General features: G+C 34.4%; 1 protein-coding gene across 1 annotated transcript; it reads left to right on the plus strand.

The window, feature by feature from the left end:
• Positions 1 to 19,860: 19,860 nt before the first annotated feature.
• LOC141288163 (GDNF family receptor alpha-4-like) lies at positions 19,861 to 109,076 on the plus strand. Its single transcript, XM_073820263.1, has 7 exons — positions 19,861 to 20,191; positions 87,610 to 87,885; positions 92,314 to 92,394; positions 100,028 to 100,373; positions 103,427 to 103,536; positions 106,462 to 106,596; positions 109,033 to 109,076. Exons 1-7 carry the CDS (start codon positions 20,149 to 20,151, stop codon positions 109,074 to 109,076), a joined length of 1,035 nt encoding a protein of 344 aa, XP_073676364.1. The 5' UTR covers positions 19,861 to 20,148.
• Positions 109,077 to 111,281: the final 2,205 nt, after the last annotated feature.

The raw sequence follows: 111,281 nt of genomic DNA on the forward strand, positions 1-111,281 counted from the left end.
CTTAAACCAACAACAGGGGAAAGTATTTTGTCAGTTATGAAGTCTATTAAAAATGGCCAGCAGAAATGTAAAAACAATCAGGGCTTGACATTAACGCATGATTTTTTTTAAAAGGACAAGTAAGACAGAATTCTGCTTGACCGACCGGACAAGTCTAATTTCAGTAACAAAGCACTGGCTATCGAAAAATTTGGGGGGTAAAAAATTAAGTGTAAAAATGGTGACATAATTAACAAGGTCGTGTCATTTGACTGACTGTCTGAGAGAGAGACTTGCAAAGAAATCCAAAACAAGCGCAGGGTTGCCATTTGATTCAGATCTGGAGTTCAGTGTGGGTTTGCGAATCTTTTGATTCAGATCGGGAGTTCGGAGCGCGGGTCGCAAATCATTTAATTAGATCTGGACCCCAGGGGTCGTGAATCTTTTGATTCCGGTTCAGGAGTTCGGAGCACAGCTCGTGAATCATTTGATTAGATCGGGACTTTAGTGTGGGTTTGTGAATCTTTTGATTCAGTTTGGGACTTAAATGTGGGTTCACCAATCTTTTGATTTAGATCAGGAGTTTGCAGCATGGATCACGAATCATTTGATTAGATTGGTACTTCAGTGTTGGTTTGTGAATCTTTTGATTCAGATCTGGAGTTCGGAGCACGGCTCTCGAATCATTTGATTAGATCAGGACTTCAGTGTGGGTACGCAAATCTTTTGATTCAGATCTGGAGTTCGGAGCACAGCTCATGAATCTTTTGATTCAGTTCGAGACTTAAGTGTGGGTTCGCAAATCTTTTGATTCAGATCAGGAGTTTGGAGCATGGATCGCGTATCATTTGATTAGATCTGGACTTCAGTGTTGGTTTGTGAATCTTTTGATTCAGAGATGGAGGTCAGAGCATGTCTCATGAATCTTTTGATTCAGATCTGGAGTTCGGAGCGCAGCTCATGAATCTTTTGATTCAGTTCGAGACTTAAGTGTGGGTTCGCAAATCTTTTGATTCAGATCAGGAGTTTGGTGCGTGGATCGCGTATCATTTGATTAGATCTGGACTTCAGTGTTGGTTTGTGAATCTTTTGATTCAGAGATGGAGGTCAGAGCACGTCTCATGAATCTTTTGATTCAGATCAGGAGTTTGGTGCATGGATCGCGTATCGTTTGATTAGATCTGGACTTCAGTGTTGGTTTGTGAATCTTTTGATTCAGAGATGGAGGTCAGAGCACGTCTCATGAATCTTTTGATTCAGATCTGGAGTTCGGAGCGCAGCTCATGAATCTTTTGATTCAGTTCGAGACTTAAGTGTGGGTTCGCGAATCTTTTGATTTAGATCAGGAGTTTGCAGCATGGATCGCGAATCATTTGATTAGATTGGTACTTCAGTGTTGGTATGTGAATCTTTTGATTCAGAGATGGAGGTCAGAGCACGTCTCATGAATCTTTTGATTCAGATCTGGAGTTCGGAGCGCAGCTCATGAATCTTTTGATTCAGTTCGAGACTTAAGTGTGGGTTCGCGAATCTTTTGATTTAGATCAGGAGTTTGCAGCATGGATCGCGAATCATTTGATTAGATTGGTACTTCAGTGTTGGTATGTGAATCTTTTGATTCAGAGATGGAGGTCAGAGCGCGTCTCATGAATCTTTTGATTCAGATCTGGAGTTCGGAGCGCAGCTCATGAATCTTTTGATTCAGTTTGAGACTTAAGTGTGGGTTCGCGAATCTTTTGATTTAGATCAGGAGTTTGGAGCATGGATCGCGTATCATTTGATTAGATCTGGACTTCAGTGTTGGTTTGTGAATCTTTTGATTCAGATCAGGAGTTTGGAGCATGGATCGTGTATCATTTGATTAGATCTGGACTTCAGTGTGGGTTTGTAAATCTTTTGATTCAGATCTGGAGTTCGGAGCGCAGCTCATGAATCTTTTGATTCAGTTTGAGACTTAAGTGTGGGTTCGCGAATCTTTTGATTCAGATCAGGAGTTTGGAGCATGGATCGCGAATCATTTGATTAGATTGGTACTTCAGTGTTGGTATGTGAATCTTTTGATTCAGAGATGGAGGTCAGAGCGCGTCTCATGAATCTTTTGATTCAGATCAGGAGTTTGGTGCATGGATCGCGTATCGTTTGATTAGATCTGGACTTCAGTGTTGGTTTGTGAATCTTTTGATTCAGAGATGGAGGTCAGAGCGCGTCTCATGAATCTTTTGATTCAGATCTGGAGTTCGGAGCGCAGCTCATGAATCTTTTGATTCAGTTTGAGACTTAAGTGTGGGTTCGCGAATCTTTTGATTTAGATCAGGAGTTTGGAGCATGGATCGCGTATCATTTGATTAGATCTGGACTTCAGTGTTGGTTTGTGAATCTTTTGATTCAGATCAGGAGTTTGGAGCATGGATCGTGTATCATTTGATTAGATCTGGACTTCAGTGTGGGTTTGTAAATCTTTTGATTCAGATCTGGAGTTCGGAGCACAGCTCATGAATCTTTTGATTCAGTTCGAGACTTAAGTGTGGGTTCGCGAATCTTTTGATTTAGATCAGGAGTTTGCAGCATGGATCGCGAATCATTTGATTAGATTGGTACTTCAGTGTTGGTATGTGAATCTTTTGATTCAGAGATGGAGGTCAGAGCGCGTCTCATGAATCTTTTGATTCAGATCAGGAGTTTGGTGCATGGATCGCGTATCGTTTGATTAGATCTGGACTTCAGTGTTGGTTTGTGAATCTTTTGATTCAGATCAGGAGTTTGGAGCATGGATCGTGTATCATTTGATTAGATCTGGACTTCAGTGTTGGTTTGTGAATCTTTTGATTCAGATCAGGAGTTTGGAGCATGGATCGTGTATCATTTGATTAGATCTGGACTTCAGTGTGGGTTTGTAAATCTTTTGATTCAGATCTGGAGTTCGGAGCGCAGCTCATGAATCTTTTGATTCAGTTTGAGACTTAAGTGTGGGTTCGCGAATCTTTTGATTCAGATCAGGAGTTTGGAGCATGGATCGCGTATCATTTGATTAGATCTGGACTTCAGTGTTGGTTTGTGAATCTTTTGATTCAGATCAGGAGTTTGGAGCATGGATCGTGTATCATTTGATTAGATCTGGACTTCAGTGTGGGTTTGTAAATCTTTTGATTCAGATCTGGAGTTCGGAGCGCAGCTCATGAATCTTTTGATTCAGTTTGAGACTTAAGTGTGGGTTCGCGAATCTTTTGATTCAGATCAGGAGTTTGGCGCATGGATCGCGTATCATTTGATTAGATCTGGACTTCAGTGTTGGTTTGTGAATCTTTTGATTCAGATCAGGAGTTTGGAGCATGGATCGCGTATCATTTGATTAGATCAGGACTTCAGTGTTGGTTTGTGAATCTTTTGATTCAGATCAGGAGTTTGGAGCATGGATCGCGTATCATTTGATTAGATCTGGACTTCAGTGTGGGTTTGTAAATCTTTTGATTCAGATCTGGAGTTCGGAGCGCAGCTCATGAATCTTTTGATTCAGTTTGAGACTTAAGTGTGGGTTCGCGAATCTTTTGATTCAGATCAGGAGTTTGGAGCATGGATCGCGTATCATTTGATTAGATCTGGACTTCAGTGTTGGTTTGTGAATCTTTTGATTCAGAGATGGAGGTCAGAGCATGTCTCATGAATCTTTTGATTCAGATCTGGAGTTCGGAGCACAGCTCATGAATCTTTTGATTCAGTTCGAGACTTAAGTGTGGGTTCGCAAATCTTTTGATTCAGATCAGGAGTTTGGAGCATGGATTGCGTATCATTTGATTAGATCTGGACTTCAGTGTTGGTTTGTGAATCTTTTGATTCAGATCAGGAGTTTGGAGCATGGATCGCGTATCATTTGATTAGATCTGGACTTCAGTGTTGGTTTGTGAATCTTTTGATTCAGATCAGGAGTTTGGAGCATGGATCGCGTATCATTTGATTAGATCTGGACTTCAGTGTGGGTTTGTAAATCTTTTGATTCAGATCTGGAGTTCGGAGCGCAGCTCATGAATCTTTTGATTCAGTTTGAGACTTAAGTGTGGGTTCGCGAATCTTTTGATTCAGATCAGGAGTTTGGAGCATGGATCGCGTATCATTTGATTAGATCTGGACTTAAGTGTGGGTTCGCGAATCTTTTGATTTAGATCAGGAGTTTGGAGCATGGATCGCGTATCATTTGATTAGATCTGGACTTCAGTGTTGGTTTGTGAATCTTTTGATTCAGATCAGGAGTTTGGAGCATGGATCGTGTATCATTTGATTAGATCTGGACTTCAGTGTGGGTTTGTAAATCTTTTGATTCAGATCTGGAGTTCGGAGCGCAGCTCATGAATCTTTTGATTCAGTTTGAGACTTAAGTGTGGGTTTGCGAATCTTTTGATTCAGATCAGGAGTTTGGAGCATGGATCGCGAATCATTTGATTAGATTGGTACTTCAGTGTTGGTATGTGAATCTTTTGATTCAGAGATGGAGGTCAGAGCGCGTCTCATGAATCTTTTGATTCAGATCAGGAGTTTGGTGCATGGATCGCGTATCGTTTGATTAGATCTGGACTTCAGTGTTGGTTTGTGAATCTTTTGATTCAGAGATGGAGGTCAGAGCGCGTCTCATGAATCTTTTGATTCAGATCTGGAGTTCGGAGCGCAGCTCATGAATCTTTTGATTCAGTTTGAGACTTAAGTGTGGGTTCGCGAATCTTTTGATTTAGATCAGGAGTTTGGAGCATGGATCGCGTATCATTTGATTAGATCTGGACTTCAGTGTTGGTTTGTGAATCTTTTGATTCAGATCAGGAGTTTGGAGCATGGATCGTGTATCATTTGATTAGATCTGGACTTCAGTGTGGGTTTGTAAATCTTTTGATTCAGATCTGGAGTTCGGAGCGCAGCTCATGAATCTTTTGATTCAGTTCGAGACTTAAGTGTGGGTTCGCGAATCTTTTGATTTAGATCAGGAGTTTGCAGCATGGATCGCGAATCATTTGATTAGATTGGTACTTCAGTGTTGGTATGTGAATCTTTTGATTCAGAGATGGAGGTCAGAGCGCGTCTCATGAATCTTTTGATTCAGATCAGGAGTTTGGTGCATGGATCGCGTATCGTTTGATTAGATCTGGACTTCAGTGTTGGTTTGTGAATCTTTTGATTCAGAGATGGAGGTCAGAGCGCGTCTCATGAATCTTTTGATTCAGATCTGGAGTTCGGAGCGCAGCTCATGAATCTTTTGATTCAGTTTGAGACTTAAGTGTGGGTTCGCGAATCTTTTGATTTAGATCAGGAGTTTGGAGCATGGATCGCGTATCATTTGATTAGATCTGGACTTCAGTGTTGGTTTGTGAATCTTTTGATTCAGATCAGGAGTTTGGAGCATGGATCGTGTATCATTTGATTAGATCTGGACTTCAGTGTGGGTTTGTAAATCTTTTGATTCAGATCTGGAGTTCGGAGCGCAGCTCATGAATCTTTTGATTCAGTTTGAGACTTAAGTGTGGGTTCGCGAATCTTTTGATTCAGATCAGGAGTTTGGAGCATGGATCGCGTATCATTTGATTAGATCTGGACTTCAGTGTTGGTTTGTGAATCTTTTGATTCAGAGATGGAGGTCAGAGCATGTCTCATGAATCTTTTGATTCAGATCTGGAGTTCGGAGCACAGCTCATGAATCTTTTGATTCAGTTCGAGACTTAAGTGTGGGTTCGCGAATCTTTTGATTCAGATCAGGAGTTTGGAGCATGGATCGCGTATCATTTGATTAGATCTGGACTTCAGTGTTGGTTTGTGAATCTTTTGATTCAGATCAGGAGTTTGGAGCATGGATCGCGTATCATTTGATTAGATCTGGACTTCAGTGTTGGTTTGTGAATCTTTTGATTCAGATCAGGAGTTTGGAGCATGGATCGCGTATCATTTGATTAGATCTGGACTTCAGTGTGGGTTTGTAAATCTTTTGATTCAGATCTGGAGTTCGGAGCGCAGCTCATGAATCTTTTGATTCAGTTTGAGACTTAAGTGTGGGTTCGCGAATCTTTTGATTCAGATCAGGAGTTTGGAGCATGGATCGCGTATCATTTGATTAGATCTGGACTTCAGTGTTGGTTTGTGAATCTTTTGATTCAGATCAGGAGTTTGGAGCATGGATCGCGTATCATTTGATTAGATCTGGACTTCAGTGTTGGTTTGTGAATCTTTTGATTCAGATCAGGAGTTTGGAGCATGGATCGCGTATCATTTGATTAGATCTGGACTTCAGTGTTGGTTTGTGAATCTTTTGATTCAGATCAGGAGTTTGGAGCATGGATCGCGTATCATTTGATTAGATCAGGACTTCAGTGTTGGTTTGTGAATCTTTTGATTCAGATCAGGAGTTTGGAGCATGGATCGCGTATCATTTGATTAGATCTGGACTTCAGTGTGGGTTTGTAAATCTTTTGATTCAGATCTGGAGTTCGGAGCGCAGCTCATGAATCTTTTGATTCAGTTTGAGACTTAAGTGTGGGTTCGCGAATCTTTTGATTCAGATCAGGAGTTTGGAGCATGGATCGCGTATCATTTGATTAGATCTGGACTTCAGTGTTGGTTTGTGAATCTTTTGATTCAGATCAGGAGTTTGGAGCATGGATCGCGTATCATTTGATTAGATCAGGACTTCAGTGTGGGTACGCGAATCTTTTGATTTAGATCAGGAGTTTGCAGCATGGATCGCGAATCATTTGATTAGATTGGGACTTCAGTGTGGGTTTGTGAATCTTTTGATTCAGAGATGGAGGTCAGAGCGCGACTCATGAATCTTTTGATTCAGATCAAGACTTCAGACAATTGCGAGTCTTTTGTCTAACAATTAAGCAGTCTATTAAAACAAAATCCCTTAAGAAAAATAACCATGATTTTATTATATAAAATGTATAGATTAACTTAAAATATAGAAAAGAAAGTTTTAGAGCCAGATTTTTGTTCAGGCTATGTGAAATTTAGCTAGCAGACAACACAAATTAAGTTATATCTTCCTATATTCTGTTTCAAGAAATGTCTTTAAAACAAAAAGAAAAGTCACTTGCAAAATGAGATTAGATGAACATTTTAAAAACCATAATTTCAGTGTGCGAGCAAACAGACATACACTGACTGTATATTTAATAAGGTTTGGGAAAATGCACAATTGTCACCATGTCTTTCTAAACCTGTATGAGACTGCTGTGGAAGTCAATGGCTACCGTCAACTGTTTGACGGTTTTAATTCTGGTGTGAACAATCCCTTAAATCTCAACCCTCATGCGAGCATTACAATAAGGCTACAAAACCCAGCTGAGCACACAGCAGTCATGCCAACATTTGAATACTAGTGTTATTTTTTTCTATTTCAATTAACTTGCCAAGAAAACAGACTGTTTCTGTATTATTGTTTCAGTGTTTATTTTGCACCCCAGGCTTTATTTTCAACCCCCAACCTTCCAGACCTTTTGCCCGGCTAACCGGTTTCCCCTAATTTGAGTAATTAAGTGCACTCGCAGAAACCCCCAAACAGCCCCTCGCAGCTGTGAACCGTGTCAGGTCAGGTCAGTAGTTCCTCAGCGACCGCCACACAATCCAGGGAGATGTCCTGCGGTCAGTCCTGTTTCAGGAAACAGCACAAGCGTTTCAACCACATGAGATGGCCGTAGCCGCTCCTTCCCTGCTGTTTTCCCACATGCTGCTGAAACACATCTGATAACTTATGGACTCTAAAATCCGCGGCTGTTGACTCAGGTGCCATCTGATTATTTTTGGCCACCAGGGGTGTTGGTGAGATCAGTGATAAATGGTAGAAAGCAACCTTTTCACCCCCTATAAAGAGCCAAAGAGACAGCGAGGGCCCTGTTATAAAACCAAACGATTTTATGAATCTAGCACCCGACACTGCAATGGGAATCCGATCCATCTGGTATTTCACTGGGACGTGACTAATCTTTCATTAAAAGGGTGATAATGGGTGAAACTTTAGCGGTCATCAGAGGAAAGAGGAACAACATGTGAGGCTCCTCCAGGCATAGACCTAACTGTCACAGTTTTTTACTCTAGTGAATATTTCTCAGTTCACTGGGAAAAAATGATGTAGAAACAGTTTTCACTCAGAAAATGCCAGTAGATTTCACAAACAGTTACAAACTGTGAAAAATTAAGCATTACTTTTTAAAGGAAAAAAAAGAAATTTGTAAAACAAACTAAAAAAATGTTAGAACACTAGCTGTGTTTCCATTACAGATTTGCACAAAACTTTGGCGCTATTTTATAAATGTCGATTATAAAGTATTGCAAGATGACGGTGTTTCCATTAATCAATGTTATGCGACTAAAACTTAATTTTTTCCTCTTGCGATAAGTCATGGCTACAGATTTTGGCTATATTTAATCAAATGTGCCCCATAAATGTGAAAAAAATGTTTTTCAAATTGCCTGAAAAACTACCTCATGCGAGCGTAAAAACTTTTTTGCGATATATGGGAGTTTTTGCGCAACTGATGCGTTTCCATTAGGCGTATTTTCAATTCACAATTTCAATTTGTGCAATTTAAACGCTAATGATAACGCAAAACGAAAGTCAGAAAGGAGCTGTAGTGATGTCGCCAATACACTCCATTCACCTTTTTAATGTCACAGTAGAAGTGGCATGTGAATGTGAGAAACATTGTAGATTTTATGAGCAAAAAACTTGATTTTCAGGAAAGAAATACTTTTTTTCTTTGCCTAGCAATCATTGTGTTGCAGATACAATTATTTGACTTGCATAACCTAAAGTAGCTGTTTCTCTAGTTTACAGTTTGTCTTGATTGCTTTGATGCAGCCGTCAACTCAAACTCCACATTTCAAAACAGTTAACACACAGGCCTAAACAGTGGCACTCATGGTCAAAATGACACATTTTGTCTGCAAAAGGCTCTAACCGGGCCAAAACCTTTAAAATATGCAACAAAAGCAAATTTTACCTTCGAACAACACCACTTGCACACAAGTATATGAGCTCTTTCAGTCAATCATTACACAGTGGACAACAAAATACAGAACTCAGTACACCATTGCTTATCATTGTAGCCTATTGCCAGTGCCATTTGTTGTCTTTCTATATAGACTGTCAAATTTGCCTTTTTGCAAAGAATTGGATCTAGAATAAGAAATGCTTTGATGCATTTTTTTTTTCAAACCATGTCTGAAAACTGTAAATATTATCCTCCTCTTCCTTGGACACCTCTACCTCTTACTCTCACTCACATCTGCTGGCAAAGAACAACATAGATGTGGCACTTTTTTTATAAGGCCTGCAGACTGATTGCTAATTGAAGATTTGTGTGAAGGAGTGTCAAACAGGTGCCTTAGTGATTTCATATCTAGGTAGTTTCTAATAGATGGTTTCTGTTTGGTTACCATAGCAATCAAGAAAAACTGTAGCTGTTTTGCAAAAGGGTGGGGAGAATCCAATGAGAAAGGGTTAGCACATTTGCAAGACGTGTCTTCAGCTCTGCTGAGATCGTGATGATGAAAACTGAGTGGATCCTAGTTTCTTTAACCAGGTCAAAGCAATCAAGAAAAACTGTAAAAGGCTCTTCACAGTGATGCCATAGAAGAACTATTTTAGGTTCAACAAAGAACAATTTACTTTAAAGTTTTTTTTTTAAAAGGAACCATCTTTCTTATTTATTTCTAATCTGAAGGACTGATTTTGTGCTAAATTTCCTAAAATGAATACAGTATAATGTTTTTGTCCCTTGTTCTTCAATCAAGTTTTGCATAAATTAGAAGTCTGGGTCTTATTTCAGCAAATTATTTCACACGGTTACATCTATCCCCAGTCTTTGTTACAAATCTCCCTGGTTTTGAGGTACACTCTTAAAAATAAAAATGCTTCACAATGCCATAGAAGAACCATTTTTGTCTAAAGGGTTCCATAAAGAACCTTAAACATTCTGTTTCACAAAAGGTCTTTGTGGCAAAAGAAGGTTCTTCAGATTTTAAAAGCTAAGAAAGAGATGGTTCTTTAAAGAACCTTTGACTGAATGGTTCTTTGTGGAAGCAAAATTGGTTATTCTATGGCATCGCGTTAAGAACCTTTTAAAGCACCTTTAATTTTAAGAGTGTAGGTTGTAACAACAGAACTCTTTTTTTTTTTTACATTAACTCATAATCTGTGATAATGCAGTCCAAGTGAGTTGTATTTGTAGTAGACAAATGTGGCTACCGTATATCAAAGTTTGAGAGATCTAGCACAAACTACCACTGAGTTGCTGATGCTTAAACAAAAAGTGTTACTTTCATCCACGGTCTCCCCAACTTCTTTGTAAAATAGTTTTTTTTACAGGTTTATTTTTTGCCTTTTTTTTTTGAATAAATGAATAAAAAATGTGCTAAAAAAAACTAATTTCTCAAATACACTCTTAAAAATAAAGGTGCTTTAAAAGGTTCTTCACAGTAATGCCATAGAAAGAACCATTCAGTCAAAGGTTTCTTAAAGAATCATCTCTTTCTTACCTTTTTATAATCTGAAGAACCTTTTTTTTTCTGAAACAGAAAGGTTCTTAAGATGTTAAAGGTTCTTTATTAACACATTGAGTTAAAGATTAAATTAAAATACTATTTTTCTTGAAAATGCAATCCAGTGATATATTATTTACAATGAAAAATCATCAAGAAAGAATAGCAAACTACCAACAAATATTACCAAATTTGTTGATGTTTTCACTGTTGTCTTCCCATCAAAATAATGCCACTGCTTGGATAAAATCATTCATTAACTGGCTTTAATTGTTTAGGAAAACACAGACAAACAGGATGGAAAGTCCTTATTTGTTTGAGTTGTATTTGTAGTAGACAAATGTGGCTACCACATAGCAAAGTTTGAGAGATCTAGCACAAACTACTGATGTTACTGATGCTCAAACAAAAATTGTTACTTTCATCCATGGTCTCCCCAACTTCTTTGAAAAAACTTTTTTTACATGTTTATTTTTTATCATATTTCTTTTTCGTTTTGAATAAATGAATAAAAATAAGTGCTAAAAAAGCTCATATCAAGAATACACTCTTAAAAATAAAGGTGCTTTAAAAGGTTCTTCACAGCGATGCCATAGAAGAAGCATTTTTGGTTCCACAAAGAACCATTCAGTCAAAGGTTCTTTAAAGAACCATCTCTTTTTTACTTTTTTTTTTTATAATTCGAAGAACCTTCTTTCGCCACAAAAAAACTTTTGAAGTTCTTCAGATGTTAAAGATTCTTTATGGAATTTAGACAAAAAAAGGTTCTTCTATGGCATCGTGAAGCACCTTTATTTTTTAGAGTGTAGTTAGAATACAAAAAGGCAAGTAACACAATGAGTTAAAAATTAAATTGAAATACTATTTTCTTGAAAATGCAATCTAGTAATCTTTTATTTACAATGAAAAATCACCAGGAAAGAATAGCAAACTACCAACAAATATCACCAAACTCATAGATGTTTTTGCTGTTGTTTTCCCATCAAAAATAATGCCACTGCTTGGATAAAATCATTCATTAATTGGCTTTAATTGTTTGTAGGAAAACACAGACTAAAGTTGAGGACTCAAAAGACTATACAATTATTACCAATTAAAACTTTTTCCCAAAGAAAATATTTTGCTGAAGTGAAATGAAGAAATGAAGCACATGAATAAATTCACAAATTGCCAGTTTTTAATCTTAGAAGGTACTGCAAGACAAAAATCACAACATCCACTCAAACCAAAGTGGTGAAAGTGATTAAAAACTCACCTCTATGTTCTCTGAATAAATTAAAACGCAAATCCATGTTTGAGTTTAATATTTCATCCACTATATTAAAACATAAGTGATATGAAATGTCATATGAAAATGTGCCGCTGACCTGTGTGTGTGTGTGTGTGTGCGTGAGGGAGATATATTTATATTTAAAGGTGCACAGGACCAATGCATCTTAACCTGTTGTGCCCACACTGCGATGTGACACGCGCCATCTGTTGCAGTGGAAAGTGAGAGGTCGATTACGTATATGGCAATCCCAGCTTGGAATCTGTTGGAATTGAAACAATCCTCGCTTGTGGCAGGTGTCTAATGCCTTCCTGTCGCACGTCTCAGCCGCTCAAACTCTTAAAATTCAGAAATAAATCTCAAGGCTTTATAGCTAAAGTGCATGCTGCAGAGAAACAATTGTTCAGGGTTTTTTTTTTTTTTTTTACCATCAATGCGCTTTTACAAGCTTGTTGATGGTGCTGCATGTTAAAAAGAAATGAAATTCATTTGTGCTACATGATAAGAGTAACAAATAAAACTGTGCTTGTGTGAGAAAAAAATCGACGGCAAGAAGTGCATACTGATTACACTCGCTATATGTCTCAAACAATCAGTGGCTCCATTGAGTTTTCGACAAAACTGTGCTTTATGGTGTGAGGGAGAGGCCCAGTGTGGGTGTAAATGATCCAGCCAAATGACATCAGTGTCAGGGGACAGGAAGAATTGCTGAGAACAGACCTCAGCTCTCGTGCCCTTCAAGTGGAGTCGGAAATATCCTACTTATAAGTTCCAAGTGCGTAAATGATAAGTGGAAAACTATGACACAAGAGTTGCCGAGTTGTTAAAAACACTGCTCTATAAAATAGATAATATTCATTACCAGTCAAAAGTTTTTGAACTCTGACATGTTTCTTCTGCTCACCAAGCATGCATTTATTTGATCCAAAGTACAGCAAAAATAGTCAAATTTTGAAATATTTTCACAATTTAAAATAACTGTTTTCCATTGGAATATATTTAAAAATGTAATTTATTCCTGTGATTTCAAAGCTGAATTTTCAGCATTACTCCAGTCTTCAGTGTCACATGATCCTTTAGAAATGGTTCTAATATGCTGATTTGCTGGTCAAAAATGTATTATTATGTTGAAAACAGCTGAGTAGAATTTTTGGTAACACTTTACAATAAGGTTCATTAGTTAACATTAGTTAACCACATTAGTTAACATGAACTAATAATGAACTGCACTTATACAGCATTTATTAATCTTTGTTAATGTAAATTTCAACATTTACTAATACATTATTAAAATTTTGTTAACATTAGTTAATGCAGTGTGAACTAACATGAACAAACAATGAACAACTGTATTTCCGTTAACTAATGTTAATAAAGATTTGTAAATACAGTAACAAATGTATTGCTCATGGTTAGTTCATGTTAGTTAATACATTAACTAATGAACCTTACTGTAAAGTGTTACCGAATTTTTCTTTAATGAAAACAGCAGTTATCCAGAACAGAAATCTTTTGTAACATTATAAATGTCTTTATCACCACCTTCGATCCATTTAAAGCGTCCTTGTCAAATAAAAGTATTAATTTATATCATTTATTTCCCAAAAATGTACTTAGCTGTTTTAAATAATAATAATAATAATAATTTTTTCTTAAAAGTCTAAATATGTATACTATTCAAAAAAACTTTTCTATTTTAAAATGTCCTTTCAAAATGTAATTTATTCCATTATTAATTACATGATCCTTCAGAAATCATTCTAATTTTTTTCAGGTTTCTTTGATGAATAGAATGTTGAGAAGAACAGCATTTATCCAAACTAGATGAATAGATTGTAATCTTTATCATCACTTTTGATCAATTTAAAGCATCCTTGCTAAATAGAAGTATTAATTTCTATAATTTTTTTTTTCCCAAAACAGTACTCCAAGCTTTTGAAAAAATTGTACTCAGCTCTTTTAATATTGAAGACGATTGAATTGTTTCTTGAACAGCAAATCAGCATATTCAAAAGATTTCTGACGGATCACGTGACACTGAAGACTGGAGTAATGAAGCTGAAAGTGTAGCTTTGACCACGAGAATAAATTACACTTTAAAACATAATCAAATAGAAAACGGCTATTTTAAATAGTAAAAATATGTCATAATTCTATTATAAATTCTTTGTTTGGATTATGATTAAAATGCAGTGGTTGCCTCCTAATGTTAAACCTAAAGAGAACAGTTTTACTATTTCACAAAGAAATAATAAAATGACACCCTTTCATTCCTAATTTGCCTTAATTCTCATTTTGTTAACGATATTGTGAGAAAAATGTGTTGTGAAATCGGCGAAACATTACATCCTTAATACGAAGACAGCTGCCTTCTGTCAGTGAACCTCATAAATGACTGATTTGAGACGCTCTCTCCATGGGCAGCAACTCTCTGACTTGACTCACAATTCATTTCAATAGACTGACTGTGTATGTTGAGCTCTAATAAGCTTAAATATACACAGATATTGAGTAAAATAGATTTTAGTGACACCTTTTTTATCCAAATGGTTCAAAAATGGCATTCGGACTCGACTCCAATAGGACCATGCATGTGTGTTACGTCATCTGGCAGCTCGCACACTAAAGCTGAGGAGACAGAATGAGAGTAGATGGCATTATGTAATTCTCACATTAGTCCAGGCTCACTCTTCTTTCACACCTGCCCCGTGTAGAACAGCAGGTCTGTGGCAGGATTAATTATCAATCACAGAGCAGCGCTGTAGACAGAGCATCTCTTATCAGGCCATGTGAAGCATATCTGTTTATTATTTCCTCTGCTGCACCCTTTAGTGGTCATGGCACGGGTCAGAGCAAGACAGAGACAAAGACCACACAGAGATGCATGCTGCCTCACTTTATGGAGTCATGTGACCTGAATTAAACAGACCAGTCTGCTTCAGAGTTGAACTGTGCATTTAAACCAAATAGAGGAGAGTGAGGTAAATAGTGCCAGTTTTTATGCAATTATATTTAACAATTCACTATCGCAAAGTTTTATTTTCCTGCATGTTATTCCAACTTTTCTTATAGATTCTCCCAAGCAAAGAACATTTTTATATTCAGAATATTTTAAGGTTGTGAAACATTTTTTCTTTTCTTTTTTTTGATAGAAAAGGCACATTACTTCATGTACAAACCTTCAAGGCTGCAGGGATTTTTATTTTTTTTTTTAATTTCCACAATTTCGTGAGGCTGATTTAGCTTCTTTATTACAAAACAGCTCTTGATAATTTTCTTTGAATTGTGGGTTTCTCGCAGGTTTCAGCTTGTATTTTTTTCCCCTAAAGAAAAGTGGTCCCTTTTTTGATTTTTTTTTTTTCTTCTGAATTTTCATGCAAAGCTTACTATCGCTTTTTAGTGTTTAGTATAGTCGCTGGCGTATCCTGAGGCACTTGACACACTTACCTCCACAGATATCATTTTAGGAAAATGTTTTAATCAATAATTCATAGCCAATCTTGAGCCAATTATTTTACATGATTAAATTTTGCCCTTACATTTTTTTTAAACAATGCCCTTAATGTGACACACCGTTTGTGACTCAGCTTACCCCACTCTCAGCTACATAGTTATAGCCTAATGCATAATACTAAACATTTCTTGTCTTTTTGTGTGCATAAAATATACATTTTATAAATTGCCATTTTCTTTTAAACCAACAATACTTAAAATGATAGTACAATTGAGGTCAGAATCTGCAAAATGTTTATTTTGATCATACATAATGCATGCTATTTTTTTTATTTAGTACCTGAATAAGATATTTCACATAAAAGATGTTGGATGTTTGGCCCAGTTTAAATGTTTACATCCCTTAATACTGTTTCTGATCCACAGCTGTGTTTTTTGTTTAGTGATTAGGTAGGTTGTTAATGAGTCCCTTATTTGTCCTGAACAGTTAAACTGTCTGCTGTTCGTCTGAGAAATCCTATAGGTCTCACTAATTGTTTGGTTTTCTGGCATTTTAGTGTATTTGAACACTTCCCAACAATGACTGTATGATTTTGAGATGCATCTTTTCACACTGAGGACAACTGAGGGACTCATATGCAACTATTACAGAAGGCTCAAACACTCACTGATTCTCCAGAAGGAAAACATTGCATTAAGAGCCAGGGGTTGAAAACTTTTGAACAGAATGGAGATGTGTGCATTTTTCTTATTTTGCCTAAATATCATATTTTTTCATTTAGTACTGCCCTTTTAGAAGCTACAGAAGATAGTTACATGTTTCCCAGAAGACAAAATAAGTTAAATTTACCCTATTCCTCAAATTCAAAAATGCATCCTTTTCTTCTGGAGCATCAGTGAGCGTTTAAACCTTCTGTAATAGTTGCATATGAGTCCCTCAGTTGTTCTCAGTGTGAAAATATGGATCTCAAAATCATTCAGTCATTGTTGGAAAGGGTTCAAATCCACAGAAATGCTTGAAATCCAAAGAATTTGTGGGATTTTTCTGAAGAACAGCAGACAGTTTAACTGTTCAGGACAAACAAGGGACTCATGAACAACTATCACTAAACAAAAAATCGCAGCTGTGGATCATTCAGATAATAAAATAGTATTAAGAATCAAGGCAATGTAAACTTTAAATCTGGGCTAAACTATTATTTTCTCTTGTGGACTGTATGTAAACTCTTTTAAGTGAAATATTCAGGTCAGTACTGAATAAACAATAACATGAATTTTGTATGATCCCTCTTATTTTGGTAAAATAATTAACATTTAGCAGATTCTTATGTTTTTTGCATTAATTTTTACAGTTGCAGCCCAGTGGTCTACAAACTGTAAACTTTTTATTTTATTTCATTTTTTATCACACCCTCAGTATAAAAATGTAGAAACTGCCAACTTGTCAAGCTTGGTTTTCAGTCAAGCAGTGCTTGTGGTATTACATGCCACTATGGCCTATATTAAAACATCTTTCTACTGATTTTCAAAGTCAGTTGCAGATATTTGATGGCCTTTCTTCCCTCCAGCGGCAACACATGGGCAGTTTCACTTATTACCTTGAAATCCTCTTATAATTTATCCAAACTGTCAGTGCTTTCTTATTCCATCTCTTCCCCTCGTTTCAAAAACACCCTGAAGTCTACTATCACCCATGTCTTGACACATACACCCAATGCTGAAAGAGCTCTGGTTTAGACAATAGAGCACACTCTCATTCCAGAGGGCACACAGCTGGAGTCAGTCCTGTCATCAGCGCGTGTGAATGAACAGACGGCAGTGAATGAGATGGATTGATTATGACCCCTTTTGACCACACTTTTAAAAATAAAGGGGTTTTCACAGTGATGCCATAGAAGAACCAGTTTGAGGTCCTCAAAGAACTTTTCAGTGAACGGTTCTTACAGGAATCTTGTGAAGAGCAATGTAAACATCTAAAGAACTATTTGTGCATTGGAAAAGTTCAATGCCAGAACACAATTAGCATGTCATAATTTCATAGCTGATAAAAAAGCAATACATGATTGTGATTATGAGTCATAACGCCCAGTTTTAATGAGCTCTACAGTGCTTACACATGCACTACTATGCATTCATTAGGAATGATGTAGCACCACAGCCTTGGTGAGAAGGTTAGCAGTTCTCCAAGGCACACTTTGACTGCCAATATGAACCACCGCCGTAACCATGAGACATCCCTCCCACACAATGACTTTATATTTGTGGTCAGTAAATACAGGTTTTGTAATGACTGATCTTCATTCTTAAAAATAAAGGTGCTTTAAATGGCTCTTCACAGCGATGCCATAGAAGAACCATTTTTGGTTCCACAAAGAACCATCACTTTCTTACATTTTTATAATCTGAAGAACCATCTTTCACCACAAAGAACCTTTTGTGAAACCGAAAGTTTCTTCAGATTATAAGGGTTCTTTATGGAACCATTTAAACAAAAAAGGTTCTTCTATGGCATTATGAAGAACCTTTATTTTTAAGATAGTTGATCCAGTGCTGGGGGAAAAAGCATTTAAAAGAAAAGATGAGTGTGTTTCTTCATCAGATTTAAAGAAATGTTGCACTCACAAGCAGATCGTTTGCAGTGAATGGGTGCCGCCAGAATGAGAGTCCAAACAGCTGATAAAAACATCTCAATAATCCACTCCTGTCCATCAGTTAACATCTTGTGAAGCCAAAAGTTGCATGTTTATAAGAAACAACTCCATCTTTAAGATGATTTTAACTTCAAACCATTGCAAATAGATAAAATACAAGTCCATAATTCATAATAAAACTTCCTTCAGTGTAAAAGTCAATCCACATATGTGTTACAGTGTAAAAAGTTTTCACCAGATTTTTAAAAGTTTTTAAGTTCAGAAGATGCCTTAAGTTTTAAGGTTATATCATCTTAAACCTACAAGTCATCTGAACTTATTACAATAACAATGAGTTGATATAACTTGTGAGTATAAATGGCTTAAGTTGATTTAACTTAAAATCTTAAGGCAGCTGTAAAAACATTTTACACTGAAGAGCTGTTTTGGATTGTAAACGGTGCTTGATCTGTGTATTTCTCTCTTTGATTTTTTTCACTGGAGGAAGCATTATTATGGATTATGGACTCTCTGATGGCACCCATTCACTCCAGAGGATCCATTGTTGAGAAAGTAATGGAATGACATATTTCTCCAAATCTGATGAAGAAACAAACTCACCTACATATTGGATGTCCTGAGGTTAAGTATACATTTTTGGCAAGTTTAATTTTTCAGTGAACTATTCCCTGGTCCCCTCAAAAGTAAATGATGAAACAGAAACAAATCCATTAAAAATATTACTAATAGCTCAAATAAAAATCCATAATGCATAATAACGCTTCCTCCAGTGTTAAAGTCCATCTTCTGTTATGTCTCACATCAGAATCCTCCCACATTTGAGTTTTTTTTTAACTTTTTAAATGGTGCTTGATCTGTGCAGATTATAGGTTTATTGTGGGTTATTGACTTGTATTTGAGCTGAAATCAATCATTTGAAGTTAAAAACATCTTGATCATTTTGCTTTGTACAAACACGCAGCTTTTGGTTTCACATGATGTTAATTGATGGATTTGATGTGGATTACTTCTGGATTATTATGTTTTTATCAGCTGTTTGGACTCTCATTCTGACGGCACCCATTCACTGCAGAGGATCCATTGGTGAGCAAGTGATGGAATGACACATTTCTCAAATTCTGATGAAGAAACAAACTCATCTACATATTGGATGTCCTGAGGGTGAGTACATTTTGTTGTAAATTGTAAAAACATATTTGTTTTAAATTGTTTTGGACTTTTTTTTGCTTGTAAATGGTGCTTGATCTGTGCAGATTATGGCTTTATTGTTGGTTATTAACTTGTATTTTAGCTGAAAGGACTGGAGTGGTGTGGATTATTGTGATGTGTTTATCAGCTGTTTGGACTCTCATTCTGACGGCACCCATTCACTCCAGAGGATCCATTGGTGAGCAAGTGATGTAATGCTTCATTTCTCCAAACCTAATAAAGAAACAAAGTCATCTACATCTTGGATGTCCTAAGGGTGAGTACATTTTCAGCAACTTTTATTTTTCACCAAACTATTCTCTGGTCCCCTTAAAAGTAAATGATGAAATGTTGTCTTTCACCACAATAGTGACAGTCCTTTCATCCAGTGTGGGACTCATTCTGTGCCACTAAATAGAAGGCAGGGAGAAATAAAACAACAACTTTGAAGAGTTTTTCTTTTATCATATTATTTGAGCACCAGCTTCTGAAAGCCACAGTTCAAAGCCAGAATCAAAGTGCAGGATTTGTAGCAGACAGTTTGATAGCCTCTCTGACCCTACGGCTGTGTGTCCCAAAACACAGTAAACTGTCTATCTAGACAACATTTCCAGGCGCATACTGAATATGGTCACTCAAATGATACAGCCTATGTAGGCAGCGTACTAGGTTTTGAGACACAGCTCAGCTCAAACCTCAGTGTCTCTCTCCCTCACTCTCTCTCTCTCTGCTGTTTGCCTGAGTTTGATGTTCACTCAATGAAATCTGACTCTTCATTCACTCGTGTTCTTGCCCTCGGAGGGAACAAGTGTCAATACGTGATAATGGAGCAGATGGAGAACTTTCATTAGTGCTTTAATTTCATTTCGAGCTTTACCTGACGTCTTGATTGACAGTTTGACACTTGGCGGTGCGGCGAACGCGGCACGTTCAGCGGACATTTCTCTCATTTTGACCATTTTTAAGAGTCCTGAACATGCTCAATTGATATGTGCAGCGCTGAAAACCGGACGGCTTTTCTCTGTCGGTAAGCTCAGCATATAAGAGACAGTTTCGCGTCATTTCGAGCCAGTTTCTCTTCAGACAAGCGCAGAAATGGATCTTATGGGAATCTACCTGCTTCATCTCAGCTTTGCCGGTAGGTGATGTGCTGCATGCGCGTGTCATCTTCTCTACTTACTAACATCAAAGTTCCGCAAAAGAGAACGTTGATACAATGTTCTCAGAGTTGTTTTCGTTATTTCCGATTTATTGATGTGCGCCGGCTTTCTGTAGTGTTAGACTTTTGCTTGATTAGTAAGAATCAATCATATTAAAAAGGAAAGTGAGCAGGATAACCTACTTTCGTCTCATTTTGGTTTATGAATGCATGCATTTTGCGTTATTAGTGAGCGAATTATGTGTTTGCTCAGGTGTGAAAGGTTACTGCGTTCATTGCCAGTCAATTACTTTTAGTAAAATTACTGATAAAAGGATTACATACGTTTTAACCCGCTAAACTATTAATTGATGTCTTAAATATAAATGCCAAAGTTATCACTCTGCGTAAGTAAGTACTGATTTTGCTTTGTAAACTCTTTCTAAAAAATACAATCTGTTGTCAGTGACTTGAAATTTGCAGCCTCAGTTGATTGAATAGCCTGTGCATTTTAGCAGATTGGATTTGTGCAAAATCCATCAAATGTCTCTGTGTTGCTGCTAATATAATTAGATTTTCAGGTAGACTGTCTTTTATGTGTGTGTGTGTTTGTGTGTGTGTGTTGTGTATGAATCAGAGGATGTATGCATGCATTATAACAAGTGCATTTGCATGTTTTGAAAAATGGATTCTCAGATGAAAGCTTTGAAAGATGAATTCACAAATGAAACCACAGGAAACATACCCATACCTTTGAGACATCATTTTAATTGTTTTTGAAACATAACATTGTGCATTACTAGTGTGCAGTGCAGTGTGAAAACTTTATTCATCTTCTCATTTCAAAAATCATTTTTTTAAGGCAAAGCCTGATTGCTGATTGATAGTCACCGATTTATGTGCATAATATCTGTTTTGCTACTTTATTTTATTTTCTCCTTTTGGTTCGTCTGTTAAGGCAATCAATTATTCAGTGTTCCTCTGTTAGTAGAACAAAGTAAATCTCGTGAACAGCAACACACCCCAAGCTGTTGTTGAATTACCTGAAACAAGCAGTAAATTGATTGATCTTTTGAGATCCTAAAAAAAATTGGGAAATGTATGTTGAAATCCTCCCTCCAATCACGACAATTTGGAGCTTACCTTCCTCAGTCCAACAATATAGCTCACCTACAGTCATGCAACTACTTTTTATGCTTGGTTCTGATTGTACTTTTCATATTCTCCAGGAAAGAACTGTAAACCTTGAACCAAACTTGCCAGATCTGAGTTACATCATAACATTTGATTCAAAACGTATTTATTTGAATATCAGGAAAAAAACACAAAGGTATAAAACCATTTATGTAACGTGAGTGAACTGCTCATCATTATGAATCTCAAATGGAAGTTTAAACATAGAACTGTTATGCTCTGTTCTTCCAACATTTCTTTTTTACTTTCAGTAGTTATGTCCATTGAGCTTGAGTGAAGTCTATATTTGATTCCCTCCATTATGAACATCAATCAAGACCTTTTATAAGCCCCACATATGCATTATGTGAACCTGTGAATATAGGGCTTGGCTCCACTTCTGTTGGTAATTCCACTGTCACTCAAGGGGACTGAAAAGCAGGCAGTTTGTCAGCGATTAGCCAAGGTAAAGATCGATTCTTGCTCTGAGAGCTTGTAAATTAGGAACTCTATCAATGTCCATTATCTCAAAACATGACTGACATATGCTAATTCTGACCTTGCTGTTAACAGAATAATATCATTATCATTATTGACATAGATCTACGCTACAATTGGTCATTTATGGTTAAGGTTTTCAGAGCGTTATACTTCATAGCTCAGGCTTCAGCTGAAATATGCAGTTCAAAGTCATAATCAAACTGTAGAATTGTAGCCGACAGCTTGAAGATCAGCTTCTCTCCACCAGCCGACTCAGTGTTTCTCACTGTTATGCTTCATTCTCTCTCTCTCTCTCACTGTCTGACGCCACACGCATAATCTGCACTCTGAGAAATATGATTCTTAATAAAGTAGCTTGCACAAACTTTTATGAACGTCATAATTAATGGAAAAAAGTGTCATTTAGACATAAATAAGTCATGCTTATTTAAGATTTTTCATTGTAGTTACTGTGAGATGCCCAAATTATGATGATATCCCACAGAAACACAGTCATTGTCACTGTCAAACATTAGTGTCAAATGGTCATTTTAGAAAAAATATTTATATAAGCATATAAATCATATAGAGAAATATCCAATTAATGTGCTGTAGTATGCATTAGTGCCTGGCCATTTTTGCAGCTGTCTTGGCTCTGAAAATATTTTTCCATTCATTTTTCCTATAGGGAAAAAGTCATTTAAAAGCATTACAAGCCATTAAGTCTGTCTGTCTGTCTGTCTGTCTGTCTGTCTGTCTACCTATCTACCTATACTACTGTTGTTGTGTCATTGTTGTGTAGTTTTAAAAGGTTATTTTTTTATATTGGAATGTAGTTGTTTAGTCTTCAAATATGCAGTTTGTGAAACATTTTCCATTAAATATAATTTATTTGGGGTAAATCTAACCAGCAATCTTTGATCTGAAGTTTCATGAATCTATTATTTGTTCCAGAGCAAATTGTTTCGGCTGAAGGCAAAGTTTCATAACTTTTTATTTTTATATGTTATTAAATATTATTATTTAATGAATAGTAGTATTTGTAGTATTTAGTTAATAATAGTATTTGGTATATAGAGAAACGTTTTGTGTATATGTGATGATTTTAGTTACATTGTTCCGCCATTAGATGGCGACAAGAGACTTTTTTATGAGTCAGCAGTGAAGCCTTTTATATTGAAAAGTACAAAAACAATATTGCAAACAAGGAAGTTATTTTTTTTCTTCTGTCGGCCTAATACCAACAGTGTCGTAAACAGACAAACCGATTTAATTGAGTAAGTCATTTACGCTGGAACTGCTCAGATTGATTCAAACTCGTGACTTCAATCCTTTAGTTCAAGCGATTCACTAGCAAAAAAAAAAAACAGATCAAAAGAGCCGTTCATTTTCCAGTTTCCACATCACTTGTATTGATTTTAAAAAACACATAGTAAATCAGTTAAACCATTGCATCGCAAAATAATTCACTGTTTCGAAGCGCTCCGATCAGAACTTCGCGGATCGCGAAACATTTGACTCATATCTGGTCTTTGAATCACAAATCATTTGATTTGATTTAGATCGGGAGTTTGGACTTTGAATTGCAAATCATTTGATTTAGATCGGGAGTCCGAATCACGAATCATTTGATGTAGATCGGGAGTTCGAAGCAGAATCACGAATCCTTTGATTTAGAGTTTGGAACGGGATCGTGAATCATTTGATTTAGTTTGGGATCGCGAATCATTTGATTTAGTTCGAGATCGCGAATCATTTGATTTAGTTTGGGATCGAGAATCATTTGATTTAGTTTCGGAGTTTGGAGCAGGATTGCAAATCATTTGATTTAGTTCGGGAGTATGGAGGGGGATCGCAAATCATTTTGTGAATCATTTGATTTAGATCAGGAGTTCAGAATGGGATCGTGAATTATTTTATTTAAATCGGAGTTCGAATTGTGAATCATTTGATTTAGTTTGTGAGTATGGAGCGGGGTCGCGAATCATTTCGAGAATCATTTGATTTAGATCAGGAGTTCGGATCACGAATCATTTAATTTAGATCGGGAGTATGGAGCGAGGTCGCGAATCATTTCGAGAATCATTTGATTTAGATCAGGAGTTCGGATCACGAATCATTTAATTTAGATCGGGAGTATGGAGCGGGGTCGCGAATCATTTCGAGAATCATTTGATTTAGATCAGGAGTTCGGATCACGAATCATTTAATTTAGATCGGGAGTATGGAGCGGGATCGCGAATCATTTCGAGAATCATTTGATTTAGATCAGGAGATCAGAGCGGGATCGCAAATTATTTGATTTAAATCAGAGTTCGAATCGTGAATCATTTGATTTATTTCGTGAGTATGGAGCGGGATCACAAATCATTTCGAGAATCATTTGATTTAGATCAGGAGTTCGGAGCGGGATCGCGAATTATTTGATTTGAATTGGAGTTCGAATCGCGAATCATTTAATTTAGATCGGGAGTTCGAATCGCGAATCATTTGATTTAGTTCGTGAGTATGGAGCGGGATCGCGAATCATTTCGAGAATCATTTGATTTAGATCAGGAGTTCGGAGCGGGTTTGCAAATTATTTGATTTAAATCAGAGTTCGAATCGCGAATAATTTAATTTAGATCGGGAGTTTGAATCGTGAATCATTTGATTTATTTCGTGAGTATGGAGCGGGATCGCGAATCATTTCGAGAATCATTTGATTTAGATCAGGAGTTCGGAGCGGGTTTGCAAATTATTTGATTTAAATCAGAGTTCGAATCGCGAATCATTTAATTTAGATCGGGAGTTTGAATCGCGAATCATTTAATTTAGATCGGGAGTTTGAATCGCGAATCATTTAATTTAGTTCGTGAGTATGGAGCGGGATCACGAATCATTTCGAGAATCATTTGATTTAGATCAGGAGTTCAGAGCGGGATCGCAAATTATTTGATTTAAATCGGAGTTCGGATCAAAATCATTTGATTTAGTTTGTGAGTATGGAGCGGGATCGTGAATCATTTCGAGAATCATTTGATTTAGATCAGGAGTTCAGAGCGGGATCACAAATTATTTGATTTAAATCGGAGTTCGGATCAAAATCATTTGATTTAGTTTGTGAGTATGGAGCGGGATCGTGAATCATTTCGAGAATCATTTGATTTAGATCAGGAGTTCGGAGCGGGATCGCAAATTATTTGATTTAAATCAGAGTTCAAATCGCGAATCATTTAATTTAGATCGGGAGTTTGAATCGTGAATCATTTGATTTAGTTCGTGAGTATGGAGCGGGATCGCGAATCATTTCGAGAATCATTTGATTTAGATCAGGAGTTCGGAGCGGGATTGCAAATTATTTGATTTAAATCAGAGTTCGAATCGCGAATCATTTAATTTAGATCGGGAGTTTGAATCGCAAATCATTTAATTTAGATCGGGAGTTTGAATCGTGAATCATTTGATTTAGTTTGGGAGTATGGAGCGGGATCACGAATCATTTCGAGAATCATTTGATTTAGATCAGGAGTTCGGAGCGGGATCGCAAATTATTTGATTTAAATCAGAGTTCGAATCGCGAATCATTTAATTTAGATCGGGTGTTTGAACCGCGAATCATTTAATTTAGATCGGGAGTTTGAATCGCGAATCATTTGATTTAGTTTGGGAGTATGGAGCGGGATCACGAATCATTTCGAGAATCATTTGATTTAGATCAGGAGTTCGGAGCGGGATCGCAAATTATTTGATTTAAATCAGAGTTCGAATCGCGAATCATTTAATTTAGATCGGGTGTTTGAACCGCGAATCATTTAATTTAGATCGGGAGTTTGAATCGCGAATCATTTGATTTAGTTTGGGAGTATGGAGCAGGATCACGAATCATTTCGAGAATCATTTGATTTAGATCAGGAGTTCGGAGCGGGATCGCAAATTATTTGATTTAAATCAGAGTTCGGATCGCGAATCATTTAATTTAGATCGGGAGTTTGAATCGTGAATCATTTGATTTAGTTCGGGAGTATGGAGCGGGATCGCGAATCATTTCGTGAATAATTTGATTTAGATCGGTTCGGGTTCGCGAATCATTTTGCAAATTGAATGATTTGAAGTTCCAAAGTCCTGATCGAATCATTATTCAGATCGGAATTTCGGATCACAGATCACAAATCATGTGATTTAGATCGGACTTCGGTGCGGGTTCGTGAATCTTTTGATTCAGATCAGGACTACTACTTTTTTTTAAATTAAACTGTAAAAACATCAAAGCATTAAGACAGTACAGTTAGGCTATAAAACAAAGCAAGTATAAAAGAAAGAATATAGAAATACCAATCCCTTAAAAAAATTAACTGTGGTTTTATTATAGTAAAAGTGTAGTAACCTGTTTTTTTTTTCTGTATAATCACTGTTTTACTACAAATACCATGCATAATCTATGGTTAGTGTAGCAAAACCAGGGCTAATTTGTGGTTACTGTGGTTTAACTATGTTAACTGTATATTTCTTTCTCCTTAAGAGGACACATGTGATGAATATAGAGATGCAGTTTTGACTGTTTAGGATTAACAGGACTTCGGATTGTTTCCATGTACTTGTCTAGATCAACTGTGAAAAAAGAAAAGTGCTGTTTAGAAACAGATTTTGTTCATGTATGTGAAATTTAGCTAGCAGGTTCTATTTCCCTATATTCTCTTTTGAGTCAATCCAAATAAAACATCTTTAAAATAGAAATGGAAGTCACTTGCAAAATAAGATTAGATGAATCGAACGAATCTTACTTAGAAGAGACACAGCAACAAAACACAGTGAATCACTTCAATGACTTATAATACGGCCATAATTTATTTATTTGTTTATTTATTTTTTGGATAAACTTATCCTTGACCTCTTCATATTTGTGTAAGGAGACATGGGAGTGGATATTCCCTGCAACATTCACTTCAACTAAGTTTCCCTGTTAACCTTTTGGCACGATTTGCTTGCCTCAACTCTCTAATTGGTTGAATTTTTTTCAATTTTTTCAGAAGTGGTGTAGTACTGTACTTCACTTAAGTTGAAAAAATATTAATGTGGCTTCTACAAATCCATATACCACTTAACATGCCATAGTAGTTCTGATATTAGTTATCTGCCATTATTAAACGATCACAATATATGCCTGAACATTGCATTGCTGATTAGAATTCAGAACAGCTGGACTTGAAAAAATCTGAATTGAATCTCCGGCTGGTTGAAGTGTTAATGTGTGAAGTCTAATGGGATAAGGTGCTACAGCTGTTGTTTGATAGCGAAATTGCATTGGTAGTGATAGTAGAGCATGGTATGCATTGATTTTATCATTTTATTATTGATTTTATCTGCATGACGAATGTGTAGACCATTTAATGTGACAGACTAATGCTGCAAACGGCACAAAGCTTAGGGCTGTTTCTTATTTTCTATATATTTCTATATATATATATTATAACAGTATTGCATCTGAAATACATTTATGAGTTGACTGTCACTGCTGGCGAAGAAGTTGAAACATCAGGAAATTACACTGAATATTAATGGCTTATTTTCTCTGGCGAATCCACGGATGGCCCTGAAGTGTGATATCCCTGAAAATGAGTAATTAGTTAAAAGTAGACTTTGAGCAAACCCTGGCACGTGACTCATCCCATACTATTTGTGCTCTATTTGATACCTCAAATTGCAAAGCTTGTTGAAAAGAAGCATGCTATTACTTGAGTAATGAGAATTACCCCTAATGGAGAAGGAAACGCACGAACAAAAAAGAAAGAAATTCAACCACCCAATCAACATCCCAAACGACTTCGACTTACATTGCCTGCAGAAATTGTAAAAATCTATTGATGGCTTTGTGATTTATCCATACCCATATAATAGAGATCAATGTTAAAATGACAAAAAGCCAGTAACACCAGAATCAATACTAATGTCCCCTGTCATATTTTCATGGAGTGGATAAGCATTTTTACTGGTTGCGCAGAGTAATAAGCCATTAGAGACAGATCACTCACTGCTCAAAGAATATATCACAACAATGAACTTTAAGCATTTAGCATCCGTACGGCATTTGCATCTCATCTCGTAATAATCGATCAAGTCAGGCGCTGCAATGGCCTGACAGCCGATTGATTGTGCAGTTATCAGACTTTGATCCGGCTTTCATAATTCATCTTTTCTGAACACATTTTTAGTCTTTAAGCAGCAGGGGCGACTTTCAGATATAACAGAGTGCTAGCATGTCATTTGCTCTGGCAGACAGGGGTGTTGAATGGAGTCAGAATGGGCTACCTATGCTGCCACCTCGATTCTGCTCTCATATTCAACCCTCTAAAACGGTTCTTATGTTTAATTATAGATGCTCTAGACCCCGCAGTTAAGCGGCCTCTCTGCCATTCATCTAACGTCAGTCAGTTTGATGGTTTTGACCTTTCATGCTGACATTGTTCAGTTCTTCACATTATCATCTGCCTACAATATTAAACCGTAATAGCCCTCAACACTACATAATATAAGGAGTCAGATGGAGGCACAGTTGAGAACTATAAGGTTCCCTGGTTAGGATTAATCTTAGTGGCAGGTCATTTAAAATGGTTGCTGAGCAGTGGAATGGAAATTAGCCCGCAGCCTGAAACACTGTGTGTAGTGGGATATTTGCTTGGAATAAAAGGTTAGATCACTTTCCCCACCAGTCCTGTTAAGAAATTCAGGAGATGGCTCCAGGGTTAGATGACTACGGTGTCCTCTGAGGGCCAAACAGAGGCTCATTAGTTGAGCGATTGTTGACAGGTACTCTGGCGTAGAGAGATTGACAGATAGAGCGCTCTCCTGGCGGACATGTATGACGGATATGCGCGATCGTGGATACCTCGGCCCATTTAAACAATTTCCACAAGACAAAATTGACGTGTAAACGTATTTTGACTTGAAAGAGCGGTAAGCACAAACCATAATTGACTTTCTATTACTGCTTGGACGTCTTTGACAAATGCACTGTGTGGTTTTAGAGTCTCACCAAGATCCTCTCAAGGCAATTCGTAACTATTTTACGTTTTAGCCTTTTTTCTCAGACTGTGATGATGCATTTCCACAGTCATTAATGTTATAAATCTCCCAAGGTTTTTTAATTATTCCATTTTTCAAATGAATGCACAGTTATAAAACTATACTTTGTGTTGTATTACCTTGGCAAAAAGAAAGTAGAAACAGAAAAGTAATTAATACTGCAGTGTGGGTGTTTCTGGTGCAACAGCTGGGGGAGTAATGATAAATCTTTATGTCTTCTGTTTTGGCCTAACTTAAAAATAAAGGTGCTTCACGATGCCGTAGAAGAATCCTTTTAGTCTAAATGGTTCCATAAAGAACCTTTAACATCTGAAGAGCCTTTCTGTTTCACAAAAGGCGAAAGAAGTTGAGAAAGAGATGGTTCTTTAAAGAACTTTTGACTGAACGGTTCTTTGTGGAACCAAAAATGGTTCTTCTATGGCATCGCTGTGAAGAACCTTTTAAAGCACCTTTATTTTTAAGAGTAACTATTAAAGTAATGCATTACTTTATTCTTTACCAGAAAATATCTGAGTTGCTTTTTTAAATATGCAACGGCAGTTACTTTGTCTTATGTATTGATGGACACCTTTCCTGTTCTTATGTTGAGAGAAATCGTGAGTAAGTGCAGGATGATGTGTGCACTTTAGTTCTAGACCAAATGTCAACATGCATTTACTCATCTCACTTGCACAAAAACACATTCAGTATTCCTCGAAATGAATAAAAACAGTCAAATGCAAACTCAGAATATGACGCAAACCTGCAGTTATTAAATATTACAGGTATTATTTGTGTTTAATCCAATTTTATTAAGTAGTGTCTTTGCTGCTGACCTGCAGTGATCCAATTCAACCCTACTAATAAGCAAAAGTAACTTTAGATGAACAGAACACTTGTTTTTTTTATTGCTGAAGTGTGTTTGAGCGGCACCCTCTACTATACAGATGAGAATTTACATTTCCTTCAGCCTGAGGCTTTTTCATTTCACTTTTGGTGTGAAAGTGCTTATAAAACAAAAACAAGCAAGCCCAGGCTAGATTTAAAATAGCTGCAATATTAACGTAACACATTACTTTCTAAAAAAAAAGTAACAGAGTAACAAAATTAGTTACTTTTTAGGGAGTAACGGAATATTGTAATGGATTACTTTAAAAAGTAACTTTTCCCGACACTGGTATTCAATCTCTTAATTGTTGTTTCCTATTTTGTTTTTTCTTCTTTTGCTATTAGAGCAAATGGGAATGTAAAAAGTATTATACACTCTTGAAAATAACATTTCCAAAAGGGTGTTTTTGCAGAGATGCCGTAGAAGAACCATTTTTGGTTCCCCAAAGAACTTTCCAGTAAACAGAACCATTTTGAAAGACTTAGATCTCCTTGCACTGCACTTATGGTTAGGTTTAGGGTTGGATTAAGTGCTCCTACTGAAGTTTTATTCAAAAAATAATTAAGTTTCTGTACAAATCGCACCAGAAATCACTTTGTTGTAAAATATTTACATTTCCTTATTAGACTGGGTTGATCTCACAGAATGAATGTTGTGTTTAAATTGATAGTTCACCAAAAAAATGAAAATTCTGTCATCCGTCCTCGACCTGTATATGTTACTTTGAGAAATGTTGGTAACTAAACAGTTGCTGATAGCCATTGATTTGCATAATTTATTTTTCATAATGGAAACACTGGCGGAATCACGAAATCCAGTCATAAAAAAATTCAGTTTAATGTATAACGCAGAATGTTGCTGAAGTTTTGATGAATAAATCCAAAAATAGGTCAGTACACTTAAATCAAATGGCGATATGGAGTAGTGTCTGTGAATATTAAACTACAAAAAGACTATTTTAGTATAAATTCTGCATGTTTTACATTTGATTACATAAATACTACCATCATATCATATACATACTCCCCAAAAAATCTTCAAAGCAACCCATCAAAATAAAAGTCTGGTTTAACTTGAGGAAATTGTGACAGAAATATATTACTATCGTAAACCTCTGTTGTGCAGCACTTTATTCGTCTATTATTGTAAAAAAAAAAAAATGATTATTAAAATTTTTATTAAATCAAATAAAATAGAATCTCAAAAAATCTAAACAGAAAACAGAATTTGGGGTATTTGTAATGAGGGTAAATTTGGCATTGACTTGTATAATATATTTTTTTATACTGGAAGTCAGTGGCTAGCATCAACTTTCTGAACAGCATTTTTAAAATATATATATTTTTAAACGTATATAGATACATTTAATAAGGTAGCTAATATTATATTCAACACATGAACAGATAAAACAACTGTAACTTTTTATTGCACAAATCTATCAACGTCAAAGGCTCCAATAAACTTCAGCATAAAACCAGAAAGAGACGCTTCAGTGTAACCTGAGCTCACAAAGCGCTCTTTGCTCCCTCGTTCAGAAGTTCATAATTAGATCAGAAATACTGTAGGAAACATCTAGTTCACAACATCCTACTGTTTCGTTGAGACCTTTTGTGCTGCAACTATTTATTGAAGCATTCATCTGACTGCTGTGTTTCGACAGACGCCCGGGAGCGAGTAATAAACAGCAAGTCATAAACAAAAATCTCTCTGCAACACCTCACAAATAAACCTGTGGATTGTGCATAATAAAGGGAACATTGATCACAGCAGGAGATTTGATGTCTGTCAGTGTCTTTCAATTTAAAGCCTGTGATTTTGTACACAAGCACTGTTTTGATGGTCATGGCGGTGCATGGTGCTTTAAATGAAATGAATTAGGAGACAAAGATCTCGGTGAGCGTTTTGCCGTGTTGGCTATTAGTACAGCAGACTATCAGCATGAAAACACATTTTAAAGTCTGCGTGAAATCAAAATTCGTCGCATTTTCAAAATGCATTTTATTGATCTTATTGTGAACAGCTTATCAATACATTCATACATTATTTTTATATTTATCTCATTCATATGAGCATCTCGACTTTCTACTCTAGTTTTTTCCTAGAGTTTTATCACACATACGGCAGTCTGCGTGTTTGACAGAGCATCTTCGGTGTCAGTAATAGTGCAGGATGTTGTCTTTTCCATGTAAATGCAAATGTGAATAGAATGAAAACGCTGGAAAAGTAATAGACAAACAGCTCGGTTAGAACAGGCCAGAATATTGCACTGCATGTAAACGTAGCCGGCTTCTCTGTAACACAACTTCAAATAGAGGGCTTTAGCTGTTTGACAGTGTAAGTGCCAGTTTAAGGCGAACAAACAACCGTAGCCTGAGTCTGTGCTGAAGTCTGATAGTACGGTGAACACCGGGGGGCTTATGTATTTTCTCAAGAGCCTCTGCGGGATCTTTGGGATTCTGCGTGGTTCCAACTGCTTCTGCGTAGTATGTTTTTTTTTGTTTTGTTTTTGGACACAGCGGTCTTGGAAAAGTATATGGCTGTTTTGATCTAACGTTTGCAGTGAAACTTCTTACGCGAGGTGGAAAACATGGATGGAATCACAGAATCCAGTCATAAAAATGAAATTTAATGTATAACACAGAATGTAGCAGAAGTTTTGAATAAATAAATTAGTAGGTCAGTACACTTAAAGGGATAGTTCACCCAAAAAATGAAAATGTGATGTTTATCTGCTTACCCCCAGGGCATCCAAGATGTAGGTGACTTTGTTTCTTCAGTAGAACACAAACAAAAATTTTAACTCGACCAGGTGCAGTCTCGCAAAAAAACATCGTTTTGTGTCTTGGGACTTCAGTGTATCGTCACGAGTCGCAGGGTGTAGTTCGGATTTGTCTGTGCATGTTTTTTGTTACTTTTAAAGGTTTGGTGCCCATCCACTGCTATTATATGGCCAACAGACTGCACCGGTTTGAGTTAAAAGTCTTCATTTGTGTTCTGCTGAGGGTAAGCAGATAAACATCACATTTTCATTTTTGGGTGAACTATCACTTTAAATCAAATGTCAATATGTGACCCTGGACCACAAAACCAGTCTTAAGTCGCTGGGGTATATTTGTAGCAATAGCCAAAAATACATTGAATGGGTCAAAATTATTGATTTTTCTTTTATGTCAAAAATCATTAGGAAATTAAGTAAAGATCATGTTACATTAAGAGTTTTTGTAAAATTCCTACTGTAAACCTATCAAAATGTAATTTTTGATTAGTAATATGCATTGTTAAGAACTTAATTTGGACAACTTTAAAGGTGATTTTCTCAGTATTTAGATTTTTTTGCACCCTTAGATTCCAGATTTTCAAATAGATGTATCTCTGCCAAATATTGTCCTATCCTAACAAACTATACATCAATAGACAGCTTATTTATTGAGCTTTCATATGATGTATATATCTCAGTTTTGTCAAATTTAACCTTATGACTGGTTTTGTGGTCCAGGGTCACATATGGAGTAGTGTCTGTGAATATTAAACCACAAAAAGACTATTTTAGAATGAATTCTACATGTTCTGCGTGAATGAATGAATAAATACATGATAATATTTACATAATTACATAAATACATTTAATTTGAGGAAAAAATTCATGGCAACTTGTCAAAATAAAAGTCTGGTTTAACTTGAAAGAATTGTGACAGAATTATATTACTATTGTAAACCTCTGTTGTGTAGCAACATTTGTCTATTTTTGTAGAAATTTGATTATTAAAATTTGATTAAACAGATAAAATCGAATACAGAAAACAGAATTTGGGAAAAATTAAACAGAATTTGAGAAAAAAACGTGACCTTGGGACATTGTCTCTTATGTGTCATAAGGGACAATGTTTCAAAATTGAGATTTATACGTACATCATCTGAAAGCTGAATAAATAAGCTTTCCATTGATCCATGGTTTGGTAGGAAAAGACAATACTTGGAAAATCTGGAATCTGAGGGTGCAAATATTGCAGAAAATCACCTTTAAGTTTGTCCAAATGAAGTTTTTAGCAATGCATAATACTAATCAAAAATTACGTTTTGATATATTTACGGTAGGAAATGTACAAAATATCTTAATGGAACATGGTCTTTACTTAATATCCTAATGATTAATGGCATAAAAGACAAATTGATCATTTTGACCCATACAATGTATTTTTGTCTACAAGCATACCCATACATACTTTAGACTGGTTTTGTGAACCAGGGTCACAAATAAAACATTTCATAAGGAATTGCTGTTTACTTGTATAAGTTTCATGATTTAAATTAACTGGACGTGCTTTTTGCTTAACAAAATTAAATTTAGCCATTAAAACAGAATTCAGAAAAATACAAATTTGGAAAAATCAAATGTATTTCTTAGGCCCTCCTCAAGGTCGGCATCTTCTGCGGACAGAGCTTCTTTTGTCAGCCATTGACCAGAAAGTGGAGCTTCTGTCTTTAGCTGAGGGATCCTGGGGGAAATAATCTCTTGAATTAGATGTCAGGTCATTTTCTCAACAAGAGCCAGTCGATTTTTCAGTAAGGGGGCCTCAGAGTGTGAAGGTCTTTCTTACATGTTTTTTTGGTTTGGTCTGTGTGTTTGTCTGTCACAGCGGGTTAGATCCGTTGACTGATTCATGCCTTTTAGTTTTTCTCATGAAGAGCTGTTGTCTTCTGGGCTTCCCTGGAGACGACTCCTGCATCGACTCGAGCACAATCAGAGTTTTGCAGAACTGGCTTTTGACATTAAAGGCCACTTTAATAGCATGTCAATATAGGCCCTTTATTAATAATATAGTATAAACATTTAAAAAGCGATATTTGAGAGCAAAAGCAGACCTGTCTGTGCTAGTGAATCTGTGCTTCCTCGAGCCACAGGACTGCCAATCCATTTGTTTGCATGACACACTGCAGCACTGTGATGTCTGATACATTTTAATTTATCTTCATGTTTTAACCTCGGTGAATTAATGGCAGACATATTCCACGTGTTGCAATGTGATGTAGATTTTTTAATGCATCAGTTAAACTTGGTGAGAGTCAATTTACCAAGATAAAATGTGAGATCTTTTCTTTAGTAGGTGATTTGCATGCCTTTGATTTGAATTACAAACGCCACTTACATCAGTGAGGGCCATATTTAACAATATGGAAGTTTGTTTCTGCCACAAGAAAAAAATAGTGGTTTTGCTTTTTTTTTTTTTTTTTTTGCAATTACGAGGTTATTTCTCAATTCTGAATTTTTTTCTTAAATGTGAGTTTATGTCTCACAATTCAGACTTTTTTCTCGCAATTGCAAATTTATATTATGCAATTCTAACTTTTTTTTGCAATTTACAAGGTTATATCTCAATTCTGACATTTTCTCTGAAATGTGAGTTCATGTCTTGCAATTCTGACTTTTTTCTCACAATAGCAAATTTATATCATGCAATTTTGACTGTTTTTTTTTTTTTGCAATTGCATGGTTATATCTCAATTTTGACCTTTTCTCACAATTGCAAATTTATATCATGCAATTCTGAGTTTATGGCTCACAATTCTGAATGTTCTCGCAGTTTTAAGGTTTTATCTGAATTCTTAATTTTTTTCTCTCAACTGCGAGTTTGTCTCACAATTCTCACTACTTTCTCACAATTCTGCGACTTTTTTTCTCAGAATTGCAAATTTATATCATGCAATTCTGACTTTTTTATGGAATTGTGAGTGTATTGCAATTGCAAGTTTGTCTGACAATTCTCACTATTTTCTCGTAATTGCGATTTTATACAAAGCAATTCTGATGTTTTTCTCAAAATTGTAAGTTTGTCTCGGAATTGCGAATTTATATCTTGCAATTCTGACTTTTTTTCTCACAATAGCAAATTTATATCATGCAATTTTGACTGTTTTTTTTTTTTGCAATTGCATGGTTATATCTCAATTTTGACATTTTCTCTCAAATGTAAATTTATATCTCGCAATTCTGACTTTTTTCTCACAATAGCAAATTTATATCATGCAATTTTGACTGTTTTTTTTGCAATTGCATGGTTATATCTCAATTTTGAATTTTTCTCACAATTGCAAATTTATATCATGCAATTCTGAGTTTATGGCTCACAATTCTGAATGTTCTTGCAGTTTTAAGGTTTTATTTGAATTCTTAATTTTTTTCTCTCAACTGCGAGTTTGTCTCACAATTCTCACTACTTTCTCACAATTCTGCGACTTTTTTTCTCAGAATTGCAAATTTATATCATGCAATTCTGACTTTTTTATGGAATTGTGAGTGTATTGCAACTGCAAGTTTGTCTGACAATTCTCACTATTTATTCGTAATTGCGATTTTATACAAAGCAATTCTGATGTTTTTCTCAAAATTGTAAGTTTGTCTCGGAATTGCGAATTTATATCTTGCAATTCTGACTTTTTTTCTCACAATAGCAAATTTATATCATGCAATTTTGACTGTTTTTTTTTTGCAATTGCATGGTTATATCTCAATTTTGAATTTTTCTCACAATTGCAAATTTATATCATGCAATTCTGAGTTTATGGCTCACAATTCTGAATGTTCTCGCAGTTTTAAGGTTTTATTTGAATTCTTAATTTTTTTCTCTCAACTGCGAGTTTGTCTCACAATTCTCACTACTTTCTCACAATTCTGCGACTTTTTTTCTCAGAATTGCAAATTTATATCATGCAATTCTGACTTTTTTATGGAATTGTGAGTGTATTGCAACTGCAAGTTTGTCTGACAATTCTCACTATTTTCTCGTAATTGCGATTTTATACAAAGCAATTCTGATGTTTTTCTCAAAATTGTAAGTTTGTCTCGGAATTGCGAATTTATATCTTGCAATTCTGACTTTTTTTCTCACAATAGCAAATTTATATCATGCAATTTTGACTGTTTTTTTTTTTTGCAATTGCATGGTTATATCTCAATTTTGACATTTTCTCTCAAATGTAAATTTATATCTCGCAATTCTGACTTTTTTCTCACAATAGCAAATTTATATCATGCAATTTTGACTGTTTTTTTTGCAATTGCATGGTTATATCTCAATTTTGAATTTTTCTCACAATTGCAAATTTATATCATGCAATTCTGAGTTTATGGCTCACAATTCTGAATGTTCTTGCAGTTTTAAGGTTTTATTTGAATTCTTAATTTTTTTCTCTCAACTGCGAGTTTGTCTCACAATTCTCACTACTTTCTCACAATTCTGCGACTTTTTTTCTCAGAATTGCAAATTTATATCATGCAATTCTGACTTTTTTATGGAATTGTGAGTGTATTGCAACTGCAAGTTTGTCTGACAATTCTCACTATTTATTCGTAATTGCGATTTTATACAAAGCAATTCTGATGTTTTTCTCAAAATTGTAAGTTTGTCTCGGAATTGCGAATTTATATCTTGCAATTCTGACTTTTTTTCTCACAATAGCAAATTTATATCATGCAATTTTGACTGTTTTTTTTTTGCAATTGCATGGTTATATCTCAATTTTGAATTTTTCTCACAATTGCAAATTTATATCATGCAAAATCTGAGTTTATGGCTCACAATTCTGAATGTTCTCGCAGTTTTAAGGTTTTATCTGAATTCTTAATTTTTTTCTCTCAACTGCGAGTTTGTCTCACAATTCTCACTACTTTCTCACAATTCTGCGACTTTTTTTCTCAGAATTGCAAATTTATATCATGCAATTCTGACTTTTTTATGGAATTGTGAGTGTATTGCAATTGCAAGTTTGTCTGACAATTCTCACTATTTTCTCGTAATTGCGATTTTATACAAAGCAATTCTGATGTTTTTCTCAAAATTGTAAGTTTGTCTCGGAATTGCGAATTTATATCTTGCAATTCTGACTTTTTTTCTCACAATAGCAAATTTATATCATGCAATTTTGACTGTTTTTTTTTTTTTGCAATTGCATGGTTATATCTCAATTTTGACATTTTCTCTCAAATGTAAATTTATATCTCGCAATTCTGACTTTTTTCTCACAATAGCAAATTTATATCATGCAATTTTGACTGTTTTTTTTGCAATTGCATGGTTATATCTCAATTTTGAATTTTTCTCACAATTGCAAATTTATATCATGCAATTCTGAGTTTATGGCTCACAATTCTGAATGTTCTTGCAGTTTTAAGGTTTTATTTGAATTCTTAATTTTTTTCTCTCAACTGCGAGTTTGTCTCACAATTCTCACTACTTTCTCACAATTCTGCGACTTTTTTTCTCAGAATTGCAAATTTATATCATGCAATTCTGACTTTTTTATGGAATTGTGAGTGTATTGCAACTGCAAGTTTGTCTGACAATTCTCACTATTTATTCGTAATTGCGATTTTATACAAAGCAATTCTGATGTTTTTCTCAAAATTGTAAGTTTGTCTCGGAATTGCGAATTTATATCTTGCAATTCTGACTTTTTTTCTCACAATAGCAAATTTATATCATGCAATTTTGACTGTTTTTTTTTTGCAATTGCATGGTTATATCTCAATTTTGAATTTTTCTCACAATTGCAAATTTATATCATGCAAAATCTGAGTTTATGGCTCACAATTCTGAATGTTCTCGCAGTTTTAAGGTTTTATTTGAATTCTTAATTTTTTTCTCTCAACTGCGAGTTTGTCTCACAATTCTCACTACTTTCTCACAATTCTGCGACTTTTTTTCTCAGAATTGCAAATTTATATCATGCAATTCTGACTTTTTTATGGAATTGTGAGTGTATTGCAACTGCAAGTTTGTCTGACAATTCTCACTATTTTCTCGTAATTGCGATTTTATACAAAGCAATTCTGATGTTTTTCTCAAAATTGTAAGTTTGTCTCGGAATTGCGAATTTATATCTTGCAATTCTGACTTTTTTCTCACAATAGCAAATTTATATCATGCAATTTTGACTGTTTTTTTTTTTGCAATTGCATGGTTATATCTCAATTTTGACATTTTCTCTCAAATGTAAATTTATATCATGCAATTCTGACTTTTTTCTTGTAATTGCAAATTTATATCATGCAATTCTGACTTTTTTTGCAATTACGAGATTGTCTCAATTTTGACATTTTCTCTCAAATGTAAATTTATATCTCGCAATTCTGACTTTTTTCTTGTAATTGCAAATTTATATCATGCAATTCTGACTTTTTTTGCAATTACGAGATTGTCTCAATTTTGACATTTTCTCTCAAATGTGAGTTTGTATTTCTCAATTCTGACTTTTCTCTTGCAATTGCAAATTTATATCATGCAATTCAGATTTTTTAAAATGTGAGTTTATATTTTGCAATTCTGACTTTTTTTGAAATCACAAGGTTATATCTTCTGACATTTTCTCTCAAATATGAGTTTGTATCTCACAATTCTGACACTTTTCTCTCAATTGTGAGTTCATATCTCGTAATTCTGACTTTCTTAGATTAGCAAATTTATTTCATGCAATTCTGACTTTTTCTTTGCAAATGGAAGTTTATCTCTTTTTTCTCACAATTATGAGTTTATATCGCAATTTAGAAAGTTAACACTTTTAATTAAATCTTCCAATTTTATAAGTAATTATAGAATTAATAATCAATATTTATTTTAATTAGCACACAGAAGTCTAATTTTAGCATTTGCTTCTATGCGATTATTATAATTATTATTATTACTTCAAGAGGTATTAAATAATTATTAAAATAAAATGGTTTATAAAATGCAATTTATTAAAATATTACGATAAATAATAACAGCAACAATGCATGCATAAATGTGACCCTGGACCACAAAACCAGTATTAAGTAGAACTGGTATGTTTGTAGCAATAGGCAAAAATACATTTTATGGGGCAAAATTCTACATTTTTCTTACATGCCAAAACTCTTTAGGATATTAAATAAGGATTATGTTCCATGAGGAGATTTTGTCAATTTCCTACCGTAAATGTGTCAAAACTTAATTTTTGATTAGTCATATGCGTGGCTAAGAACTTAATATGGACAACTTTAAATCAATATTTAGATTTTTTTTTTGTACCCTCAGATTTCAGATTTTCAGATAGCTGTATCTCGGCCAAATATTATCCTAACAAACCATACATCAATGGAAAGCTTATTTATTCAAAAAATTGACACATAAGACTGCTTCTGTGGTCTGGGGTCACAAATACTGAAATATCTAATATTCTATTGCATATATAATGAACTAAATCAAAGTACAGTCTTATATGTTCAGTATTATATGAACAGAATCACAATATCCCTTGAGTCTAAAACAAAGCATTTCGTACCTGTTTTGAGTTTTAGCACTTTCAACTCATTGCTACTTGTATGCAAGACAAAATGTAAGAGGATATACTCTTTGGGTTTATTTACCCATGCAGGATGTACATGCCAAAGCAGGCTGGGCGCTTTCAGAGGGGAAGAACCATAGAGCAAACTCTGTCAAATAGAGTGAGAGAGAAGGTAAGTGAGCTGGATGGTAGGGTAAGGAACTATGAGGATGTCACTGGTGGAACAGTGATGGATGCGGTTGTCTGAACTCATTGTAGTCACAACACAGCGTTTATGACAGCCAGAATGAATGAGCTCCTCGCGCTGAACGGCTCTTACACTCACCCGCTATGCATGCATTATTTTCCTTTTAATCACTTACTTTCATAAATTCAGGTTCAGTACCAATGACATTTAATTAATAACGGGCCACTCAGATGTTTACACGTGTTTGTAAATTACAAAACGCTTGCTTATCGGTGAATGCAGGTCTGATGCAGTGTGCGGTTCATACGGCAGTGTTTCTGGTGTCATGTGAGGATTTTGGTTTTGGATTGGTCAGTTTTAAATAGGAAATGTAATGAAGTAATCAATCTGGAGTGGTGTGGCACAGTGGTTAATGATCTGATAACTGGGAAGGTTGTACTGTAGGTTCAAACCTGACAAGGGGTGAATTCATCACCAGTGTGTGCTTATGCAAGACATTTCAGCTCAGTTATACCTGCGGATACAGAAGATTTAAAGAATGTACATACTGTACTTTTCAATACAGTAGAAGAACAGATGGTCTAAAGGCCATTAATAGGCTGAAGACTTGATGCTTACGGTCTCCTACCCTGTGCTCCTACGCTGAAAAAAAAGGTGCGGAAACAGTTTTCATTTAGAAATGACTGGTAAATTTCACAAATAATTAGAGAATTGCCAAGTAACACTTTGAATTAAATGTGAAATTTTGAAGCGGAAAGACTGTTATAGAATTTTCTTGTTTTATTTCTAACTTCTTTTTTTCTTTTTGCAATTACTTTAGGGGCACAATAAAAATCAAATATTTTTTTCGTCTCACAATTTTGACTTGTTTTTCCCACAATTGTCAGTTTGTCTTGCAATTCTGACTTTTTTCTTGCAATTGCGCGTTTATGTCTCACAATTCGGACTCCTTTCTGTTAATTGTAAGTTTATGTCTCGCAATTGCGTGTTTATATCTCACAATTTTGACTTTTTTTTTTGCAATTGGGAACTTATATCATGCAATTCGCACTATTTTCTCACAATTGCAAGTTAATATCTTGCAAATCAGACTTTTTTGTCGCAATTGCGAGTTTGTATGTCTTACAATTCTGACTCTTTTCTCTAAATTGCAAGTTTATGTCTCCCAATTGTGAGTTTATATCTCACAATTCTGACTTTTTTGTCACATTTGCAAATTTATATCATGCAATTCTGACTTTTCTCTGTATTGCAAATTTATGTCTTGCAATTTTGACTTTTTCTCACAATTGCAAATTTATATCATGCAATTCTGAGTTTATGGCTCACAATTCTGAATGTTCTCGCAGTTTTAAGGTTTTATCTGAATTCTTAATTTTTTTCTCTCAACTGCGAGTTTGTCTCACAAATCTTACTACTTTCTCACAATTCTGCGACTTTTTTTCTCAGAATTGCAAATTTATATCATGCAATTCTGACTTTTTTATGGAATTGTGAGTGTATTGCAATTGCAAGTTTGTCTGACAATTCTCACTATTTTCTCGTAATTGCGATTTTATACAAAGCAATTCTGATGTTTTTCTCAAAATTGTAAGTTTGTCTCGGAATTGCGAATTTATATCTTGCAATTCTGACTTTTTTCTCGCAATTGTAAATTTATATTGTGTAATTCTGACTTTTGTCTCGGAAACTGCAAGTTTATGTCTTGCAGTTTTGACTTTTTTACAATTGGGAATTTATATCATGCAATTCTGAGTTTTTTTTGGTATTGCAGTCAGAAGTATCAGTCTTTTAAGGATCTTAAATTTGATAAAATTTCATATATATGTGTGCTGAATATATTTAACAGTGCACAAACACCTATTTTAGTTGCTAATGTGAGTGAAATGCTCACACTGTTAAACCCTTAGATAGCTTTGTAGTTTAAGCAATTATGCACTGCAAATCTTCTCGTTCTTAGCGCTCAAATTTAATTTGTGATTGCACATATTCTTTCTTTTTTTATATATAACTTGGCCTGTCAAGAATGTTAGGTTTAACATTGGTTTTCAGAAGTAAAACTGGTATTATAGTTCAAAAATTTAAGAACAGCAGCTTAAATGTTACAGTTTCTCACATGGAGAAGTTTCGGAAGCTCCCTGCTCACAATATGCTTTAGTTGTATGGAAAAGAGCAGCAGGAACTTGCTCCAAACATCTGAATAAAAAAGGTGGCAATAACACACAGGTTTTTGGGGTGAAATACTGCTTTAACTGTGAGTTGCTTTTCAAAGCGTCATTCAATTTGGATCAAAAAATATCTAAAAATCAATATGCCCATGAATGTGTAGGAAAATTATCATTGGAGAGTTCTTATCTCAATTGCTCGGATGTTCGCTAGACAAATCCGATATCCACGAGCATCATGGGGGCACATATAAATACTAAATATATTTAACCCCATACCGCTCCCTTCGCTTTCACTCATAGGTTTTTAGACACAAGGTCATGATGCTTTTCGAGAAACAGACATTTGAGCCTAATCAGTGGAAATGCCACAGTACCTCATATTGCAATGATAAAGGTCTGAGGAAGTGCATCCGGGCTTATTGTCCAATGCGCCAGGAATGGAAACAAACCATTACCAGTGCAGCAGACTGAAACCGGCTGGAGGGCACCTGCCTCGTCCAAATGCTGCTGGATTTACAACATCTGCTCGAGTCGGGAAAGGCTGCAGCCTCTGCCCACAATGTCATGATTAATACACCATCTAGCTGTGGTTGCTAACATGATGTACACAACAATATTCTTCAGTCATTATTATAGTATGATACTTCATTTTCTAAATCATGTTTCAATTTACAGTAGTTCACTATTTTCTGAGAGAGCTTCACTTCAAGGTCATGGCACACACAACTACTCTCATTATGACAGTTATAAAAATGATTTGATTATCTCAACATATACATGCCTGTACGTTGATGGCAGATGCATCATCTCTGAGTTTTTGTGTCGTTCATGAGCGCTTGAGAATTGCAATATCATGCAATTCTCACTATTTTCTTGCAACTGCAAGTTTATATCTTTTCTCTCAACTGCGAGTTTGTTTCACAATTCTCACTATTTTCTCGCAATTGCGAGTTTAGATATCGCAATTCTGACTTTTATTCTCGAAATTGCAAGTTTATGTTTTGCAATTCTGACTTTTTTCTCACAACTGCAAATTTATATCAAGCAATTCTGACTTTTTTCTCAAAATTGTATGTCTCGCAATTGCGAATTATTTATATATCGCAATTCTGACCTTTTCCTCAAAATTGTTTGTCTTGCAATTCAGATTTTTTTCTCTCAATTGTGAGTTTATATCATGCAATTCTGACTCTTTTCTCGGTATTGCTAGTTTATGTCTTGCTATTTCGACTTTTTCTAAAGTTTATGTCTTGCAATTTTGACTTTTTCTCACAACTGCAGATTTATATCATGCAATTCTGACTTTTTTCTTGGAATTGTGAGTTCTGAGTTGCAATTCTGAATCTTCTCGCATTTGTGAGGTTTTATCTCAATTCTAATTTTTTTCTCTCAGTTGCGAGTTTGTCTCACAATTTTCACTATTTTCTCTCAATTGCAAAGTTATATCATGTAATTCTGACTTTTATTCTTGAAATTGCAAGTTTATGTTTTGCAATTCTGACTTTTTTCATGGAGTTGTGAGTGTACGCCTCATTTCTGACTCTACGTAACGTAATGTAATTGTTTGAGTTTGTCTCAAAACACATCACTATTTTCTCATAATTGCAAGTTTATATCTCACAATCCTGACATTTTGTTGCAATTGTGAATTTATATCATGCAATTCTGACATGTGAGTGTATGGCTTGCAATTCTGACTCTTTTCTCGCAATTGTGAGTTTGTCACAATTTTCTCGTAATTGCAAGTTTGTCTCAATTCTTTCTCTTTTCTTGCAATTGCGAATTTATACCTGTACCTGTACATTTTATAGCAGATGCGTCATCTCTAAGTTTTTAGCAATTGCAAGTTTATATCTTGCATATCTGAGTCTTTTCTCCAAATTGCAAGTTTATGTCTTGCAATTGTGAGTTTATATCATGCAATTCTGACATTTTTCATGGAATTGTAAGTTTGTCTTACAATTCTGACTCTTTTGTCGCAATTGCACATTTATATCATGCAATTCTGACTTTTTTATGGAATTGTGAGTGTATGGCTTGCAATTCTGACTCTTTTCTCGCAATTGTGAGTTTGTCACAATTTTCTCGTAATTGCAAGTTTGTCTCAATTCTTTCTCTTTTCTTGCAATTGCGAATTTATACCTGTACCTGTACATTTTATAGCAGATGCGTCATCTCTAAGTTTTTAGCAATTCTCACTATTTTCTTGCAATTGCAAGTTTATATCTTGCATATCTGAGTCTTTTCTCCAAATTGCAAGTTTATGTCTTGCAATTGTGAGTTTATATCATGCAATTCTGACTTTTTTAATGGAATTGTGTTTGGCTTGAAATTCTGACTCTCTTCTCGTAATTGCGAGTTTGTCTCACAATTCTCTCTATTTTCTTGTAATTGCGAGTTTTTATGTCTTACAGTTCTGACTCTTTTCTCTAAAGTGCAAGTTCATGTCTCACAATTCTGACATTTTTGTTGCAATTGCAAATTTGTATCATGCAATTCGGACTTTTCTTGGAAATCTTCCTGCAGTTGTGAGGTTTTTATCTCAATTCTCAATTTGTTTCTCTCAATTGTGAATTTCTCACTATTTTTTTTACAATTTTTTCACAATTGCAATTGTAAATAGTGTAATTCTAACTTTTATTCACAATTGCAAAATTATATTGTGTAATTCTGACTTTTATTCTTGGAATTGCAAGTTAATGTTTCACAATTTAGATTTTTTTTTTTTTTTTGCAAATTTATATCATGCAATTCTGACGCTTGCAAATTTGTCTCAATTCTCACATTTGATAGCAGATGCATCATCTCTGAGTTTTTGTGCCATTCTTCATGAGTGCTTGAGATAAAATTGAGGGTTTCATTCGTTTGGAGTTATTTATTCATAGCACCGTGAGGCTATTGTGTGTCCTCCACTTCTGTCACAATGTAACTATTCTTGCACATAATATTTTTGCCACCATTGAAGACCCAACCTCTTGCCTTTAGCATGGTTTGTTGGAGCTAAATTAGCTGGGGAAACAGAATGTCAGTAAGCATTTGACAGTTGGGTGTGAATAGTGTTTAAAACAAGTGGCTCAGAGCCAAAGACCTGCCTCTGGAGGGCATTCGCTCCATATTAGAAGTATTTACACACTCCCTCACCCAGAGTCAATGGGAAGGAGCTGTAACTTTGAGTTAAACAGTCAGCTGAAACTAGAGCCTTTGCAGACATTCCTATACAGCGTGCTTGAAATTAGAATTTACCCAGTTAAGCTTCTTAATAAGTCTCCCAAGTGTAAAGAAAATCACAAATGAGATCTTTCTAATAACTTAATTCTTTTTCCTAGACAGTAATGAGATTAAATGGAGGGCTAATGGAGCACATGCACATTCGTCTCCTCTGGTCTTTCGGAAGATATCTCCACATCACGTCTGTTTAAATTTGCTCAAAGTCTGATTTTTCTGTAGGTGTTTATGTCAACATTTCTAATCGTCGGCTGCTTCCAGAACTAAATTATGCGAACTATTTAAATGTATTTCATAGTTGTATATTTTGACTGATGTTTCTCCGAAGTTAATACTTAGATGAAACATAAATAAGAACTCATTAACTCTCCATTAGGCAAAAAAAGGTTACCATAATCTATCATCAGTCTATCATAACCTTTTCTCAACTTTCAAAACTAAAGCGAGGCAAAAAACAATAATATCACCGGTCACTATCCAATCTAATTAACCCAAGCTCAATGGAAAAACATGCATGTGCCTACATTTTTGCAAACCTTCAAAAATGCATCTATACATAAAATTTCAGCTGAAATATTTATTTTATTACTTCTCACACAAATGTGACTCTGGACCACAAAGCCAGTCATAATAGTCCATTTTTTTTTAAATTGAGATTTATATACCCGAATAAAAAAGCTGATAAATAAGCTTTTCATTGATGTATAGTTTGTTAGGATAGGACAATATTTGGCTGAGATACAACTATTTGAAAATCTAATCTGAGGGTGCAAAAAAATCTAAATATTGAGAAAATCAACTTTAAAGTTGTCCAATTTAAGTTCTTAGCAATGCATATTACTAATCAAATATTAAGTTTTGATATATTTACAGTAGGAGATTTAAAAAATATTTTCATGGAACATGATCTTTATGTAATATCCTTATGATTTTTGGCATAAAAAAAAGCTCCATATGCATGGTAAACTTTTGGTAAACTTGCGTAGAAGCGCACCAGTACTTGCAATGTTTAGCACTCAAGTACGAGTCCTGTGAAACATGAGTCACAACAGAAGTGCTCAAAGACTTGTAGAAGCCAGATAAAATGTCATGGTTACTTTGGCAAATGTATTTTAATTTCGTATTTGCTTTTGTTTACACTGTTACATGGTATTACAATTTTAGTACCATTCACTGGACATTTGACTTAGGAACTGAACATTATACTAAACATTATACTTTAAAAGTTTTGCCAAATGTGCAGCACAAAATATAGTATCATTTTGCAGAAATGCCATCACCAGGTGCCAGTGTTTGGGGCAAAGCATTTCAAACACAAGTTATGTAATCAGATTACTTTTTTCAGGTAACTAATGAAGTAATGCATAACTTTTAAATTGACTAAATATTTTACATTTCTGAGTTACTTTTTTAAATGTGACCCTGGACCACAAAACCAGTCTTAAGTCGCTGGGGTATATTTGTAGCAATAGCCAAAAATACATTGAATGGGTCAAAATTTTAGATTTTTCTTTTATGCCAAAAATCATTAAGAAATTAAGTGAAGATCATGTTCCATGAAGATGTTTTGTAAAATTCCTACTGTAAACATGTTAAAATGTAATTTTTGATTTGTAATATGCATTGTTAAGAACCTAATTTGGACAACTTTAAAGGTGATTTTCTCAGTATTTTTGATTTTTTTGCATCCTCAGATTTCTGATTTCAAATAGATGTATCTCAGTCAAATATTGTCCTATCCTAACAAACCATACATCAATAGAAAGCTTATTCATTGAGTTTTGAAATCTCAGTTTTGTCAAATTTAACCTTATGACTGGTTTTGTGGTCCAGGGTCACAAATATGTAATTAATTTCCAGTGTTGGGGGTAATGCATTACAAGTAACACGAGTTATGTAATTAGATGACTTTTTTCAAGTAACTAAGTAACACATTACTTTTTAATTTACAAGAAAATATCTGAGTTACTTTTTCAAAAATTGTATTTAATCCCATTTTATTAACCAATGTCTTTTGAAAAAAAGTTCAGGCAGAGCAACATAAGATAAGCTTTTGAGGTTAAAGTATATAGATTGTAATTTTTTTTTAAACAATAACCGATTGTTTCGCTAGATATGACACTTCTTTCTGGTCTGGGATCATTTAAAACCCTTTGAGGCTGCATTGAAACTGCATATTGAAAGTTCAACCTCAGGGCACCATAGAAGTCCACTATATGGAGAGAAATCATGATATGTTTTTCTCTTCTTTATGACTGAAGAAAGAAATGCTTGATTCAATTCAACCATACTAATAAGCAAAACTTACTTTAGATTAACTAACATTTGTGCTTAATTTTTCTCATTGCTGAAGAGTGTCGAACTTCCTTCTTAAAGGAACACTCCACTTTATTTGGAAATAGGCTCATTCTCCAACTCCCCCCCGAGTTAATAAGTTGAGTTTTACTGTTTTGAAATCCATTCAGCCATTATCCTGTTCTGGCGATATCACTTTTAGCATAGCTTAGCATAGATCATTGAATCCTATTAGACCAATAGCATCGCGTTCAAAAATGACCAACAAGTTTCGATATTCGTCCTATTTAAAACTTGACTCTTCTGTAGTTATATCGTGTACTAAGACCGGTGGAAAATGTAAAGCATTGATTTTCTAGGCTGATAAGATTAGGAACTACACTCCCATTCAGGCGTAATAGTCAAGGAAGTTTGCTGCTGTAACATGGCTGAAGCAGGCGCAGTAATATCACGCAGCACCTGAAATGAGTTCCCAGCTAGGTTAGCGTTTGCACATGTGCTGCGTGGTATTACTGCTCCTGCTTCGGCCATATTACGGCAGCAAACTTCCTTGACTATTACATGATAAATGTGGTAAAAGTGATATCGCCAGAACAGGAGAACGGCTGAATGGATTTCAAAACGGTAAAACTCAACTTATTAACTCGGGGGGAGTTGGAAAATGAGGCTATTTCCAAAAAAAGTGGAAAACAGTTCTTTTAACAGACATTAATTTACTTTTCCTTTAGCCTTAGGCTTATTTATTTAACTTTTTAGTGTGAAGGGGCTTTTACATTTACTTTTTATATTAAAAACAAAAAAGCAAGCCCTGCCAAGATTTAAAAAGTAATGCAAAAGTAAAGTAATGCATTACTTTTTGTAGTAACTAAGTAACTAAGAAAATGTGTTTTTAGGGACTAATGCAATATTGTAATGCATTGCTTTTAAAAGTATCTTTCCCCAACATTACCAGGCACCTTGTGTTACTAAAATCAAATCCTGCCTTGAATAATTAAATTACTGCAAATAATTAAATATTGCAAATGCCATTTCACGTGCTTTGCCAAGATCTTCAGGCAGAACAAAAATAACAGAAATCACGTAACAACTTAAACCTAAACTCTAAGTAGCTTTATTTCAATTAATCATTAGCATGAGAAAAATATACACGAGCGTAACTCTGTACATGTCGTACCTAATAATTCTGAGCACTTGTCATACTTCTTAATCCTGTGACAGTCTTATCATGCAGCTCAGTGGGGGGTGATGAGACTCATTGGCAATCGCCTCGGCACCCTTAGTCTGGAAAACGCATATGAAATGCGTGGAAACTTTATCTCTGGTATACCAGAGGAGCGATGCCAGTGCCATATGTTTCAAAGAGTTACAGAGGCATTTTGGAAAGTAACATACGCACCTGCTAATGCACATTACCTGCTGTGGCAGAGAGATACAGATGCTCTGTGGGCACCAAATGTGAAGTGGCAAAGTGTCTCAAAAGACGTTCAGCTGGGGTGAAGAGTCAACATATGGTGCGACGTTTCCATCACTCTGCCCGGGATCATTTTCACTCTTCTTCAGACACTCTTTAGACTTCGGTCCTAAATGAAATCATCGTTCTCTTCAAGAGAAAAAATGCTTTTTTTCTGTGGGCGTCAGTCTCTAAAGGATCCAACTGTCCTTTTAATGTCTCTAATGTGAAAGTTGGCAGGTGAATCCTATTTTTGTGAGTCTGAAATAACAACAACATCTTTCAGTATCTGTGTCTACGCTCTTCTCTCCACTGCATATGTTCCATTAATTCAGAAATGGATTATATGATCAAGAGATGAGCAATAGGTCTTAAACACTCTAGTGCGATGTGGGAGCTCATTTAAAATGTAACCGCACATATTAGTCTCTATAATACAATACGTTATGGTAATACAGTAGTGTGATTCAACGAGAGAACGTGTTTCCTTGTCGCACCACATGACATTTACAACCTGAAATAACCTTGCTTTGTCATAAAAATGTAAACTTGTTTGATATTTTAAATATCAATCAATCTTTTCCATCACATAATTTCCTGTTTAACTTTATGTGCATATTAGAGTAAGATTTTTGACAAAAAGATTTTTAAAGGAGACTTTTCTGCTCATCAAGGTGGCATTTATTTGATTAAAAATACAGAAAAAATCTGTAATATTGTGAAATGTTGATGCAATATAAAATAGTGGATTTCTGTTTTAATATACTTTAAAATATAATTTATTTCTGTTATGCAAAGCTGAATTTTTAGCATCATTACTCCAGTATTCATTGTCGCATGATCCTTCAGAAATCATTTTAATATTCTGATTTATTATCAGTGTTGGAAACGCTAAAAAACAAACAAAAAAACGAAAACAATTTTTGGAACCTGTGATACTTTTTTCAGGATTCTTTGATAAATAAACCATTTTGCAACAATAATTAATACTTTTCTTCAGCAAGGGTGTGTTAAACTGATAAAAAATAATAGTAAAGACTCTTTATTTTGAATAAATGCTGTTTTTTTCCTGAAAAAAGTATCACAGGTTCCAAAAAATATTAAGCAGCATAAATATTTCCAACATTGATAATAAAACTAATAAATCAGTATATTTGAATGATTTCTGAAGGATCATGTGACACTGAAGACTGGAGTGATGGATGATGAAAATTCAGCTTTGCATTACAGAAATAAATTATATTTTAAAATATATTAAAAGAAAAAACTGTTATTTTGAATTGCAATAATATTTCAGAATATTATCTATTTTCTGTATTTTTGATCAAATAAATGGAACTTGAGCATAACCGACTTAAAAAAAAAAGCATAAAAAATCTTACTGATCCCAAACTTTTGAGCGGCAGTGTATGTGAAGCAGTTTTATTTTTTTTCCCTATAAACAAACAAACAAACAAGTAAATGATAGGTGTATTTTAATATGAATAGCATTTTTTATTTTGGAAAAAAGTGCATTTTAGTGCAAAAATAGTGCAAAAGATAATAGTATTATGACTCACAGCCTTGAAGAAAATAAAATCTCTTTGATTTCCAGACTTTATAAAGGTAGAAGGATAAAACTTGGGGAACCAATACTCATGCTTCTTTGGCATATTTAATTAATTTAATAAACAAATGAATACAATAACTTTTTCTTTTTGAATGTAAATTTAAGAAGAAATGTTTATCTTAAGGTGAGACACTGCAGGCAAAAACTGTGTTTTTTCATGCACCTGTCAAGTTTGAGATTTTGGGTTAAAGTGTTTTTTCAGACTAGTGGAAAGAAAACACCTAGAAGTTTTCATATATAATTTGCTTGCTTTTATACAGCATTTTATTTTTATTAAAAACGAAAAACAAAAAACATTGTTTTCGGTCTGTTCTAAGTTTTTTCAGAATCATGGAGTGACAAAATGAAATACCCAACATTTGACTCTAATATGAATTTTGAAACTGACTTTATCCAATGTTTCGATTTTTGTACTAGAAATGTATGCAAATTAGCACGTATGTGATTAAATAATGTCTCATTTACATATTAAAACCTAACATTTTAGAAAACTTGTAATACAAAAAATGTTTGCAATTATCAATGTAATTAATCAACTGAGTAAGTAAGGTGATAACTATCAGTTATTTTTTTTTACCCTATTCACCTGCAGTGTCTCGCCTTAAGGGAATAGGAGTGATGTTGGTGATGTACTGTATGACTGATGCTGCATTCAGGTCAATGACTGAACTTGGGCTAAAAAACATATCTGCAAGGATTGAGGTCGCACTTATGTGGCATTTCATTTGCATTCGGCCTGTGTGTTCAGTCTAGACCTAAACAGAGAATGTGTTCTTCTCAGTTTGCCTGCATAAAGCAGCGCACAGATGCCAGTTTTTTGTTAAACCAATTAATTTTCCTGTTTCCTTTAGACATCGCTGATTTTTCCCTTGCAGTAATTTGGTGTTTTACCATTTCCACGGTAGCCCTGCTTGTATTCACCTACAGTTGTGTTCAGATAATGTAAAGCGGGAGTCGTAGCTCACCGATGGCGTGAAATGGCATGACATTCTCACGTATGCCCGCCGTTCAGCAGATTTACACTGTCTTAAGCGCAGCAAGGCCGACCGACGCCATCTCTTGACATCATGAGAAAAATGAGACGGCCTTGCCGGTCCTCATGACAAGACGCCATGAAATTACCTACTCCTAAATCATTACAATAGCCATAAATTAAAGGCTGGAAGAGACAGATGAACATTTATGGCATTTAGAAATAATGTGGTGCTTTGAAACTGTATAGCTTTCAATATTTAAAGGTGTAGTTCATTTCCACAACAAAAATTTACAGATAATGTACTCACCCCCTTGTCATCAACTTCTATGGTGCCCCGAGTTTGAACTTTCAAAATGCAGTTTCAATGCAGCTTCAAAGGGCTCTAAATGATCCCAGGCAGGGAAGAAGGGTCTTATCTAGAGAAATGATCAGTTGTTTTTAAAAAGTTCTAATTTATATACTTTTTAACCTTAAACGCTCGTTTTATCTTGCTCTGCCTGAACTTTTTTTTGCGGTTCAAGACATCCCTAGTACCTTGCTTATTATGTAAGCAAGGTACTATACAGTTAGGGTATGTTGAAAAACTCCCATCTCATTTTCTCCCTCAACTTCAAAAGCGTCCTACATTGCTGTTTTACCTTTTTTTTGTCAATGGTGTTGATCTTCTTTAAATGTTCACTTTGCAAACACTAGGTTGGTACTTCTGCAGCCATGTACTGTAGGATGATTTTGAAATGATTTTCGTACCCACACAACAATAAGATGGGAGTTTTTTGACATACCCTAACTGTCTTGAACCAGAAAAACAAGACGAGCGTTTGAGGTTAAAAAGTATATAAATTGCTATTAAAATATATATGTGACCCTGGACCACAAAACCAGTCATAAGGTAAAATTTTAAAAAATTGAGATATATACATCATAAAGCTCAATAAATAAGCTTTCTATTGATGTATGGTTTGTTAGGATAGGACAATATTTGGCCGAGATACAACTATTTGAAAATCTGGAATCTGAGGGTGCAAAAAAATCAAAATGCTGAGAAAATCACCTTTAAAGTTCTTCAAATTAAGTTCTTATCAATGCATATTACTAATCAAAAATTACATTTTGATATATTTATAGTAGGAATTTTACAAAAAATCTTCATGGAACATGATCTTTACTTAATTTCCTAATGATTTTTGGCATAAAAGAAAAATCAATAATTTTGATCCATACTATGTATTTTTGGCTATTGCTACAAACATACCCCAGCGATTTAAGACTGGTTTTGTGGTCCAGGGTCACATATATTAATCACTCATCATTTCGCTAGATAAGACCCTTCTTCCTTATCTGGGATAATTTACAATCGCCTTTGGGATCGTTTGAAGCTGCATTTAAACTGCATTTTGGAAGTTCAAACTCGGGGGCACCATAGAAGTCCACTATATGGAGAAAAATCTTGAAATGTTTTCCTAAAAAAAAAACAACGTAATTTCTTTACGACTGAAGAAAGAAAGACATGAACAACTTGGATGACAAGGGGGTGAGTACATTATCTGTAAATTTTTGTTTTGTAAGTGAACTTCTCCTTTAAAGTAATTACGCTGAATAAAATTGTGAAAAAGTGCTGTGGGGGTACTTATGGTAATGACCTTTGTTTTTGTTTTTACACAAACAAATCTATGTAATTTTTATACAGTTTATACTAGGGTTGTGACGAGACACTTATCTCACGAGATGAGACGAGACAAGATTTTTAAACTTTTTTTTTTTAAAGAAATCATCAATGTATATTTTATTCAACTGAAAATTCAAAATGCAAAAAAAAAATGTAGGTGCATTTTGATATTATTTTAATGAATTATATGCAGTAATACACATGTAAACTAATGCTGCATGATTCTGGATAAAATGAAAAACAATTAAATTGGAGATCATGATTCTCTCACAATTCTGAAAAAATGTTTAGAAATCTTTATGTAGTTTAATAGTGGTTCTGACAAAATGTTCATTGCTTAAGTCTATATTTGAACAAAAGTCAGTGTCTCAATTAATAAAGACTTTTCAGTTTCACTATTGGAATCTCCTGAATGAATGATTCAATGATAAATATGTTTTTAAACGTGTAGTTGTCACCACCTCCTTCGTTCTGATTGCTACAGTAGACAATAAGTGTTCATACCCAAACGATAAGCTTTTATCCCAGTACTACTTTTTATTTAAAGGGGTCATTGGATGCAAAACTAACTTTTACATGCTGTTTGCACATTAATGTGTGTTGGTAGTTTGTGTACACAACCACCCTACAATGATAAAAAAAATGTAATCTTTAAAAGTAATATTCCCTTTTTAAAATCAGGTCATTCTCAGATTCTTGTGGGTGTGATGACACACAGACAGAGGCCACTCCCACTATAGTTGATTGACATGAGCACCTTACCTTAGACCCGCCCTCACCGAGCTGAAACAGTCCGACTCTGTTGACCATTGTGTGACTCAGGTGCAGACAAGAATGTCTCCAATTGAGCGATTGAGGTGTTCTGTTGTTGGATGTAATAATGAACACAGCAGTCATCATTTACTGAAGATGCAAAGGAAAACATTACTTTCGTTTTTAAAACGATCAACATATGCCTCTATGTTCGTGCGAATCGTTCCTGATGCAGCTTCACCCACAGCAAATGTGAGTATAAAGGTTTTTTTATGCATCTTTGTGAATGGCCTTCTTAATAATGTGCTTGTTGGCAAGTTTCACCGCTATACGTGGCTAAACGCAGCTAAATGCAGCTGAAGTAAACATTACGTCTCATAATCCCAGAGGGGGGCGGGGCAAGCAGAGCTCGGTGGCATTTAAAGGGGCCATGTCTTAAAATGAGTTGAGTTTTTGCAGAGCTGATTTTGACAAGGTAAAAGGCTGTTTTTTTACACTACTATTGAGAATTTTTAACCTAAGTATATTATAGACTTTTCATTAAGACGCTGAAGAATCATATGAATTTGTGTAACATGGGCATCCGATGACCCCTTTAAATGTATGTAACAAAGTAATAATGATCACTATGTGGTTAAAAAAGACTGTTTGTGTTGTTCTTTCTGGATCAGCAACAGCATAAATGCAGATTTGAATATATGTGACCCTGGACCACAAAACCAGTCTTAAGTCGCTGGGGTATATTTGTAGCAATAGCCAAAAATACATAGTATGGGTCAAAATTATTGATTTTTCTTTTATGCCAAAAATCATTAGGAAATTAAGTAAAGATCATGTTCCATGAAGATTTTTTTGTCAAATTCCTACTGTAAATATATCAAAATGTAATTTTTGATTAGTAATATGCATTGTTAAGAACTTAATTTGGACAACTTTAAAGGTGATTTTCTCAATATTCAGATTTTTTTGCACCCTCAGATTCCAGATTTTCAAATAGATGTATCTCAGCCAAATATTGTCCTATTCTAACAAACCATATATCAATAGAAAGCTTATCTATTGAGCTTTCATATGATGTATACATTTCAGTTTTGTAAAATTTAACCTTATGACTGGTTTTGTGGTCCAGGGTCACATATAGCCACAGCTGAATTATTGCCATTCAGGAATAAGATTGCATGGGTCTTTTAATCTTTTAATGATTAATCGTGCAGATCTAATTAAACACTGCAAAATGTTTTGCAAGGATGCCATCACTTTCTCACGAGACCAGTCAGATCTAGCAGGACGCATCGAATCTTCCGTCACATCCCTAGTTTTGTATGTGGATTCATGAAAATGACTTGAAAAAGGCAAGACAGAGGAGTCTATTTGAATGTTACCTCCGTTTTCTGATTTTCTCATCAGATACAGAGTGAATATCTGCACTTCTCTCTGGGGTTTTCTGCCTAAGTGCACAATTTGAGACTTTGAAGCTTTTTGGGCATTTCTGTTGTCAGTCTATAGCAGTCAAAGGACCGGACAGACACAGATAGGTTGTATAATTCCGTGCATTATACGCCCTGAATACTAGTAAGACGCAGATGGAGATGGGTCCTGACATACTTTGCCCGTCACACAACAATCTGAAACTCTGTTTCCTACAGTGAAACACGCACATCACGCCAAGCGCCCTACAGATGACCCGAGTGAGTCAGTTTGTGTAGATCAGACTAAGGCAAGAAGATGCAGTAATGAGGAGCTCTCGAGTGCCTGCTGACAGTCGGAGCACCGTTCATTTAGCTTGTCATTTTTTTCAATGCCAAACAAACAGCGTTCTCGCGCCGGCACGATGCTACTCTATAATTAGCTTGAATGGCTGTTTTTGTATGTCTCACTACAACCTTCATAAAACACAACCAAAGTGCTTCGAATCCATTCATTTTTCATAATTAAACTTTCTGAAATATGATTAAAGGCTGAGTGCTATAAATGTCCGCCGTGAAAGGAAGGCCGCACATGTGCGGTAATGCTAGCCAACATCTCTGCAATTAACAACTTACCATATGCATGCAAAGTAAGCCACTTTTCAACATAATGATACACCTATTTCCTGAGCGCAGTCGATTTATCAACTCACTTGATCAGTGCGTATTTATATAGTCACGCCTGAGACCAATGGAAAATCAATCTAGACGCACTCATGGATTGTTTATTCCCTCATTTCCTTCAAATTATCAAATCTACTTTTACAAGAATGTTGTCAGAAGTAATGAAGCGACACTATTTGGATATGACGTCACTCATGGAGAATATCTGACCATTTGTTATCAGGATTTTGTTCTCTTAAAGGTTTGTTGCATAGAATAACATTATCTCACGCATAGGCTATATGTGACCCTGGACCACAAAACCAGTCATAAGGTTAAATTTTACAAAACTGAGATGTAAACATTACATGAAAGCTCAATAAATAAGCTTTCTATTGATGTATGGTTTGTTAAGATAGGACAATATTTGGCCGAGATACATCTATTTGAAAATCTGGAATCTGAGGGTGCAAAAAAATCAAAATACTGAGAAAATCACCTTTAAAGTTGTCCAAATTATGTTCTTAACAATGCATATTACTAATCAAAAATTACATTTTGATATTTTTATAGTAGGAATTTTACAAAAAATCTTCATGGAACATGATCTTTACTTAATTTCCTAATGATTTTTGGCATAAAAGAAAAATCGATAATTTTGACCCATGCAATGTATTTTTGGCTATTGCTACAAATATACCCCAGCGACTTAAGACTGGTTTTGTGGTCCAGGGTCACAATGTGTATGATACACGCTCACGGCATGGGCCGAAGATGAGACGCATCAAATTACATTCACAATAGTGGTTTTGCAAGTAAAATGCAAGCAGTGTCTACTTTGAGGTATCAAATAACTTTTGTTAAAATAAAACATCATGCATTACAATATTGTGCATTACTAATTGTGTTACTTAGTTGCTTTTTTTGTGAAAGTAATGCATTATGTTACTTTTGCATTACTTTTTCTCATCTGAGCTGGGCTTGCTTGTTTGTTTTTATATATAAAAGAAGTTAAAAAGCTCAAATAAACCTATAAGCTTTGCTGCCATTCTGAAATGCAATCTTTTTTTTTTAAATTAGTATATAGTTGAATTGGATTGTCAAAGGTCAACAGCAGAGATATTGGTTAATAGAATTGTATTACATACATAAAGGATATTTGTGTTATTTAACATTGAATTATTGAAGATTTGCAACATATTCTGAGTTCTGAGTATCCTCTACTAACGCCATTCTTTAAAATGATATCCGACACCTATTTATTATCCCATAAAATAAGTTTTTACTTTTTATGGAAAGTAATGAATTGCTTTAATTTTGCATTACTTTTTCTTCTCTGGGCTAGGCTTGCTTGTTTGTTTTATATAAAAAAGCACAAACAAAACTTTCAAAAACTGCATTTTATTTATTTTTTGCTTATTAGTATGGTTGAATTGGATCATTAAAGGTCAGCAGCAAAGACACTGATTAATAAAATGGGAATAAATACATAACGGACATTTGTGTTATTTAAAATAATTAATTTTAAGGTTTGTGTCATATTCTGAGTTTGCATTTACCTGTTTTTATTTATTTTGAGGAAAACTGTATTTTTTTTGTGCAAGTGAGATGAGTAAATGCATGTCCACTATAATTATGGAAAAATGTAGCTCTACAGAAAAAGTAACTTTTCACAAGATTCAACTTAAAAATCTAAGTTCAGCAGCTGCCTTGAGTTTTTAAGTTAAATCAGCTTTAACTTATTACAATAAAAATGACTTGATATAACTTGTGAGTTTAAATTACTTAAATTGATTTAACTTACTATCTTAAGGCTGCTGCTAAACTTAAGTTTTTAAGTTGAAACTGGTGAAAACTTTTTACAGTGCATGGTTGAATTGGATTGTCAAAGGTTAACAGCAGAGGCATTGGTTAATAGAATGGGATTAAATACTTAAAGGATATTTGTGTTATTTATACATATTGAAGATTTGCAACGTATTCTGAGTTTGCATTTCCACTGTTTATATTCATTTTGAAGAATACTCAGTCTGTTTTTGTGCAAGTGGATGATTATGTTGTTGGTAAGGTTGGTTGTCACCTAGAGCAAACTCATAAGATTCTGTTACAGATCAGAGAAGTACATTTCTATGTATCAGCAGTGCTGGCCAGAGGAGAAGCAGATATGAGTCAAGCAGAAACATCTTAGATCAGTGTTTACTATTGTTTCCTTTAGCTAAGATAGTTCAGCTAAAGGTCAGAAATAATGGGGTAAAATGGCTCAGGACTAGTGTTGGGGAAAGTTGAAAGTAATGAATCACAATATTGCATTACTCCCTTTAAAAAAAGCATAAATGTTAACTTACCTAAGTAATGTTTGTATATTAGTAGGTTTGAATTGGATCATTTAAGGTGGTTAATAAAATGAAATTAAATACATAAAGGATATTTGTGTTATTTAACATACAGTACAGACCAAAAGTTTGGACACATCTTCTCATTCAGGTGTGTCCAAACTTTTGGTCTGTACTGTAGATATGAATTCAACTGAAAAAACTTGTGAAAAAATATCTTTCAGGTGGTCAAATAGCAAATAGTGGAGCTCTGCTGCCACCTACTGGTAAAAGTTATTTGTAGTTGTTTTTTCTTCTTTTAAAACTGTATTTTCCAAAAGATGGGCAAAAATCTTACACTAAACCATTTTAAATTATCCATGTTAACCCCATGAATTAAAGTTAGAAATGTGGGTCTTTTATAAAGTGAATTTTACATAAAAAAGCAGTTTTTGTATAAAAAACCCATTTAAAAAAATATTTATTTATTCATTTATATATATTTAAAAAATATCACTAACCCACTGAAAACTGCACAAATGTAGAGTAAAAACTTTAATAAACAGAAAAATATACAGTACAGACCAAAAGTTTGAGCACACCTTCTCATTCATTTGAATGAGAAGGTGTGTCCAAACTTTTGGTCTGTACTGTATTTAATTATTGCAGTTTTGTGTCAGATTTTGAGTTCATTTCACTGTTTATTCATTTTGAGGAATACTGAAACTGTTTTTTTTTTTTTAGTGAGTGAGATGAATTAATGCATGTTCACATTTATTCTAGAACTAAAGTAACATTTTACTACCGATTTCTCTCAACATGGGGACAGGAGAGCTTTCAATCCATAAACAGGAACGTTTTTTGAAAAGTAACTCTACAAGATGTTTTCTTGTAAATTGAAAAGTAATGCGCTACATTACTAGTTACTTGAAAAAAAGTAATTTGTTTTCTCTCTGTAATGCTACTCAGAATGTGATAAAATTCACCCAAAATACTCAATGAAGGAATGTGGAAGCCAAAAAAGAAAAAACGTAACTCTTCCTAAAAAGAAAGTTTACTGGTAATCCAATTACATAACTTGCATTACTTGCAATGCGTTGTCAAAACAACATACTTATTCTGACCTGTACTTAAAATATGTTAAAAAATAAGTGCTCATAGTACATTTTACTACACTTGAGTTTAAATGATTAAGAACTTCTGGCTGGAAAATGGGAAATTCTAGTGTTTTGAAGGATCTTTAATGTAATCTTTAATTTTTTGTTATGTGAGATATTGTGAATACACATTGCATATATTTGGTGATTGTTAGTTTGGTTGAATTTGATTGTCAAAGGTCAACAACAGCAGAGACATCGGTTAATAGACGTAGATTAAATACATAAAGGATATTTGTGTTATTTAACATATTGATTTACTGAAGATTTGCATCATATTCTGAGTTTGCATTTCACTGTTATTATTCATTTTGAGGAATACTCAGTCTGTTTTTGTGCACTGTGAGATGTATGAAAGTCATTATTTTTTGCTTAGAAAAACAGGACACATTTTAATGGACAGAACACTAATGTAAGCTGTACTTAAACCTCTTATTCATCTTTGACCGATGTGCGAAAAATATACACATCGTAGGTGGTGTGTATTTTTATATTTTCTTATTCTTTACTATTTCAGCTCTTGACTTTTATAGCGGCTCCTTGCTTTAACTCAAAAAAATCCAGTGAGAGAAAAATCGGTAGCTTTTCATTTCCACCTTTTTTTATTAACTTTAGAAAGTAGGAAATTACTCTTGACCGTAATTTTCCCCTGGGAAGATGATTAACAAGTTATCCTTACTTTCTGACCCGGCATTGATTACTACATTGCCTCATTAATCTGTTTTTATTACGGCTCGCTACAATCAGTATTTTCAGCAAGTGAAAATGTATCTCGAGTTGGTAATTAAATGCATAAAAAATAGCTCCGATAAGAGCTTGTACGCCATCCCACCTCTCACTGAAATGTGTTAAAGTTGCTACTGAATGCACTTCTCATGATTTCTGATGGTAATTTGGCTCGTTCACGTGCAGCACGTCGTGATAAAACCTGAGAAATGCGTGTAATCGAAGCCCTGTGGAATGCTGTGCCATCTCGAGGGAGCCGTGTGACGGATAACACGCTCTCGAACATCTCTGTGCCCTCTACTGGATGACCTTACAGGCGCTGCCGTTGGTTCATCATATTCTCTGGTTTCCTCTCTATTTATAGCTGTGATTCGTTTCAATCTAGTTCCTTTACAATTGGTTGTCACCCGGAGCAAACTCATACGATTCTGTTATAGATCAGAGAAATAAATATGTATGCATCATTGGTGTTGGCCAGAGGAGGAACAGATATGAGTCAAACAGTACTGATCTCAGATCAGTGCTCACTATTGTTTCCTTTTGCCAAGGTAGTTCAGCTAAAGGTCAGTGATAATGGGATAAAAATGGCTTAGAATAAATCAAATAAATGCAAATGTGAAATTCATTTGTAGCATCTAATATATTCTTACATGTTTTTTATTCAAATGAGTTGATTTTGATTTAATTTGATAAATAATGGCCTTTAATTGAAGTATTTAACATTATTTACAGTGTTTTTGTGGTTAGAGAGCAAAACACCCTCCTACAGGTATGAAATATTTACTAATAAGCAAAATTAAAGTCATAATTTACATGGAAGGTCATTGTTTACTAACCTTCATACTGTATCAAACCCGTATGCTGTTAGTTTTTTATTTTCATGGACCTAAAAAAAGTGTCATAATTCAGCTCTTACAATACAATTTATAGTGACCATGATGCTCCACGAAGGACAAACAACATAAAAGTATCATAAAAAGAGTCCTAGAGTATCTGAAGCCGTATGATTATCTGTGTGAGAAACAGACCAAGATATAATAAATCGAATTCAATGGCAATCTTGTTTGGCAAGAGCTGCTTAAGTAGTTTTTAGAAATATCTGTTCACTTGAAAAAAATGCTTTTCTTACTTAGATTTTGTTGTCTTGTGTTCAGCCAAAATATCAAAAAAGTAAAAAAAAAAATCAGAAAAAACAAGTCAAATTAAGTGTTTTTTCTTGAAACAAGCAAAATAATCAATGCCAATGTGGTAAGAAAAATAATCTTGTTTTCTGTTTGAAATAATAATAAAAAATGCTTACCCAAGTGGCAGATTATTTAGCTTGTTTCAAGCAAAAATTCAATTAATTCTGACGTTTTTTTTTTCTAAAAACAAGACAATAATTTTTAGAAAATAGAAAACAAGCTTGTTTTTTATCTTGAAACAAGCAAAATAATCAATGCCAATGTGGTAAGAATAATAATCTTGTTTTCTGTTTGAAATAACATTTTTTTTTTGCTTACTCAATTGGCAGATTATTTAGCTTGTTTCAAGCAAAAATTCGATTAATTTTGACATGTTTTTTTTTTCTAAAAACAAGACAATAATTTTTAGAAAATAGAAAACAAGCTTGTTTTTTATCTTGAAACAAGCAAAATAATCAATGCCAATGTAGTAAGAATAATAATCTTGTTTTCTGTTTGAAATAATAATAAAAAATGCTTACCCAAGTGGCAGATTATTTAGCTTGTTTCAAGCAAAAATTCAATTAATTTTGTAACGTTTTTTTTTTTTCTAAAAACAAGACAATAATTTTTAGAAAATAGAAAACAAGCTTGTTTTTTTTCTTGAAACAAGCAAAATAATCAATGCCAATGTGGTAAGAATAATAATCTTGTTTTCTGTTTGAAATAACATTTTTTTTTGCTTACTCAATTGGCAGATTATTTAACTTGTTTCAAGCAAAAATTCGATTAATTTTGACATGTTTTTTTTTTTTCTAAAAACAAGACAATAATTTTTAGAAAATAGTCTAGAAAATCCATCTGGATTTAAGATTTTTAAAAATATTTTGGCTGAAAACAAGACAAAAAAATGAATTAACAAAAGCATTTTTTTGCAGTGTTTTCCACAGAAAAACAACTGATTGCTTATTTATGTAAGTATTTAAACGCAAATATTTTTGGGGATGAACCAGCCTTTCATTTCTGCATCTCGTCCAGGTGTAGATCCACTGTCAGCACATTATGCAGCCTCTAATAAACAACCATAACACTATTAACCGCAAGCCAGTTTTCTGCATCTGACTTGCAATCATTCTGGATGTTTTACGCAGCCTGCCGAACAGAGCGGGGGTTGACAAAGATCAATTTGTGACAGACCTCTAAGAGTCTCATTAGAAGGCGTCTCATCTCTCTTTCTGATGGAGCACTTTGCCATGCACGTGGACCTGCCGTCTTCTGCTGCAGTCGCCTTCGGTGACAGAGAGCTTGTGATGATGTCTGTTCAGAAGTGCTGTCATCCTGCTTCACATTCCCAGCAGCCATGCCGGCTCTTTCTCTGAGCTCTGCTCGCGATGAGTCAGAGGCGAGAATGGAATAGCAAGGGTTAATCGCAGAAAAACGGACATGCATCAGGGGTCATATGATTAAACACTGAGCTCATCACCGCAGTGTAAGCAGACCGCAATAATTAGACAGCTGGAATTTTTGAATAATCAGACAGCAAGAAATCAGCATGTAAACACCATTTTCCATGACCTGAATAATTTCATGTTTGGAAAAATAATCTAATTAAGATGTGCAGTTCTAATTCTTGGTGCACATCTCATTCGTATGCGGTCATCCTGATGCTCTGTTCTCAGAGAAAGGGGAAACCCTGTCAAATGGTGACTCTGAGGATGGAGTGATTTGCAGGCTTGCTGTATTTTATCCCCAATTCATACTAAATTCTTTGAATTCATTGCATTTATAATTTTTTATTGATTCAGTATTGAATGTTTTACATTTCAACCCCTGAGATGCTTCTGTTACATTAAATCTAAATAATAAGCTAATAATAAGAAGTCCAAAGTATATTTTGTTGTATACATGCATGCTTGCTTTTTTATGTAATGTAGGGATTTTTATGATTTCATTAATTATTAGCTTTTTTAACTCCAGTTTGGGAAAACCTCATTGTAATGTAATTTTAATGCATTTCATAAGATTGATAACAGAATGAAATGTATTTTGTTTGTTTGTTTGTTTTGTCAATATGGTACACAATCACAATCAAGTCTATGTGATAAACGAGTTTGATCAAAAGTAATCAAAAAGTAGTCAGACTACATTAGCTAATATGTGTGATCCAGATTTGTAATTTGTAATCAGTAACAGGCTACAATTTGTAAGTAAATCTACCAAGCACTGTGCATATGATACATGTGTACTACTCTGTATGCAGACCCTCATGTACACATAAAAACAGAAGTATAATCTGGGCTTTAAACTCACTTCAGTCTGAAAAGAATGGCAATGACTAAACATACGACACCTGAAGGACTCATGGAATTATGTTTTTTAATTAATGTGGATTGGTGCTGAACAGAAAGACAATTTCATGTCAAAACAGACTGATGCCATCATATGGTGCAACCAATTATATATTCAATAAATTTTTCCCTAAGGAAAAAAATACTCATTTGCAATAATGAATCATACTTAATTAGAGGTGTTTGCTGAGACAACCATCACTATTTGGATAGCTGATAATTGGGCTTTGGGATTTGAACAAATGCCTAATGTAACTCATCCTGCAGCGTTTGTTCTACAGACATGAATAAACAGACTCGCTGAGGAGAGATGTTCTTGTTCTTTTCTAAATAAACGGATTTAAATTAGTGAAAAAGTCCCATGGTCACATAGACAAATGTAAATGATTTGCATAGCAATATATTCTAGCAACCACACAGCAATGCTTCAGAAACCACCCAAACATAGGAACTCTCCAGCAACACTTCAACATCCACCCAACACACCCTAACAACCATGTAGCTATAGTAATGCTCTGACTACAAAACACTCTAACAACAGTAAAGCTATAGCAATGCTCAGACAACAAAACATCCTAACAACCGTATAGCTATAGGAACACTATGACAACCACCCTAACAAACATATCACTGTAGCACCACTTTGACAACCACCCAAAACACCCTAACAACTGTATAGCTATAGCAACACTATGACAACCACCTGAAACACCCTAACAACAGTAAAGCTATAGCAATGCTCAGACAACAAAACATCCTAACAACCGTATAGCTATAGGAACACTATGACAACCACCCTAACAAACATATCACTGTAGCACCACTTTGACAACCACCCAAAACACCCTAACAACTGTATAGCTATAGCAACACTATGACAACCACCCAAAACACCCTAACAACAGTAAAGCTATAGCAATGCTCAGACAACAAAACATCCTAACAACCGTATAGCTATAGGAACACTATGACAACCACCCTAACAAACATATCACTATAGCAACACTCTGACAACCACCCGAAACACCCTAACAACTGTATAGCTATAGCAAAACTATGACAACCACCCTAACAAACATATCACTATAGCAACACTATGACAACCCTCCGAAACACCCTAACAACTGTATAGCTATAGCAACACTATGACAACCACCCTAACAAACATATCACTATAGCAACACTATGACAACCACCCGAAACACCCTAACAACTGTATAGCTATAGCAACACTATGACAACCACCCTAACAAACATATCACTATAGCAACACTATGACAACCACCCTAACAAACATATCACTATAGCAACACTATGACAACCACCCTAACAAACATATCACTATAGCAACACTCTGACAACCACCCGAAACACCCTAACAACTGTATAGCTATAGCAAAACTATGACAACCACCCTAACAAACATATCACTATAGCAACACTATGACAACCCTCCGAAACACCCTAACAACTGTATAGCTATAGCAACACTATGACAACCACCCTAACAAACATATCACTATAGCAACACTATGACAACCACCCGAAACACCCTAACAACTGTATAGCTATAGCAACACTATGACAACCACCCTTACAAACATATCACTATAGCAACACTCTGACAACCACCCGAAACACCCTAACAACTGTATAGCTATAGCAACACTATGACAACCACCCTAACAAACATATCACTATAGCAACACTATGACAACCACCCTAACAAACATATCACTATAGCAACACTCTGACAACCACCCGAAACACCCTAACAACTGTATAGCTATAGCAACACTATGACAACCACCCTAACAAACATATCACTATAGCAACACTCTGACAACCACCCTAACAAACATATCACTATAGCAACACTCTGACAACCACCCTAACAAACATATCACTATAGCAACACTCTGACAACCACCCTAACAAACATATCACTATAGCAACACTCTGACAACCACCCGAAACACCCTAACAACAGTAAAGCTATTGCAATGCTCAGACAACAAAACATCCTAACAACCGTATAGCTATAGCAACACTATGACAACCACCCGAAACACCCTAACAACTGTATAGCTATAGCAACACTATGACAACCACCCTAACAAACATATCACTATAGCAACACTCTGACAACCACCCTAACAAACATATCACTATAGCAACACTCTGACAACCACCCTAACAAACATATCACTATAGCAACACTCTGACAACCACCCTAACAAACATATCACTATAGCAACACTCTGACAACCACCCGAAACACCCTAACAACAGTAAAGCTATTGCAATGCTCAGACAACAAAACATCCTAACAACCGTATAGCTATAGCAACACTATGACAACCACCCGAAACACCCTAACAACTGTATAGCTATAGCAACACTATGACAACCACCCTAACAAACATATCACTATAGCAACACTCTGACAACCACCCGAAACACCCTAACAACTGTATAGCTATAGCAACGCTCCGACAACAAAATATCCTAACAACTGTATAGCTATAGCAATGCTCCAACAACCACCTGAAACACCCTAACAAACATATTGCTGTATCAAAAATGTTATATCGTATTTATTTATTGCAATGTCTTTGTTTGTGAATTTTGTGTAAACAAAGCTGTTGTGTCAGTGTTTAAGCTAGCCACTTGTACACTCTGCATTTCAAGAAGAGTATAACATTTCCATTTTTGGCTAGTTAGTCTTTAATAATGACCAACCTCTAACCTGTTCATGAACGGAGTGCGAGTTACTCATGAGTATATTTGCATGATAAAGAGGCCAAGTCCCGAGCTCCATTCTTACCCTGACAATCAGTCATTAGAGGAGGACTGACGCTGGCCCTGTTTTTAATGACATTAGTCTCTCAACCACACAACGGCCGGAAAAAATGAGATGAGTCACGCTCTTGCTCCACGCTCAGTGAAGGACAATATGCCGATAAGTTAATTGCTACCATTATGAACCAACAGGTTCTGTGGCTGCTGTAATGTCATCGCGCCCTGTCTTAAGATAAAAGCCTTTTGTTGTGGGGGGTGTTGAGGCTTGACAAGCCATTGGTGCATATGAGAATCTGCCGACACCTGATTTTAACTAGACGTTTTTTTAATTAATGCTTGTTTTATAACTCGGCAGAATGGCTGAAATTAAACAGTCGCTCAATCGCTATGCAATCTCTTCTGAATACAAATAGAAGCGCCCCCGCATTTGCACTCTCTCGTGTTTTATATATCCTGCGGGTATGAGAGGCTTTTTATCAGACGGCGAGATAGTATACAGGTGGCAGTTACACCAGAATGGAGAAGTATGAAATCTGCATGTGTAACAAGTTTATTCTATTATTCATTCAGATTTTCACCGTCGATTTTTATTCATTTTTTATAGCTTCCAAACTTCTCAGGTTTTGGGTTTGAGGAGGATTTATCTCTATTCAAGCCACAAGGCATGCTGGAAGTGCAGACAGCAATGTTTCAATAATGCAGCCTGCTATAGCGCGGCCCCACATTACCAAAGCAGCCTCCCGATGCAGACGAAACCATCAAGTGTTGCCCTTTCTCATCCCATTGTCTTTCCGACAACAAGGATAAATGCTCACTGTCAGAATGCAACCTCCCAGCTCGGCTAAATGGCTGGAATGTTGCATTTCACCTTCTGAGGTAGTCAATTGTGTGTAACTAATTGCCATCTTTGTTTGTTCCTCCTGTTTTCGGGTTCTCTGCGGTCAGTAAATAAGAAAGTGTTGTTTTGAAGTGCGATCGGCTGCGCGCGCCTGTTGTCCTGAGACTTTGGCAAGCAGCCCGGAACTCTGCTGGTGTGTTTGTTTGAAGTGAACTCTTAGTCCTGCGACTGAACCTATCGACTACCTGTAAATAACTCCTGGCATGGCCAATTACAAGCTTTATTTCAACGGATTATATCTGCTTTTTGATAGTCATCCTCCATGCAGTGAAGGCGCTAAGGTTTCAACTGAACTGCGACACGCAAAACGAGTTTGCTTTGATAGACTGTAGTGTTAACTCTCCATAGAGCGCTACGGTGCAGTTCCAGATGCGAAAATCACATTCAGTTTCTTCAAGGAGAGTTGAATTTTTAATGACAACATATGCTTGTACCTTTCAAAACAGACCTACCATGACCTCTGAGATTATTAAGCAATAGTATATCCTTCAAAACCACAAATCAGTGTGATTTAAACTTAAAAAAATAGCCAAAGCTGAATATCCACTCTCAAATAATTTACTTATCTGATTATACTTGTTTATATATATATATATATATATTATTTGATCCAACAAGGATGCATTAAATTGAAAAAAAGTGACTGTAGATATTTATACAAACAAAAAAAAAAACAATTTTAAATAAATTATACTTTTAAAAGAATTTTGAAAAAGGGTATCATGGTTTTCACAAAAATTTTATAGTAATAAGATTTGATAGTAATAAGAAATGTTTCACTTTTGCCATCACAGGAATAAATAACATTTTAAGCATGTTAAATGGAAAACTGCATTTTAAATTGTAATAATATTTGACAATATTACTGTTTTTACTGTATTTCTGATCAATTATATGCAGCCTGAGTAAGCATAAGACTTTTTTTAGAAGCATTAAAAACTAACATTTTGAATGATAGTATATACTGTTTTGTAAACTATTTTGTTAATAATTTTTAATAATGACATACATGACAAAAACCAGTCTTAAGTAACATGGGTATATGTCTAGCAATAGTCAAAAATACATTGTATGGGTCAAAATTATAATTTTTTTCTTTTATGCCAAAAATCATTAGAATATTAAGTAAATGTTATATTCCATGAAGATATTTTGTAAATTTCCTACCGTGAACATATCAAGACTTTGTCTTTGTTTTTGATTAGTAATATGCATTACTAAGAACTTCATTTGGACAACTTTAAAGGCGATTTTCTAAAAATTTTGATTTTTTTGCATCCTTAGATTTTCATATAGTTGTATCTTGGCCAAATATTGTAATATCCTAACAAACCCTATATCAATGAACAGCTTATTTATTCATCTAGATGTACAATGTATAAATCTCAATTAAAAAAAATTACCCTTTTAACTGTTCTTTTGTGGTCCAGGGTTAGATGTATATAATGTATAAATTCAACAACGTAATGCTTTGTGGGAAAAGTTGTTAATTTCTTAGATGTATCCAACAGTGTCTAACTGATCCATTTCAAAGCTGGTTGGTTTGGTTTGAGGAATTTTGTGAAAATGCCTATAGAAAAAAATTCTTCCAGAACCCAAGTGCAGTCACCGTTGCGCTCTCGAGTCAACACATGTAGGCATTCACAAACATGCAGTGACAAATCCTCAATCAGGTGCGAAGAAACTGATCTGATCTAAAAAGCTGCGATCAGGTATCTGAGGAAATGGGAACGCGCAAATGTTTTTGCAGCAGGTGATTTCATGTTTCTGTAGGGAACTGCATGCTTCTGTGCCTTTGTGTGAGATTACGAGAGTGACGTGCCTCGTGTGATGTCCGCAGATAAATCACAGGCCTGTGTTTTGTTGCTGGAAGTGAGCCGTGGGGAATAGGCATCTACTACTGACAAAATACATGATTAAAGGAAGGCCACCGTGTTCGATGCATCAGACAGCCTGATTAGCATTGACTTTCCAGAGCTATCAACATTATATTATAACGGCATTTACAAGATTCAAGGTCTATTTTATGCGGACTGTTAGAAGACATTAGGTGGCCTTAATGTTTTTTCCATTCCGCGTGTGTCTGATGCATTTTATCCCATTTTTGGTGATAAAATGCCACTGGCTTCTTGTTTCTTAAAAGATGTTTTGAGTGTGTTTATAGGAAACTCCTGAACAGAGGTGCAGAATGAGAAAGGATCAGCCTTTATATGCAGATTTGTGAATAATATTGCACCCTTAATTATAGGTTTTCACAGATTATTCGCTTGCACATTAGTTATAAATGAGAAAAAGTGTCATTTTTTTCAGCAAATTAAGCTGTCTTTTAATCAGGACACTTGTCTTGATTATATGTCGGAAGACTCTGCGAGTAAAAAGGTTGGAAAAACACTTATTAACTATGAAAGTTTTTCACTATATTGAACGGCAGATAAAATATCTCTTATTTTCAGTCCTAAAGCGGCGTTGCCGAGGAAGACGAGGACATATTTCCCCTGGAACTGACTTTTTGAAATTGCTTCTCTATCAAAACATTGTACAAGCAAATCTGTCTTTGCTCTGGGCTGTATCTCTGGTACACAAAAAAATATGTGTGATGTGTTGCATATAGATTGGAGGAGTTGTGATTTCTACAGTTTTTTAAACATCTTAAAATGTTTTGCTGTCTCAATTTTCTAAGAGCAATTTATTTTCCTTTGATGTCAGTAAGTGGTTTTTGTGCCCAGTTGAGTAATTGTGTCTGTGGCGTCTTGTATTTTCAGCATGTTAATGTTTAAAACCCTCAAACTTTTGATTGGCTGCTCTAAATTTAATATCATCTCTTTTAGTGTTGAGCGTAATGAAATGTTTGGGTGTGAATCAAATTCTGCATGATTCTGCATGTGACGAAAAGGTCATGGATGTGTGACTAGGCTGTCATTAGCCAGTACCTCGTGTTTGAGCTGTGAATTCACCCTCATTTAAGATTTATGCTATCTTTAAGTTTTAACGAACATTCATCATTTGCATGAGACTGATGGTTGGCTCTCCATCTCCAACTTATGTTCTTCATGGTCATAAAAATATTAGACTGAGAAACATGTACCTTTTCATATTAAAAGTTACAATATTGCAGATTCTGACAAAACATTGAAAGTGTTACACAAAGAAATATAGCACTTAAGGTTAAAGGAAAAGTTTTGCTTAAAATGTGCTCACCCTCAGGCCATCCAAGATGTAGATGAGTTTGTTTCTTCATCAGATTTGGTGAAATCTCGCATTTCATGATTGCTCACCAGTGAACACCTTGCAGTGAATGGGTGCCATCAGAATGAGAGTCCAAACAGCTGATTAAAGCATCACAATAATCCACATGTAATCCATATTTTCATTTAGTTGTATCTCAGCCAAATATTGTATCATCGTAACAAAGCATATATTCAAACCATAAAACCTTAAAAGTGTTACACAAGAGGACGCACAAAGAAATGTAGCACTCAAGGTTAAAGGAAAAAATCACCCGAAAATGAAATTTGCTTAAAATGTGCTCACCCTCAGGCCATCCAAGATCTGAGTTTGTTTCTTTATCAGATTTGGAGAAATCTAGCATTCCCTGATTTGCTCACCAATGAAACCTCTGCAGCGGATGGGTGCCGTCAGAATGAAAATCCAAAGAACTGATTAAAAAAAAAAAATCATAATAATCTACATGTAATCCACACCACTACAGTCCATCAGCTGACATACAAAACTGCATTTTAAATTGTAATAACATTTCACAATATTACTGTTTTTATACTGTATTTTTGATCAAATATATGCAGCCTGAGTAAGCATTAGAGACTTTTTTCAGAAACATTAAAAACTGACATTTTGAATTATATTTTTTAATAATACATGACAAAAAAAACTGTCTTAGGTAGCATGGGTATCTTTGTACTGTAGCAATAGCCAAAAATACATTGTATGGGTCAAAATTATCGATTTTTCTTTTATGCCAAAATCATTAGGATATTAAATAAAGATCATGTTCCATGAAGATATTTTGTAAAATTGCTACTGTGAACATGTTAAAACTTTATTATTGATTAGTAATATGCATTACGTAGGAACTTTAGAACTTTAAAGGCAATTTTCTCAACATTTAGATTTTTTTGCACCTTTAGATTTTCAGTTAGTTGTATCTCAGCCAAATATTGTATTGTCGTAACAAAGCATATATTCAAACCATAAAACCTTAAAAGTGTTACACAAGAGGACACACAAAGAAATATAGCACTCAAGGGTAAAGGAAAAACTCACCCGAAAATGAAATTTTCTTAAAATGTGCTCACCCTCAGGCCATCCAAGATGTAGATGAGTTTGTTTCTTTATCAGATTTGGAGAAATCTAGCATTCCCTGATTTGCTCACTAATGAAACCTCTGCAGCGGATGGGTGCCGTCAGAATGAAAATCCAAACAACTGATAAAAAAAAAAAATCAGAATAATCTACATGTAATCCACACCACTACAGTCCATCAGCTGACATACAAAACTGCATTTCACAATATTACTGTTTTTATACTGTATTTTTGATCAAATATATGCAACCTAAATAAGCATAAGAGATTTTTTTTAGAAACATTAAAAACTGACATTTTGAATTATAGTAAATATTGTTCTGTAAACTATTTTGCTGATATTTTTAATAATACACAACAAAAACAGTCTTAGGTAGCACAGGTATATTTGTAGCAATAGCCAAAAATTCATTGTATGGGTCAAAATGATAGATTTTTCTTTTATGCCAAAAATCATTAGGATTTTAAATAAAGATCATGTTCCATGAAGATATTTTGTAAATTTCCTCTCATAAATGTATCTAAACTTAACTTCATTTTTGATTAGTAATATGCATTGCTAAGAACTTCATTTGGACAACTTCAAAGACAATTTTCTCAATATTTAGATTTTTTAACACCCTCAGATTCCAGATTTTCAAATAGTTGCATCTCAGCCAAATATTGTCCTATCCTAACAAACCATACATTAACAGAAATCTCAATAAAAAAAAAAATGACCCTTATGACTGGTTTTGTGGTCTAGGGTCACATATTAAGTTATGTTTTTCTATATTCTCTTTTGAGTAGTCAAAAAATCCATAGAAGACATCTTTAAAACAGAAGGAAATACATTATAGCTGAACATTAAAAAATATGACAAACAAGTAACAACTACTAAATTGTCCCTAGCAATAGTTTTGATCAAACAATTAAATATCTGTTTGGATATCCCCACCAATACCAAAATTAAACCTGTGTATATAATAAACAAAGGCATATTTAAAAAAAAAAATCACCTTAGTCATATAAAAAAGTTCTTTCTGTTTCTAATTAAATTGACATTCACATTGGTAGAACAACATGATTTTCTTTCCTCACAGAGCGCATTTGTGAAGGTATAAAGAGGCTCTGTTGGTGTCATCCTAACAGAGTCCATTAACTTTCATTTCCGCTCTCATCCATTCTAAAGTGGGTCGTTAGTTTGGTGCATCTGGGTAACTGATCGGCTAATCTGTCTTTGATTTATGTGCAAGGAGAAGTGAGGACTTAGCACAGGGCTCTGAAGGAATTGATTACTGACATGGTTAATTGGCTAAACCCACTGGTACACTGAGACAGGCTTATTGGAAATGTCAAATCAAGCACTTCATTTGCATTCATGATGTATGGTGTCTATTCTGGCTTCTGCCAATGCAGCATTAGGGGACACACTTCGCGATGGAGAGGGGCTGGGGTTTCACGCTGCCGTTGGAACCGCGCGACTGACCATCTGTCTTTTCACTGCCGCGGCTCTGAAAGTTTATGGACACTTGATCGCAGTGTTGGTTCTTTGCTTGCTCGCTTAAAATATCAAACACTTGGATTGATGAAGGAGAAGTATGTAATTACTCAGCATTATTTGCCTCGGCATATTAATTGACATCAATTACGAAGTGATTTAGTTTATTCAGCCTAACAATTAGACCTCATAATGCTAAACAACAACTTTTTAAGTCTTTCTAACTGATCCATTAAAAATAACCAATTCATAAGAATCACGTTTTTGTGAATCAGATATTTTTTGACCATATGCATGGGGCATTCTTTAGAACTTTTGCATAATGATAATCAGCTCATTTTATATGTGCTATATATAGGTGGACACTCTTGAGACTCCTCTACTGCCTCGTTCTTATCAGAAACTGAGAAAATAATAATTGCAACATTGTAAATAATGATAGTGGCATGAACATTCAGATTCAGATGATTTAACAACATATAATTTAAATGCGGAGCCTGGTAATTCCAGGAGAGGACCCTGCATAGTTGTACATTTAAATGCTGACAGCTAAACACTATCATACATTTTTTAACTTTACAGCTGTGCAATAAAATTCACTTCAAAGATTCACTTTTCATTCATAAAGATGACATAAAACGTCTTTTTAAGATGAAAATGACATGAAATTACCCTTATAACCAGAAGATGGCAGCAGAGGATCAATCATTTCAACTTTTTTCAAGATGTCTTGCTTTTTGATTTAATGTATAATGTATAATAAACTGCACTACTTTTACCGCACTGAAGTATATAGTATAGCAAGAGCAGAAAGTCAATAAAATAAAATAAATAAGCTCAGACACAAACAGCCCATAAGGGTGAATTATTTACAGACTTATATTTAGCTCACTACAAATTAAATAAGTTAAATATTAATGGTATCAGAATGAAATAATGCACTATGATATGAATTTGAAATATTTGATATAATTTAATAACTACATGTTTTAAGCTTTATCTTGAATTGTAAAAGCTATTAAAAAGCCTATATTTAACCAACACAAACTTGTTACTGTTGTAGTTTTGTTACTCTGAATTTTGTCTGAATCATTTAATGCACAACTCTTTTTTTTGTCATTAGATTGTCAGATTTTTCGTCCGGTTATTGCTGTCAATCATAGCAATGACTCGTGCATATTTAGCTGATTTACTCACGTATTTTTTAAACTATACATGGACGTTTGGTCCTCGTAGACAAACAAAACTTTTCTTCGATTGTGAATGGATTATGTAGAGAAAACGAGCAAAGTACACTCCTATTACGGCACAGAACAGTTGACCGGAAATGACTGAGCTGGCTTGTCTAAACAAGGAAGTAATCCATGCATATGGTCAATTGGACATGTATTCTTTAAAGAAGTCATCTGAGTAAGTGAAAACAGTGACTCTTATAGTCTTTGTTTGAATCGGATGTGTTTGTGCTAACTTGTCGGTTTGGATCAGATATTGGTCAATGAGCCCATGCTGATTTGGGACAACAATCATCAGGTGGACACAGGCTGTAGAATTGCACCATTCATCTTTACAATCACAGACCCACTTAGGGCTCTCTCAGACAACAGGTTGTCATTTTTTGATCAATAGAACTCCTGCTGTGCAATTTTGCTTCTCACTTTTCACAATGGACAGGGCACCAGCCGCTCGAAATAGACTGTGTTTTCGTCAGTGTGTGTGTGTGTGTGTGTGTGTGTGTGTGTGTGTGTGTGTGTGTTTGTACAAAATATAGAAGCAAAAGCTATAATTTGCTGGTTGAAAGTCCATAAGCTTTGATGTGCTGCGAATGACAATTATTAACTAAACCAAAAGTGACTAGTAGAACTTGATGTTTGTTTTTTATTGGCTGAAATATGTGTATTTGTACCTAACTGTTAATCTTAGAATTAGGGGTGGGCGATATGGCAAAATTATCATATCACATTTTTTTTTTTTTTTTTCTCAGAAATATCACGGTTTTACTAGATTCTTTGTCATGTCTGAGCAGCACAGCCAAACTAATTTCCCTTTTTTAAAAACAAAGAAAAATATATGTATTTATTTATTTATTATTATTTTTACTAATATATGGAAGCCTGTTTCCCATACCGAAATGTAATATATGACATATATGTCCCTATATCAGAAGTGCTACTCTCATATATGTTAAATATAGGGCAATATATTATTATCACATATATACATCTTCTGGATATATGTAGATATATGTTTATAACATATATGAATTTCCCATAGTACAATTTGTATATAAACATATATTGAAAGTATATATATGGTCAACTTTTATATGGTATTGCATGTTATGACCATATATGTTTACAATATATATTAAAATTGTATATTGTATTATATGATAAGACCATATATGTTAACAATATATCAAAATTACCAATGTATATATTGAATTTATGCAAGTTTATTAACCATTTATGCCTAAAAGATACTGCTTATTGTAAATCACATAACAAAATATTTTTTTGCTTAACTTTATTGTTTCAATTCAGTTTTCTGGGGAAAAAATACAGATGAATATATAACCTGTTCAAAAAATGCCAATGTACTAGCTACTTGTAGTAAAACGAATGTAATATAGAGTTATTGAGGGGGAAAACACTTCATGTAACTGTTTGTCCATATGTGCTGTCATCATCAATGAACTAAAACGCATTTCATTAAAATACATGAGCGATCGAGTGCGTATGTCACAACACCGCTACTGCGCATGCGCCAAAATTCAAACTCACCCGCGCCAACGGCAGAGTCTGAGCAATGGCTGGGGCTAAACAAGTCATCTGCGGTAAGATGTTTTTCTTAGTAAGTGGAAGGATAACAAATGGGCCAATACATTCACATAATAAACGACAATGATTTTATAGACGGGCACGAAGACAGACCGACATCAATGAGAGGAAACGATAGAAACGCCTTTGAATGTGGCAGCGGTGCAGGTAATGTATGCTAATTTACTCAACGCTTTATTCCTACGCTTATATTTCATAGAAACTAAGTGTTATATGATTGTTTTGGTCTGCAAGAGCCTCTGTCTCTATATAGAGCAGATAAGTTTTTTTAAAATATTCCCTTGCATTGTTTTATATATGATGTTATGTTTACAGCTGCATTGATGTGTTTTGCAATTTGCTTGCATTAAAGTTAATTTTAGCTACTGGGTAGGTTAATGAACGATCTGTATGGAGATACTGTGAGCTCATTGTCTTCACTGGATAAGCAATGCCACATCTGGAAATTATTTTAAGCTGTCTGACAAAAATAACGGATGAAAACCATAACGTTTATCTCTGAGATGTAGTCTAGACTAGAACTATAAAACTGCAAAAAATGGAATTATTTAAATAAAAGCACCTTGAATTCATATAGTAAATTGCAGTACTTGGTTATATTGCACCAAGTGCATTGACATGTCAGTGACATGCCTAGAGTGGGTGCATAAGAACATGCATGTTGTGTACATTGCATAAAGGTAACAGTACACTATGTGATTATGGGGTTTTAAAAATATGGTTAATCTATAGTAGTAAATTTTGTTCATATCTTTGCTGATAATTGTGCTATTCTCGTTTGTGTCCCATGAATAGGTAATGAGTCCCGAAATTCTCAGAAAACAGAAATGGAGGCCGAACCTGCAGATGTGGATGGCAGTGATGTGAATGATGGAGCGTCTACACAGAAAAGGTTAAATATGTAGACAAATCAAATCAACAAAATATGTGTCTCCGTGTACTATTTAATAAAATTCTAGTGCATTTAATCTATAAATAACTGTAGAGGTTTTGGATATGGTAAGATTAAACTTATTTTAGTGAATGAAGTACCACATTTTAGCTATCATGTTGTTAGGGTGGGTACACAAAATATTATTTTATCCTTGCTTCAAGAAAATCCTCAATCTATATGCTTTCTAACAGCTTCATGTGGCCGTAACCATTTATCTTAAACGTGGCTTTAAGCACTATAGATTATTAAAGGTTCACTTTCACTGTGACAAAGGCAGTAAATGTGGTCCGGGAAACTATTAATTGATAATTCTACAATTAATTGCACTATAAATTAAACTACAATGCAAAACACAGTAAATTGATAAACTGTTCGGCGTGATGATGTTTAATGCCTCCGACAGGCCCTGTAGTCCCATTTAGCAGCATGTTAGCAACCATCTTTTTTAAGAAACATAAGAGTTTAAAAATTAAAATACGAATCAAAAGTGGGGTTTAACTGGTGTTTTTTTATGTCATAGAATAAAATGTGAAAGGATTATGAGTTTGTGTGAACGGCGGACCTTATTTTAGGGGATTTAATCAAAATTGTCATTCAAAAATCCATGTAATAGTTCCACCCTGTTTTCTCCAGGCCAAAACAATGCACATATTAGGTATTATGAATGTCAACACTTTATTTAAAGGTTGTATCAGCGATTTCTAGCCTGAAACATAAACTGTAAAATTCAGCTGATCTTTCTTCACGATCCGCTCGCTGCCTGCCCCATAAATTGTCTGTGAAAAAAAACGCGTCTCTCTGGTCAGCCTAGTGTCCGAGATATGCCAAAAAAAAACAATCGGCACTACCAACCATTCCATAGCAAAAACAAACATTGTTCCAACCAATCAGCGTCAGGGGTTTGGTGTTGTGGACTTTCGCTCCGCCTCCCTCACATCCCTGCACCAGTAGGAAAGTCCACAACATGAACCCGCTGACGCTGATTGGTTGGAACACGGTTTGTTTATGTGTGGAATAGTTGATAGCGCCGATTGTTTTTTTGGCATATCTCGGACCCTAGGCTGACCAGAGAGACGCTGTTTTTTCACAGACAATTTATGGGGCAGGCAGCAAGCGGATCGTGAATAAAGGTCAGCTCAATTTGACACTTTATGTTTTAGGCTAGAAATCGCTGATACAACCTTTAATTGATGTTAAATAGCAAATTAAATTGTACCCTTAGCTGTGAACTCTGTCATTGAGCATTTGGGCTACTATATTTTAGTTCTTCATGTATATAGAGACATATTATTTGAGGGGCCATGCAGGCTGTGCTCTGTTGTTCTGCCATGTCCTTGTGGTATCTGGGAATATTTTACAACTACAACTTACAAACATATATACATAATTAGGATTCTGCAGTTTTAAAAGAATCTTTAACTTTACCAACTGTTTAATATTCAGTATATTTGTCATCTTATAGTAGTTTATCACTTTGGTACAATGTTGGATTGCAAGTCTTAAGTATATGGTTCAGAAAATGTTTTGTAATTATCTTATCAAAATCTAACTTTTATCTTTTCTTTTTTTATACAGATGCTGGAATCAAGACATTTCTTCACCTGGGGCCTTCTGGGGATGGCAATAAACCAAAAACTAACCAAGCTGTGGGAATACAAACCTGCAGAACTTTAGCTGGACCACTACAATTGATGTTTTGTTTCTTATGCCTGTTCAGTGTTTTGATCAGTTATATATGTAATTGTTTCTTTTTTTCTGTTTGATTGTGCATGTCAGTAACATTTTTTTTCCTATTTAAATAAATTCTGTTTAAATAAAGATGTTTCTTTGTGTACCATTTAACATTTAAGGCTCAAGGTGTGAAATGTGCAATGCACTGCAACTTTGTAGAGTGTAGTGTCTCACATGTGTCCTGTATTTAAAGATCAAAGATCACATATTAAAATATTAAATATGCATGAAATATATGGTTTCATATATGTCCAATTTGTATATAACATAATAAAAAAATGCATATATCTCACATATATTAATAATTATATATATTCCATATATGGCAATACATGTATTATACATACATAAACATATATTTTTGTATGGGGTAGACTTATATGTCAATATATGAAATTGTTCCATTTTCTAATAGGAATCATATATGGATATGGCATATACAAGACATGTATTTAATACATGGGTATTTCATATAAGCACATATATTACATTTCTGTATGGGTTCCGCCACTGAATAAAAAATAACAAAAAAGGTAATTGCGACTTTTTATCTCACAATTCTGACTTTTTTTCTCAGAATTGTAAGATATAAATTCGCAGTTGCGTGTTATAAAGTCAGAAGTATGAGATATAAACTTGCAATTGTGAGTTAAAAAAGTCAGAATTACAAGAGATAAAATCACAATTCTGAAGATTTTATTTCAGAATTGCATGATAAAAACTTACAATTTATTTTTTTCTTGCATTTGTGAGTTTTGTATCTGGCAATTCTGATTTTTTTTTAAGAATTGTGAGATAAACTTGCAATTGTGAGTTACAAAGTCCAATTTTGAGGGAGAAAAAGACTGATATATCACAATTCTGATTTAATGACTTACAATTACGAGTTTTAAACATGCAATTCTGAGAAAAAAAGTCAAATTTTTTTTTTTGCTTTTTTTAACACTAATATATGGAAGCCTGTTTCCACCACTGAATAAAAAAATTAAAAGAAAGGAAATTGTGACTTTTTATCTCACAATTCTGCCTTTTTTCTCAGAATTGCATGATGCAAACTTGCAATTCTGACTTTTCTTCTCTGAATTGTGAGATATACAGTAAACTCGCAATTGTGAGTTATAAAGTCAGAATTGCGAGACATAAAGTCACAATTCTGACATTTTGTTCTCAGAAATGGGTGATATAAACTCACAATTGTGAGAAAAAAACTTGCAATTCTGACTTTTTTCTTGTATTCGCGAGTTTTGTATTCTGATTTTTTTTTACTAGTAATTGTGAGATAAACTCGCAATTGTGAGTTACAAAGTCTAATTTTGAGGGGGAAAAAAGACTGATACACTCTTAAAAATAAATGTTCTTCACAATGCCATAGAACCTTTTTTTTTGTCTAAATGGTTCCATTAAGAAAATTAAACATCTGAAGAACTGTTCTGTTTCACAAAAGGTTGTTTGTGGCAAAAGAAGGTTCTTCAGATTATAAAATAGTAAGAAAGAGATGGTTCTTTAAAGAACTTTTGACTGAATGGCTCTTTGTGGAACCAAAAATGGTTCTTCTATGGCATTGCTTGATTTTTCGTTTTGAACTTGCAGTTTTGAGTTGTGAGTTTATATCTCGCAATTCTGACTACTTCTCAAAATTGGGACTTTATGCCTCACAATTCTCGTAATTGCCAGTTTATATCATGCAATTCTGAGAAGAAAGTCAGGATTGCGAGTTTTTATCTTGCAATTCTGACTTTAACTAATTAATTGTGAGTTTATATCTCATAATTCTGAGAATAAAGTCAGAATTGCACATTTGTATCACAGTTCTGAGAAAAAAAAAGTCAAATTTGATAGATGTAAACTCGCAATTGTGAGAAAAAAAGTCAGAATTGTGAGACGAAAAAATGTTTTATTCAGTGGCGGAAACAGGCTTTCATACTTATATCACATTGGTTCCTTTCAAGAACATTGTTTTAGTGCTAAAATGCTAGTGTGAATTACAAGATAAATATATGCACTAGGGTTAAACCCTAGCAGAGGTAAAACAGAAAAACAACTTGTTTTGAAGACATTTTTCACACTGAGAAAGACAAAAGCATCATAGAAGTAGTTTATATGTCTAGTGCACTATATTTCAAGTCTCCTGAAGACATGTGATGAAAGTAAAGGTTTTAGTATTTTGAAAATCTCGCCCTCTGGCATAGCTCTCAAATCTCAATTCACACTTGCCTGTATTCAAACTTGAGTAGGGAATGTTCAATACTGTCAGCATTCACGAATACTACATTAAGAGAATGTCACATTAGCTAACGAATATTTTTAGCTTATGATTTGTCATATTATTAGATTGTGATTTGGCAGCTAACATTACATTTTCACCTTCACACATCTCTGTTCTCTCGCCTTTCCAGCTGAGCATCTGAAAAGAGATTGCATGAATAGGCATTCAGTGGAACCGGAGTTACACGCACCCTCAAACACAGAACATATTGCTAATACTGTGCTGCCTGCAGGATTGCGAGAGTGTGAAGGACAAATATTGAAATATTGAGTTGCGAAACACACCCTTTATTCACTAATCACAGCATATTCATTTCTTCAGATAAACATTTTTGTTGACATTTCTTTTTTCTTTATTTGATCATATGGGGTCTTGAAGTGTTTTGGATTCAAAACAAGTAAAGCTTTTGCCAGGAACTGTTGAGGAGGTGCTAAAAAACTGATTTTTTTTGTTTGTCACTTATATTCATTCTTCTGCACAAAAAATGTTTGAATTGTGACAGCGGTGGGACTGTGGGACCTCTGCTGATGTGTTACTGTGTTGTAACTAGATTTTTTCTTTATGTAGATATTCCCTTTAGTATTTACTTGTGCATATCAGGTGAAATTACAAAAAAAAAGGACAAAAGCTGTCAGTGGGGTAGTATCCTTTCAAAATGTACCATTTAGATACTAATATGTACATTTTAAAGATAAATGTGTATCTTCAGGTACTAAAATGCACCTTTTTAGGGGTAAATAAGGTATAAATGTGTAGCTTTTGAGAGGATACCATCCCAGTGACAGCTTTTGTACCTTTTTTTACCAGCTTGTTGATCATAAGCTGATAACTTTGCACAGACATGTAGTGTGCGATTTTAATGTTATATGCCAAATAATTAATTGATTTATTGCATATATCAATATTTCCAAAATAAAGGAACAGTTAACCCAAAAGTGAAATTTACTGACCCTCCAGACTTGAGTTTCTGGAAGTTAGAGTTTTTATCCCCTGTTGAACAACAGACATTTTGAAGAATGTTGGTAACCAAAAAGTTGACCTAGCCATTGACTTCCATTGCATTTTTTTCCATACTATGGAAGTCAATGGCTACCGTCAACTGCAACATTCTTCATGTCTTCTTTTCTGTTCAACAGAAGAAAAAAAAATCATACAGGTTTGTAACAACATGAGGGTGAGTAAATGACGACAGAATTTTTATTTTTGGGTGAACTGTGCCTTTAAGATGAATTCAAAACTGTTCTGACAGCAGAGTTTGTGAAAACCATTTAGATACTGATATGTACACTTTAAAGATAAAGTGACAGCAGAATTTGTGGGGAAAAAAATTCATGCTGAAATTTCTGCGGTGGTAGGAAAATTATTTATGGAATTTATGGTTTATAGGAAACATGTTTTTGTAATTTTTGTTAATTTTATTTAATTTTTTATTTTAAGCTTTTTATTACAAACTTCATGTTAATTTGCATTAAATTATCACAGTGAAAAAATCTTTTTTAATGGAATTTATAGTTTAGAGTTAAAGGAAACATTAACTGTTTCGTTTTTACTGTTTTATTATTATTTTTATTTCATTGAGCTATGTTAAACATGCTAAATTGACAACCCTAGTTAAATTCACAAATTTAATCTAGTGTCATCCGTGCTCAAAAAAGTTTTTTGTTTTAATGTTTGATTTTTAACAGTTGCTTGTATCACACAGTGGTGTATAAACTACCTGAAAGCCTTAAGTAAAAAAGTACAGATATCTTATCAGAAAATGACTTTGGTAGAAGTTGAAGTCACCATTTAGAGTATCACTTCAGTCTTAAAGTATGTGATATTTATTGTACTTAAGTACAAAAGTTTTTTTTTTTTAACTTAAACATACTTAAGTATTGAAAGTAAAAGTACAAGTAAATGGAAAAGAAGCAAATAAATATGTTATAATGTATATGAAATAGCATTTAGATGTATTTACACAGTCGAATACATCTCAGAGAGGACATGGATGCATTTAAATTGCAGTTACAGTTGCATAAATATATATATATATATATATATATGTATGTATTATAACTTCGTTACATTACACCACTGGTATCACACACAGCTACTATTATTTGAATATGTAAACATAAATGAATATAATATGCCAGTAGTTATTCAGAATCTTTTTTTTTTTTTTTTTTTTTTTTTAACCAGAAAATGGGCTTGCTCTGGTTATGGCAGTCAGGTATACAGATAATTGTAATAAGACCAAATATGACCCTTGTAAGTTTCAAATTACAATACACAAGCTACTGTTGTTATTTTAACAACTCTTAATGAACTAAAATGCAAATTGTACAGATGCATCATTTGAGTCTAAGAACCGTAAACAATTATACAGCCTTGCATAACTATAGATACTAAGCATGATCTTTATGAGTGTCAGATTTTGTGTAATGAGGAAAAAATATGACATTCATCACGGCGTGCGGTTCTAGTCATTAGAGCGGAAATTATCATCACACATTACAGAAGCCAGTCTCGAGGGCCAGTTGTTCAGGGCTTAACAAACAAGCCTTTTACCTCACTCCCATATGAATTACCTCAAAGCCGTCTCCACGGCCACGATTTCCAGTCGTTAACGTAAATCTCCAACAAACAAAGAAAAGGAATAAATTAAACATGCATCAGGAACTAAAGTTAAGAAAGCAGCGTGGCTCATTAACATGCGTCCTAGCCTGCTGGAAGCGAGAGGACAGGCTTGTTTAATTGAAATAATGAATTGTCTCAGTTGTGTTCGGTTTGATCAGACGGCGACTGGGCTGGTTTTTTTATCAGGCTATTCCCTCCCTAATCCAGCTCAGGCACTAATGTTGAACAATGCTCCAATAAGATATAGAAAGTCTCATTTTGCCCGCTGTCATGTTGATTTATTCTCATGTCTGTAGTCATGATACATCGCCTTCCCTGCCTCCACAAAACTGTCTGCATATGGTTGCATCTGTCAGAGAGCCTTTGAGTTTTTCGGGTTCACAATATCAGCCCACAGGTTCTGCTATTCCCGACTGAGGCTGAAAAACATCAGGCTCTCACCGACAGGCATGAAAAGCCGTGTCAAAGTCACGCAACCATGCTTTTCAACAGCGAGCTGTTAATTTGCGTTCGGGTCCAAAAATGCGCTGGTGATTTTACCTCTTATTTGACGTCGCCATTAGTTCAAAACACTAGCACATGCATAAATCTGTTAGATGTTAAAATAATGTTTTTCTTTTTTCTCATTTAGTTTGAGTCTCGTTCAGAGCCCTTTTCTCATGCAATTTAATCAGTGGATTAACAGATGCTGTTGCAACCTGTAGTATATTTTATGTATGTATCTGTCTCTGTCATTTCAGGAAACCACTCTGAGCGTCAAATCTTGTATTTTATGTAAATGCATTCATTCTCACTCTCTAGGCAATGCCAAGTCACATCTCCAGGATTAGAAGCTTAACGTGTTACTGACCTCAAATTTTGAAGTCATTTGAATTTGCCAGCTAATGCATGATATATAAAACAAAAGCAATTGCTTATGCAATATGTGATGCCTGTGATTGGCTTACAAGTTTGCATAATATTATAGTTCAAAAGATTTTGAATGTTTTTTATTGTGATCTCAAGTCCTTACGCCTCAAGTTTGATCAAATACAACTGATGTTTATCACACTTAACCCTTGTGCTGTGCTGGGAATCCTGGTTAGATCTTACAAATCTCTCATTATGCTTAGACAGTTTCTGTTAGGATCTGTACTTTATCAGGGTGTTTTTTCTTTGGAAAACTTTTACTTCACTACATTCCAAAGCATAACATCAGACTTTTTGCTTCACTACATTTTATAAATACAAGTTGTTGGTTTTTTAACCTTAATACTTACGAACATTTAAAATGTTTTACTTTCTTGTGCTCAAGTAATTCTTTGAATTTCTTTTACTTGAGTAAAACTACGAAAGTACTAGATTTCTAATGTAATTAAGTATTAAATGATATTTAATATGAAACATAGTGCATTAAAAAGTATAATATCATGCTTTGGAATGTTGTGAAGTAAAGTTTTCTAAAGAAAAAAAAAAGTACTTTTAAAGCAGAGTAAAAATATTTCACTACTGTTCGCCTCTGATTATGCTATATTATGACCAAATATTAGACTCAATCTTTGTCAGCTTGTTTTAGTTCAATTAGGACAGGTTTTGTATTTCTTTTTGAAATGGATTAATCGTAGGCCTCATTGATCTGAACTTATTCACAGTTTGTGAGTGTAAAAAATAGGGGTGCTCCGATTGATCAGCTACCGATCACTATCGGCCGATAATCGATTTGGGATGTTTGATCGGCGGTTTCTAAAAAGGCAGATCTCATAAAGCACATAAATGCAGTATTTTTTCACGCTCATGTTAATGGATTAAAGCGCTCATGCTGCGAATGGTTGCGGTCTGGCAGTGTGATCCAGGAGCGGTGCATCTGCAGCAGTGCAGAGATCGTTTCCGTACCGAGTCTGTGCTGCACGCACATAATTAAAGTGACTGTGCATTGTTTGCGGTAAATATGAACAAGGATTGACATGAAAATGTCATAATTACACCATAAATACATATCATTAAAGTCTACTGTGTTTCACAGTCATCGCATTTGAGGCTAGGTTTAAAGGAAAAGAGCATTTTTAGATAGACAAGGCAATAATATATGGCACTCTAGGAGGTAGGAAAACAAATTTCATTTTTAACAACAGGATTGCCTGTAATGAAGATTTAAATGCAAAAGAAAAAACTATTTTTGTCAATAGTAATTTTTATGTTTGTGACAACGTAAGCAGTTTAAATGTTTGCCACTTGCTTGACCAACTTAATACATAAATCTAGAAGTAAATGCAAAAGTAAAAAGCATTGAATAATGTGTTGCTTATATTTATTGTGTTTAAACTTGTCTATAAAAGATTACTGTACTGTATTACTGTACTGTGTAAAAAAAAATCACAATGCTGAAAAAGCATTTTCAATAACAATGTTTGGATTTGAAATCAAAATAATGGATAAATGTGTTTGTGAAAATCAGGCTTGTGCTCTGCTTCACCCCTCAAATTAAAAAAACTGATTAAATGCCTAAAAAAACTGATCGGAGTTTCACTATGAATCATTCTACATGATAAAAAGAAGGCTTTAAAAAGATCAGTATTGGTGATTGGATCGGCAGATACTGCTTCCTGTGATTGGAAATCGGTGATCGGTCTCAAAAATCCTGATCGGAGCACTCCTAGTAAAAAGTACTATTTGTGGATCATTTTGACAAAGTTTACTCAAAAACTACATAAGCTCAGGTCAATGAGCAGTGTTGCCAAGTCAGTGGTTTTCCCGCAGAGCTGGGCTACTTTTACATTGTTGCTGTTGGTTATTTTTTAGTTCACGGGTCAAAGAGATATTTGTCCCCGAAGAGTTTACCCCATAGAATGCTATTTCTGCGAGGAGAAAAACATGGAACAAATGTGATTGGTCTAGTTTTGTTTTTGTTTTTGATAGCAGTTGGGATGGTTTTGTTTTGCGGACCTGGCAACCCTGTTTAGTGAGGCCTACAGTCAGTCAGTTTCAAAAATGCAATCACCATCTAAATCTAAGATTTGGCATGCAGTGTATGCAAAGATTTGGTATACATTTTTTTTAAACCTGGGGATTTTTGACGTAACAAGAAAAAAAGGACAAAATGTAAAAAAATTTGGGGGGAGGTTTTTATACCCTGTGTAGGCAAAGTCAGTAACTCAACATGAGGGTTTAAAACCATAAATAGAGTAAATACACAGAGTTCAGGTAGTGTAAATGCAATTTATTATGCTGTAAAAACAACACACAGAGTACGGTAACAGACAAGACCCGGATCAGCAGGCTGTAGTTGGTGAAAGTGAATAATGACATTGGAACAGCAGATGGGATGTGATTATATCTAATGAAGTGCAGGTGTAGCCTGTGAAACCTGATGGTTACTTGATTGTGTAAAAATGAGACGTTTATGTCTGATGGCCACTGTTTCTGATGCTGAGAAAATGGATATTGCTGTGTTGGTTGTTTGATTTCCAAATCATATCAATAAAATACACTATAGCCTAGTAAACCACATGTGGCAACGTTTTGATGGTGAATTTGACACAAATCTCTTCTTTATTACCTTTAGCTTTGCAGGTATTGCTTTCTGCAGGGAGAGACTGCCTTATAGCAGGAGACACCTGTTCCAGTGATGAGACCTGCAGCCCGCGTCTTCGGACCCTTCGCCAGTGCGTCGCCGGAAACGGCAGCATGAAACTCGGTCCTGGAGCCCGCAGTCAGTGTGCAAATGCAGTCTCTGCTCTGCTGTCCAGTCCTTTGCACGGGTGCCAATGCAGACGAGGCATGAAGAGAGAGAAAAACTGTCTCAGCATATACTGGAGTCTCCACCAGTCTGGCATGCATGGCGAGTAACAACTTATTATTTATGATTTTACTTTATTAAAAGTCTTAAATGGTAAGATATATCACCGACTCTGGAGTTATTTGATAAAAAATGCGGTAAAAATCTAGGCCTACTGTGAAATATTATTGCAATTTAACATAGCTGTTTTCTGTGTGAATCAACATTAAAATGTAAGTTATTTGTGTGATGCAAAGCTAAATTTTCAGCATCGTTACTCTAGTCTTCAGCGTCACATAATCCTTCAGAAATCATTCTAATTTGCTGCTTTGCTGCTTTGCTGCTCAAGAAACATTTCTGATTATTATCAACAGGGTTCCCATGAGTCCTTGAAAGTTTGTGAATCTAAAAAAAAAATCAAGGGCCTGGAAAGTTTTTGAAAATAAATACATAGATACAGGTCCTTAAAAGTGCTTGACATTATTTTGTGCAAAAAAAATTACATTATATTCCCTCCGGTCTGCTAATGTGTTATTTCGCTACTACTTCATGGCCTATGCATACTAGCTTGCTTAAATTATATTAGTTATGTGCATTTTCGACAAATAGAATATCAGATCATATGGAATGTGAATGTCATATGGTCAAAAATAAATGCAAAAAAAGCTTTTTTGCATAGTTGTGTTTGACACATAAAAACTTCTTACAAAGTAACACATTGTAACCTTGCTCTCACTTGAAATATGTCCCCACATTAAGTCCTTAAATTTAAGGGTATTGGACCTATAAGTCCTTGAAAGGTCCTTGAATTTGAAGTTAAGCAAAATGTGAGAACCCTTCATCAATGTTGAAAATGATGGAAATCGTGAGACATTTATTTTTTTCAAGATTCTTTAATGAATAGAAGATTCAAAATAACTGAATTTATTTGATAAAGAATTCTTTTTAAATTATAAATTGATTTACTGTTACTTTTGATCAATTTAATGCATTAATTTAATATTAATTTCTTTAAAAAAAAGATATATATTTATATGTGTACATTTATATCCGCTCAAAAGTTTGGGATCAGTGAGATTTTTGATGTTTTTTAAAAACGTTTTTTATGCTCATCAAGGCTGCATTTATTTGATCAAAAATACAGAAAAAAGTGTAATATTGAGAAATATTATTTCAGTTTGGAATAACTGTTTTCTATGTGAATGTATTTTAAAATGTAATTTATTCCTGTGATACAATGCTGAATTTTTAGCATCATTACTCCAGTCTTCAGTGTCACATTCCAATATGCTGATTTTTTTTTTTTCAGGATTCTTTAACAAATAAAAAGTTATAATAATTTTTAAAAATAATTAAAAAATAGTTAAAAATAATTTTTATTTAAAATATAAATCTTTTGTAACAATATAAACTACCATCTAAAAGTTTGGGGTCAGTAAATTTTTATTCTTTCTATTTTTAAAAGACATTAATACTTGTATTCAGCAAGGATGTGTTAAACTGATTAAAGGTGATAGCAAAGACTTATATTGCTAGAAAAGATTTCTGTTTTGAATAAATGCTGTTCTTTTTAACCTTTTGTTCATCAAGAATCCTGAAAAAAAAGAATCACAGGTTCCAAAAAAATATTAGGTATAGCACAACTGTTTCCAACTATGATAATAAAAGTAATCGGTATATGAGAATGATTTTTGAAGAATTATGTGACGCTGAAAACTGAAGTAATGGCTGATAAAAATTCAGCTTTGCATCACAGGAATAAATTATATTTTAAAACATATTAATATAGAACACCATTATTTTAAACCGTAATAATATTTCACAATATTACAAATTCTTCTGTATTTTTGATCAAGTAAATGCAGCCTTGATAAGCATATAAGAAAAAATCTTACTGATTTAACTCATGAGCTGTGTGTGTATATATACATGTGACCCTGGAGCACAAAACCAGTCTTAAGTCGCTGGGGTATATTTGTAGCAATAGCCAAAAATACATTGTATGGGTCAAAATTATTGATTTTTCTTTTATGTCAAAAATCATTAGGAAATTAAGTAAAGATCATGTTCCATGAAGATTTTTTGTAAAATTCCTACTGTAAACCTATCAAAATGTAATTTTTGATTAGTAATATGCATTGTTAAGAACTTAATTTGGACAACTTTAAAGGTGATTTTCTCAGTATTTAGATTTTTTGCACCCTTAGATTCCAGATTTTCAAATAGATGTATCTCGGCCAAATATTGTCCTATCCTAACAAACCTTACATCAATAGAAAGCTTATTTATTGAGCTTTCATATGATGTATATATCTCAGTTTTGTAAAATTTAACCTTATGACTGGTTTTGTGGTCCAGGGTCACATATGTATATGTATGTATGTATGTATGTATGTAGACAGTCATATATGTTACATATATAAACACATATGTGACATTCAGTAATTTGACCTGCCCTCATGAAGTGTAAACTGTGCTATTATGCAGCTGCTATCCAGTCTAAACAGGTCGTAAACATGTGGAATTCTTAAAGGTGTCAACGACTAGATGGAAAATGTTCATGTAACACAATATCCTGGCCAGCCGTGATGCATTAAAGCGTTAAATGTTTAAATCTCTTTCAAATTTAATCGAAGTTGATGTCCTAACCAACCGCAACAGGACATTTTGTCGGTTGCTTGGTTTTCTTGATGCGTTTCTTGCCACGTCTGGCTCGCAGTGAAATCTCACTGGTCTGTAGATGGTAAAATATAAGACCATTTCACACTTTTAAGAGCCCTTTAAAACATCAGGCACCAGCAAAACCTCTCTAACAAAGTAATTGAAATGTACATGTTGCTTACAGAAAGTTTTACTTGTTTCAGAATACACGGCTACTTTTGAATGGCTGTCAAAGCAGAGGTATAATGTGATTCAGAATTACAAAAATTAAGTACTTATAATCAGATTATATTACATTTTAAAATACTCATAATCAGACTAGTTACGTTTTAAATGATTACATAATTACACATTACAATTAAATTGCAAACACATTAAAATGCACAGATTCACATTAATTAATATTTACATGTAATGCAGGAATTTACCATTTTTTTTTCAGCTGAATCTCTGGACCACAAAGCCAGTCGTAGCACGGGTTTATTTGTAGCAATAGACAAAAATACATTGCATGGGTCAAAATGATCAATTTTGCTTTTTATGCCAAAAATCATTAGGATATTAAGTAAAGATCATGTCCCATGAAGATATTTTGTACAATTCCTACCATAAATATATCAAAACTTTATATTTGATTAGTAATATGCATTGCTAAGAACTTAATTTGAATAAATATTAAAAAATATATATATATATATATATATACTCTCAAAATATTATAACTAAAATTAAAATTTCGTAATTGCTACATAATTTTGACTTCATTCTCAAAATATTTAATTTTATTTTAATTTTTTTTTCGCTCGAAATATTTCAAATTTATTCTCATAACATTTTGACTTTATTCTTGTAATTTTAACTTTATTCTCAAAATATTATTATTTTTTTTATGTGGCACTAAAATGCTGTTGTATTGATGAAACGTCTTTCTGAAAATAGTTACCTAGTGCAACTTTAAAGGTGATTTTCTCAATATTTCGATTTTTTTGCACCCTCAGATTTCAGGTTTTAAAATAGTTGTATTTCGGCCAAATATTGTTCTATCCTAACAAACCATACCTTAATGGAAAGCTTATTTATTCATATTTCAGATGATGTATAAATCTCAGTTTCAAAAAATTGGCCCTTATGACTGGTTTTGTGGTCCAGGGTCACATATATATTTACTTAAAACACCCCCAGAGATTTTAAGGTAACAATTTAATAATTAACACATTTGCATATTCACAGTTTTCTGACATTAGTTAATAAAATGCATAAACACACACAACATTTTTTTAATTTTGTTTAATTTCATGGGAAAATTATTTCAGTTTTTTACCTTTTAATTTTCATTTATTAGCTTTCCATTGAAAAACACCCAGCAGTTTCTTAACAGTTTGGGAAACTTTATTGTAAGGTAATGTTTAATGCACTTAATGTTGTTAATAACAATGAATAGAATATATTTTCTTACTTTCTTGTATTTTTATATCAATATGGTACAAGATTGTCAGAAATCATCGTGATAAGCGAACTAAGCCAAAAGTAATCCAAGTAATCAAAAAGTAGTTTAATTATATTACCTGAAATTTATAATGTAATGGATTGCGCTTTGTAAGTATTTATTGTGCTTGCATTTCATAGTTTCACATTTGCAGTGGACAGACAAACTAATCATCTCATATTTCCTACCTGAAAAGGACATCATAAAAAAATAATTATGCCGTTTTTTGTGAAAAACACCTTGACTAACAGTATCACTGGACTCCATGTGGTCTCTTAAAATATATAGCTCTGTATAAAACATTTCAGATATGATTGAATTACTCAAGTTGTTTGTTTTTGCAGGGCTTAACCTGGTAGAGAACTATCCATATGAGGCAATAGAAAAAGGCTACGACTTTGTCCGTCTGGCCTCCATCACTGCAGGTAAGATGATTCATTTCATACAATATGGCAACCTACACTCTTAAAAATAAAGGTGCTTCACGAAGCCATAGAAGATCCTTTTTGCCTAAATGGTTCCATAAAGAACCTTTAACATCTGAACAACCTTTCTGTTTAACAAAAGCTTCTTTGTGGCAAATAAGGTTCTTTAGATTATGAAAATGTAAGCAAGAAATGGTTCTTTAAAGACTGAAGCGTTCTTCTGTGGCATCGCTTGAAGAACCTTTTGAAGCACCTTTATTTTTAAGTGTCTACAACCTTTAAAAATAATGATAAACAAAAAGCTTCCTGTAAAAAAATTATAGTGCAAAAAAAAATCCTTTCTTACTTAGATTTTTTTGACTTGTTTCCAGCCCAAATATCTAAAAATTCCTAAATCAAGAACCATTTCCTCGACAAGTAAAAATGATTTTCTTGTTTTCAGTAAAACAAGCCAAAATATTCGCTTAGAACAAGCAAAATGATCTGCCAATGGGGTAAGAAAAATAATCTTATTTTAAACAGAAAACAAGATAATTTTTCTCACCTTACTTTCAAGCAAAAACACACTTAATTTTGACTAAACAAATTTGATTTAAGAATTTTTAGATATTTTGGCTGGAAACAAGTCAAAAAAAATCTAAGTAAGAAAATAATTTTTTGCAGTGCAGCCAATGTGTTTTTATCTAGAGACTCTTTGTATTCCTCCTCGACTGACTAGATGCTAGAACAGAGCTTAGGGCTTAGAATAGACATATTTAACAAAAAAGCAGAGTTAGAATATAAAAACGCACACAGTGAATAATCTTCACTTCAAATGTCACGGTGCTCCGACATCTTATTAGCATTGCAAATACGTATTAGCAGTGTAAACTCAGTCGTGGTGTATTAGCTTTGCTCTGAAACTTTTTCACTGTCATTTCCTTTAGTTCTAGCCTTGTTTTTGTTTAGCTGTCCCATGGAAATTAGTCATAGATTCGCAGCATGTTTGTTGAGGCTTTGTGTCTGGACTTGGTTTTTCATCAGCTCTGAAAGAACCAACAAAGCTGTTAGGTGAAGGATGTGGACGGACATTCTTGGCTCTTCTGTGATTATTAATCACAGTGAAATGGAGAGAGAGAAAGGGATTTTGAGAGTCTGAGAGAGCTGCTTATTTTCATTTTCCTCAGGTTTTACTGACCTTAGCCTTAGTTATTTACTGTGATTTTTGCATTGCCGTCACGACGCAGGCCATTCAGTTTGATGATGTTGATCGGAATGCTAAAATGATTTCTTGGAAAGACGTTTCCACAGCATTCCGTTTAATTTGTTCCATCTCATTTTCATTCTTGACCTCCTTTCACATCATGAGGCATTTCCTTCGGTCGTAATGATTTGTGACTCAAACTGGTCTGCCCGTGTGAGTTATCTGAACCTCAGGTCACATTACTCCTGCATTTCCCTTTCCACAGTGTGCGCAAAGGTGACCGAATGCATTCAGCTCACATCTGATAGCCAGAGAACATCTGTGAACCCAGCAATCTTAAAAATAAAGTTTCCAATTACAACCAAAGAGGATGTTTTAACGCCATGTAAACACAAACAAGGAAATTGAGAATGAGAAAATCTTGTTGCAACATGACGAGAATTAAAGTTTTCGGAATCAAGTCATATCATATCCTAAAAAAAAATCTTATAATTACAAGTCACAATGACAAATAAATGCACTGTATCCTAACGCTGCCTTATTCTTGTAATTTTGAATCTTTTTGAAACATTTTAAAACATTTTATTCTCAAACCTTACTCAAAATCATGCTTTCTGTCTTTTTCATTTATTGAAATAGCTGAAATATGATATAAATGTTTATATTAAAACATTACGATTAAGAAAATTAGATAAATCGCCTTAGCAAATAACTGAAATGAGTTTAGGTTAAAATACTTGAATTACTAGAACTAAAATAACTTAAGGTGAGACGCTGCAGGTGAATAGGGTAAAAAATAGCCATCATTTTATTACTGTAATAACTGCAAAAAAATTTGTATTACAAGTTTTCTAAAATGTTAGGTTTAAATATGTAAATGAGGCATTATTTAATGCAAAAAAGTGCTAATTTGCATACATTTCTAGTACAACAATCTAAACACTCGATGAAGTCAGTTTCAAAATTTTTGTTAAATTTTTTTGGACATATTAGAGTCAAAAGTTTTTCAGAGGGAATTTTGGGAATCTCATTTCGTCACAACATAATTCAGAAAAAAAACAGATAGGAAACACTTTTTTTTATTTTATTTTATTTTTTTACCATTTTTGGGGATTAAAATGCTGTATAAAATGAATCAAATTATATATGAACAAATCCCTCTGTAAAAACCTTCAGGATATAGACAGTAACTCATGTGTGTAAGTGTTACTGAAGTGGAGATTTATGGCTCAGTCTAGGAGAAAAAACTCATTTTGAGAAAACAGCCTTTAAAAATATATAACATAAAAATAACATAAAAATGTATTGTAATGTATTGTATTTGTGTCTATTGACACAAATAGATGAAGTGCTATACTTAAAACCCTTAACAGTGTTTTAACCTAAACTTAACAGTGTTATTTGGATATTTTTCTCCACTAGTCTGAAAAAATGCTTAATGAAAAGCCAAAAAGCCAAATATCTTAAACTTGATAGGCGCATGAAAAAACAGCGTTTTTGCCTGCAATGTCTCCCCTTAAAATTAAATAGAAAAAAAAATCAGCTTACAAAATTACTCAAACTTAATCTGAATATTATTTATAGTAACTTCATTTAGTTTATTAAACTTAAAGGGGTCATCGGATGCCCATTTTCCACAAGTTCATATGATTCTTTAGGGTCTTAGTGAAAAGTCTCTAATATACTTTGGTTAAAAATTCTCAACAGTAGTGTAAAAAAAACAGCCTTTCACCATGTCAAAATCAGCTCTGCAAAATATCAGCTCATTTTATCACATGGGCCCTTTAAATGCAAATGCATTTAACTGCATTTAGCATAAACTTGCCAACAAGCACATTATTAAGAACGGCCATTTGCAAAGATATATACTGTATAAGAAACCCTTATACTCTCTTCTGCTGTAGGTGAAGCTGCATCACGAATGATTCACAAGAACATAGATGCATATGTAGATCGGGATCGGCGCTTTCCTTTAAAAACGAACTGCTATGTTCATTAATACATCCAACAACAGAACACCTCAATCGCTCAATTAGAGTCTTCCTCTGCACCTGATTCGACACAATGACTATCGTTTTGGGACCGTTTCAGCTCGGTGAGGGCGGGTCTAAGGTAAGACGCTCATGTCAATCAGCTGTGTTTCGTCACAACCACAAGAAGCTGAGAATGAGCTGATTTTAAAAAGGGGATATTACTTTTAAAGATTAAAAAAATACCACTGGGTGGATTTTTATCATTGTGGGGTGGTTGTGTACACAAACTGCCAACACACATTAATGTCCAAACAACATGTAAAAGTTAGTTTTGCATCTGATGACCCCTTTAACATTAAATGATAACTCAAAATATAAAAACAAGCTAATTGAAAATTGTACTAAATACCATAATTTTGGCCTAATGTCATAGGAGAATCTTCAAAAGTGACAAAGAGCCCACATTCCTAAACTATCTTTATTTATATTCAAAAATCAAAACACTCATCAGAAGAATGGATAATGTAACATGAAGTACTTTTACATCTCCAAAGAGGAATTTAGCTATACAAAAACCTGGTTCAGCCAAAACTGAGTGTTATAGAGCATAAGGAGCTGCAAAGACCCATTGAAGTTTGACGTTTTGATGTGTTCAGCTTAAATCTGTTTAGTTGTTTGTACTCTGAACAGCAAAAATCATCACAGAGATGGGCTGTCGGCCCATATTCTTCACTTCTCGTTTAAATGAGACGTTTCTCACCTTTTTGACGCTTTTACCATTTGCTCGTTTCCGTCGTCAGTCTAACAACCCCTTGTGAACTGAAAAAGGTGCTCATCTCTGTGCCGCTGTATGGTGAAGAACTCGCATTCGCTGTCAAAATGTCATGACGGACATGAGTGTGAGAAAATGTGCAGTTCCCCATCCTTTTTTTCATTCTTATGCTATGTGGTGTGCTTTGGTGTTAATTGACTCACTCTCAGGTCCAAGATGTGTAGGTGACTTATTTATTCAGCAGAACTGTAAAGGGCTTTAGATGAAACCGTAGGCTTTGGTGATTCATAAAAGCAAGTCAGTGGCTGCATGTTTTTGAGGAAAAAAAGCATATCAAAGAACATAAATCTAATACCTGTGGTTTTCGATGATACATTGAGGACTTATGAAGCAAAATGATCCATCTGTGCAAGAAACTGAACATCTGGGCCCGTATTCATAAAAAATCTTAGTGAAAAGAGTTGCTCCTAGTGACAAAATTCTAAGAAAATTCTTAGAAATGTGGGTGTTTCCTCTTGAAATTAAAGAAAAGATCCTAGTAAAGAAAAAAGTAAATTCAGAAAGAATCTTAACCCTTAAAAGAGGTCTTAAGGTCCAAATTGTTAGGAGTAGGGACGAGGACTTTTAAGAGTTTCATGCTAACATCTCTGATATAGTGCAGAAATGGAAGAAATCACTAGATTTATTACATGAACTTATTTGGCAAATGGAAACAATGCAACTATGCAGAAGTAATAATTTGGGTATGTTCACAACCTTCTATAAGCAAAGAGATCACACAAACAATTACAGCACTTTCACAACCTTAATGTGCTGCTGTTCATTACCTATCAAATACATTAAATACAACATTAACAGCGTGGTAAATAAAAATATATATAAACATAGAAAATATATAAACTTATTTAATATGTGTGTGTGGTAGTGCGGTAAATCAGGAAAAATTATGCCTATAATTTCAAAGTGAAGGCTTAAACTAGACTCTACACTTAAAAGTGCTCTTTTATTTCCTTCTTGGACAACCAACCAATCACGGTCTTCAAAAGGCTGTGTCATAGCTAGCAACGGGGTCAACCCCGCCTCCACACTAAGATAAAAGTTTTTGTCTTTTCTTTACTCAGAGTTGCTCTTAGATTGATCCTGAATCACTCTTAAACTAAGACTCCTACGTAGGAATTTTTAAGATAAATTAAAATCTTTCTGAGAGGACTTTTTTGACAAATAAAAACTTGGCTGTGACGGATGGAGGTATGTGTTCAACAGATCGAACTGTTGTTTAACAACATATTGATGTACGACGTTGTTTTAGTGTCACGTTAAAAAAATTAAAAAATTACGAGATTAAAGTCGTTTTATTTTGAGAATGAATGCAAAATATTCAGAGAATAAAGCCACCCAGTAGTAGATCAGCTTTTAAATTCTGTCCATTTTATCATGAAATACAATTTATAAATGTGTTAATTAAATAGCAATACAATAGAAAAAAAAAAGAAACAAATGAAACTTGTTTTTTGGAAATTTAATGTAATTAATTGAATGTAAAATAAAACAGGATAGTCTTTACCGTAAGAATTAGACATGTTTTGTTTCTTATAAAAACTGCAAAAGCACCTCCGTCAAGAACAGTGAGTGTTTTTGTCTTTTGCTGTTTGATTAACATTAATCACAGAGACAGCAGAAGGAATATTACTTGTGGCCGCTTTAAGAGCTGCATGAATCCAATATACACATGTATTTGCATTCACAACTTTTTACGTTAACTTCAGACATAACTGATGATGGTTTACATAAATAATCACCAAACGCCGCATTTTGACACATTTGCATGTATCTGACCGTTTGAGTATGCATTTCAAGCTAAACAAGCATGTTCTTTTTCGTCTCTGGACACAGCACAGAACAGCGCAAATTCCCTTTTGTGCTTTTAAAAATAAAACATCAAATATACATTAATAAATCAAGCACGTCCCATTTTATGCAAGTCACATTACATAATTTGCATGTGACATTGGACTTTTATAGAGGAGCGAAAGTGCACAAAGGGGGCGGAATCGGGAGCAATAAATGATTATTGTATTTTCATAATCGTTTGAAGTTGAAATCGAAATCAAAACTGAATTTCGATTAATTGCACAGCCCTACTTCATGTTGTTAATTACATTGACAGGAATATATTTTGTCACATGTATTTTTACATCATTATGTTACAAGATAATCCCATTTAAGGGGAGACACTGCAGGCAAAAACACAGTTTTTTATGCACCTGTCAAGTTTGAGATTTTGGGCTTTTTTTTTGTGTGTTTTTTTTTTTTTCAAGCTAGTGGAAAGAAATCATCCAAAAGACACTGTTAAGTGTTTCTTTTATAGCACTTTATCTATTTGTGTCAATAGATTTAAATTACAATCCATATTTTTAAAGTCCGTTTTTTCAAAATGAGTTTATTCTACTAAACTGAGCCATAAATCTTAACTTCAGTAGCACTTGCACACACCAGATTTAACATTTTTATTCCTGTCTATATTCTGAATTTTTTTTACAAAGGGATTTATTCATATATGATTTGCTTGATTTTATACAAAAAAAATTTTCCCCAAAAATGTAAAAGAAATATATTTTTTTCTGTCTATTCTAAGTTTTTTCTGAATTATAGCGTGACAAAACGAGATATCCAAACTCCCCTCTGGAAAAACTTTTGACTCTAATATGTCAAAAAAAAATAAAATAAATAAATTAACAAGAATTTAAAAAAACTGACTTCATCCAGTGATTTTTGTACTAGAAATGTGTGCAAATTAGCGCATATTTCATTAAGGGGAGACACTGCAGGCAAAAACGCTGTTTTTCTTGGACTTATCAAGTTTGAGATTTTGGGCTTTTTGGTGTTTCATAAAGTGTTTTTTCAGACTAGTGGAAAGAAAACACCCAAAAGACACTGTTAAGTTTCTTTTATAGCACTTTTTTCTATTTGTGTCAATAGATTTCAATTATAATCCATATTTTTGAAGGCCGTTTTCTCAAAATGAGTTTTTTCTCCAACACTGAGCCATAAATCTCCACTTCAGTAGCACTTGCACCAAACTTTGCATTTTTATTCCTGTCTATATTCTGAAGATTTTTACAGAGGCATTTGTTCATATATAATTTTCTTGATTTTATATATTTTATTCCCCCAAAAATGTTTAAAAAAATACATAGGTTTTTTTTTTTTCTGAATTATAGCGACGAAATTAGATACCCAAAATCCCTTCTGTAAACACTTTTAACTCTAATATGTGACCCTGGACCACAAAACCAGTCATAAGGTTAAATTTTACAAAACTTTTAAAAAGATTTCTTGGCTATTGCTACAAATATACCCCAGCGACTTAAGACTGGTTTTGTGGTCCAGGGTCACATATGTCAAAACAATTATACAAGAATTTTGAAACTAACTTCATCCAGTGAGATTTTTGTACTAGAAATGTATGCATATTTAATTAAATAATGCCTCATTTGCATATTTAAACCTAACATTTTAGAAAACTTGTTTCAATCAACTGTTTAAGTAAGGTGATGACTATTAGTTAATTTTTTTACCCTATTCACCTGCAGTTTTTGTCATGCAATTTAGAATCAGTAACGGATTACAATTTGTAAGTTATCTACCCAGGTCTGTCAGTCAGTGTTTAAGATTGAATTTGAGAATCGTTTTAATTCTCAACAGATTCTGAGCTCGGCATGACAACAGTGAACCGCTGCCTGGACGCTGCCAAAGCGTGCAACGTGGACGACGTGTGCCAGAAACTGCGCACCGAGTACGTGTCAACATGCATTAAGCCCTCCACCAAGTCAGGATTGTGCAACCTATCGAGATGCAACAAGGCCTTGCGGCGGTTCTTCGACCGCGTGCCTCCGGAGTACACCCACGAGCTGCTGTTCTGCCCTTGCAGCGACATGGCCTGTTCAGAGAGACGGCGACAGACCATTGTGCCCAGCTGCTCCTATGAGGGGGACGAGAAACCCAGCTGCCTTTCCCAGATGAGAATCTGTAAGGCCGACTATGTTTGCAGGTCAGTTTCCGAGGCCTTTTCTCTCTGTGGGCTCCGACAGCCACGTACCGTACCTTGTGGGCAGCGGGATTAAACAGCTCACCTTGCCTGCACTCTTTTCTCAGGGTAAAGAAAGCCTTGACTTTTCTAAAGCTGTCTGGCGAAGAGAGAGTACGCACGCATTACCGCTGATAAGAAAAGAGCTTTTCACCACATTCCTCGTAATCCGTGTCTGCGTAAATGGGCACTGAACAAAAAAATTAAAGCGGTGAGACCCTGAAATGTTTCAGAAGTCAGACTGGGCCAGATAAAAACTTAAGATTGCGCATTAAAAATATTGAGCAGTGCAGGTTAGATGAAGTCAGAATCACTCACTTGATCACAAGTAATATTCTGGATCCTCTGATAGTGTCACATGCAATGCCGTTCGGTCTTACGGCTATAAATAACCAAGAGAAAACCATCTGTAGATGATTAATTGGTATTACAGATGGGGACTAATCAGTTCTGCTATGAAAAATAATATTTGCTCGCAAGGTAGCATTTTTTACCTCCTGTGGGTGATTAACAGACTTGGATGCCTTAGTGAATGACGTCAAGAAAAGCAGCACGCTATGATTATGATGATGGCTATTTATCAAAGACGTTGTCAGGATGTTGGTATTTAAAAAAAACAACATTGTTTTTCTCTATTGTCTGTGAAGCTACCAGAATAGACCATGCTAAAAGCATAATGGTCTATGATTTAACTATCAAAATGTAAAAGGGCTTGTTTTAGACTAAAGTAATATTAATAATATTAACTCTTTCCCCGCCAAATCTAGCACAGTCACATTCTGGGGGAAACTTACTCTAAAAATAGCATTCGGGCAAGAGTTTTCGGTTCAACCAGCAGAAAAAAATAAACCTGTTGCAACAGTATAGAAGTAGTCCCGTTTAACAGGGAAATTGCAGAGTTGGCAACACTGCCATGTTTTCACTGTTATATGGTACAAGATGCTATTACGTATCTTCTGAAAAAGAATTGAACGTCTGGATCAAAACAAGCAAAGAAGAAATCGAAACAAGCAATATACTGTGTACATGGGTCAAAGACGTAACATGGTTTAAGCATAAAAACAAGTGCAATACTGCTTTAAATTGTTGTTGTTTCCCCCAAAAATATTAACAAGTTTTCTGTTGAATTTCAGTGCATTTTTGTTTTTGTTTTTCTGAGCAAAAAATAAATAGCATAGATTTTACTTTATTTACCAAAGACACCCACTATAATCATTCAGTGTAACAGCCTTGTCAGTAATATTCACAACAAAAATCAATTAATGACATATTAAAAGATGAATTACTTTCACCCCAAATGCTAATTAGTTGCAGTTTGCCACTATCCTAGGTTTGCCCATTTGTGACCCTGGACCACAAAACCAGTCTTAAGTCGCTGGGGTATGTTTGTTGCAATAGCCAAAAATACATTGCATGGGTCAAAATTATTGATTTTTCTTTTATGCCAAAAATCATTAGGAAATTAAGTAAAGATCATGTTCCATGAAGATTTTTTTGAAAAATTCCTACTGTAAACCTATCAAAATTTAATTTTTGATTAGTAATATGCATTGTTAAGAACCTAATTTGGACAACTTTAAAGGTGATTTTCTCAGGATTTGGATTTTTTTTGCACCCTCAGATTCCAGATTTTCAAATAGTTGTATCTCGGCCAAATATTGTCCTATCCTAACAAACCATACATCAATAGAAAGCTTATTTACTGAGCTTTCATATTCTATATACATCTCAGTTTTGTAAAATTTAACCTTATGACTGGTTTTGTGGTCCAGGGTCACATTTGTCAGTAGAATTTTTTACTCACTTAAAACACAATGAAATTTTATATTCTCCCTCATTATTTTATATATTTAATATTTGAGTCAGAATAAGCATGTTGTTTGAGTTTTTACATAAATATTGTTACACTGAATGACAATAGGCGCATTTCCATTGCAGATTTGCTCAAAACTTTGGCAATATTTTATAAATGTTGATTAAAAAGTATTGCGAAATGGCGGCATTTCCATTAACCGATGTTATGCTACTAAAGCGTGACATCTTAATGTCATTTTGTCGTTAATGTCAATTTTGGGACATCTTAATGTCTTTGACCCACATATATATGACCCTGGACCACAAAACCAGTCATAAGAGTCCATTTTTAAAATACATAATCTGAAAGTTGAATAAATAAGCTTTCCATTGATGTTTCATAGGATAAGACAATATTTGGTCGAGACACAACTACACTGCAAAAAATGCTTTTCTTACTTACTAAAAATTCTTAAATCAAGAAGGATTTTCTAGACAAGTCAAAATAAGTGAGTTTTTGCTTAAAAAACAAGCTAAATAATCTGTCTATGGGGTAAGAAAAATAATCTTATTTTAAGACGCAACTCGATTATTTTTCTTACCCAATTGGCAGATTATTTTGCTTGTTTCAAGCAAAAACTCACTTAACTTTTTTTTTTTTTTTCTGAAAACAAGAAAATACTTTTACATGTCTAGAAAAGCCTTCTAGATTTAAGAATTTTTAGATATTTTGTCTTGAAACAAGACAAAAATTCTAAGTAAGAAAACCATTTTTTTGCCGTGTAAAATCTGGAAGATATTGAGAAAATGGACTTTTAGCTATGCATATTACTAATCAAAAAATAAGTTTTGATATACACAAAATATCTTCATGGAACATGATCTTTACTTAATATCCTAATGATTTTTGACATAAAAGAAAAATGTATAATTTCGACCCGTATTGTTGGCTATTGCTACAAATTGTGTGAAAATGATCAAAAATGCTGGTGGGGAAAGAGTTAAAAGATAAATGTGTTACAATTTTTGGTACTTTGTTGGGTTGCAATTTGATGTCCAATATAATCTAAAAGGCATTGTGAAGCGATACAAGTTGGGAAGCAGATTTAGACCATGTTGGTGATCGTACTTCATGATTATGTCAGTGTGGCCGACACACTTATTAGGACGCTTCTGTCTGCTTGGCTGCTGTCCATGCATATACGGCTGTGCTTGTTCTGCAGGTCCCGTTTGGCCCAGTTTCAGTACGACTGCCAGCCAGAAGAGCAGTCTGCCACCGGCTGCAAACAGGGAAACTACGCCGCATGTCTTATTGCTTACACTGGACTTATAGGTGAGTAGTTTAAAGCCGTTTCAGACAATTATTCTGCAAACCGGCAAAGCATTTGCATGCATGATTGTGTCTGCCCATTAAAACAGGAGCAAGGCTGATACCTTGGTTATTCACTTGCTCAAAGAAACACAGGGACACCTGTGCGTCTGGGATGAGAGACTATAAAACTACCCAGGCACTTTTAAAGTCATGGAGAGATTGATTTCACTTCCCAATAAAACAGATTGAAAGCAATATTTTTTATGAGGCTTTCTGTTACATAGAGCCTTTTTGTTTGTTTAGTTCTGCTTCATGCTCGTTTGCTATATATTGAGCAAACAGAATCCCTTTTAAATAAATCTCCTTTAAAACTCAATTTCAATTCAACAGACATACTTCTGACAGGAAATTCAGTTTTCCATATGCACATAATATTATGTCTTATATGTTAGGAGTCTCACCAAAGCTGAATTTATTCGCAGTATTGTGAAATGTTATACTGTTTTACAGACTTATGACCTCTATATGAATCTGTAATGATTTATACTTATTAGGAATCAGTTTTAAGATGTACTGTCTGTACGCTGATTGAGAAAACATTAGTAATTAATTAATGAATAATTAAGATGTTTTTGAGCTGAATTTATCCGATCATAAAATACAGTAAAACAGTAAAATTGTGAAATATTATTACAATTCCAAATAACAGTTTTCAATGTTAATGTATTTTAAAATGTAATTTATATCTGTGATGCAAAGCTAAATTTTCTGCATCATTACTCTAGTCTTCAGTGTCACATGATTTCTCAGAAATCAAATAAAATTATAATCAATATAAAATTTTTAATCATACATACCATTAGCATTTGAATGGTGGTGTATTATGGTTTCCATAAAAATAATAAGCATTAAAAACTGTTTTCAACATTGATAATAATATAATATTAGAATGATTTCTGAAGGATCATGTGACACTGAAGACTGGAGCAATGATGCTGAAAATTCAGCTTTGCATCACAGGAATAAATTACATTTTAAAATATATTTGCATAGTAAACACTTATTTTAAGTTGTAATAATATTTCACAATATTACAGTTTTTGCAGTATTTTTAATCAAATAAATGCAGCCTTGGCCAACTTCTTTCAAAAACATCTTAATTATCCCTGTTTTCTCCATAAGTGTCATATATATCAGATATTTAATATTAGTCTGGTGAGTAAATAAAAAAAAATTACTAGCCAATGGCGATTCTATTGCTAAGATGTCTTTTGAGGGTTGATCATATTTACAGTAATTTATTGAATTTGATAGGTCTTTCACATTGTCCCACACCAACATTAAAATAGTGTAAATTAAAATACAAATCTATGTAGTGTCCATGTCATTCATTTAACATATTTAATATTGGGGACATCCAAGTTATTTGACTTTTTTTTTTTAAGTAACACAATAGTTACTTTCCCTGGTAGTTAGTGACTTTTATAATGATGTAACCTAATGTAATAGAGCTTTTTGACCCTGCATAGACGACAATGGAGCTGACACGTTCAAGACTTAGAAAAGTATTAAGGACATGTTAATTTGATATCAATGGTTCAGCTATCATATAATGTTATAAAGCTGCAAGAATACTTTGTGTGCTCAAAGAAAACAAAATAATGACTTCGTGCAGCAATTTTCATTTTTGGGTGAGCTGTCCCTTATATACTACTTTATACTATACTTATACTGCCTTCTCTGTTCTTTTAACTGTGTTATGCTGAATGAGACTTGCATGTTATTGGTCTTTTGTTGATTTTGATTGCTTCCATTGTCCTCTTTTGAAAGTCACTTTGGATAAAAGTGTCTGCTAAATGTAAATGCAACTCAGTTACTCTTTGTGAGAAGTAACTAGTAACTATAACTACTTCTTTTTTTAAAGTAACATACCCAACACTGATCAGTGTGCACACAAAATATATATCTAAAAACATATGTGACCCTGGACCACAAAACCAGTCATAAGGTTAAATTTGACAAAACTGAGATATATACATCATATGAAAGCCCAATAAATAAGCTTTCTATTGATATATGGTTTGTTAGGATAGGACAATATTTGGCCGAGATACATCTATTTGAAAATCTGGAATCTAAGGGTGCAAAAAAATCAAAATACTGAGAAAATCACCTTTAAATTTGTCCAAATTAAGTTCTTAACAATGCATATTACTAATCAAAAATTACATTTGGATAGGTTTACAGTAGGAATTTTACAAAAAAATCTTCATGGAACATGATCTTTACTTAATTTCCTAATGATTTTTGACATAAAAGAAAAATCTATAATTTTGACCCATACAATGTGTTTTTGGCTATTGCTACAAATATACCCCAGCGACTTAAGACTGGTTTTGTGGTCCAGGGTCACATATTTCTAATTATATACACTGCAAAAAATGCTTTTCTTACTTAGATTTTTTGTCTTGTTTCCAGCCAAAATATCCAAAAATTCTTAAATCAAGAAGGATTTTCTAGAGTAAAAATAATTTTCTGGTTTTCATTAAAAACAAGTCAAAATTAAGTGAGTTTTTGCTTGAAACAAGCAAAATAATCTGCCAATGGGGTAAGAAAAATAATCTTGTTTTCTGTTTTAACTCACTTAATTTTACTTGTTTTTATTGAAAACAAGAAAATAATTTTTACTTGTCTAGAAAATCCTTCTTGATTTAAGAATTTTTAAATAATGTGGCTGGAAACAAGACAACAAATCTAAGTAAGAAAAGCATTTTTTTGCAGTGTATATAATTAGAAAAGAAATAATTACAGCTCCTTATAGAAATCTTAAGTCTGTAAAAAAGTCTTGTGTGTGTGTGTACATTTGGATTAAAGGAATCTGTATATCTGTTATGCTGCATTTCAGTGCTGTTTTGTGTATTGATCATGTATTGGTTGATATCACAGGCAGCCCGATCACCCCAAACTACGTGGATAACTCCACATCCGACGTGTCTCCCTGGTGCTCCTGTTCAGCCAGCGGGAATCTGAGAGATCAGTGCAATGAGTTCCTGGACTATTTCACCAACAACGTCTGTCTCAGTGAGTCAAAGCATCATCAGTGTCATAGTCATGATCACCTGATATGTGAAAGGAAGTTGTGTGTGTGTAGTCTGGCAGAAGGACTTTGGTTATTATTAGTCAACATTGTAATATCGGAGCAGAATCACAGACTCTGTCTTAAACCCTAGTGAGATGCAACAGATTTATTATTAGAGATGCACAGAGTGTTATAAATAGATGATAAGGGACAATTATTTACATGTCAGACAGCAGCTTGTGTGAAGAAAATGTTGTTTTTGTCAATTGATGTGCTGTCCAAGTTAAAACAATAATAATGCATTTTTGCAATGCCATTAAAGTGGGTTCAGTCTGGCCCTATGAATCACAAGTAGTTCAAACCAGGGTTGCCAGATCCACGGTTTTTCCTTCATCAAACATTATATGTAATGCACCTCCAGCACTGTTAAAAATGCTTTTCTTACTTAGATTTTTTTGTCTTGTTTCCAGCCAAAATATCTAAAAATGAAGATCTAAATTATTTTAAATCAAGAAGGATTTTCTAGACGAGTAAAAATGATTGTCTTGTTTTCAGGAAAAAAAAAAACAAGTCCAAAATATAGCTGCAAGCAGCAATTACTGGGGTTCGAGCATTTAAGGCCTTTTTGGCTTCTATGCTGTTAGAGTGTAGGCCAACATGAAGTAATTGACATATGATATGAAGATCTAGTGTTTGAGTGAATATATTTTAGCAATTGAAGGCCATTTAAAATAGAAATTGTGAGGTTTTGAAGCCTTTTTAACTGTTATAGCGCCACCTATGGTCCAATTTCCATGAAACTCTGCATGCTTGTTAAGAGTCATCTGCCACATGTTTTCACCAATTTTCGTAAGTTTCTGTTTAGTTTTTATAAGCTTTTGCGTATATATTGCCACGTCCCTTTCCTAAATGACCCTGTAATAGCCAACAAAAGGACAAAATTCATAATTTTTTTTGATAATCATTGATCTAGAGAGTCCAGAGAATTGCGCTGCAGTGGTTTGATCGAGATTGAGCGAAAAACCTAGGACTAGTATGTTTTTAACATAATTGCAAATATTTAATGAACGATTTGATTGAGAGCATTAGTTGTTCAGAATGAGGAGATCCATAATATGATATTAAGATATAGTTTATATGTGAATATATGGATGTTTTATTGCAATTTTAGTGCTTTTGCAATAGAAATATCATGTTTTTGACTCTATTCTAATTGTTATAGCGCCACCTATAGTCCGATCTCAATTAAACTTTGCATGCTTGTTAAGAGTCATCTGCCATATGTTTTCACCAATTTTCGTAAAGTTTTGAGTTTTTGTTTAGATTTTATAAGCTTTTGTGTATATGTGGCCACACCCCTTTTCTAAATCACCCTGTTATAGCTAACCATAATAATTGATAATTATTGATCTAGAGAGTCTGGAGAACTGCGCTGCAGTGGTTTGATCGAGGGTAAAAAACCTAGGACTAGTTTGCAAAGGTAGGTTTTTTAACATAATTGCGAATATTTAATGAATGATTTGATTGACAGCAATGGTTCTTGAGGCAAAGTTGTTCAGAATGAGGAGATTTATCAAATTATATGCATATTGTGTGGATGTGTGAAACACCACACGATTACAGAGCCATAAAACTCGTTAGCGCCAACTAGTGGCCGATGTCCTTCAAAATTGGTACAGACCTTTAGAGCAATGAGTCGAACACACCCACCAATTTTCGTTCCGATCAGCCTCCATTAACCTGGTCAAATAGGTGCTCAAACTTCATTGACTGATGGCGGCCATGTTTTTTGAGATACGACAATGTCCTCATAGACACTTGTGCCACGTTGGACCAAGACACTGCATACCAATTTTCAAGCCAATCAAATTTTTTTTTATTTGACCAAAGATAGAGCTTATACACATGTCTACCAAGTTTGATGAAGATATCTCATTCTGTTCAAGAGTTCTAGCTATATGTAGCAATTGGCTAACATTAGCATAGAACGTTTTGGCTTTCCAATCCGACCATGAGTCGAAATTTCAACTTTTTTGTGATAATTATTGATATTCAGCTCTGGTTTGGTTACGATTGGGCGAAAAACCTAGGACTAGTTTGCAAAAGTAGGTTTCGGATAAAAGTTCATTTTTCAAAAATCTTTACAATTACAATAGGGTTTCAGCACTATGTGCTCGAACACTTAATTAACTGCGTTTTCGCTTGAAACAAGCAAAACAATCTGCCAATGCGGTAAGAAAAATAATCGTGTTTTCTGTTTGAAAAAAGATTTTTCTGCTTACCCCATTTTAAGTTAACTTAAACTTGTTTTTTTTTTTTTTTCGGAAAACAAGAAAATAATTTTTACTCGTATAGAAAATCCTTCTTAATTTAAGAATATTTCGATATTTTGGCTGGAAACAAATCTAAGTTTTTTTTTTTTGTTTTTTTTTTTGCAGTTAATACAGTAATCGCAGAAAGCTTTGTGGTTTGTGTCTTCTGAACCAAAGAAACAAAGTCTCAGCTTTTAAATCCTGTTCATTTCACAAAAATGTCAAGTAAATGTCAAGACAGTTGTCAAAGTTTAGTTGGGAGAGTTTTTGTTTTTTTTTCCTTAAAAAATAAAATATCAATATCAGTATCTGCTGACATCTTTCTAAATAATCAGATATTGCTTTTGGCTGAGAGATTTAGTGTTGGTACATTTCGATTTATCATAGTCAAAAGTTTCTGAAACTTAAATTCAGAGATGATGCATCAAAACAGCACATGCAGATTTGCAATTGAAGGCCACAGCGTTTGGCAAAGAAAGGGAAATGCATTTAAAGCGTGCAGGCGTTTTCTAAACAGGCGATGCTGACATAAATATAATTACTTTCAGCTGCCCATAAACACTTTTATAGTGCTTTAAAGTAGAAGTTTGTATTAAAGTTGAATGTCCTTCACAGCAGCACAGAACAGTGTGAAATCTCCTCTCGCTATTCACTGCACCATTAGTCATACGTTCTCTGTTTTACTGTATGTCACATCAAGCTAGCGTTCACCGCCGCTGCACTGAAGACCAAACAGTCAGCCTGCCTCTCTCAAATGACAGAACATTTCAGAAATCACCTCATCTGTCTCTCAGCGCTCGCGTCCTGATTCTCCATTTAAGCAGAACCAGGACATACTTTTTGAAAAGCATTTGAAGAGCGTCACTCTTCAGGATTGTGTGCCTGTGGTTTGTGTTAGGATATATATTTAGTAACAGGGTTTATCTATGCAGGACTATAATAAGAATTGTAAAATAGAATTATAATAATTATTTTATATCGTTTATCTAACCCTTAATACCAATCTTGAAACTTTTGTGTCCCTGACGTAAGAGATTTCCTAAGAACATATTTTCTTTTTCTTATATTAACATCTAATGTTTTTTCCCAAACACCTTTAAATCTTAAGATATGAAAATCCTTGTTTAAAAATAATTAGATTTTTAATAAATAGTTTAAATAAATAATTTCAGGATGACTGGCATAAACCGTTTTAATGTTTATTGTGCAAAAATGATTTGTTTTTGCTGTTCTTTGGATCACATAAAAGCAGGCTTGGTGAGCAGACAAGACTTCTTTAAAAAAACATTAAAAACCTTACTGTGCAAAACTTTCGATTAGTAGTGTCTGTCTGTCTGTCTGTCTGTGTGTGTGTGTGTGTGTGTGTGTGTGTGTGTGTGTGTGTGTGTATCTATATACACATACATACAGTCGTGGCCAAAAGTTTTGAGAATTACATAAATATTGGAAATTGGAAAAGTTGCTGCTTAAGTTTTTATAATAGCAATTCACATATACTCCAGAATGTTATGAAGAGTGATCAGATGAATTGCATAGTCCTTCTTTGCCATGAAAATTAACTTAATCCCGAAAAAAACTTTCCACTGCTCTGTTAAGAAGGCTTCAGGGCGTCCAAGAAAGTCCAGCAAGCGCCAGGATGGTCTCCTAAAGAGGATTGAGCTGCGGGATCGGAGTGCCACCAGTGCAGAGCTTGCTCAGGAATGGCAGCAGGCAGGTGTGAGCGCATCTGAACGCACAGTGAGGCCAAGACTTTTGGAAGATGGCCTGGTGTCAAGAAGGGCAGCAAAGAAGCCACTTCTCTCCAGAAAAAAACATCAGGGACAGATTGATCTTCTGCAAAAAGTATGGCGAATGGACTGCTGAGGACTGGGGCAAAGCCATATTCTCCGATGAAGACTCTTTCCGATTGTTTGGGGCATCTGGAAAAAGGCTTGTCCGGAGAAGAAAAGGTGAGCGCTACCATCAGTCCTGTGTCATGCAGTAAACAGTAAAGCATCCTGAGACCATTCGTGTGTGGGGTTGCTTCTCATCCAAGGGAGTGGGCTCACTCACAATTTTGCCCAAAAACACAGCCATGAATAAAGAATGGTACCAAAACACCCTCCAACAGCAACTTCTTCCAACAATCCAACAACAGTTTGGTGAAGAACAATGCATTTTCCAGCACGATGGAGCACCGTGCCATAAGGCAAAAGTGATAACTAAGTGGCTCGGGGACCAAAACGTTTATATTTTGGGTCCATGGCCTGGAAACTCCCCAGATCTTAATCCCTTTGAGAACTTGTGGTCAATCCTCAAGAGGCGGGTGGACAAACGAAAACCCACTAATTCTGACAAACTCCAAGAAGTGATTATGAAAGAATGGGTTGCTATCA

Source organism: Garra rufa, chromosome 16 (assembly GCF_049309525.1).
Source record: "Garra rufa chromosome 16, GarRuf1.0, whole genome shotgun sequence".
Taxonomy (NCBI): domain Eukaryota; kingdom Metazoa; phylum Chordata; class Actinopteri; order Cypriniformes; family Cyprinidae; genus Garra; species Garra rufa.

What these genes read in the sequence shown, in the direction of transcription:
- LOC141288163 (XM_073820263.1), top strand. Translation starts at nt 20,149, where the DNA reads ATGGATCTTATGGGAATCTACCTGCTTCATCTCAGCTTTGCCG. An exon ending in CCACCAGTCTGGCATGCATG is followed by an intron (nt 87,886 to 92,313) that starts GCGAGTAACAAC and finishes TTGTTTTTGCAG; the next exon opens with GGCTTAACCTGGTAGAGAAC. An exon ending in TCTGGCCTCCATCACTGCAG is followed by an intron (nt 92,395 to 100,027) that starts GTAAGATGATTC and finishes AATTCTCAACAG; the next exon opens with ATTCTGAGCTCGGCATGACA.